This window comes from Trachurus japonicus, chromosome 21 (assembly GCF_045865225.1).
Source record: "Trachurus japonicus isolate A0001 chromosome 21, Traja_1.0".
In the NCBI taxonomy this organism is placed as follows: Eukaryota; Metazoa; Chordata; class Actinopteri; order Carangiformes; family Carangidae; genus Trachurus; species Trachurus japonicus.
In genome coordinates this window covers 24,244,619-24,388,797 of record NC_140927.1, presented here as the reverse complement: position 1 = coordinate 24,388,797, position 144,179 = coordinate 24,244,619, and the positions used below count along the sequence as shown (strand labels likewise).

At 41.7% G+C, this 144,179-nt stretch overlaps 1 protein-coding gene across 1 annotated transcript; it reads left to right on the top strand.

The window, feature by feature from the left end:
* The first annotated feature begins 63,389 nt into the window (after window positions 1-63,389).
* klf7b (Kruppel like factor 7b) lies at window positions 63,390-127,984 on the top strand. The gene is made up of 4 exons (XM_085765736.1): window positions 63,390-63,902; window positions 106,318-106,975; window positions 118,474-118,597; window positions 126,664-127,984. The coding sequence occupies exons 1-4, from the start codon at window positions 63,801-63,803 to the stop codon at window positions 126,713-126,715; spliced, it is 936 nt and encodes a 311-aa protein (XP_085621862.1). The 5' UTR covers window positions 63,390-63,800; the 3' UTR covers window positions 126,716-127,984.
* Window positions 127,985-144,179: the final 16,195 nt, after the last annotated feature.

Sequence of the window (144,179 nt, the reverse complement as noted above, 5' to 3'; positions counted from 1 at the left end):
TGTGAAACAAGGTGGACTGAGTATCTGAAATGTCCTCTTTGGCGTTCCTTCATCTGGTGCTTCCACTGAGCACTTGAACCTCAGTAACCAAACACTGTGGGTGGTTTTTATACCGTCCCTCAGATACAACCAGTTGGATTGGGCCTTTGTCTCCATGGTAACATTGATAAACTGCACAATAAAAGATTAGTATTTGGGTTAAAGTGAGTTAAGTTAGAGTTAGAGAAACTCCGTCGCCATGGTTACAGTGGTAAACGCGGTCGGTGTTAAGGTTGTGGAGCGGTCATGGATAAAAGCAAAAAAACCCAACAACAACAGTGTTTTCACACAGGAAACAAACAGCGGTCCCCTGTGTGAAGGGTTGTGTGTTTTCTCCACCCAATCCTTCACACATCCCATCCTCCTCCTCCTCCTCCTCTTCCTCCTTCTCCGGACACAGGCTTTTGTTGTTCTGGATACACCGCCGTCACCTGACTTCCTGCACGGCTTTCAAAGAAAACAGACAAAAAATGGAATAAAATAAAATAAAAAGTGAAGCAGTAGCTACTAGCTAGATCTTCTGTCTGTCACCCTCCTCCTCTGTCTTTCTGCTGTTGGCTCGTGAAGCAGACGACAACGTGCTACTTCCAACATGCACAGAGTCACCAGCTGCTTCTATTTGCCTGCCAGCGAGAAGCTTCACAGTGAGGATATCTGATAAGACCAGATCCAACCAACTACACAACTCATGAGTATGTGAATCTGAATTTTCCAGCCCTTGTGATGCTTGTTTAAACGCAGCAGTTTTGTCGACACAGGTAAACCACGCTGCACTGTGCAGCAAGAGGCTGATTCTGACTCTAATTTACAATGGAGATGAAATGCCCTCCACACACGTACACTCACACATACACTCACATACACACACACACACACACACACGTCGGTTGTATTGCTGAATGTCACTTTATAACCATGCTGACCTAGATAAAGCCTTGGAGAAAAAGTGCCCCGCACCTTCATGAAGCCATGTTTCAGTTTTAATTAGAGGGGAGAAGTTTATCTCCCTCGCTCCGTTCCCCCTCAGCTTCCAGGCCGAGGCAGCAGCAGCTGAATAAAAATTGGGTTCTGGGCTTTAATTGGCTACTGTGCATGTTGGGATAGTTCCCAGTGATTTTTGAAGTTCAGCACCCAAAGTGAGGGGTGAAAAGCACTTAGAGAGCTGTTGGGAGTGTAATGGGTGATAGTTTGCTACCCATAAAAGTACCAGTGGTGAAACATCTGGTACAAATCCTGCCAAATTTTTGTACCTGGAAGCGTCAAATGTGTTGTTATTCATTTTTAAGGAGTTTTACTTTTTCTTTTTGGTATTTTACTGAATGTTCACAGTGAACTGGACGGGTATTACGGCTGATTTGTCTTTCTTAGACCTATCAGGGGGGCTGGAAGAAAAGATGGAGGCCTGAATGTTGATCCTCCAATACTATAACAGTAACAGTACAATACGCGTTTGTCACAATAGTTTGAACCATATTTGAGGGGTTGTAGAATGTGTTGACGTATAAATAATGCATACATACCAATTAATGAGTTTGTAGTATTTCTTTTACTCTGAAATATTAGATTTGGTTCCAAAAATCCCCCGAAATCGGTCACATGATTGCACCGATTTACAAGTTATTATACAAACAGTTATTGAAACGTGCCACTAGAGCAGGTGTTGATTCTTTGCGGCTAATTTCACTAATGTTTCACCGGGGCAGGTTTTTGTTTCCTCTCACACGAGCTCGGCCTCAGAGCCGGTGTTAAGTCCCCACTTGACAATTTGAAAAAGAAATGTACAAAGGCAGTTTTGCAGTAATTATCACAGAACACCAATATGATAATGACGAGGAATGGGATGTTGTGCGCCTGTGTGTATGTGTGTTATTGTTGCTGCTGCTCTACCTTAGCTTATCAACACACACACACATTGTGAGATGCTTCAAAGCGTGGCATCGCTGTCGGCTGTATTGCTTTGTGTTTCATGTGTCCTCTATTTTTCCACCACCCCCCACCACCCTCCTCACTCTCCCCCCCACCCCTTTTTTTTTTCCTTCCCCATTCTTTATTAATGGCCCAGATGTGGCGGTGGCACACGGGGAGCTCATTACACCGAGGACAACACAAAGCAGTTGTTTCCATATTCAAACATTTTGGGAGGAGGTGCTTTCATGTAATATGTAGCTGAACCAGTGTACAGCTTCTAAAACTAACAATCCTGCTTGTTCGACAGTTTCCACTCAGTGTTTGATTAGGTGAGGAGGAGGAGGAGGAGGAGGAGGAGGAGGAGGAGAAAGAGAGAGGAAGGAAGAAGGAGGAGGGTAGACTGAGGTAAGTTCATGCATTATGTAACTTTTATGTAGCTGCGACTCGTACAAGAGTTTCAGCTTTGTGTTTCAGGAAAGAACACAGAGGGAGGGGGAGGTGGGAGGAGACGGAAAAGAGAGGGAAAGTGGAGAAGAAGTTGGAGGTAAATGTGGTGAGTAAAGGAGAGAGTGGTGGAAAAGGAAGGAAGGAGGGGGAGGAGAATAACAAGTTGGGTGAGAAACATGAGGTGATGAGGATGAAATAACTTGAGAAGAGGAGAGACATGGAGAAAATAATAGAGTGAAGAAAAAGAGGAGAGAGAAGGGGAGGGGAGGGGGTCGAGGACAGACAAAATGTGTGACAAAGTGAGGAAGAGGAGGAACGGAGTGGGGGGAGGAAGTGAGGAAGTGTGAGGGAGACATGAATAAGAAGGAAGAGAGAGGGAGGAGGAGGAGGAGTGGAGAGGGGTGAACAGAAAGATGAGAAAGTGAAAAAGAGAAGTCTGGCAGTGGAGGGAGAGGTAAAGCAGGGTGACATGGAAGAGGGGGAGGAGATGGGAGAGGAGAGGAGAGGAGGTGTGGGGGGGGCTGGAAGAAAAGATGGAGGCCTGAGGGGACAGAGTGTAGAGTGAGGTGGAGAAGAGGAGGAGGTAATGAGGCTGTTGAGGAGAAGGGAGGGATGAAGGATTAGAGGGAAAAGGAAAAGCGAGAAGGAAGAAACAAAGGGGTCAAGGGGAAGAAGAGGGGAAGAAGAAGGTGGAGGAGGAGGAGGAGGAGGAGGAGGAGGAGGAGGAGGAGGAGGAGGACAGAAATAAAACAAGGTGAGGAAGACTGGGAGTTGGAAGAGGGAGACGAGTGGAGAGGGAGAAGTGAGAAAGAGGGGGAGGAGTGGAGGAAGGTAAAAAAAAAGAAAGAAAGAAGAGAAAGGATACAGATAGGATGAGGATGGGAAAGAAGAAGGAGGAGGAGGAAATTAAGAGGAAGAGATGTAGGATGGAGGAGGGAGGAGGTGGGGGAGAGGTGAGAGAAGAAACGAGGTGAGGAAGATGAGGTGAACTCAGGTAACCTAAGGTATAAAGGTGAAGTGTCTGGGACTTTTTATCAGTGTCTCATTCAAAGCAGTGACACGATGAAGTGGAGAGGGGGAGGAGGAGGGAGAGGGGGAGGAGGGAGTGAGGAAAAGAAGGAGGTGAGGAAGAGGAGAAGGAGGAGGAGGAGGAGGAGGTGGGCGTCAGGAGTCAGAATCACTTTCGTCACAGAAATTTGTTGTGTTGATTGGAGGTGTGAACGCTGCGAATCTGACAAAAAACTCCCTCACAAAGCAAAGAAAAGTGTGTGTATCTGTGTGTGTGTGCGCGCACGGGTGTGTGTGTGTGTGTGTGTGTGTGTGTGTGTGTGTGTGTGTGTGTGTGTGTGTGTGTGTGTGTTACCCAAGGGTACAGTCAACCTTTCCAGTCTTTATCAGCCTCCTGTTTGGGTTCGTATCTCCGTCCGTCACATGATCTGTTGTTGTTCACCTCCTCAGTAATGTGGTGCTGGTGCAGACAGATCCTGATGGACACCAGTGACATGACGTTACCACACACACACACACACACACACACACACACACACACACACACAAACACACACAGAGTCACAGTCGCATTCCCCACGTTGTATGACCACTGGATAAAAGCCCATGATGCAATGTGGCACAGAACCTGATCACATGTTGCCCGCCGCCTGCAGCTCAACATCTCCGCTGCCCGGTGTGGCTGGCTCTGGAGCAGCCTCAACCTCCGAGGCTGACAAATGAAGCCAACACGCAGACGCAGCCAAAAACTACATTACTTCAGTGGCTACTAGAGGCTTTGGCTCCAACATCAAGTCCGTCCCCCCAAAGACGCCCATGTTTTAAACTTTACAGCAGAATTAAACACGTTTACAACCTGGTACATGAAACTGTTTTGCTCTCTACAGCTTAATGACAAATACACTGGAGGTGAACTATGAACAACTCATTATTAAAATTCACTTTAATTTCATGTTTTTGTCATTAATTCTGGACATTTCTGTTGTATAGGTCTTGGGATTGATACATATTTATTTAACATATGTAATAATGTATGTTTATGTATCAAAATACATAAACATACATGTGTCTATGTACATATGTAATCAATAGAAATTTAGTACACACACCTACATTACATTTACAGTAACTTATGACTGAAGCTGGATGTTACATGTTACATTTTGTCCATCCTATTTATCTGAACTATAGTACTGTAGGCCTAGTTTAAATAACAGAATCAACTTTTGCATGTCAGGTTTATTTTAAAAAAAACCCCTCAATAATAATTATATAACTCTATATGTTTTATTTTTTTATTTCAAAGTGTCTCATGATCACTGTCTGTAATGACTCCAACAACAACACTTACTAACATTAGTCATCAGTAGGTGAGGTAACTGCTCCGTCATCACAACCTCTCAGCCGTCAGCAGTGCATGAAATCAGTGTGAGACGACGACTACAGGGTGCTGCTGCTGCTGAGAGCTCTGTCTGTATTAACTTAGTGAGTAACCCAATGAAAGAGAGACCAAGGAAAGTCAAGTCCTTGTTCCTGTTTATCTTAATTGAATTACACTTCTGCGTTAAAATGCTGCAGTTTGTTGTAGCGTACCTTACGACTGCCGTTCCCAAATTGTGACAAACACTCTTAGAAAGTAAAAGTACATCAGAGTGTCTGGACTGTGGGTTTTTACAGTGATCTATCCTTGACCCTGTGGATGCAATCTTTCATTTGTGTAGGGGGGACAACCAGGACTTAATACTTTTAAGGGCTGAGCTGTGTAAAAACTCTGCTGTAGGAGCTTCACTGTTTGCTTGAGCTCTGCCTCGGCCTTGAAAGACGTTAAATCGACTCATTTTGGGATGAGCCTGAAGCGTAAACTGATTTAATTAATGTCCAACTGTACGCCCTGGTATTTATTAGTGTGATTTCACCATCCTTGAGACTGTGGTTAACGGTGGTTACCATGGTAACAGGGGGGAAAAAATTGCTGACTCTCATTAAGGCAGTATACTATTTTCCTGAGGCATACCAAATGGTTTTTTTTTCCCTTTTTCCTGCACCTGTTTGGTATTTTAGTGACGTGCTGCTGGTAAGAGGAGAGGCACAGTGGGGGGAACGTCTCCTGCAATCGGTGCCTTCTGCTGCCTGGTGTGTTGGATCAGATCAACAACAGATAGAGCACCGACACATGGAGCGCCGCATCTAATGTGGAAAAAAAAATCCCTCAAATCACTCTTTGACTATTTACCCTTTCCATTTCCTTTCCGTTCTTTTTATCAGCGCCCAGTTTTACCTTTTTTGTTAAACAGTAGATTTAGTTCATGAAATGCCCCCCGTTGTTTTTCATATAAAAGTCTACATCGTGTGAGATTGGCTTTTCTTCGGCACTGCTTGGGCTCATCCTGCTATTTCCCATTTCCTCCCCCCCTCCTAAAACTTCCATTGATTTTTGCCATGTTTCGGCTGTTTTCGCATTCAGTCTTTGTGGATCTGCCAGTGTGTGCATGCATCCAAAAATGTGTGTGTGTATTGTGTGTGTGTGTGTGTGTGTGGTGAGGTATTATGAGGGGCTCAGTGGTGGCTGCCGTATTATCAGCAGATATGAGCCGAGCAGACCTGCTTGTTTGTTCAGTCTGTGGCTCCACCGCTTCAAATCAAATCTCCTGTAATTAGCTTCGTCGTGTTGTTCAAGTTCAGGGTGTTCTCAGCAGGCTGCACGCATGTGTGTGTGTGTATACGTGTCTGTGTGTATGTGTGTGTAATTGGGAATAATCATATTCATGTGGGGCTTGTCTCAGTCCCACTGGAGGAATAATGCTGCTGCTGATTTGGGTGGCTGTGCACAGAGATGTTCACATTATTTCTGCGCTTGTATCACATCCAATGCTGCACCCGTCTCGAGGTGCAGTAGTTGTATTCTTATGGTTGGGGGTTAAAATACTGCACAATGTCTTTTAGACCCGTATTCAATTACCTTGAGAGGCTACTACTACTTTGGCTTAGGCATCAGTGTTTGTTTGCTTTTCCAAACACCTGGATATGATTTAGCTATTGTGGATTTCACAGTTGTAATTATGACTTGTACCGTGACAATATTGGTTTATGTGGACACGATGTGAGTTATCAGCACTAACACAATGCGTCCTGATTGCTGGGGTTTCCCCTTCCTTGTTCCCGCTATCAAAGGGAGTGCCCCAGGGCTCCATAATGGGCCCACTGATGTTCTCCATACATGTAAATTAACTCTTTGTTCCTCTTTATGCAGATGATGATGCACTTGTCTACTGCTGCTGCTCACCCTTTTCATTAGTGTAAATCCCTTGAATTCCCGCTGTCTGCTTTTAGTCCTATTTAATTCATCTTAAATGATGTGGTGTTCAGTGCAGGCAAATCCAAAATTCGTGCCATTTTCAGAAGTAACATTTTAACATCTTAACTGTCCGAGGGGTTGAAATTGAGATGGTTGCAACAAGTATGTGTTGGCACAGCACAGAAATACTACAGAGTCTTAGATGATGATGCTGATGGAAAGGAAAAGGAATCAGTCTGTTTTTTGTTTTTTTTGCAGTTATGATGGCAGGAAGAAATTACCATTGAAGACTATGGCACCTGTTCTGGACAGTAGATTACCTCAAGTTTCTCCAGTTGTCTCTGTTCAGGAGTCACACAACTTCAGGATAAACCATTTTTGTAACACCCCAGAAGGAAGCTGCACCTGTCCACATCCACTTGCACCTGTTAGGCTATTGTTTTAGCTAATATGTGCTTTCTGCTTGGTGAGAACACCTTGACAACACACAATGAGAAAACAACAGTATTGACTATTGTCTCTGCTGTCCGTCACAGTCCTTGGAGCTGTTGTTTATTAAGATTAAAGTTTTTTTTAATAATCATTGTAATATGTTCTTAAGATTCATAATGTGTGAAAAAGCCATTTAATTATTTCAGCTTGTGGTTTGGCTTTGCGCTCCAGACACTCTGGTGATTTTCACAGTTTTATGAAGATTTTTATGAATCTCATGAGAAAGGCATTGCCGTGTTTGCTATATCAAATCGTCAATTTGTTTGGTGTGTGACAGGCTATTTATTTATTTATTGATATAGAAAATGAGCCTTTAGAAAGAGTTGGAGACAACAGAGGTTTGACTTTTGTTTTCTCTGCTACACAGTGAATTTGTTTCATCGTCCTTGTTCGCGCTGCAGTGAGGCTGCTGTTTGTTTGTTTTTTTAGATGCTTCCACTCCAAAGAACATTTTTAGCTCCCATTAGTGTGGATGAAAAGGCCAGAATGGACAGTGAAAAAGATGTGATTTCAGCATCCCACATTATCATGGACGTAGCTTCAGAGACAGAATGACAAGAAGGAGGAAATCAGACTGTGAAGGACTGAAATTCCCCTGGAGACGGACACAGAGAAAGGGAGACATGCAGTTTCCACTTCTTACTCTTTGTCTGACCCTCACTTCACCCCCCCCCCCCCCCCCATCTCCCCATATCTGTGTGTGTCTCTGTCTCACTGTCCCCCAGTGCTACACACACATACACACACATTACACACATATTTAGTGTTCACAGCTCGGCTATGCCATGCAGTCATACACAGCACAGCCTACAGCATGCTGGGTCAATACGTAACAGACAGACAATAGAAACTGACCATGAAGATACACACATGCGCCAACACACACAGGGATTGTTTGTGCGTGTTTGGATGCTGTTGTTGCTGGTTGCCAGGTTTCTCGCAGCCAGCATGTTCACAGCTGCGATCCACACCAGAGCTGCCTCTGTGCCACACACACACACACACACACACATACACACTCACACACCAGCTCTGCAGGCCTGCATGGAGCTTAGTCACAAGGACTGGAAGTGCAAAATAAAGTGGCTTCCTCAAAAATGATACGGTTTCTGCCTATATCCATGCCAAGTCCACTTAAGAATCTCTTTTTTTATATCTTTGTTTGTCTCTTGTGTTTGCTCTGTGATGACTGAGGCTGAAATTATGGTCTGAAACTTTGGTTCACACACATACTTTCCAAATCTACGGCGGCCCCGAGAGATCAACACACTGCTATTTAAGAATATGCATGCCAAGACACAAACACGCTGCAAGGTTAGAAAACATCTTCATCAACTTGACGACATATGGCAGCAAGGACTTGTTGCCCAAGTTAATTTTTTTTGAGTTGAAAGTGTTGAACAACAAGTGTGTCCAATCACTTTTCCCATTTATCTTATTTATTGCCTCCATTCCAATAATGAAAGTAAAAGAGAGAGAGGATGATATGACTCACAGCGACATGAGTTGGGCCTGAACCTGTGCTGTAATGGTTTGGACTATACCGTCGTGGTAGTAATATGATAATAATAAACTTTATTTATATAGTACTTTTCTAAACACAGTTACAGTGCCCTTTAATTGATAATTGAAGCATATAATAATAATAAATCAACAAATACACTGCCAAGTAAAATCAGGAAGTGCCTTTTGATAAAAATACATTTCGAGGCGAGACTTAAAAATGGACGTTGACTCAGAAAACCTCATCCCGACCCCTCATCTATGTAGTACCCTGGAAATACTTTCTTTGTTTTGTTGAATTTGTACAGTAGCATGTTATTCTGCATCTCAAGGTCACCATACAAATCCTTAATGGCTTTTAACCTCTAAACTGAGTCATGTTAAAAAAAAGTAAAAGGGTGTTGCACTTGAATGTTACACAAAAAAAACAATAAGAACTGAAAAACAAAAGAAAAAACACTATCTCCAAATATGTCTCTTCATATCTGTCCTGATCCTCAGGGCTTCAATGAACATTAAATATTTAAATGGTTCTACTGTATCAAGATCTATCAGTGATGTGTAAATGTAAAAAAAAAAAAAAAAAGTAAAGTGAGCTCAGTGTTTTGTTTCACAGTGATACGCACAGTCACAACAGCCTTTCACTGTCAGTCCGTGTAGCTTGACACAGCTCTACATGAGCTGCCGACGAACTGGAGCAGCGAAGTTCAAGTGCAGCGTTCAACCTAACTCACTCATTCATTTTCTGCTCTCCTCCTCCCCAGTGTTCAGGAGATTCAGACCAGAGCAACTGTAATTTTGCATCTCTCTCTATTGTCTTTCCTCTGTTTCTCCCCCCACTCTCTCTTTCTCCCTCTCCTCCTCTCCTCTTCTCACCGCCCCTCTACTCTCCTTGGCCTTGATATCAAATAAAGATGAAGGTGTCGCTCTAATCGACATTGTTGCCAATGAATCATTTAGCAGTGCTAGTCTAACATCCCAGATTCCAGGTCAGTGCGTCTCACTACACATCCCGCTGCCAGCAGGGTTTAGCCTGGTTGGTCCTGCCTGCTGCAGACTGGCAGCGCTGTGTCTCTGCTGTTGCCAACCAGTAAACACCAAATGCTTTTTGTGCCCTGGCCATCCCTGGGGCACCGGGCCCCGACGTGTGCAGGCATCTCCCCGCTGGAGCAGGACAAGCTGAGGGAGGGGGGGATGTTTTACAGAGGGGCATACATTTAGCCCTCAGCTTTGTTTGGGTGGGAGCAATGTTTTTCTACCAATATAATAGGCTTCTACATCTACAGTATATAGATACGTAGAAGGTTTTAGACACTAGCATGAATAGAGAATATAGAAGAGAGTCTTTTGCTTTAGTAGATATGTTTTTATCAGTTGTCTCTGTATTTTTGGATTAGTGCGCACTGCACATTAGTTATAAAGTTATTTTAGCTTAGGTTTTTGCATCGTTGTCATAAGTAACTTCACAGAACATGTAACTTAGATTTGTCTTTAAAAAGTGTGATCCAGATCACTTTTAACAAACCAAGTGTTGTTTTTTTCATAATAGACACATATCAAAAATAAGCAATCATGCTGATAGTCGTGTTGTGTTGTGGTAACACCGCTAGAACTAAGTGTGAAACAGAAAACTCAATTGCGGTTGAGATATGAATCAAGTTTTTCTCAAAGAAAATTATGTAGAAATAATAGTGATGTGGTTTTTGTCTTATTTTCTGTACCAAACAAACATCTGCGTTACCTCTGGAGATCATGATTTGTTAGACAGGGTGACATCACAATTTCTCGTTTATATTCTGTGACACATTTCATCCCGATCAAAAACATTGCAGCTCCATGTGATCTTTGTTTGTGCGGCCGGACTAGAGTAGTTTATTACCTGTGAGGGTACTTTTTTTTGTACAAATTGTATCAATAACAACAGCTTCTTGTTCTGTAGCTGGTTAACACACTGTTCTGGTGGAGAACGTGGAACCGACATCTTCTCCTACACCAAACTCACTGAGGCTGCAGAGCACAACAACAAGGACAACTATCACTTGGTGCAGTTATTGAGCCAGTTACTGTTGAGCAGTGACAGTGGTCTGGTTAGCAGCGGTTACTGTGTGATAAACAGTATCTGTAGTTGTCGTTCATATTTTCACTGCACAGTCTCACAAAAGTTCTGCACAGTGCTACTTTCTCTCAGGCAGAACAGTGGGGGTCGAAGGCTGAATAAAAACAACATTACATTTCTAATTCCTGCATATTCATAAATGTGTTTTGCTCGCTTTGTAATTTCATATCTGCATAAGCTTGATTTACATGAAGCAGTGTTGTTAATAGAGCATGCAAAGCACATCCACAAGTTGGAATGAAAACAAACAAAGTGCTCATCCTGAAGCAACCGGGGCATTAAATTATGTTTTTACTGCAGCTCCATACCTGTGTCTTTATTGCATCAGTGTGGGTGTGAAAGTTTGTGTGCAACTGTGTGTGAGTGTGTGTGTGGAAAAAAAAATATTGGAAGAGCTGTTGTGTAGATAAGTCGTCAAGTTTCAGAGCAGAGTGTGTAATGTTTGTACTGTTATGGATACAATTATTTTGTATATTTGAGTTTGTGTGTTTCTGTAGTCTGTCTCTCGCTTTGTGTGTGTGTGTGTGTGTGTGTGTGTGTGTGTGTGTGTGTGTGTGTGTGTGTGTTTTCGAGTGCGCTGCAGTGTAGCAGCCAGTAAAAGTAGGTCAGGAGAGAAGGGCTCCCTAGAAGACGATGTGAACTTGTCACCTTGAATCGCGTTAGAGGCTGCTGAGGGAAGAGAGAGGGAGAGACAGATGTGAGGAAGAGGACGAAGAGGAGGAGGAGGAGGAGGAGAGGGGAAGTCCAGAGAGGAGAAGAAGAGAGAGAGAGATGCAGCGTGGGGAGGAGTGAAGGAGATAAACATGAAGTAAAGTGAACGGGAGGAGAAGAAGTCGTCCACCTGACTGTCACATGACCCCGTGCCCTCAGTGGCTTTATTTAGTTTGGACGTGTCGTCAAACGCAGTATCTCATACACCGTTACTAGAAATAAGCAAACAAACAAATAAATAGAACAAACAGCTTCAGAAAATGTCTTTATTGAAAACAAATTTAACAAAAGATGGTTTATTATTGGATTTTTTTAATGCACACAATACTTCTTCATTATGAGATCCATTATGAACCTCTACAACTTTGAGCCTCCTTTAGTTTATTGTTTTGCCTCTGCACGACATACAGTTGATTCCTAAGGCTTCAAATTACCATTCAAACATAAAATACAACTATTAATCATCAGCCTGTTTTGGGTTTTTTGGCACAAACATTTACATTTACATTCATCAAATGTCAACCAGTTCGTTGTCATTGTGACTGTAGCTTTATTTTTATTTTATTTTTTGAAAAGATGTGCTATTATTAGTGGTTTATTTGCAAAATTATTATGTATATCATTCTACTTTCTTACACCTTTTGTTAAACTCATAGATAGTTTCAGTTTCATAGCTCACCTCCTTCAGCTGCCTAAACAAGATAATGCTATTGATAATGCAGAGATACATGGGAGTGTGTTGACCCATTAGCATGAGGACATGTAAAGAAAATCAACTGTTTAAAGCCAAATGACGTCCGTCAGTGTTTGTTTATCATGGCTGGATGGATAAATACTGTACATGTGTTTAAAGTAGGATTATGTACATAAATGCATCTGTATAATGATATGAAAGAAGAGAGGATTAGATTTAGAGAACAGAAGAAACAAAGGCTACCTGATCACCACATTCACTCTGACTTTCTCGCACTCTACTTGAGTCCTTTTCATTTCGGAAAAATAACTTGCTCAAGTCCAAACACAATAAATGAAAGTAGATGGGAAAATAACATGTGATCTTTCAAATCCTTAGTAAACCATTGCCAGCAGTGAGGAGAGAGGTTTGATGAGGAAGGGGGAAACACAGATGGAGGGATGAAGGAAGGATGAACGAGACAGCGATGGGCAGATGCTCAACTGATCTCAAACATAAACACGACCGAGGAAGTGTTCAAACTTTTCTACTGAGTGTACGTGTCGTGTAAATACCGTGTAACAGGAGTCACTCCCGTCCCTGTGTGCAGCTGACTCGTTTTTTTTTCGTTTGGCTATGGACACGGTAAATCCATTAACATGAAGGTCAGCGGGTAATGGACGTGTACGGGGAGGGCTCGAACACCGCAGCTGTCCACCGAGGACAGATCAGGAAAAAATACAAAATAAGGTCCTCTTTGAACAGCAGAGCCGTGACATCACAACGGAAATTATGTCGAGAGTTTTACAGAAAATAGTCGTTCAAACTGTGTCAAGAGCACTGCATCAATGAGGCCTTGAATACAACTGTCCCACCCCCCTGCTGAGTGGCTATAACATAAAAGCAGGGTTGTTTTATGAAAAGTGACAGTTAATTGTATTAGTTCATCTCAACAACACTATAATGAATCAATATAAACATACAAGTAGTAAAGAGTAATCTACATAACAGTTAGCCGAACAATAAATTAGCAGGTACTTAGTATTGATAACATATAAGCCTTAGACGGCTGGGATAATGACTTAATGGTATAAAATAAAATGACCAGAAGAAAACTAATAAATACCTGAATGAAACATATTAAGCGTATAGCGTTAGTTCTGGCAGGCCATGACGTCAAGCTCTAATCAGCACAGCGTAACTGTCTTCACCTGTGCAGGTCAGCTGATGGCTCAGCTGACTCCCCTATTGGGGAACTGCATTCAGGGCGCGCTGTTTAAACTGCTGTAGCCCGACGTCACCTCCCTTGCTGCTGCTGCTTCCTCTGCCGGCTTTTTTGCAAGACGGGCTCCCGCATGAGGGAAGGATCGCTGGTTGTGTTCGTGCTCGCCCTGCTGCTCCCGATGTCGTCGCCCCCGTCCACGATGCGGACCCGCGGCGGCTGGCGCGGTGTCGTGTCATGGGGCTTCAGCGAAGCTCTGGAACGGAGGACGCCGTCTGCGACGACGGGGGAGGGGGGCTTCTTCTCTCCGTCGGGGCTCTCACCTGGCAGGTGGGGGCGGCGTCACACACAGCTGTTCCATTGACCGGCGACGGCTGATTCCGGGGCTGTGGAGTTTCTGTTTGCCAGCGATGCTGCCAAGCGGTCGGAGCGTCACACAAGGAACGGTTTGCTTTATTCTTAATTTGCGCTGGGTTTCAACCTCCATAGCGATAATACAGAATCATATTTGGCATTGAATTATTCACTGACGCAGCTCCTTTTGCGGGTTTTGGGGGGTTCGTCTATTTCCTTTTAAATGGGCTACATTTGTTTCCAACTTAAATAGCCTCCTGACATCTCTTGTTGCTAGAGGGTCAGGGATTTGCCGGCGTGGTCGTTTTGGGGGGTTTTCTTTGCTCCCTGTTTTCTTGTCTGTAACAACATCTATTGCACGTCTGTCCGTCCTGGGTGAGGGATCCCTCCTCTGTTGCTCACCCTGAGGTTTCTCCGATTTTTCCCTGTTAAAAGGGTTTTCCATGGAGTTTTTCCTCAGTCGATGTGAGGGTCTAAGGACAGAGGATGTTGTTACGATGCCATGTAAAGCCTTTGAGACAAACTGTTTGTAAAAACGGGCTATACAAATAAAATTGCCTTGCCTTGCTGCGCCTGGCAATAGAGCATTCTAGATGCACAAAAAGCTATGAGCCTTTCATTGTAAATAATTGATTTAATATTATTATTGTTATTATTATTAATAATGGTTATTATTATTGTAAAAATTATTATTGTTAAGAGGTAGCATGTGGCTTATTCCCTATTAAATTTTATAGGCAAAAATTAATTCCATTCTAGATAGCCTCCTGGCATCTCTTAGCAGAGGTTCCAGGATTTGCCGGTGTGGTTGTTTTGGGGGTTTTCTTTGCTGCTGCGCTCCCTGCTTATGCCGTTCATGATGGCTCGTGAAGGGCAGGAAGGTGCTCTTCCTGCCTCAGGCTTTCCACGCAAGCGCGTGGAAGAGCAGGGGGTCCCAGAACAGTACCATACCGCCAAATAAAACTGTGCAAGTAAATAAATATTATTTTGACATAGTGGTCCTGACAGAACTGTAATAAAAGGAGACTGAGCTCAGAGGTTATTATGACCAATAATCAGAAAGCAGAAGTCAGGTGACATCATATGAAGGACTACAAAGTCAATGGATGAAACAAAGGCAGCTGGCAGGCCTATGTTGACTATGGTAACCATGATGACAAATCTCTACTTCTTCTAACACAGTCTTTTCTTGACCATAACCAAACAGATTTTGTTTTTGCTCACCATAAACCATAATATGACCTCTTCACAACTTTAACAATATGTTTGTTACTGTCACCATGATGACAAAGGTCTTCTATTTGGTTGTATCCAAGGGTGCGGGAAGAGGACATCTCCTATGTTTTTATGTGTCCTATTAAGGGCTCCTAATCAATTAAAATATGGAATCGTATTCAAACTTGTGTCCATAGTTAATCACAATTAATTATCAAATGAATCACACATGTTTTATTTGTTCAAAATTAACATAGGGAGGTTTTTCTAGCGCATAATAAAGGCTAGATTTACTCCAGCGGTAACTCATGTCACATCAACAGTAACTACAAATAACCTTGGTTTTTAAGATTTTGTGGCTGAACTTGCCCTTCAGAAGATTTTTTATGATGCCATCCAAGTTTCTAACTTTTTCAGCAGACACACTTTATCTTGCGTCTGCAGCTGATTCATTTCCGGCAACTGATTGAAACTATAGTAGGTCGGCCAGAAGCCAGTATAACAGAACGTGCATTAATCGTGCGTCAAAAAAAGAAAAGAAAAAAAAAAGACCTATATGTATAGGCGTTAAAAGGAGTTATTACCTTGTTAACTTTGACTGCCCTAATCCGATTTAATTAGTGCAATATTCATTATTTAATTGAGCAAATCACGGTACTGATATACTGTATGATGGATCTCCAGTTGGTGGCACCATAACTTACCAGCTAATCACACGTTTCAACTCCTCTGTAGTTTTGTCCCTCATCATGAAAATGAGCCGTTGCCTGGTTTCTCCTTCACGCATGTCAAACTGTCCTTGAGCGGGACATTGGACCTCAGCTCCTCCCAGAGGCCAGACCAGCCTGGTAAACAACTGTGTAAACAACTTTGAGATCTATTTATGGCTCACAAATGCAACGCAATAAAAAAAGAAATTAAACAGTTAAATAATTGATCTAAATCTGCTTGGTTTGATTTAAGACCAATCAGAGGGAAACAGATGCAGATGCAGATGCAGCTCAGATTCACGTAGTGTTTGTCACCATTGTGTTGTCACTGTCTTAAACACACAGGGAGTCGCAGGAGGAGGAGGAGGAGGAGGAGGAGGAGGAGGAGGAGGAGGAGGAGGCAGGCTTCTCTCTGCCGGGTTTAGAAATGTGGAGTCTCGGTTGAGGCTTTGGACTAAATCCTGGATTAGCGAGGCCAGAGAAGAGACAGCTAAACCCATTCAACCTGCTCAGCTGCAAAACATGATCAAGTCAAATTTAGTGGGGTTAGAGAAAAGGGAAGCCAAGAATGAGGAGCGAAAGAAGGTGAAGGAGGGATGATTTAGTGGAGGAGAGGAGGAGGACGGCGAATTCCTCCTGTGTAGTGAGGAAGTTTAATTCAGTGTTTGTCTCAGCGCTGGCTGCCTGTCACAACACATCACAACTGCAAACCAAGAGGAGCTTCACACTCGACCTGCACGTCTTCGGGTGGTGGGAAATATCAGAACGGGGTCAAACATGAAGGGACCGCTTCACCTGCTGCACCTGTAGTCAATAGAGCTGGGACGATATGCTTTTCTCTCGACTCATTTTTCCCACATTTTGGACAATACATGTTGTAAATTAAGATGGACGTGGCCTTTGTGACGTCACACATACAGTAGGTTTCTGAAGAGTGAGATGTTGCAATATCACCAGTGAGCCGAGACTTTTAGGTGCACGCCAGCTTGTGGAAAACATATGTTCACGTACAGCCATGTCCTCAATTATGCAAAATGTTGAGCCTTAATAGAATTTAAACAAGTGAGTTATACAGAAATTCACCCCGTACAGCTGCCATGGAGGATGTACCACAAGAGTTTTTTTTATGTACCAGGCTGTAAACATAATTATTTCTGCTGTAACATGTCAGTGGGGATGGACTTGCCTTTGGAGCCAGACTGTGGCGGCCATGCAAGGAAGCGCAGTTGTTGGCACCTCCATGTTGGCTTCATTTGGTTGCCATTTGGTCCTAACATGGGCGGCGCGGTGGTTCAGTGCTGTCGCCTCACAGCAAGAAGGTTGGAGGTAATTTGAGACTCAGAGATAGGTGAATGATTGTTTGTCTTTCTGTATGTCAGTCCTGATTGGCGACCTGTCCAGGCTGTATCCCACTCTCGCCATATGTAGATGAGATTGGCTCCAGCTCTGTCCCTAGTGACCCTACACTGATAGGCAGTATAGATGGATGGATGGATGGATGGATGGATGGATGGATTTCTATATGTCCGCCTTGTGTTGGGCTACTTAAAGGGCATATGAATTAAACAAGCATTTTTCTAATTAATGAATTATCATTATGAGACAACCTTGGACTATCTGAGCTTGTGTGGTTGTTTTTTTACTTCCTTGCCTCATTGCATTTCCCACCTGTACATGTCCTAACATATTGCACCTGTTCCCTGTTACCCCCTCCTCTCCTTGTCAGTCTGCCAGCTTCTGTTTTCTGTTCGGTTCCCTCAGATACCATCGAGTTTATGTGATGTGGATCTGCCTGCTGTGATACCTGTAAAGCCTGTGGTTTTTTATTAAAGTGGCTGAGAGTTCACATGTGGGTCATGCTGACAGGAAACAAACCAAATTTTCTTTTCTGCCATTTCAAAACACTTAACAGTTTGATGAACTGTATTAAAATGTATTTATTCTTACTAAATAAACTGAATACAAAAGATGCTTCACCACAGGACAAAAAACAACAACATCCACTCATGAAAGTAGAATAAAGTAACATATTTAAATATTTAAAACCATTTCAAGCAGCTGCAACTGTGTGCAATATTTACCCTCCGCTATTGGTTACATAAAAGTAAAGGTCATTTCAGGCAGAAGATGCCACCACTCATTGATCTTCAGTTCTGAGCCGTGATGACATCTTGTGATAAAAACTGTCTGATCCTTGTTCTGCCTTCGAGATTAGATTTTCACTTCACACTGATGCTTCAAACTGCTTATAAAAGAGAATTATCATGGCTCATAATAAGACCTTAGAGCGTATTTTGGGGAAATGTCAAGGTAAAGATGGACAAATACGTGAGTTTATAAAGAATGTTAAGCTTAGAAATCCATTAGAAATGTCATATTTCACATGTTTTTGCTGTAATCTTTGACGCAACCAGAGATTGCCAAGAAGATGAAAAACAAAAGCATGCGAAAATGAGACTTGAATGGATCCATCAGTGGAAACACAGAGATCAGTTCTTCTGCTTTGTCTCGCGGCCCTTCATCCAATCACAGTGTTGTGGCGAACTGGAAGAGAAAATTACAGTAATTCAGGTAACAAGAATGAAATAGCGGGATAGGAGAAAGAGCCTTAGCCGATCCTAAAACTCAGGCTGCAAAAAACAAAACAAAACAACAACAAAAAAACTTCAAAATCTGAGTGAGTGAGAGATGGAAGGAAACATGGGAAAGGGAAGAAAGAAAAGACATGTCCAGTGTTGTTGAGAAGTTGTCAAACATGATCTGAAATGATTTCTGTTTTCCTGACTGGGACGTTTCAGGTCTGGCTGCTCTGAGCAGATATGAAAGATGGGGAAACTGCTGTCTGGACGCTTTCATCAAATCATATGACAAGAGCCTCTCACCCACAGACAGAGGAAAACAGATGAAGCAGCTGCAGGGGAGATCAAGCAGGCAAAGTTGTTCTGGATGCAAATTCTACCTGCGATCTATCTAGTGTGGATGCATCACGTCACCATGCCGTTAATATTCATGCGGCGGCACTATACGGCGCTACGGTATCAGACATCAGACTGAGCTCGGTGACTTTGACTGAGGCGTGAATAGTGGAGCCCAATAGGCTGGTCTGAGTGTTTCTGAAGCTGCTGATCTCCTGGGATTTTCATCCACAACAGTCTGTGAAGTTCAGTCAAACTCTTGGAAAAACAAAACATACAGTGAGTGAAGAGTAGTTCTGTAGGTGGAAACGCCTTGATGGCGAGAGGAGAAACGCCACTACAGTCACTCAGATAACTAGTCATTATAACTGAAATAGGCTGTAAGATATCAATAATAATATTTTTTCTCTCTTCCTGTGTTTTATTATTTTCCTGGAAAGATATATATTTGTGGTTTCAAGTACTTCAGACTATCTCAGTGTAGTTTTGCATCTCCTTGTTCTGGAGCTCTATTAACAACAAGCTGGTGAGCCAATCAGAAGACAGTATGTTCTGAGCTTCTGAGCCTTTGATTGACTGACTGTTTGTAGAGTAGTTGAATAAAAAAATATGGCAGATTTCAGCTTAACACAAAGATAAATCAAATCCTGTTGGTGCAGGGCAGCGGCTTGAAGCATGGCTAAAAACTGTGACTGCTCTGTTGTGACATCACAAAGTTACAGGAAGTCCTGACGGCTCATTTTAAAGTTCAGTTTCTGAATACAGCCTGTATGCATTTCTTTGTGGACTGAGCATTTAATGCTTTCACAACATTAATAGAGAACCTAGAGCTGCTTGATAGTCAAAAAAGACATGGGCATATATCTTTATACAATATGTGACCTTTAAGAGAAACCCCTAATACTACTGTTAGCACCAGCCACCTAGATTATTGCCATACAATTATTGACGTTGCGATCAGTCAGGGACATTCAGTGCTGCTTCCACCCTCTAGTCATTTCCTGGGACTTCAGAAAGCACTACCTTAAACTACTTAGACCACAAGAGAGAGGACTGCAGCTGTTCTCCTGTTATTAAAATCCTCTGTGTCTGAAACAGTTAGGTGCTAATAAAGCTGCTGAACGAGGCCTTGAACGAACGTGCTCACCTGCAGAAAACATCCACAGCTCCTCGTTCCACGTGTCTGAGCACAGAATTTCCTTTTGTGGACCGGGCTCAGACACTCGGCACCATTTGTTTAGTGTTTTTTTTTTTTTTTTTTTCCTCCAGACCAGGAAGCACTGAGAGTCATCTGAATCAATAGGACAGAACCTGTTACTCCCCATTAATGATGATGCGTATGTGTGAGCACTAATTAGCCTCCATTAGCTTGGACAAGAGCTGCAGAGAGAGGAGAGCATCAAAATTTAATGAGCCTCTTGTAGCCGCTCTGAATATTTGCTGTGTTTTAAGTGCTGCGTCTAACTCTCTCTCTCTCTCTCACACACACACACACACACACACATACACACACTGCTGGTGCATTCAAGTAAATAGGCAAGTTAGTCGATATAAGTGATATTAGGTCAAGGGAAAACATCATGTCCATTTAAAGGGGGGGTGGCGGTGGTGGTGGTGGTTGTTTCTGGCTCGGAGCCACTTGTCAGATACATTTACTTACAGGAACATTGAACATGTTCTCTGGGTGCAACACGCGCAGAAGTAAATTCACTAAATAAACAAGAGGCCCTAAGAAGTAATTTTCTTCGAGCCAGAACAAATGAGAACAAGTTGCAGGTTTCTTCTTGGTTGACGGAAAAACTCGAAAAGCCTAATGTTGACTACAAAGCAGAGCATCTTGTGAAGCTCCGTGTATAGCTGTGTGTGTGTGGTAGTGATGGCAATCTCAGCCCATATAAAGTATATAATCCAGGATCTTTCATCAGCTTTGGCAGGAGTAAAGGGGTTTCACTGACTGCTTCATCAGCTCGAACTTTTATGGGCTCGTCGAGTTGTAATTTCTGACTATTCAAGCTCATCTCGCAGTTCCCAGGACCCCCTGCTCTGTACGAAAAGCTCTTTCTTTCTCACAGTTATAGTAATCTGTCACGCTGTAGGAGAAGAGATTTTAGTGAAGAAAGAAGTCAGGGGAGAAAGAAAAAAAAAGATTTTCAGTCCCTGTAAGTGTCTTTCTTTATTTTTCATGCCTGTTGAGAAAATTCAGTTTCAATTCAAGCGCTACCTAAGACGGCCTGTAGTGTCACAATATAGCATGCGTATAATGTGATGATGGATGGCGGAGTTGTTCTGAGTGCGGTTAAAGGAAAAGTCACCGGAGGGAAATTCAGTTTCTTAAAGAGCGTTAGATGAGAGGATTCATTTCAGAGACTTCCTGTGGTCTCCTCTGGTTGTCCGGCAGCCGGTCCCGACACATAACCCTCGCATAAAAAGGTGATTTATTGTTTTAACACCTTTTAGTTTCGCACAGATTAAACAAATGAGATGAAAAGGGCAAATTAATGAGGTGTTATAGGTGCCCGTAGGTGGGTTTCAGAGTCACTGCTGCAGTTTTCCCCCGTTTCTTCAATCTCTGGCTGCAGGACGTCACTTTATATGTAGCGCACAGATAACAGAGGGATATCAGTCTTCTCATCTGACTTTAGGCAAGAAAGCCAAGAAGATATATTTTCCAAAATGCCATAAAGTTTGTAGGAGTGATAAAGCAAAGTGTAATTCAGTCAGAGATACTTGCGGGAATTGACCATATTTTACAGTATATACTGTCAGTTATTCACTATTCTCAAGGATAAAAATCAAAGAAGTAACAAGGATTTTACTGAAATAATTTAGTCTAAAACTCAAATATATCAAATTCACAAAAAAGAAAACATTAAGTCATCACATTGTTGAATCAGAAACCTAGGATTGTTTGCCTGAGTCTTTAATAGATGTTGAAAATTGATGTTGATTTTTCTGCTGATTGAGTCTTTTATTAATTAACTTCCAGTCTTTCAACATGTTGAATAGTAATTTTCCCTTATTTCTCAATCAAGAATCACAAAATACTGTATCAATTAAAAGAAATGATTGTTTATGGGGGGTAAATGTGTTGAAATCTACTAAATTGTAGTTTTGCTTTCACTGCACATTGGTTTCCTCCCAAATATCTGATTACCCAATCCTCAAATCATGAGATCTTAACAGGTCTCTCAGACTTTTAGGGTTCGAGTAGTAATTTATTCTAACGCAGTTATGATACTGATAAATATCGACCAGATCTCAGGTTACTTCCAAAAGTCCATCTTAATTGTGACATTTTGCATAAGAGGCCTGTGCTGTGGGGGATTGTGCAGTGTTTGGTGAGTATCTGATAAACCTCCATACAGACCCACACACACTTCAGACCGACAGAGAGTCTGCCTCTTGGGCCACTAATGGACACAGGCAGCAGCAGAGATCAATACAAGCAGACGCACAGCTGCCTGAGAGAGCGAAAGAGGAAGTGGTCTAACAGGAACACATTAATGGAGCTCGCTGGTGGCTTTAGTTTGTTTTGCATGTCCTGTCCTACAGTAAGTTAGAAGGGGCAATTAGACGTACTGTCGGCCTGCGTGTGTCTGTGCAGTGCATGCACATTAACGTTTAAGCTACAACAGCCTACATGTTTTCAGCGGCATTGATGGTTTATAAAGTGCTTCCTTTGCAAGAAATTGTGTAAAGTGTAAAGACAAATTTTTTTTTAAATGCATGTAAATTTCTGGTCATTTTAAAGTTAAGAAAGAAACAAAGAAAGATTATTAGACTGTCACTGCCTCACATTACTATAAAATATTAAAAAGTGAAAGAGGAAAAGCAGATAGCTCTTAGTGAGAACTTTATGTCTGTTTAAACTGATCTGTCACAGCATGAAATGATCGATTTCAGCTGCATATGAGCTGTGCCGGTGGTGAACTGAATGTGCAGTTGAGCGCATTGTCGTCTCCCATGTGCTTGCTGTTCACACCTGCAGACGGTGGTGCCGGCAGGGGGAGAGAGTAGAAACATCCCTCCACACTTTACATAATGTAATATAAGAAACTTTTGCAGAGAGTAAAATGTTCTGAATTCATAAATGAGGATATGTTTAGCTTCGTTTAGCAGAAAGTCATTCAACTGAGAGCCTATTTAAAGGAGACATATTATGGCCCCTTTCCACAAATCAAAATAGTTCCCAGGTGTCTTAAAGACGTGACATGTTTTGGTCAAAATACCCCAAGGATCAAACACCACAGCTCTCTTTTCATATTCTCAAAACAGCCCTGTTCAGAATGGCTGGTTTCAGTGCCTGTCCCTTTAAATACAAATGAGCCACTGCTCCCCCCGCCCCTTCTACCGGTCCCAGGTAGGGGTGGTATTATGCAAATTAGAATTCTAGTTACATCACTGGAAGACAACTGAGGGAACAGCTCGTAAAACCACATGGATTTCAACCTCGGGAGCCTGAAAATTACAGATTTTTTTTGTCAATTCTCACATTTTGGGGGCCGAAAGGCAAGACAAACACCCAAATATATGTTAAAGAGCCTTCAAAAAGTGATATTTCCATAATATGTCTCCTCCAAGGCTAAAGGGACTGAAAGTGTTGGCGCATTGGTCGTCGTTAGTTACGTTTCGGTGCCAGGCGACATCCAGTGGTCGTAGTAATTACAGTATGACAGAAGCAAAGGGCAGAGTGCAAAGTGTGTTTGAAATATCACTCAGGACAGTGAAGTTTGAGTCTTATTTGACACTCGACTGACTGATCGCAAAGTTATCCATGTTATTATTGTACCTAGGACAACAAAGATTGTCTAACGTTGGGGAAAAAATTGATGGAAATGATTGTTAAGGTTTAAGCACGTGTTGGAAAGTGCAAAGTTTACTTTTACAAAAAAGATTATAACTTTACTGTGGCATACTGTGTTGTTGTTGTTGTTGTTGTTGTTGTTGTTGTTGTTGTTGTTGTTGTTGTTGTTGTTGTTGTTGTTGCGGTTAAAAAAAGACATTGACATTGCTTAGTTATTTGGGGATTTTCATCCTTCGCTCCAGTTGCGGAGTTGCTTCGGGGCTGCAGCCAATCCCAGCCGACAGCGCTGAGGGCGGGATACACCCTCGACAGGTCAGCAGTCTATCACATGTCGGACATATAGAGACAAACAAGAGAGACTCACACAGTCACATTCACAGAATTCAATGAAAGAAATGAAACAATTTGATGAAGCTTAAGCAAATCTTGCAGTAATGAGAGTAACATAGAGTCCCTCTTTAGCACATGCACTTTCAGAGACATTGTGCGTCCAACTGTAATCCAACTTAATGCATATGACAAGAACTTTTATTCTTTGTGGTGAAACAGACTCACAGTCATGGTGTGTGCACAGAGCAGGGCTACTATACTGTAATTCAGTGAGTTTCTACTTTCTGCTGTCCTTTTGCTGTGCTCCCCTCAGTGGATGTGAGGGTCTAAGGACAGAGGATGTTGTTACGATGCCATGTAAAGCCCTTTGAGATAAACTGTTGGGCTATACAAATAAAATTGCCTTGCCTTGCCTTGCCTTTTGTTTTCTTGCAGTCTTGTAAACTTTACATTCCTGCTGAACTTTTAGATCTAAAACTTGTTTTGGACAAGTTATCCATCATGGGGGTAAAAAAAAAAAAACAGAAACCCCCAGCTGACCTCTTTAATAGCTCACTAGCTGCATAATTTGATTTCTTTGGTAAGGAGACAGAGGACTGTGGACGGACTGACGTTCTGTCACGTACAGTTCAGCAGAGTTTTTGACCACTGTGCTATTTTCTGGGGGAGTATTAATTATCTTCATACGCCAGCGTCCCCCTCCTGTTCGTCTTATCCATTACTATCAGGGAAATGGATGAAAGTCATTACACTGAATGATGAGTTTGTGTTGCCTGGTTTACACAGGAGTTCAATTACAGCGTATAGATCTACTTTCAGCTAATGTTTTCTGAAGACAAACAAACCTCCAACTTAATGAGCAGCTCGCTAGAACAAATTTGGACTAAATTGAATTAGACCTCGTGCTGATGCTGCCCATGCTGAGTATTCTGCAGACTGGGTCGTTTGTCTGTGCCACAGAAGTGACAACGTTAACATGACTTAAAAACAAGTCTCACTGTGAAGCGGGCTCAGGACCCGGTTATGAAAAGCACAATGTAATTACAAGTCATTTTAAGTCTCATAGCAATTATTGTTAGCTATTATCAGCCGCACAAAAGCAGCAGCCACTTTACTGATGGACCGGAGACTGCTTCCATTTGTCACTGTCACACATACACACACACACACACACACACACACTCACACACACACACACAAATAGCTACAAATACACACAAACACAGAGGAAAATACGCACTAATGGACATAGAATACACACACACACAACCTCATTCAGTGTGGTTTACTGCTTGTTGTGCTACTTGAAGCTACATCGCACAGGAAAAACAGCTCAAAGTTGACATTTTGGGTAAAGCAACATTGATAAAAATCCACTGATTTATAACCAAATACTGTACCTGCAAAACAAATCCAATCCACTTTATTTATATAGCACATTTCAAAAACATAAAAGTTTACCAAGGTGCTGCACAGTGATTTACATAAAAGACATAAAGCCCGACATGGTAAGAAAACGTAATGAGGATTAAAAATAAATAAATAACGATAAAATAATAATAATTTCAAAAGAATAAAAAGTTATGAATAAATTTTAAAATAACAATAAAAAAGTAATCAAATAAGAGCCATTAAGTGCAAACGGATTAAAAATACAATAAAATGATAATAAAAAGACAAACAAGAAAAGAGATCACACAACTCTCATGCTGAGTTAAAAGCCAAGGAATAAAAGTAAGTTTTAAGACATGATTTAAAAGTAGGAAGGGTGGCAAATGGCATTATAAACATCTAAACATAGGGATATTTAGCATTCAGAGAGGGGCTGTTATGATATTTTTCTATAACTCAATTCGCATTACTTAAAGGGATAGTTCAACATTTTGGCAAATTGGCCCATTGCCATAATCCCTATAGTTTTAGCAGTAGGTTCGTTACCTTTAATTGTCGGTGCAAGCTATTTTTAGAACAGCGGAGCAGAGCCGCGAGCTGCTCAGAGCTCATTTCTTGGTTTCCCTCCTCAAACTCATCAAATACACAATCCAACAACTCCAAAACGCTCTGGTGGACAAGTTGTGCTGTACATTCACCACGCTATGAGATAATAACAGAACGTTCCGAGATGGAGTTGTTTTAGAGGTAAATTCATGCAAAAGTGCTGATGCACGTTTCCGTTGGGGGCAGTTTTTCAGCAAGCAGTCTCTGCATTTACCTCGAAAACAACTCTTGTCTTGTAACGTTGTGTTATTATCTCATAGTGTGGTGAATGTGCTATAGGGATTATGGCAATGGGCCAATTTGCCAAAATGTTAAACTATCCCTTTAAACCAATGCAAAACTGCATGCATGTGCATCAGTCACTTCCTTTTTTACTTGTAAATCGTCTGATAAAATAAGACGTACAGTTTTGGAGGCCTGAGTCTGATGTGGTGGTCTGCATCAGACCTTTTCCCTGCCTGTCTCCTGGCTGCCTCTGGTCCTCTGTGTCCTCTCAGCCCTGATCTGCCTCTTCATTAACGAAGGGGAACATTTAGAGCAGAGCACGGGCAAAACACAATTCGCTTCCAGGTGATCTCAACATGGGCTTGTCTCTTTTTGACATCACAAAGCAGAGACGCACAAAGAGAAAAGCCCCACAGACATGATGTGTAACTGCATCCATGGATACTGTCGGCTAGGTAACAGGGAAAAAAATGCTTTGGTACATTTCTGTATTGTCCATTTGCAGACGAAGAAAACACATAAACAGAGAGTACCGGTAAATGAATCAGGGGCTGAGCTGAGCTGCAGGAACATCCACCTCAAGTTATCCAGGGTTATTTTTAGTAATCAGGATTTATTTTAGTTGAAACAACAAGAAACAGAAATGAGCTCCAGTGTCTCAGAACAAAAAAAACAAAACACATCATGCCGACCATGCTGTTTTTTTGTTTTTTTTAAGGGCTAAAAAAACATTTTCAGGGTGATCACTCCCTGACTCTGCGGGCCTTCTCATCCAGACGTCCAGTGTGTGTGTGTGTGTGTGTGTGTGTGTGTACTGTATGTTTGGGTGGGGTACACTACACTCACCTTCACCCATTTCCTTGACCCAATTTCAGTGTTGTGTCTCTGCTGCACCTTTTTTTTTTTAAAGCTGAAGGAGAAGAAATCCCATTTAAATCCACCCCACACATGTCTGACCTTCCCTGCTGCCCCTGCACACACACACACACACACACACACACACGCTGCATGTTGTCCTCTTTCTGCCTGGCTTCACCACAGAATTTGGGCAGAACAGTTGAATTATTCAGTATCATCCCCCTCCTTCCAACACCCCCCCCCCATCCTCAGGTCTTCCTGCAGTAGATTAAAGTAGAGGTGGGAATTACGAATCACTTCACAGAATTGTTTTTGTCCGTTCACATCTTCAGTTTATATCCATCTCTTTTCTGTCTGTTTTTTCTTTTTACACTTCATCATCATCATCATCTGGTCCAGTACCGCCCATACACACTATTACTACTACTACTGTAAAACCAGCCTTTTCAGTATTACACAAGACACAAGACACAAGTAATCAGTGTTATTCAGCTGCACGTCTCAACTTTGTTTTTCATCCTAACACTAAATCAGATGATGCTGTGTGTTGTTAAAGAGATTCTCAGTTATAATGAGGATCAGCAGCAGCAGCGGCTCTACAGTGAGTCTGCTTCAGCCTCAGTTCAGTATATAACCCTCGAGTTAAAGTGCAGCTTTTTAATATTTTACCAATGTATGTTTAAGACCATTCATACAAATTTAAAGTGTTATCAGACTCTCATTAAGTAGTCCCACATAGGCAGACCACAGCGCTGTGTCAGTGCCGGAGAGTGGACCCATTATCACTCTGCTATAGGCACAAAAAAAAAAAAAAACGCCTCTCTAGTTTATTTGCATTTCTTTAAACCAGTCGCAGTCGTCTTCAGTGATGCTTAGCCGGGATGTTGTGATGGTGTGTCTGTGAAATGGTGTCGAAGGGGAAAGAAGCAAGAGACATACGGGGACTGTGGGACGTGAACAACACAAAATCTTCATCAAAACTGGCCGGTTACAGCACGCAGGCAGCTGGATCAGAGGTTGTGGTTGTTGTTTCCTGCAGGAGAGGGTCATTTAAATCATGAAAACAGTAAAGCTGGATATAAACGCTACAGTTTTTAAACTCGTTTTTAGATTTGGACCGAGTTTGGCTTCATTGGGAATCGTTTTTGTCATGCAGTGTAGAAGAGGAATGAGGACCAATCTTGTACTTGGATGAATTTTGAGTCGGCTGGCATCAGGCTCTCGTAAACAGAACATGACAAAACGCTAAATGGAAAATACGGAGGCAATTTTGGTTGAGCTGTAGATTTTAGTGGTCAAATTAACAACAGTAAAAGTAGCTATCATAAATCCAGTTTTCTCTGCAAGATGAAAAGCCAAATAAACCTGCATTGAGCATTTAAATGAATCTTTATTGATGATTGTCTATAGCCAGGACAACAATAAAGACAAATTCGTATAGGGGAGGAGAATAGGTCCCTCATGGCAACCTTATACCTTCAGCCTGATGAATCAGACTACTGATTAATTAATGCAATAGTATAGATTGACTGCCGACAGTTTGTGTTTCTCATCATTTGTTGTTAACCACACCCCTGATGGGTCTAAGGGCAGAGGATGTTGTCATGATGCCATGTAAAGCCCTTTGAGACAAACTGTTGGTAAAAACGGGCTATACAAATAAAATTGCCTTGCCTTGCCTGAAAGAGAGACGCCCAAATCCAGAGGTGTTCATGCCAGTTCGCACAATGAGTGGGGTTCATGTAAACGTGAATGCTTGACCTTAAACCCTTTTCAGTGGCGCTCAGTGTTGGACTAAAATATGATGCAGCACTGAGCCTGTACAATTTTATTTTCCAAATTTTATTTCAAGTACGCTATTTTATTATTTTTTTCAGCATGACAAAAATAAAACGATCTGAGGCTGGGCCTAACTGTAGTTGTACTGTTGTGCTGTCTTGTCATCTTTGTCCCTCGACATGCTTTTTCTTCCTGACAGAAAAGCTCTCTCTGTCTCTGGGTTGTTATTTTGGTTTGGTTTCTCCCCTTAGGCCAAGCTTATCAGACAGACCCTGAAGTATTGACGCCAAAATCCCAGACTAGTTTCTATGCGCTGCTCAGCAGGTGGCTGCGCGCACACAAACACACACACACACACACACACACACACAATCGTGCACAGATTTCAATGGTGAGGTCCTGGGGGGAAAACTGTGGAGAAAAAATTTTAAAAAATAATACCACACTTGGCTCATATGGAATTAAAGAGCTTTCTGTCTTCTGTTTCAGATTCTTCTTTAACCTCCAGCCATCCTTCCAACAAGACAGATTTTGTAGCCTGTGGTTCATCACAGCAGACACACACACACACACACACACACACACACACACACACATAGATATCTAGTGGATGAATCCTTGGCTACCAGACACTGCAGATGTCACCGCTGGGCTGATGAATGCTGGATCTGCCAGCGTATAGCTCAGATATAATTACATTTACTGTAGTCATACCACCAGATGTGATGTTAATTGTTTACACATAGCAACTTCAAAGCAGCGAGGCAACAGTGGCCGTGTGTTCAGGCAGTGACTCCTTCAAAAGTCATCATAGACTCAGACAGTGAAGTCACAGACCAACACTGATGCTACATTAAGGCCTTTAAAGGAGCCGTTTGTACATTTTCTTTTTGCCACAAAATGCGGTTTGTTGCTGGAGAGTGTGGTGATGATCGTTGCTACACAAGAGCTTCAGCCAGATAGGGAACTTCAGTTAACGTGGTGTTGCTTTCCAGCGTCTGGTGGGTGACGGAATGAAGTTTGATACGTAAAGCAGCTGTAAATACTAACGCTAGCCATGTAGCAATAGCAATACTTAAAGAGACCCAGAGGAGTTTGCTTTTGGTTATAAAAGAGTCTCATAATGTGGATGAATCTACGTTACCCACACTTGTTAATGGGTCCATTTTCGATAAATATATCGTTTTGTCTTTATAGTTATTTCGATATTATTATTTAGTGGTCGACTCGCCCAGCATTTCCTAGATCGCTAGTTGGCATCGTTTATGGTCAGAGCGACGACGGTATCTGATCGTCTTCGAACCTCCGACTTTCGTTCTTGATTAATGAAAACATTCTTGGCAAATGTTTTGGCTTTCGTCCGTCTTGACTTGTACTAGTCCAAGAATTTCACTGTGCACGCAAAGGCTCATGGGAAATGTAGTGTGAAAACACTTCCGCTTTCCGAAACTCCTCATAGTCACTTTAATATAAATTATTTAATTGCCAGTGAAAAAGCACAAACTCATAGATGGGAATCAATGATGGCGCCACTTTCCACTTTGTTGTCATGCGACATCTAGTGGTCGTAGTGATTATGACTGGAGCAGAGACAGAAGAATAATGACGTAGAGTTGGCACAGTTGGATCAGTGGGTTGGGGGATTTACGAATATGAATACAAATTCGAATATGCATACAAATTACTTTTATTTTATTTTTTTATTTTTTTATTAATCCCCAAAGGAAAATTTATTTGTCTGTCAGCTCATCGACCATTTGCAGATTCCATTCTTTTTTTTTTTTTAACTTTTTGTTGTGTTTATGATGAGTTGAGGTAGGAAGTCAAAGGTGCTCTGTGTTGTGATTGCAAAACCTACAGTTTATAGCCTCACTAACTTTAGGTGATCATTGCCAGCTTGTAAAGTCTGGAAAAATCAAATTTACTTCTTTAGAGAAATGAGCCACATATTTAATTGAGAACTGGCAAAAACTGTAGCATGTTAATATACTGTATCTCAGTGTCTACTGTAGCGTCTACTGTCCACTTGTAGACAAAGAAAAGGCTGGTACTGTACGACTGAGCTGTGATATTTCCTGACACAACAGTTGTCAAAAACCACTGACATTCAATGGATTGTGAAATTCAGAGAGCTGTGAAGGATTCATCCATTTCAGAGCCTTTGAAACGAGTCGAACCTTGTTGACATGTTCTGACGTAAATGACCTTTAAGTGGAGACTTTGAAGGAGGCGACGCTTGAACTTGGTCACGGCTTATAATGCAGCACCCACAGTACAGGAGCAGGAAAACGCTTCCTGCTAAGAAAAAGTTTAGCTTGGCTTTTTCATCCCTCATCCGAGAGGGTTCATCTCTGCCGCTGTTGTTCGCAACAGTGAAATTAATTGAAAGAAAATAAACTGCGGCCGCCGCTGTACATGTGATGTTCTGTCTGATGTACACGTGCGTTTGTGTGGATCTGACGAAGAGCGGCAGATGGTCGTTTCATGTTTTGATAGTCTCGTCCTCAGAGCGTTCAGACATGAAGACAAAATCCAAAAGACCTGTGGCAGATATTCAGGCAGTGATAAAAAAAAAAAAAAAAAAAACTAAATACCTGTGGCATTTATTCAGATGAATGACAGATGGTGCAGAGCAGATAGAGGAGCAGCTGAGGGGGGAGATAAGGAAACTGCACATGGAGTCCGTTCGGCGTGTCCTGATCTGAACACCTCAGTGTGTTGGTGGACGTGATCCACTGTCTGTTCACTCACATTTCACTACACATAAATAATACATTAACATGACTTTTATTTTGAAGGCATTCATTTTTATTAGCCTTTAATTTGCAGGGAATAATGGAGCAGATAGAGTTTTTAAGCCGACTTCAATAGTAAAAAACGGCACTTTATTGATGTTCAATAACATTAAGATTGTATGCAAATCCAATGATAACCAACAAAGCTCATTACTTTTAATTAGCCCCAACTTCTTGGTCTGTTAGCGCCACCACTGCTCTGTGCCAACAATCAGTTAAGGTGCCAATAACTTTTTATTACCGCCGTCACACTCGAAGCTTCCCTATCATTTTTTATTCCTCAGTTTTACAGTTGAGGAGCTGTGTGATCAAAATGTGTGTCGTCTGGAAGCTGTCGGGTCTAAACAAGGATATTCTGGACCAGAATGAGGTTGTATGCAATGAAAATAAAAATGATATCAGTGGATATTTACAGCAAACCACAAGAGCTCATAAAGCAGGAGAACAAAAATCGCAGCTACACCCTCGAAATCCATTTTCTATCTTTTGTTTTTGTCATTTGAAAAAGACGATCGTGCACATCGAGAGGCCCCGAGGACACCAGATATCAGTGGTGGCGTCCTGGGGTCATTTGTCTCCTCAGGTCGACCCAGCTGACCCCGGTCAGGGTTCATTAAACTCTCTCTCTCTCTCTCCTCGCTCATTTATCTCTCTGACTAAATGCAAAGCTTTTCCACGAGTATTCATTTTGCCAAATAGAGACTCTCGTTGCCAGCACCTCGCTCGCAGACTACGGAGAAAGAGGGAGGACAGATGAGGGATGGGAGGATTGAAAGACGGAGAGACGGATGGGGAGATGGAGATGGAGTAGAGAGACAGGAGGTGAGGAGGCGGAAAGCAGTTTGGGAACTTTCAGGCTGCACAGCGGAGTGTTTCAGAGGGGCAACCGGGCATGTGTGTTCGTCTTGCGTTTCTCCATGTGGGAAGCTCATAACTGGTGCGAGTGTGTGTGTGTGTGTAGGTGTGTGTGTGTGTGTGTACTGTAAGTGTGTGTGCGTGTGTGTGGGTGGATGCAGTATGTGCGATAAGGTTTCTGGTTCACAGAAGTTTGGAGAAAATCACCAGAAGCACAAACTAGAAAACTGCAGCTTAGAGGATTTGAAACTAAAATTTTTACTGTTGTTCACCACACACACCAACACACACACACACACACACACGCTCGCTCTCTGCTCTCAGCCTGCTTTCTGCTTCACATGACCTCCATTGAGGAGAGATACAAAGGCTTCCAGTAGCATGATGTCATCTCTGAATAAAACATGTTAGAGTAGAGCAAGAGTTCTGTGTTGGAGGAATGATCTCATCGTCTTACAGGAAGAAAAAAAAAAAAAAAATCTTCTCTTGAGCACAAAAAGATTTAAACATCATGTCATCACACGATATCGCATCAGATCTAAAAATATGCTGTGGCTTCATTTAAATTGATGGGTATAGGCACGCACAGTTGCACACACACAGACACACACACACTTAGAGAATGAGTCATAAGCCGTCATCTCTTCTTAAAGATGTGCTCCCTGACCGTCAGACTGTTTTACAGCTTAATAGCTGCACAAAATCCTTAAATTTTCCTCCCACTGGTGAAGTTTCACAACTCAACCATGCAGAAAATTCTGCAAAGACCAAACCAAACCAAATTCTTGTCCTGCTCTGATTTCAGACTAAAGGAATCTAGTTTTTTTTTCCTTCCATTGTTTTTCTGTCATTCCTTATAAAAACTGAGCAAATTGTTCTCTTTTACAGTGATTTGAACTGAAGGTCGGTTGGAAATTAGGTTTATTAGGGAATAAAGGAGGCAACAAAGATATTTTGTCTTCACAATATACAGGTCCACAGCCTTTCAATCACTACACTGTAATGTGATTCAGTTTTTACCCTTCAGTCTAGACTACTGGAATAATCATTACAAAAAACCTCTCGTCTGTTTAACATGCTTCTCCAAACTGTGGTCAGGTGCGTCCTGTTTGCTTCATTATCCCTTGATGTGTCTATAATGTGATTGGAGTTCACCTGGCAAGCTATGAAGTGATTGACTATAGTTAATAAAGGCACACAGCTGTGTCTATACTGTCACATCCCACAGTTCACATCACATGTCAAGGGAAACGAACCGAGCCAGGAAGGAGCCCTCCACAATAAAACGCTGGCAGGGCGTAGATCAGGGCGAGGGTACGAAACCATTTCTAAAGCTGTGAGTGTTCCCAGGAGCTCTGTAATTACAAAATGGAAGAGTTGGAACTGACAGGACTCTTCCCATTATGGAGTAAATGGACAACAAGGGTCTTGGTCAGGGAGGGGACTGAGAACCAAACACTTTAACAGAGATGGAAGAACCTGCTGGGAGGAAACAAAGACCATCTCCACTCTATCAATCAGAGCCTTTACGGTGGAGTGGCTGGACCGAGGACACTTTAAATTAAAGGCACATGACAGCCCGGCTCGGAGTTTGCCAAACAGCATTTAAAGGTCTCAGAGAGCAGGAGGAGGAAAAAGATGTTTTGGTCTGATGAGACTAGACTTATTGAGCTTTGTAGGCAGAAGTCCAAACACCTGGTTCTGCTCATCACCTGGACGTAAAACCCCCCACGGAGACCTGAAGATCACTCATTAGACACTTCTCATCCAGTCTGATGGAGCTTCACAGAATTAAATCCAGATGTGCACAGATTTTAGAGACTTATCCAAGAAGACTTAAAACTTTGATCGTTTCCAAATGAGGTCTGCTGGTCACCTGAAGGTCCAGACTTGTGACTAAGGGTGACCTCTGGTATCTTCAACTCACTGTCCCAACCCAAATCAAACACTGTGACTCTTTGATCACTTTTAAAACTCGTCCTGAAGCATATTTCTTTCTCCTGCCTTATTTGTGCTTGATTTAGTGTTTTATGTCATTGTTTTACCTCTTTTATTCTTTCTACGTGTTGTATTTCAGTCAGAATACAGTATTTTACTTAATGGCAATTTTTTGATGCTAAGTTTGTTGATTTAAAAAAAAGTACCAGATAAATAAAGTTAATCATAGTTCCAAATGAGTTTTCAACTGCTGAATTACCTAATGGATAGTTTTTAGGGGGCTGTCATTGCTGTGTGAAGATTGATGGTACAGTACATACCGTATTCACATTTTATTAATTTAATTTAATTAAAAAACACAAAAAAATTGGATTAAACAAATAAGATATACCAGCTTGTAGCCTTTCGAGGTGCAGGGAGTCAGGTTTTAAGGACAGATTTAGACATGGAAAATAAGGGTGGCATCAATTTAACTCTTGGAGAAAAAAAAAGTGAATGACCGTTTTTTTTAATTCCTTGAAACTATTCCTTGAAAGCATGTTTCCAGATACTTTGACTTTGATGCCTTACTCCTAAAGCTGCATGAACTTTTTCCTTCATGGTTTGAAAATATCAACGATGAGCTCGGAGGAAGAGGCAGCGATGGCATGAAATCAGGTTTGGGCCAGGTAGACTCCAGTGAAATACAAAAACTGTACAAAGCATTTTCACAGCACTTCGACTGTAAGTAGTTTCTCTGTGTGTGTGTGTGTATGTGTTTGTTTTTTTTTGCCAAATCCAAACACACACACAGACACAGAAGGATGTTATGACCATGGGAGCACGATGCACAGCCAACTTGCTCATTTAGTTTTGGCACAATAGCAACATAAAATCATCAACGACGAGTGATGTGAAATCACAATGAGGGGCCAAACAGTGCAGGTGCACGAGGACCGAGACGCTGACACAACGAACATCTGAACATCATCAGGGAACATGATAGAAAAAATTTTTAAAAACCAATCAAACGATGAAACCTGGAATCCGACGCCCTGCCACTGAACCTGTTTTATCATGTCGATCACTTTAGTCAAACAATCAAACCAACGAGAGCAAAGAGGAGGAATTGAACATGCGGTAATTACTGGAGAACATCACGACCTCCTGCTAACGCACCCCGGGCACAGGAAGTGACACGTGAGAGCAGACAGTGGTTAATTACCATTGGCCCTCCACCGCCGTCCCACCGGGCGTCAGCCTCAGTCGCTCCTGATGCTAAAATAATTAATGCTGTTGCTGTCATCCCCCGGTCCCTGTAGCCATGGCGATGAGAAGATTTTTCCCCTGAGCCCCCCACACCCCCCTCCCATACACCCCCCCGATCCCTCCCCCCGGTTGTCAAGCAGCAGTTAGCCAATGAGGAGAATGAGTGAGTGTGGATGTGAATATGCAGTTTGATGACAATGATTGTTTTGGGTGATTTAAGTCGTGGCCTTAAACTGACTGGAGGTGTCAGGTTCATCTGGTTTCCTTCCAAACGGTTCATTTCCTGTGGGTCAGTGAGACAACAACAACAAGTTACTGTAAGAGCCAAGTTAGAAAACAAAATAAAAGTTGGATCATATCAAATGCAGTGAGTGGGCTTAGGTTTGGGTGTCTCCTAAAATGTCTAATATACTTCTACATGTCTTTGTCCTCACCATCTCCACTCTTGTTTAATAAGTATTTTACTTTGGCTCATTCAATGTCAAAATTGTCACAGAGTAAAAACAAAGGTCTCCACACACTCTTGGTTGAACAATCAATCAAACATTTCCCAATGTGAGTGTCACATGTGGATACACTGAAGAATACACTAAACAAAATGATTTGAAACATGCATTTATGATCATTATATTGATTAAAAACAAAATCTAGGAGTGAGTAGCCTGTGATTATTTCAAAAGTAATTTGCTGTTGTAATGTAAAATGTATTTACATTTTTCCTCTCTCTTCCATGACTCATTTTAGAATTAGCAACAATGGCTGCAGCTCTTGTAGCATTTATGCGACAAATATGCCTCAGAGCATGTGCTTTGTTTCATAAAGCTTGATAACGTTACGGGACAGAGTTGTTTTCGAGGCAAATGCAGAGACTGCTTGCAAAAAAACTGCCCCCTACGGGAACGTGCATCAGCACTTTTGCATGAATTTCCCTCTAAAACAACTCTGTCTGGTAACGTTGTGTTATTATCTCATAGCGTGGTGAATGTGCAGGCCACAACTTGTCCACCAGAGCGTTGTGGAGTTGTTGGATGAGTTTGATGAGGGAAACCAAGAAATCCCATGAGCCTCCGTAGCGTAGCTCTGAGCAGCTCACGGCTCTGCTCCGCCATTCTAAAAAATAGCTTGCACCAACAATTAAATGTAACAAACCTACTCCTACAACTATAGGGATTATGGCAATGGGCCAATTTGCCAAAATGTTGAACTATCCCTTTAAAAAGAAAGCCACCCACAATATTTAAAATCTTGCAGCTGCAAAACAACTGCTTTGTTTTGACTCCGATTTGAGACTGTTTTTTTCACTGGGGTCTGAGACGGAGTCCCAGAAGAAAGCGTGCGACAGATGGACTAATGACAGGGTGCAGGCCTTGCTCAGCATTTATGCAAGAGATGATATCCAACGGGAATTGGAATTGACGACCTGCAGCCAAAATCATTGGCCTGATTTGCATAATCTTCCTGTGACTTTAGGCCACAGACAACAATGGACCAGAAACCTTTTCGTTCCTGGTACTTTTTTGGTTAATAGGCACCTATTGAAGCAAAAACAATGGGTTGTTTTCCACCACAGCAGACAGCTCTTGGTAAATAAAGGAAAGAAGTTTGATTCCGAACTTGGATTTTATTGCTAACATTGGCTGTAGCTATTGCTCCACAGTGCTGCAGCAAGGACAAATCAAGAGTCTTTGAGAGCAGGGGTGCCATGGTGCTGAATGAAAGTATGTATTTCACATGATCCTTCCTTTGTTGTCAGTGAGAATAATGCAGATATGAAAGCCGTAGCGGTCTCAACACCGTTTTTGTTCAGTAATTGAATTTCTATAACATCCACAAATGTGTTTGTGCACTGTAAACAGCCTCAGCGCCGCGCAGCACAATACGGTTTGAAGCCGCTGTGTGTGTGTGTGTGTCTTTATCCTCTGGCTGCAGTTATTGTCAAGGTCCTGTAGCTGTTCCTGCGTCACTGCTGAAAAGCCAACAGATAAAACCGGAGAGATGATACAACAGAATCAGATACAACAGAATCATCCGCTTTGTTCCCAGCAGCTGATCAATAGCTGTTATACAATTACCTCAAATGAAAAGCAGAAGAAGTTTTCTATACAACACTTTCACCATCCACCATCTTTTGTAAAATTGGATTCCTGAGGTCAGATGGAAAGATTGGTTTAATATTTATTATAGAAATGATTTGCTTTAAAGCACAAAGAACATCGTGAGGAAAGCAAGGATAAATCCTTTAATGTTAAACCTCAGCTGGACAAACGACTAGAGTTACATGAGTAAATATGTTTTTATTTAGATTTTGTTGTTGTTGTTGTTATATATAGCGATTTGTCTGCATGTGTTTGTTGTTTTATCATTTTATTCTGTCGCGAATCACTTTGTCATCTCTGAATGTTGTATGGCAAGTTTATTTATACAGTATAGCCCATTTTTTACACACAGTTAGTCTCAAAGGGCTTCACACAGCATCATAACAACATCCTCTGCCCTTAGACCCTCACATTGACATTGACACAGTTTAAAACTCGTACAGTGTATAATAAATACACTTTATTATTCTATTATTATCCTCTGAAAGCCCACATGTTTAAAACCTAAGTTGCACATATTTGTGTACAGTAATATAACAAACCTTTAGCAGAAATAACAGAAGAACTGTAAGGCATTATGTACAGTTTAAAGGTAAAACTAGCAGCAAAAACATATACACTACTCACAAAAAGTTAGGGATATTTGACAAGAACATCCCTATAAAAAGTTCATGCTACAGTGAGATTCTATCATGAAAGTCTTTTAAGTAGAAGGATGCAATGGTAATTTCTTTATCTCAAACAAAAGCTAACAACAGTGGTGGCTATAGCACAACACAAATCTCAATGTCAAAGTGGTGTCCTGGTCTCATGATGTCAAAATTTGAACATGGTGGAGAGAGGGCGAGAGAAGTGGACTGTATACAAATTGTCATTCAACCAGAACATTTAGTGGTTCAATGACAATTGAATCACTAAATCAGACGGTGCTTGTGATGTTTGTGGTTAATCACCTTGTTAGAGAACAGCATGTTATTCAATAGGTACTGAAACACTGAACAATCGGACATGTGCATTCAGAAGTTTAGAGAAGGTTAAATTAAGTTCACCTGTAAAGGTTATAGGCTACTGCATTTTAGGTGCATTCTGAAATTTAATCCAAAAGCCAAACATCCCTAACTTTTTGTGAGTAGTGTATACTGTGTATATGTGCATATCATTCTGTTCATTTGAGCTCATGTCCTTAATTCTACAGTAAATAACCATAATTTTAATGGCTTCCCCCATTTGTAATTTTCTTTCATCTTATCTTATTTGAACATCTCAATCTTGTTTGTGTCTTGCGGTTATAAATTAAGTTAGTGAAAAAACCCAAATAAAACATTTCCCATGGGCAACACTGTGCTACTGTAGCTGGTTTTATCCACAGGGGCATTACCATGTTGACTCCACTACGAGCTGTCGGCGTTATTGTGTGTAGACTAGACTGCCATTGTTTGCTGTTTACAGTAAGATTTCCCTTCACTGGAAGTCTCATGAGCCACATTAGCATCACGGGTTCTGCCTGTGATAATCGTGCAGCTCTTCAGGTCACATTGATGTTTTCATTTTTGTTCACTACAGTAATCTCTTACACTCTCCCCATGTCTGTTGACCTCGTCCTCCCCTGCTCTTCGTATCTGTCAACCGCACGGCACTTTTATGGATTGAATCGCTATGAATATGGGGGACAAACAATTTGCAACAAAGCACTTGAAAAGGATTATGTGTGTGCGTGCTCGTGCGCATCAGAAGATGTCCTGGTGGTCCTCTGTTTTCTGTCGGACCCTCTAATCCTTTTAAATCAGCTTTGTTAATCCCACTTTCTTCTCACAGCTGCTGTGGCGTCATGCCGGCTCATACAAGTATTCTCAGCGCTGTGCATAGGCCTGCGTTTTTCAGACCACTTCAAAAGAGTGCTGACATTTTTTTGAAATGTGCTTGTTTGCTTTCTTACAAAGACAGAGTGAGATTAGAAGATCAATATCGGTTTCCTCTCTGTGCATGAAGATGTGGTAGGGAACACTGTAGGGAACGCTTCCCCCTTGAACGAAGCTCTTTCTCCTTCCCTAGCTCCTTCTTTCCTACTGTACCAATCATAGTAGGGATATTGAAGACAAGACACCTGTTATCTTTGTGGCTCCCACTTGTTCCTGCGCTGTCCCCTGACTGTACAGTAGGTCTCCTCATTCATACTCGCCTGATGTAAATACAGTACACACAACACCTGGATGAACTCGTTAGTTTTCAACCCTTTTCCTGCTGAGCACAGAGACACTGTAAAACACCTGTCACCTGTTCAACCAGAAACACTGAGGCTACACTGTCCTCAAGGATGAAAGAGTGAGCTGCAGCCTTGAAATAGATTTAAAAAATACATATCCACCCAGTGGCGGACTAGTATGTCAGGAATTAGGCTTAATTCCCAGCCACTCTTTTACATGTAGACCACTGGACCTCGGATTGTGTGTTATAGCCATGGTGTTAGCCCTATTTGTTGATGTAACAGTTACAAGACTGGTTACATATTTGGCCTCTATGTTAACTGGGCAGGAAAATTATCCAAATTTTAAAATACGTACATCAGAACATATTTAAAACATAACATGAACTATATTATGTGTAATTAGTGTCAATTGCGTTTGGCAAAAACAACAATAAAGTATGTGCTATTGATCTGATCTTCATCATTGACCTTAGTTTAGTAGCCCAATTACAAACTACAGCCCATGTGCCATATACAGTACTTGGGCTTTTTAACTGGCCCATCAAATATCAGTACAAAATTGTCCACATTATGACAAAGATTACAAACTTTGATGCACTGTTAAAAGAAAAAAAGTTGACCAACAACAGCATTGCCACTGAAACTGAATGTTATTTGAATGTCACTTTTCTTTTACTCTTAGGCAAAGCCTTATAGTACATATAGTTAACACAAACACTCTCCACCCATCTGATACTGGTCCGGCACGGCCTTCAAATGTAAAAACTCATTGTGGCCCTTGAGCCAAAAAGTTTACCTACCATTGCTGTAGTTTTGTGTCAAACACTTTCCCTTGGTTTGACCAAGTGCTGGTACAGTTTTACCTGCAAGCTGAAGCCTTCTTGACCGACCTGCAAACATATCGGCAAACATATCGCTTTTGTTTTTTCGAGTTCTGACCTACTTTTTTGTTGTGACTTTCATGCTAAACACACAGCTGCAGGTATAAGACACAATATCTTTGATGATCAATATAGTTGCTTGCTGTATTTTTGCTGGTGAAATTGATTATTCAAGAACTGTCCACCAGGAAACGTCCCAGTCCTCCCTCCTGATGTGTAGTCCACCAATCAAAGCGTCTTCATGTGGAGCCTCGGACACTTTCACAGGAGCACTCACCTGGGGCGGAGACATGACAGATCCTCTGTACTAGTTTGCATAGCGGCTGGCAGCTCACGCTCTCTCTCCACTGAGCCACTGATATTGGTGGGAAAAAAGAGTGTGAGTTTGTTTTAGGGAGAAGCTGCATCACGGTGGAGTTACTGGCTGCAGGCATTGTGTTTCTCCACCTGTTTATTCCAATGAGGCTTTCAGGTTGTAACTCTCTCTGTACTATTGGTGATACTGTAGGTCTTGATGTTAATGCAGCTTGACAGTCAATTCTTACATTGTTTAGATTCTCTGTCTTGCAGCCCTTTTAAACGACTATTTGGCATTTCAGCTGGTAGCAACAGCTCATTCTGTTCACTTTTTACTTCCTACTTCTTTGACTTATGTCATCGAGCTGAGTGTAAAGCCACTGGGATGCATATGAGTGTTTTGGTTGCTGTGACTGCACTAGTGAGTATTATGGCAGCAGCAGCTGTGGACACTCTTCAGTGCAGCCTGCCTTCCACCAGTCTCAGTCCACTTAGGTTTAGTTTTAGTTTGTGTCTCCTGAATGCTGGGAGCACATTATATAACTTCTACTAGTAAAACTTTAATGGTATAATAAAGTAGGTTTTGTAATAGAACACTTTAGTTTCATACACTCTCACATACACAAGCAGTTATTTCTCATTTTTCAGCAACATCTTCCAGTTTCTTTTTGTTTCATAAAAGCACTTTCATTTTCTAACTGTAGTTTCCCATGTGGCATAGAGGGTTCCCTCTAGAAAGAGAAAAGCATCACAGAGATGAAGTTAAGGATTTGACAAGAAATGTGGGTCTAATGTGATAGCTCTAATTTGTGATTGTTTGCCATTGTGCTTCCAGGGATATTTAAAAGAGGAACTATGCAAGATTTGCACCTTAATGGGCTTTATGCACAGCTCCAATACTTCCTGAAATAAGCCAGCTCCTTTATTTCCTGTCTAACATTATTGGACCAACTGATTAATCCAGGTGTGTCTGACGTCACAACAATGGTCAGACACATGCCATTGTGCTTCCGGGGATATTTTAAAGAGGAACTATGCAGGATTTGCACCTTAATTAAACAGCTTTAGAGTAATTGTGATGGTTAAATGACTTGTTACGGCCCGGGAGAACAGAGGCTGCTTTCCATCTAGACCTTGCAAGATCAGTGCCTTTGACCTGGAAACATTAAACTGCTTTACGGCACTACGACACAAACACACCCAGTAATCCGTAACCTTTTGTTAACATTACCCACCTTGGTAGACATCGCTCCATGGATTGCCTTCTTGCCGGCTTTGTTGAAAACAAATGCACATGGCCAGGAGGGGGAGGGAGGGAGGGTTAGTGTGGTGAGCGCCGTAGAGAAAATAGCTACCAAAACAGTGAAAAAGCGACCAGACTTGCATAGTTCCCCTTTTAGAGCTGGATACAAAGTCGGTCTTATACTGCCAGTTTTTCCCAGTGGTAAACTAAAAACCTCCTGTGGCCAAAGGTTGCAAAAAGGCCGAGGACTGCAGTGTATTTATTATAAACCTGTAAAGAGAGAGTTGACAGGGGGAAGTGGGAGAGACAGATTCAAACAGTTCATGATCAAAGTCTTGACCTATACAGTAAACCAGCGGGACACTTTGGAAAAGCTATCTCATGTTTTGTTGTTTTATATTCATGTGCTCCATGTTACATGAAAAAATCAGATCTCACATGTCCTTGTGCATTTGTGTTATTCATCTTCTATTCAGTGTTGGAAACTGCATCTTTTTAGCTACTGTGCAAAATTATACCCATATTCAAGGCCTTGAAAATTAAATCAGCTTAATATAAGAATATAAACATCATCATTTTTCTGATTTAACTTGGTTTGAAAGGTTTCTTCTGACATGAATTCACTCCGTTACTCAGAGGAGGGATGTAAGTGCGACACAAAAGCAACACAGCCACTCCCCTGCGCTACCACTGGGATTTTTTGTTCCACTACTTTGCCCTTTTTTTCTCCTTCACCTAATCTCTCCTAAAAATTTTCTCTCCCACCGACCTCCTTCCCAAAGATCTGTTTATGGAGGCAGCGGCTTTGAACCCCACCCTCCGTAGTTCAGAGGCTGCGAGGTGGCAGCTGCTAATGTCGCTCCTAATTAGACTTCCCCAACCTAGAAAAACGCCTCGGCACTGCCTGTTCATGACGTCCGTGGTGCCGACAGTCCTGAATTCTTATTTTTTTGGAGAAGTCAGGTGGGGGTGAAGGTTTTTTTTGGGGAGAGCGTTACAAAAGGAGAGTATTTTTTTCCTCCCCCCCAAAAAAATGAGGGACTCTATGAATGTATTCATGGATAACATAGATGAATGAGACAAACAGCCCGAAGTTGCCAAGCCTTCGAGTTGTTGCAGAAATAACTAGAGAGGGTGCATTCTTCAGCTAGCTTGTCAACACCGAATAAGCATTGCAGCTGGATGCCCCAGAGACAGAAACACTGGGAAGCCCCTCTTTTTTTTCATTGCTAAAGAGAACCTGAGGAGGGAAACAAAGCTGCAGGGAAGAAAAGATCATAATGAGGACTGTTGGTGTACGGAGAGTCTGCAGCTGTGTCCCATTTCATTGCTGCTCGTTGTGCGAAGGATGCAGCCTCTCCTTAAGAGGGCTGAAGGTCAGTGGGCTGATCCTGCTTGTCCCCCCAAATTAAATATCCTATCAAGGATTCAGCATCAGACAATAGGCGGTATGAGCCGAGCGCAGTGGGTGGGGAGCCGAGCTGAGGTGCAGCACAGGTTTTTACTGCTGCTGGTCTAATGTGCACTGAGTAACAGGGAAACTATTGATTACTGGTTTTTATTAATTACAAAGCTGCCAAGTCCTGTCTGATTGCTGACATTCAGCCACAGTGTGTAGACTTCCCTGAAAAATCACAGTATCATTTGTTTTGATTGTAGTTGTTGGGAACTCAAACACAGAATTATACTTTTTCTCTCTTTTTGTGGGACATGTTCAGGTTGTTGTGCATCAAAATGTGACCTACAAGCAAGGTCAGAGGTGGTTGGATCTTGTGAGCAGTGATGAGCGATGCCCAAGGCAGTGCTGCCGAAACGTTAAGAGTCTGGTGACAACCTGGCATCAGCAACTGTGGACTATAGGCATATAGTGCATTAGTGCATGTAGATTAACGCACAAACTCAACAGGAAACTGAACTGCAGGTGTCATCATTTAGTCAGTATGTTTTCATGATGTTGTGTTCGTCCAACTAAAGCTGAGATCGCACTAAATCCAGTTTCTCAAAGTTGAACTAACACACCCAGATAATGTAGTTGGGAGTCGAATTACTTCTTCATATACATCTTAGTTGAACACAAAACAGGCGCTCCACACATGCTCAGTGACTTTGTAGATGAACAAAATGTGTAACAGAGGAGGAACATACAGCCGTGTAACAAGCTGAGAGGGGTGTATCATTATCACCCCCAATCTGAGAAGAGTGGAATATACATTGCCGTTGGTCAAGAAATTGACACGTGCATGTCCAATTAAATGATGTTACTGAGTCATTGGCTCATCTGTGCATGTAAATGTACTGATGAACCTGAGCCTGAGCCTGGTGAGTGAGATGCTTTGTTGGAAACTGTTAACAAAAAAGTGATTAGATGAAACACGTGTCCATCCTGTGATGTAGTAAGAAAAAGCCAAAGAGTAAATGAAACACAACAACAAGCCAGAGAAACTTTAAAAGCTAGTTGGCACGTTGTAGAAGACTCTTGTCTTTTCATGTGGTATCTTACAGCAGTTCTTCACTGATTGGATGTCGATTGGTTGATGCATTGATTCAGGAAACAGGCAGAAATCCAGCTTTACAAGGTCATTGTCAGTCAGTGTTAAAGAGTTCTTCACTATCAGAAGCACCAACTCTCCTCTCCTCCTCTTCTTCATCTCTCACACTGCCTCATATTGAATAAAACCCTCCTTGACCTTTGACAAACAATACAAAAGAAAAACTTTTATGTCTTCTTAATTATTTATTCCTCATCCTGTCTGTTTTCTTCACTGGCTGCTGCTCTCTGCAGGATCTGCTTTATGTCTTAACTTTACAGCTGACTCACAGTCCCTTCATCATATGTTTAGTCTCTAATATCCATGGAGTTTCCCATTAAAACCTTTTTTACTTCAGTTTTACATGATGCTGAATCAGTGGTATCCAGTTATCCCAGGTTTCTGAATTCAACTCCACCACCACCCTCGGTGCATTTTTGACTCTTATTATGCTGTGATTTAACCTAGTTTCCTTTTCCCCTGCTAGCCCTCCTGTTCCTCACAATTAGCGTCCAACACTAACTGGCTCTTAGTTAACAATTAGTGTCCTCTCCCACAATAAAACACTTGAGTAATAACTGCTGGTCTCTTCCCTCTCCCACATCTGAAAAAATATATAAACACATCAAAGCAATTCAATTAGAAGCCCACAAAGCAGAGATTATAATATTAAGCAAATGAGGATGCAAGGATGCAGAAACTGAGCTAAAGACGAGTTAATGAGAAACAATCTGGATTTGCATAAAGATCTGCCAGGAGGTGGCGCCGACTACGATGTTTTTTTGTTTAGTACGGTTCAACTGTAAAGAGTTACTGTAAATAGTTAATAGTTGAGGGTTAAACATGCACCCATCCAATGATAGATGATAGATAAAACTAGAGTCATGCACAATGATCTATAAAACTGATAGAAAGGGAATTGACATGGAAATATACAATTGACATAATGGTGATAATCAGTGTTTTAACAACTGGATAAATGAGATGAAAAAATGTCAACAGCCATTCACAGCCTACTATGGTCAAGAAATCCTCCAAATCAGGGGCCACCATCTTTTTATCTTTACAGTGCAAAACTCCAACACTGCAGCAGTTTGGCAGTTGCATAGCAATTAGAGGCAGGATAAATCGATACCTCCCAGGATATGACTCAGTGGAAAGGCTTTCTCTCACATCGGCGATCAAGTATTAAGGTCGGTTAAAATATATATTTATAGAGTTGGGAGAGAGGGGAAAGAGATGGGAGCTTTGGCTGTGTTCTGCTCTTCTATAGGCAGCGTGTGGAGCGAGTGGGAAAATAAACATCTGCAGGGAAGACAGAGAGGTTCATGTCCTTTGTCCATAGACACTAATTATCGTGGCTTTTTAGGAAATATTCAACCATGCTAACGACCTTTAGTGAGTTAATTACTCAGGATGTACAGTAAAGCAGATGAAAAAGCACACACGCTTAGCTGGAAACATTTGCAAAGCACATGTGTAAGCAAAACCTGAATAAATAGAATTAGAGTAAAAAAATAAAGCTTTTTGTTGCAGACTGACCTTTTAATTAACTCGGATGAAAGAATGCATGTTATTAATCTGTTTGCCCTCACCACAGTTTCATAATTCACACAAACACTGATTTATCATAATTCTCATAATTAGTTGTTTTTGCACTGATGTTCAGTTTAATTAGTCTGATATTGTGGATAAAAGACGCTTTAGTTCAGGTGAAGGTTTAGAGTCTTTGTATCAACTAATGAACTCACTACACAATAAAACTCAGCATCTGTTCTTTACTATTATTTAACTTTAACATCTTTACTGCTCCACATGAACAGTGTTACATGTCTAACTTATAACTTCAGTTCAGTCTGAGTCAACTCTAAATCTTTCAATATTCAGTCTTTGGACAGCCGCTTTGTGTAAGGCAACGTCATCGTTCGTGCTCAGACACGTCGCTCAGTCGTTCGCGTGTTTGTAATAGTTTTTTATCCAAAGCTTCATCAGACTTCAGCTGCAGAGATCAAGATGTTTGTGAGTCTGCTGTTGAAATCCCTGTGCTTTTTGACCTGGACCAGCTGTAACATCAGAGCAGTGGGTGGAGGCCGTGAATATGAAACAGTTGAATGGACGTTCTTTTCTCTTTTCTTTTCTTTTTTTTTTTTTTGACTTGTGATGTTGCTCCTTTAAGTCGTTTGTTCAGTTTTCATAAACAGGTGAGGTGTGCAGCAAAGGTCTCAAAATAATGATCACCCTCTTAATATAGGCCACATTAGCATCACATTAACCTTTTGGAAAGTGTGTGTGTGTGTGTGTGTGTGTGTGTGTGTGTGTGTGTGTGTGTGTGTGTGTGTGTGTGTGTGTGTGTGTGTGTGTGTGTGTGTGTGTGTGTGTGTGTGTGTGTGAGTGAGTGTGTGTGCACACAGAGGACAAAAGGGTCAAATTATCTTCCTCATAATGTATTCTCTCCTCTTAATCCTCCTCTTTTTTCTTCTATTTTTGCATCTTGTTTTTAAAAGCTGCCTTTGTATTAAGATTTTCCCCAAATGTAATTCTGTTATAATCTGATAATACCTGTGCTGAAGTAGCTATGCCAATTATTGTATTCATTAAGAGTAGATCAAAACCTTGATGACATCATCTGATAAAATGGGGAGTGAAATAAAAAAAAGACAAAGACAGAGCCATGATTCGGCTGTAAGGAAGTTAAAAGAGACAGACTTTCTGTCTTTGAAGTATCTTTCTCCGACTTTTTACTATCACTAAAAGACTAAAACAGTGCATGTGCTCCGGGCTGTGGTGTGTTCAGTGTGTTACAAAAACTGTAGTGCTGGAGGAAAGTGCTGTTTTGATGGGAGGGTAAAGCAACTGAACATGTTACGAAGCGATCAATGAAACAGGTTTTGGATTGTGTCTTGTTTTAAAGAGTAGTTGAATCTAAAACACATTTTCTCTGTTGACCCAGTGCACAGTAACATACAGTAGCACACAGCTCCAGTCTGCTGCTGCTGCTGCTGCTGCTGCTGCTGATGGTCGAGTCTCCTGAACTGGGACCTGAAACAACCCCACAGTAAAAAAAAAAAAACGGAACTGTCCCTTTAAGTAAAAACTAAGAAGCGAGAGTGTAAACGTCTTCGTCGCTGCTCCTTCTCCGTGCGTCTCACTTCTCTCCCCTTGAAACGACTAGAGAGTGATCGCCCCTCCTCTCTCTCCATCAAACTCCGACTAAAGTCATACTCCAACACACACACACACACACACACACACAAAAACACACACACACACACTCAGCAGGGGATGTCAGTGTGTTTCTAATGGTGAGAGGAACTGTCCTTGTGTGTGTGTGACTGACAGCTTCCTCACTGTCAGTAACTATAGGATTTATGGTCGACACTAACTGGCCCGAGGCTCTGCAGTGTACAGTGTGTATATCCAGAACTATACTGTATATACTGTATATATATACAGCACACACACACACACACACACAAATACACACTAGACACAAGATAGAAATATACAATTACAATGAAATCACACAAACACAAAGAAAAAGGGACCTGCACAGTTCATCTGCAGCGAGGTCCATTCGCCTTAATATTAATTTTAGCTCCACTGAAGTAGAATTTAAAAAATGTATGCGTGTTCACGTGTGTGTGTGTGTGCATGCATGCGTGTGTGTGTCTGCGGGTGTATGTGTGTGTGTGTGTGTGTGTGTGTGTGTGTGTGTCCATCTTCCCCTCCTCCCTACTCCCTCCCAATTTTAAGCCCAGTGCTGAGCTACTAATGGAGGACAAGCCTGTTAGAGCAACACGCCACGCTTTACCAGCAGCACACCAGGGACACACACACACACATATACGCATACACACTGAAAAACTCACACAAACACACACACCTACACACACACACAAACACACACACAGATAGATAAATACTCGCACAAATGATTCCTACAAAAACACACAGAAATGCAGCAAAATACAGAACACATACACATGCGCACAGTTGAATACTCTGGAAAACAACAACAAGCATTCAATGCCATAATAGGCAATTCACAAACACACAGCAAACACTAAACACACCCTCAGACACATCCCAGTAGACTACACCACCATAGCAACAGCCTGCAAACAGCTAATCTATTCAGTGATGCAGCAGTCGTCTCTCGGTGTGAGCAGAGCCTCCAATTATACTTTCATTTGTTTGTCAGTTGTTTTGAAGTCGACATGAAAAACCAGCACAACGACGGCGGCGGCTCCACACTTTACGGTTTCAGAACCTCAGCACCACTTCTCCGACATCAGACAACACAGTCTTATTCTGTGCAACAACGCGCTCCGGGCCACACAATGGTATTAAGTCTCAAAGGTTGTACCAGCAAAGCCAAATACACACACACATGCAGTCACACAAACACACACACACACACACACGTTGCAATCATCTTACAGGGTTTATTGAATGTGAGGTTTAATGTGTGAGATGGGTCTCGGAGCGTATACCGCGGTGAAAATAGACAAACGTTTTCCAGTGCAGCAGACGCAGCACCTGCAGGAAATCGACAGGAAACAAGCGTTTTTTAAATTAACTTTATTCAAAACCGCTGCTTTCAACAACATCAGTGCCTTTTCCATCATTTCAGGTCTATAGCTACTATTTGAGGGTGACTAAAGTGATGGTTGTTTGTGGATCGTTTGGTCTGTGATGTAATAGGTCAAGCAGAAAAAGGGTCTGATACTAACGAGGGTCTATCACCAACTGGGCTTAGTGGGACAAGGACACTAGTCCAATTAAACTGGCTAATCGAGCTATAACTGTGGCTCGATTTAACTGTGCATGTAAACGCACCGACTGTGATGTTTAAGGAACCAGTTTGAGGTGATTTGAGTTTTGTGAAATGGTGTGTTATCCTGTCAGAAGAAGCCATTAAAGGGGAACTATGTACTTTTTCTTCAGACGCAAGAAGGCAACCGATGGAATGGTGGATAATGTTATATATCATATACATTTTGTAATCTATATATTTGTGTAGTCTTACCTGTTATAAACAAGAGATTACAGACAATGGGGCGTGTATATGTTGTGGTGCCGCCAAGACAAGAGCTGGGACATCGGGTCGGAGGCGCTGAGCTTGCAGGGTTGGTTTTTGGCCAAGAGACGCTAGGTGTAAGGTGGAGAGCCACTATTCTCCCTGTAACAAGTCATTTAACCATCACAATTACTCCAAAGCTGTTTAATTAATCTAAAGAATCTTGCATAGTTCCTCTTTAAAAAATGTTTAGGAGCCCAAACGTGTGCCAAGAAAACACCCCCACACCACCAGAAAAGGACTGTTGACATAAGGAAGTATTGATCCATGTCCATCCAAAGTTCTGACCCATATTATCTAAATGTCACAGCAGGACTCATCAGACCAGGCAACATTTTCTAGTCTTTTCTGTCCTGTCTGAATTTTAGCCTTAGTTTCCTGTTCTTAACCAACAGGAGTGTCTCCCAGTTTGTTTTTTCTGCTGCTGTATCTGCTTCAAGGTTCAACCTGAGATGTTTGTTTACAGACCTTCGCTATTTGAGTTGAGTCGCCTTTCTATCAGCTCGAACCGGTCCGGTCATTCACCACCGAACTCTGGCATCAATAAGACAGTTTGGGCCCAAAAAAACTCACTGAATATTTTCTCCTTTTCAGATTATTGTCTGTTAAAACCTAGAGATGGTAGATCAGCAGTTTTTGAAACAACATGCCACGTTCAAGGTCACCTAAATCACCTCTCTTTCCCCTTTTTTAGTATTCAGTTTGAACTTCAGCAGATCATCATGTTTAAATGCATTGTATTGCTGCCATGTGATTGGCTCCTTGCAGGAAACAGAAAGTTGTAATTTAATCTATGTGCAGTGTTTGGTTCAACCAGCACCAGATGAAGGCGATTTGTCTAAAAGCTCTATGTTGTGTCTATGTCAGCTGCTTTCAGGAGGAAACAAAAGGGCAGCTCTTTGGGTTGTTTTTTTTGTTTGTTTGTATAAAAAAAAATCTTTTTGTTTTTCAGGAAGTCGGGTCAAAATTTAAACTCGTCTTGACCACAGGGTTTTGGCGCACTTGACAAAGGGAGCAGAGAGAGCAAGCGTAGAAGGAGAAAGGAAACAGAGGATGTGGAAAAAGGAAAAGAGGGTTTCAGAGACACAGCAGTGTGTCAACCGGAGCCAAGCATGGCAAATTGGACTGAATTTTCCGCCTGTGCGATTTCAATACACAAACGCAGGCGTACATAACCAGGCTTAATAAGTGCCAGGCTAATGCATTGTATAATCTCCTCTAAATTAATATGTTAGACACAATTGACTGGTAATTAATTCCTGTCACAGCATATCCAAATGAGAAGATTTATTCAAATCTGTCAATCATAAAGCCCTAGAGCCTGAGGCAGATTATTGCCCAGTGTGATGCTGCAGTGTAAGGATGATGATGATGTGGTTATATGTGGTGGTATATGTCTGCTATGTATAAACATCCATTACCCGGGCCTTTAAACAGCCAGTGACGAGGGGCTGGCCATCAAACGAAGGTCATTGTGATGACAGGATGAAGGGAAAGGCAGCAGCCTTTTGCTTTATGGCTTCATAAAGAACATAATGTCTCCACAGGCCACTCAGCCATCCAGCTTCCACCCACCATTCAGTTTCATGGCTTCTCCTTTCCCACACTCGCCTGTCTCACTTATTGGTTCGTAGGATTTGCTTCTGGTGGAACTGCAGATGCACACAAACAATAAATTGAAGAGCCACACATTTCTTTTTACTTCTGGAGCCGAGTCTTAAATGAGTTTGGGCCCTTAAACAGCAGCAGCGAGTGTAAAACAGTGGGAATGACTGTGGATAAAAGGAAACATGTAATGTTGACATATGTGAAGCTTACTTATTGTGATATGTTAAGTTTTTGAAAATAATATAGAAAATTATAACATGCCTATTTGCTATGTAGTCTTATTTACAGCATTTAGTGACACAGTTATTATTGCTTTAAGCTTCTGGTGACTCTGAAGTACTGGTTTTTGACTACATTTACTGATGTTTGCATCAAGTGACTAAATTTGACGATGGGGCCAGCTCGCTATAAACATTAATGTCTCTGACTGACTGAGTGATTAAGTTACATGATTCGTTAGCTGAATGCTCTAAAGGGATAGTTCAACATTTTGGCAAATTGGCCCATTGACATAATCCCTATAGTCATAGCAGTAGGTTCGTTACCTTTAATTGTCGGTGCAAGCTATTTTTAGAACGGCGGAGCAGAGCCGCGAGCTGCTCAGAGCTACGCTACGGAGGCTAATGGGATTTCTTCGTTTCCCTCATCAAACTCATCAAATACACAATCCAACAACTCCAAAAAGCTCTCGTGGACAAGTTGTGAGCTGCACATTCACCACGCTATGAGATAATAACACAACGTTATGAGACAGAGTTGTTTTCGAGGGAAATTCAGAGACTGCTCGCCGAAAAACTGCCCCCAACGGTAATGCGCATCAGCGACTTTGCATGAATTTACTTCTCCGTCTTATGGTCAAGACTAACAGCTGCAAACATGTGTTAAACGACTTGACTTCCCCTAAGGGAAACAAGACGATACTTTAAAGTAGTTTTCAACCTGTGAATTTGACCGAGGCACGATGGGAGTGAAGATGAAGGGGTGGCGACAGATGATCAATGGGATCAGAGGGACACTGAAAATTGGTTTTCATTTCATTTTTTAAAGTATTTCAAAATAAAATGTTTTAAATTTTACCCCAAGAACAATCCACCACCACAATTTGAATCTCAAAACTGAGATTTTAATGTTTAAACAAAAGCTACTCAGCACTTAAACATACACATTAAATGCTGCTACAGTTGCTACATGAAGCAGCTGCTGTGATTTATGAGCTCGTCTACCACATACAGTTATGTAACTAACATCATCAACCAGGTCGCTGATTGGTCGATCATATACAGTACAGCAGAGAGGGAATTAAACATCCAGAATTCATTTTAATTAATCCACCGTTGTAATTTTAATATCAGAAGTAATTCTTAATGGTGGTGCTAAAACAATTAATGTATTAATCACTAAAATCGATCAAGGGAAAATAAATTATTCACCAGATCCAGTTCAGCTTCTTTCTTTCTTTTTAACTCAGTTGTATCATTTTGAATTTTGAATTAATTTGGATCTGTGAGTGTTAGACAAACACAAAAGACACAAAAATAAACACATGCAGTTGTGTTGCAGTTTGTGACTGTTTTGTAGTAAATAAAGCCAGAATGAGGAAACGGAGAAATCGTCCCCCTGCGGCTTGAAAACGATAGTCACTGTTCATACTGTCACTACTACTACACACACACAGACACACACACAGAGAGGCAACACATGCACGTATGTTTAAAGACACACAGAATAAGACACACGTTTCTGCACACACAGAGCCAAAAGGTATTTCACTTTTCAACTATTTGCTCATTCCTGCTGCCGGCACGAAAACAAACACACATGCACACACACACACACACACACATACTCACACACATACTCACACACAGACCTGCAGGCATGTGGTTTTTCTTTATTAAAAACCAGAAAGCGCAATTAGCTGCAGAATATGGTTAACCCTGTATCGCTCCCTCAGCTCGAGGATATATTGCTTCTTCCTCCCCATTATTAAAAATATCACAGACGTGAGAGGAGGAGGAGGAGGGAGCAGACAGGAAATATCACAGCTACATGTTTAGCAAGTGGAAGCTGGGAAATGTGTTTTATTTAATGCAAGGAAGGCAGGTGTTACAGTGTGTGTGTATTTGTGTGTGTGTGTGTGTGTGTGTGTGTGTGTGTGTGAGCCTTAATGCATCTCTATCTGTGCTGTGTGTGTGTATGGTTGCATGTCTTGGATGTCGGTGCCATTGAATGTAAAGTATGACGATAATGGAGGATAGAGGCGGAGTGAACTGTGACAGTGTGTCTCCCTCGCTATCTGAATGACAGACATGTATTGTACAAATGTGTGTGTGTGTGTGTGTGTGTGTGTGTGTGAGAGAGGGATGGAGAGAGTGTATGTGTGTGTGTAGTGTGCAGTATGTGACAATAATGTGACAGTTTTCCAGCCTAATGAGGCATCTGTAAAGTTTCCAGCTATAACATATTGCAGTTTCTACTCTGCCTTACTAAAAAAAAAAAAAGAAAAGTAGACATTTGGAAGTTTCATTGAGGCTACGTCACCAACGCTGTCATCATGAACAGCTGTTTATTTCACCGTCCAGAGCAGCGGTCGGTCACCCACGTGTTTCAGCCTCAGATCCCTCAGCTCAGGATGACTAAAGCCAAGATCTACTTAAAATACAACCCAGACTGTCTTTCCAGCTTGAGGCCTCCTTATTTTTGTAGTGTAGTGAAGTGCTAAAGTCCAGATTTAACTAAAAACACACTGTAAGTAGGATTTCAATTCAATTCAATTAAACTTTATTTATCCCTAAGGCAATTAAAAAACACACAGAGACAGTTATTCACCTGCACATCAGAGTGTAAGAAATAGATATAAATAAATAAAAACAGGGCAAAAGACAGGCAAGGTAAAGATGCATAAACAAAAAGATGACAGTCTGTGTGAGGTAGCAGATTCCAAATCAGTGTACAAGTGTGTTGTTTGTCTTATTTTGTGTATTTCACATTACATCAAACTTTCAACTCACACCATATGTTTAATTTTATTCCATTAGAAAATAAAGGCATGTTATAGCAGGCGTACTGTACCTTTATCTCTGTTGTTTTCTGTGCTGTATATTGTATGCCCAGTTGTCCCTCTGTTTTTTTTTGTTTGTTTTTTTTGAGGCGTTGTGTTGGTCATATTGCTCATGGTTCACAGTTTGTGGTTTCACCTCTGCTTCTCTGTAGCGGACAGAAACGTTCTGCTGCATCCTGATGTTCGCTTCACTGATCCAGCTGTGACTCTCAAAGCAGAACACAGCGTTAGTGTCGCCTCCCTCTGTCAGGGGCCACAGAGGAAGAGAGAGTTATGTTGTGTGTTGTTCGGCGTGTGTTGTCCACCTTGATTCAGGATTAGGTGTATTTCACACTGCAGGACGGAGGGAGGACTGTGTGTTTGTGGTGCAGATCTCTGGAGAGCCGGTGGGAGCTCGGGCCTGGAGCCTGCCTCAGGGTCTCACTCAGCTCGGTTGCACCAGTTTTTATGTCTTGGAAAGATTATCTTTTTTTTTTTTTTCGGGCTCGCTCTGACTCCACCTATGATCAGCATTTTCCTTGTTACCAACTACATTTGTATGCATATGATATCCTCAGCCTGCAGGAACAGTGCTGGGCTGGTCATGATGAGGGTTTTGGGCGAAGTGGCCACAGTCTGAACTGCAGCGATTTATCAGTCAGTCACTGGCAGCGAGTTGTAAAAAGTGGCAGATTTATCTCTTTAGAAATAATCATAGTCATTTTTGAAATTGGTATTAGAGGCAGGAGCAACACATCAGGACTGTTGGGTCGATGTTTAAAGATGATTTGAGCCTGACACTTTACCTGCCTGTGACTGTGGCAGCAGAAACATTACACAGCATGTGATGGTGAAGGATCATTATCATCCAGCTCTAATCTAATCACTGCCAGTCATCGTCATTAGGATTGAGATTTTTGAACAACTAGTAAGCACAATATCAAATATAAAACACAAAATATTTGTGATAAGATAAGATGATTGATATATGATAATATTTTCCTTAATTATGGGGAAATTTCCATCATTGCAGCAGAAAATATCAATGAAAAAAGAAGAATAAAGAAGAAAAACATAGCATTAAAGGACAATATTTGTTATATATATATATATATAATGACGTGTGAATTAAATAATGTACGGAAATATATGAGAAGTGGTGGCATTATGTACAGATGTAATGTTGGTGCAGTATATGCAGTATTGAACACTGAAGTACAGATTGTCCAGGATGTGACGTCTATTGAATACCCAATAATACGATAAATAAATACATGTTATAATAAAATAACACAATATAAGGTCAAAATATCCTATAATATTTACTCATAACTGAGTGTCCATTCACTCTGCTCACCTCTGGTTCTCCCTTCATAATGTTCATTTTGTCTTTCCTGTGTAAACTGCATCACAAATTAACGAGGCTACCGCTGCACGATGCACGTCTCGTCTCTCTGTTTTTTGGTACACCAATTCATGTTCTCATGGGATTTCAGGGGTTGCCTAGCAACTTGTCACTACCTATTGTCCGCTGTTGTCCTCAGTTGTTTAATATCTGCTCCTTTTTTGACTGACTAGAAAATCAATGGATATTAATGGGAGCAGTGTGAGTGTGTGAAGTGTGGAGGTCTGCTCTCTCTCAGAAGTTAAGAGCAGAGTGTGTAGCTGCCTCGTCGTGCATTAGTATCCAGCTCCCGCCTCAATCAGCCTTGACTGACTGATTACCAAACACACTGAATCCCTCAGATCTCCTCACTCAGCCTCTCGTGCTCTGTATCTAAAAAGATCCTTTCATACCTCTGTTAGTTTTCTCCAGAAAGAAATAATTAAAATACAGCGTGAAGTTTGTAAATGAAACACTTGCAAAGCCCCGAGGCTCTGCACAAACCAGTCGATGAGCTTTGAAATGTCTTCGAGATTAAAAAAAAAAAAAAAAACTGCAGCAGCAGAAGACGCCGATCACAAACCTGGATGAGACGTTTACATGCTGCTGCAGGATAAGAGCAGAGATGGGATGATCACATGTGTGCAGAGAAGCTGTTTACTAACTGAGGTTGATTTTAGTAGCAGAAGCAGTTTTCTCCTCCTCTGCTTATTTTACATTTCTGTTTTTGTACAGTTTCACTTTGCTGCCACCAAGAAACTTTTGCCTGTTTGTTCCAAAAAACTGATTCAGTTTCATCTTGACTAGTAATTACTAGAAACTTCTATTTTACCACCCTGATTAGATTATGGAAATGCAGTGATAAAATCCTCCTCCAACCATTTCTCCCTCCTCCTCCTCCTCCTCCTCCTCCTCCTCCTCCTCCTCCTCTCACTCCACTTTCTCTCTGTGCCAAAACAACACAATAATAAGATTACAACACTGAGTGTGTGTGTAGAGCTGGACAGCAGTGCCCAGATTTTTAAAAGGTTGTGAGGAAGAGAGACATGCAGCCCACACACACACACACACACACACACACACACACACACACATGCAGCTTTTGTATTTTCTCCTCTTATGGTGTTCACTGGTTTTAGCCAGAAACTAAAACATGAAATTACACTGGAGATCCATTTTACCATGAAATTCTTTCTCCTTCTGTCTCTGCCTTTTATGTCTCTGCTTCTTCTTTTTTTTCTTTTTCTTTTTTTCGCTCCTTAATCCTCTTTGTCTTTTTAATGATTTTTCTCATTTTCTCTTCATTTGCACCAACAGAGGAGACAAAGTCTGCCTCGGCTGAAGGAGCGTTAATGACGGTGGCAGCAGTCGTTGTACTGCAGGAGAGGAGAAACAGTGGCAGAAGGTGGAGGAGTAGTGATGGTGTTAGTAGTCGTCATTATCCAGGACAAGTCCTCCAACCTCAACAACCATGTAGGTCGTTTTTTTTTTTTTTTTAACCCTCTGATAGGACCAATAGGAGGTGCTCCTTATATAGCTCCTCCATGGCAGCAGCTACACTGGGTGTCAGTTTTAATGGCTACCATAATAAACATGGAGACTGCACTGACAGCAGCATACTGAACCTTTGGCAAAAATGTCATAGATAAAAGACACGTGGGAATCAAACATCACCGTGGTAGCAACTGTAGAAGTAGTGGTACAGTAGTAATGATACCATTAGTACAGGAAGGAGGACAACTAGTCATAGCATTAGCAAGAGCAGAAAACAGGAGCAATGTCAAAGTAGCGGAGGTGGAGGAGTAGTAATAGTGATAATAGTGGAAAGAAGAGTCACAGTTGCATTCATAGTTTTAGTAATAAGCTATGAATGTGTTGTATTAATAGTAGCTGTGCGTCTGGGGTGAGGTATGCGGCTGCAGAACGTGTTGGTTTTTCTATTTCAGTGCACATGTTGATGGTGATGTTGGTTTAGAGCAGAGCCAGACACACTACCTCATGCATGATCTACAGATGTGTGTGTATCTCCTCATAAATGGACCTAATAATAGTAGATGGAGTGGTGGTAACGGTAAGAGAAGGAGAACAACTGGAGGAAGTGGAAAAAATAAGTAGTATATGGTTGCACTGGTTACAAAACAGAAAACAACAAAACCAAAGAAATAGAAAAATCAAAAAACAAGAAAGCCCAACAGAGAACAACATAAAATATAAAAAATAGGAGCTAATATGGGTTATACTGGTTTAAAAAAGTGAGTTTTTAATAGAGATTTAAAGTTTTTTAGTGAGGTAGCTAATTCTCATCAATCCTAAAATCAATTCTAAATCTTCTAGTTTAGTTTATTTATTTAGCACACAAATTTCAATGGTGCAAGGAGGGAACGACATGTTGTCCCAATGGGCGGCATTTCAGTCACTGATTCAAATGTCCGACCACAGAGAAACGTGTGAATGAAAACAGCTTTTATTGGGAATTCATCTGTATTAAACTACAGTATATGTGAGCACAGTGAGTGAAAGAGTTGAGGGCTGAGAGCGTCTGACACCAGCGCACGATGCAAATACTGCACGGTCCAGCAATATGCCAGGGTTTGACCTAGTCTTGTTTAATATTGGATCTCACCAAGATGCTGCATGTGAATCTGTTAAGGGTCTTAAAGGCAGCCAGTAGTGGTATTGATCTATACTCCTCCTCCACCTCCTCCTTCCTCCTCCCTTCCTCCCTCCCTCGCTCCCTCCCTTCCTCCCTCTGTTCCGGTGGCAGACTGAGCTGTAAAAATCAATGGGTAAAATGTCCTGAAACAGCCCATCCAGAAGCCATCTGGCTCTGGCTGTCCTCAGAGACCTGCAGGACGTCCCCGAGGGATGAGACACACGCCGAAGAAGTCCAGAGAGAGACACACACACACACACACACACACACACACACAGAGAGACACACAGAGAGAGATAGAGGCGTCCAGGCACACAACAACAACACAAAGAAAGTGTTAACTCAATAACATGCAAATCCTCAGTGCGGGTTACACATCACATCATGTGGCTGTTATGTAAGAGACAGAAAGGTGGGAGCTGCTTTGGATGGACAGACTGGTTATCACGTCCAAATCTTGTTTTTCAGCTTATTTGAAGAACATTGATCAGATCCTTAAATAATCGAGGCGTATAGAGTGCAGGGAGTTCATTCACCATATAAGAGCATGTTTTTTTTTTGTAGCCGGCTTTGCCTCCTACAGCTTTGATTCATCCTCAGTTGGATCCAAAGACGAAAGTGAGTGAAGGGCAAAAGGAGAAATACTGAGAAGTCAAAAATAATTTAAGCTGCAAACAGCTCTCTTACTGCTGTGCAGCTCATTTGCAAAAGCCAACATGCATTGTGTTCCTGTGTATCAAGTGTAAACCAAACCATGAAAGTGTGACATAAATCAAATGATGATTTTCGGTCAAGGGTTAGGCTACTTCCTGGTTTCAATAGGTGGCGAGAGGTGACGGCAGCCTCATATCACCATGCAGATGCCTTCAGTGTTGAGCTGTCAGACACATGAACAACACATGAAGTCTGGGCCAGATTGGACAATGTAGTATATTATAGTTATAACAGCAAGTCTTCACATTCACATTCAATTCAAAAAGTTGAATTGAATTCACACATTTTATAACCAAGGTTGAGGTGTGTGTAGGTAACTCTGTAGGAGGAGGACATCTAATAATAACTCATGATATTTCCCGTTGCAATAAGTCGGCACTATGACTGTGACTCTGTAGAAGAAGTTTATTTTTTCCTCTAAATGCAAAAACAGAATTAAATTGAACAGTAAATTCAAAATGTTTAATTTCCTATTGGGTTTAGGCTACATACAGTTACATACAGTTATAGTTATAGGTTCTGGCATGTTACATGTGTCCACTGATTGAGGCAAATGTAGTGCTTTGAAGACATTTCCTAGGGGGCGCTGTTGAGCCATTTTTTACCACACCCATGGGCAAGGCTCACAAAATATGTAAATGTTCACATGTGCAAAGTTTTTAATGAGTTTTTGAGCATATGCAGCCCCTCAGAACAAGGCAATTTATTTTAGAGACGAAGGAAAAATTTGACAAATGAACCGGGGACCTCGCAGTGGTCAGAGCTCAGGCCCTAATTAATTATCCCCCCCAAAAAAACAACAAATTGACATGTTCTTCCCACATTATTGAACCTGCGCTGGAGGTAGAGGGATGAGAATTTGTTCAATCATATAACAAAAGTGCCAGGATGCATCACTCCACAGGTTTTTGTTCAGATAAGACCTGTGTTTGTCTGGGACGTCAAATGTGAGTTTCAAATTTTGACCTTTTAATTATTGCACCCTCATTAAACCAATTAATGTAATTTGCAGGAGCAACATGAATGTGCGCTGCTGTTTGTGTCAGTCACAGTAATGGTGTCAGAGGAAAGAGGTGACGCAGAGTGTCAGAGGGAAGGAAGGAAGAAGGAGGAAGGATGTTAAAGGGAGGCGAGAAGCAAAGAAGGTAAAAGAAGGAAAGGGGAAGGTTGAAGGGAGGAGAGAAAGGTGAGAGTTTGGCAAGAGGTGAATGAAAGGGGAAAGGTTGGGAAATGATAAAGAAAGAAGTGAACAGAGCAAGAAAAAGAAGGAAAAATAAGATGAAGAAGGGAAGAAGAAGTGTGTGTATGTGTGTGAGCAACAGAGAAGACTCATCTATTAAAGCCACTGAGGAGCCCATCAAAGGTTTTGAGAGGCTGTTGGAGCTGATTTGAACCGTCTGATCCTTTAAACAGGTTTTATGTTCTCTATAACCAACCAGCGGAGCCGTCGTCTCCGTCCACACGTCCTCTGCTCTCAGCTCCAGCTCATGTCAGTCATGATAGTCTTTAATAAAAACTATATGAGTGAATGCACATGGGCATAGACCTGTCTGTCATCGATTAACAATCAATACAGAAACATCTAAAACTCATAAACTGCAGCTATATTAAAACCTCCAAACAGTAAAATCACACATCACAGACGACAAGTTAGTTAAATATTATGCATGGAAATTTTTTTTGTTTGTTTGATTCTTCTTAACAACTATCCAAGTCTTTCTTTTTTTTTTAAATATTTTTTTGGCTTTTTCATGCCTTTATTCGATAGGACAGTTGAGAGTGTGACAGGAAATGGGAGGCAGAGATGGGGGGAATGACATGCAGGATAGGGCCGTCTGACGCGGGACTCGAACCAGGGCCGCCTGCAGCGAGGACTATAGCCTCAACACATGGGGCGGGTGCTCTACCAACTGAGCTAAACACCGCCCCGTCTTTCTTTTTTTTATAATGAGAAAATAATAATGAGGATGTAACTCTAAAGCTTCATTTCACCTGCGGGGACTTCCCCCAGGAGCCATGAACATGCGTTGGTCGTCAAATTCATCTGTTGAACAAAGAAGTTTATTGCTATTTTAGGCCAGACTGTGGTGCAATGAATTCTGGGTAAATCAAGACTTTTTTCAATATTAAGAAAAAATGGCACTTTTGAAACATATCGATGTGTTACAAAGAAGTTTTACTTTGAAATTCAACAAAGAGTGAAACAATACAACATCAAATATCTGATTTTGAAAGAAATAATTAAAAAAAAAAACCCAACACCACACAAACTCTGAGCCATGTTCCCTGGGTTTTTGTTATTGTTGAGTCACACATGAGGCAGTCTGATCATCATTGGACTAAACTACAGTATGAGCAACATTTAGACTGGACCAGCAGACCGCAGACCACCACCACCGTCTGGTTGGCATCTGCTTGTGTTGACATTCAAGTTTTTGGTTGTTATTGTTGTCGCCTGCCAGCGAAGAGATGCTAGTTTGGTTTAGTCTTTGGATCCGGTGTCGTCATCATCATCATCATGAATACAGATGAAATCAAAGCTGGAGGAGCCTCAGAGATGAAACGGTGTGTGATGATGTGTTAAGGATCAAACTCCAAAGTGTTTAAACACTGGGTGTAAATCTGAAATAAAGAAACAGACACTTGTGACGGCGGCGTCCTCCAAACGTGTCTGCTCCAGAGCCGGCAGCAGCAGCAGTCAGGTTGTACCTGTCATGAATAAACGAGCTGCAGTCACCCAGAAATTATCCAGTGCGTCGGCAGTCAATCTCACCACTGATGGATGAACCTCCAGGGCCACAGAGCTGCTTAACTGAGTAAAAGCTGAAGATAGAGTGAGGCTGTATACGGACTATAGACCTCAACTGTGGAGCTGAGAGAGAAAACTTGGACTATATAGGATCATTTTGAAGCATTACTGACAGTTTGTATTTGATTTTATTTTTATTTACCACATGACTGAGTTGAGCCAAGAATTTCGGCCAATGAGACACAATGTAATGTTCACAATTCACATTATTCACAGTCAGCGCCAAGAAATACTATTGTGCAAAAAACCACACCAAATGTGGATTTTGTGTTCTGTTACTCCCCTGCAGTTGACAAATGACCAAGTTTTGATTATCTAGCATGTTCCAGTTCATAACAGGCTGGCAAACACAAGCATGAAGCACCAGCCGAAATCTCTGATGAAACATTTGTGCTACTTGCAACTTTCCAGATTTTAAACTGGCAGCAGTGCTGACGAGTCTGCACTTTAACATCTTGTATCCTTGAAGTTTGAACGTATCTCAATGAACAAAAAATGACGAAAGAATATTTTCTAAACTGAAGCAGAAGTTTGGGGTATTTTTTTTACTTCACTTTGTTTTTTCCAGTGAAGTTTGATACTTCTATTAAAATACCTCGGCTCCTCCTCCTCCACTGCTCATGAGCACTTCGGTTTAGTTAAGTTTAGTTCATGTGAGTTCAAATCCAAGATACTGTATAGCCTATATATTCCTAGTGTCAACACAAACATAAACTGCTGATGCCTGTGGATTTCATCTGTACTAGAGAAATATTAGAAAATAAAAAGCAGGTGGGTAAACGCTCTCTCCTGAACTGAACAGGTGGGCGGATCGAGCTGAGCTCTGAGCTCTGAGCTCTTCCCTCCACTGCGTCCCTGCTCTCCGTGCAGACAGCGCCACATGAAAAGCACATGGAGGAGTCTCTGTGGCGAAGCTGTCACACATCAGAGAGAAAAACAACAACACACAGCCTCTTATCTCCATGCAGCAAACCGGGCGCTGCAGCACACACACACACACACAGGCTCGGCTGCTTCTTTTCTGCACATTCATATGACGACTGTCTGTGTTTCAGCTGTTTTTTTTATCGCCGTTTCCTCGGCAGAAGTAGCGGCAGCCGCACTTGTGGTTTCTCTCCTCTCTGCCCGTGCAGCCTGTAATGATTGAAAGAGGAATGCTGCTGCTTTTATATAGGCCTCTAAAAATAACTCACCCCTCTCTGCCGTCAGCGAGGCGGACTGACAGCCTCCTGCAGCCAATGGCGTCGCTGCATCGCTCCAAGCTCCGCCCACTCCCTCCCTCGCAGCGCCTCCTTAATTGGACGCCAGTGACATCATCAACCCTATTTACCTTATTAGGTCACGCATGAAAGTGACTGACAGGTGGCTCCTCCCCCTGCCTGCCTCCCCTTCTCGCGCCGGTCGCCTGGATTGCAGCGGGGTCCAGTCTGCGGCTGGAGGAGCAAACCTGGCAACCTGGCAGCTCGTACGGAGACCGATTGGCAATCTGGCAATGCGGAAATAGATCTGGCACCCCCGAGCCCGGACTGAGGAGAGAGGCGTGACAGCGCGAGCAGAGAGGAGAGGGAATAGCACTGACAAAGATAAAATAATCAACTCTTTCTTTCCTCTTCAGCTTGTTTTCCTTTTTTTTTTTTTTTTCTTAAATCAAAGTGCTCAGGTGCGCTCGTCTGCACCGGCTGGGCTTTTTCCAGCGTTAGTTTTTATTTTTTATTTTTTACATTTGACAAGTGAGAGAAGAAGAAAAAGAAAGAAGAAGTGCGTTTTTTTTTATCGCTTGGATTCCGGACTTCTTTACTGACTTTTTCCTTTTTGCATCAAGCATGGATGTGTTGGCGAATTACAGTATTTTCCAGGAACTCCAACTCGTTCATGACACTGGTTATTTCTCCGCTATGCCTTCCCTGGAGGAGAACTGGCAGCAGGTCAGCGCTGATGCGTTTTCTCTTCTTTTCCGGGAAACTGAAAGGGGGGTTAGAGAGAGAAACTGGGATGAATTGTCATGTGTGTGCTGCTTTTTTCTTTCTTTCTTTTTTTTTCTTGGTGTTTTGCTCTGTGTGTGTTTTTAGTGTTTTGCATCAGTGGAGCGCTCCGGAGCGGCGGCAGCAGCCCCGTGTAGTTGCGTCTTTTCTTTTTTTTTTCCCTTCCTCTCGCTCACATGGAGCACGGCGAGGTCCGCTGACAGGAGAAAACACACACACACACGCAGAGAGAGGGAGGGAGAGCGAGGAGTTGGTGGGTGAGGAGGGGGAGGATACAGACAGGGAGCTTTACGCACTAATGGCACTAATGGACAAAAAGCATTTTTGAAGAAAAAAAACATGCGTAAAAACACATTTACGCACACGCCCCTCACTACAAACGAAAGCTGATGTAGCCAAATCCTTAAACATAGTTAAGGTGCAATTAAAACATTTTATTATTACCATAAAAAACAGAAGCATGGCACCCCGTGAACCCTTCAAACCTTCAAAACCAAAGCCCTAAAAAGCACCGACCGTCCGGACCAATAAAACTCCACACGCAGGTGATCAGGCTGAGATCTTTGCAGCTTCTCGTTAAGATGTTCTTCTCCTTCGAGGTTGACGTTTTTTTGGGGATGAGAGGATTTCCCCCCTTGCTTCTCCACTGATGAGACAACATTTCTGGTTTCACTTTGTTGATGATCAGATTCAGGTGCTCATGCCTTCCTCTCACTCACTCACTCACTCACTTATCCCATGCGCATACAGTGATGTGCAGTGCTGATGGATGAAGCTCTGAAACGCAGGTGGTCCCTCTGGAAAATGCAGGAGATGATAGAGAAACACTCAGGGCTCAGTGTGGGTGAAATTCAGCTGTTATTTGAGTTTAATGTTATAAAAGAGGAGGTTGTTGGGAGGTGGGGGGTGTTCAGGGTGGCTGTAACTTTCCATGAAGCTCTGAACGGTCTCGGTCCTGTCACATGTGCATCATGAAGTGGAGTCAGACTGTGACAGAGCCGAGGACTGAAGGTGAGAGTGATGATGTGGAGAATATGATGAGTATTTGAATCCCGGGGCGTGAGGCTGTTTTTAGTGAGACTGATGTGATCGATAGACCAGTCTGCCAGCCTGATGTGTGCGGATCATCACACACACACACACACACACACACACACACACACTGAGAGAGGGAGAGAGGGAGGTAGAGAGAGAGAGAGAGGCCTTGGAAGACAGACACATGCCTAATAGCTAGTGACTTGTTCTTAAATAATATATCCGCATCTGCCACTGTTTGTTTGCAGATAATCCTGCTGAATTATGCATCATCACCCACTATAGGACATACAGTAGACTCTGCAGGAGAGCACACACTCTGTTTTATAACCTTTATCTCACATGTAAAACCTCCATTTAATTGTTTTTTATCAGAATTGAAAGAGAAATCACTGTGTGCAGATAAATAGATGGTGGTTGTGGTTTGTGGAGGAGGAGTGGGGAGGTTGGGGGGGGGGGGGGGGCAGTGGAAATTGGAGATTGGAAATATTTTGTATTTGTGGATTTCAGAATCTGAGTGGAGATTGAAAATGCATTTTAAGAGGAGGATTCAATCAGAGAATCAGGCGATTGCAAATATTTTTCCATTAGTTTGCCCCCTTGAACTCGACAAATGGAAGCTGTTCATTAGAAACCATCTCCAGCCCCCGGTGTGTGTGTGTGTGTGTTGTTGTATGTTATTATCACCTTTATTTTGCTATCAGGAGTGTGTGTCTCCCTGCACTGGGATCTGCTCTGATGGAGTCGGGTCGGTCCATTGTGTGTGTGTGTTTGTGTGTGCAGAGGGGGTTCGTTGGACCATGTGCGTGTTTGATCCTCCTGTCGTCCTGAATGGAGCCCACGCTGCATCCCTCCTCTCTCTGACTGTCTTACTGACACAAATCCACGCTGCCTCGTCCTATTTTTAGTCCAAACAGCACATACTTTCATCCCCTGTAACCTATTTTTTTCGTGTGTGTGTCTGTAATCATATTGTTAATTGATTGAGAGGTTTCGTAGAGTTTCAGGTTTTGATGTCACGTCTCATTTTCCACAGAAAAGCTGGAAAAAGCCGTTTAAATCGGTGCCTAGAGACAGGAATGCAGAGACGAGGGAAAAAGTGATCCCATTCATAGAAAACTGTTTTTCAACTCTTCCTCAGCCTGTTACAAATACTGATTAACTCCAATGAGGAAACACTGTCAGTTTCAAATTTGGCAGCAACACCGTGGTGGAGACACAAGACGTAATTGAATGATGGCACCTGTTTTTGTGTGAGAGGCTATAATGACTTATGATCAGTGTCAAATGCAGATTTTGTTTATTCAGGTCCTCATTAGCTAGTTGTTACCCTGGCAACTACTAGTGGCAATCAATAGTAATTGGAGGCAATTGAAGACTTTAGTGAAGGGGCACTCTGGCATTTTTTTATTTTAAGTGTGCATAATTGTTTTCATACCAGGAGTTAGATTAGAAGATGGATAGCAGTTTTACAGTTTCATCTCTGCCCCTTCAGCAATTAGACTGGTCCAAGATGCTAATGACGCTAAATGTTAATTGAGCTCCATAAAGTTGCCTTTAAAATCACTTTACTCATTGTGCCCTCTCATTTTAAAGTCCTTTCAACATTTTTTTATATATTAATTATGAATCAAGTGACTACGTGTGTTGCTCATGTGACCAATGTCTGGCCTGCCCTGAGTGGGTTTCGAACCCGGGTTTCCCACACAGTGGGCGACGATGCTAGCCGTTTCGCCAAGAGGTCAATGACCACTTGGCAAGTGGGTTAGCACGTCTTTTATGGGCGAGTGAGTTTAACTTCAGTACCGCTAACTGCCACACGTCGTCACTTCTCCTCACTACCTCGTGACTGTGACTATATCCACGGACCTCTATTACTGATAAACTCACTATTATTTTTATTCTTCTGCAATTGGCGATGAGCTGACAGACACTATCACCAAAGTCCCACTGAGCTTTTTAGCCTATTTTAACCTGCATCTTGTTAGCTATCAACCAATCACCACCAATAATATGCTTATCACTGCCCGATTTGGATCGTGCCAGTCCGCCATCTTGGACAGCCAGCTATGGCAACCACCAAATGGACAGACCATAATGTCAAGTATCCTAGGTTGAGTGACAAACTCAACTCCAATGTTGTGTTGGTAAAGTTAACTCTAATCTGGTTGCCAGCTATGCAACAGGTAGCCTAGGCTACATAAGATAGGCTAAATGCTTTTGAAGCTAACATTTCCCATTTGCTTCAATTGGTTGTGCTAAGCTAAGCTAACAACATCCTCCACCTTACTGTGTCAGCCCTGATTTTATTTTCTCATTTAGGCTACTATAGGCTATCTAGCATGAAAACTGGTCTTTATATGTTGCAGTTTTCTGGTCGTTCAGAGTGTCGCTTTAATTTTATTCATAAAAATCTGCTTTTAGATACAAGCTCGATTTTGTCAGGGAGGAAAAACGCTGGTTTATTGTGGTTGGACGGCCAGAAGAGAGGGGACAAAGTGTCAGCAGAGACAAGCACACACTGAGACCAGGCACACCCACATTTTTTCCACTCTTGTTCCTTCTGTCTCCCTCTATCCCCTCATTCACTCCATCACACACACACACACACACACACACACACACACACACACACAGTTGGCTGGCATGCACTAATGGAAAGCTATGGTCTGGCAGGACTCATCACGCCACTTTCGACAGTAATTGGCCGTTTGTTGTCAGACGGACAGAGAAACACACTCACGCATGCGCACACTTGCACACACACACACACACACACACACACACACACACATGCAAAACAAACACACCACGCACACAAACAACCAAATTTGTGTGTGTCATTTATCTTTCCCGTCTGTCCCTGCATCATGCTCCTGGTCTTTGTTTCCTTGTACAGGCCGCTTTTATCATCTGCTTTGCATCATGGCTAAACATGTGGACCCTCCCTCTCTCTCTCTCACACAGACACACACACACACACACACAGACACACACAGACACACACTGACACACGCACACACCTGTCTATCAGTCTTGTTGCCTCTGACAGTATGAGCCCATGTTGTGCGTATAATTGCTGCATCTTTGCAGGATTGGAATGATGTGATAGGCTTTAGGGATTTGTGTGTGTGTGCTTGCGTGTGTATGTGTGTGTGTGTGTGAGAGAGAGAGAGAGAGAGAGAGAGTGGTGTCGTAGGATAAAATGGCAAACCCAGACTTCCAAATGAGATGTAATCCATTTATTTCAAAGCAGAGCTGCAGCCAAAGTCTGGAGAGCGAGAGGGAAAAACAGAGATTGTGAAAACAGGAGGATGATTGAGGTGAAAACTGAAGCTGAGGTTAAACTGGTCGACTCTCACTCAGTCTCTCTCTCTTTCTCTCTTTCTCTCTCTCAGTGTCTTTCTCCTTTCGCCTCTTAATTTACATGCTCCCTGTGTCTATAGTTCTCTTCCAGGCTGATTGATTTATTTGCTGTGGTGTTGTTACAGCACTATGCGAGACCAACCGGCTCTGTGTTGCTGATATACAGTTTCTCCCTGACGAGCCATGCAGCCTGCAGCCCTTCGTTTGTCTCAACAATGTGTCCTGACAGTTTTCAGTATCTACGACACAGTATTAGGGCCAGTGCAGGAAAAAACACATACACACATACACACACACACACACACAGGCTGGAAGAGAGAGGGAGTACATTTCTGAGGTCAAACTCTGAATTATCAAGTTTAAGGTCGTAAATTGGATGTTCTCTGACATTATGAAGTCAAATTTGTGTCAGAAAAATCCAAAATTTCTAGATTTTTTTTTTCTTTTTAATCAAGGATGATCCTTAATTTACCAAATGTATTCCTTTGATTATCTGATGCAGCTACAATATGTTAATGTTGCACCTCCTCATTAGATTAGATGGTGCAGCTGTAGCTTAAACCTCGTGGTGCCTGTGCCCCTCCAACATTGGAAAGTGTAGACACCTATTTCCTTCCTTGATTACAAAAAGGACTTTTTCTGACAAATTTGTGACTTTATTTCCAAGTTTTTCTCTTTGTGACTTTAAACTTGAAATAGGCCATTGACTGTATCCGCTGCAGGTTATACAGACTCAACCACTGCATATTTCTGTCCGGTCCTCAGTGTTTCTGCAAAGGAAATTACCTCAACTTTCAAATCTGAGTATAATAGCTGCACCACAACCAGAAACAAACATGATTCTTTATTTCTCCACACAGCAACAACAACCTCCTCATCTCAAAGTCTCTGTTTTCTACTGTAACTGTCAATATCACAATAACTCAGTCCAGTCATTTGGCTGCTGGAGCTTATTGGATGTTCTTCACACTCAGGGAGGAAGTCATTTTTTAACATCTTATTTGAACTACCTGTGTATTATGATTGTTATTGTTGTAATAATAACAACTGAGTTATTTAATCACACACATAATCTTCCCCTCACTGGCTCACAATCGCAGGATGTGTGTCAGCAGTTAATTACATTATGTCAGTTCCTGTTTGGACTGAAACTCTTGAGACACTTTTTATATATATACACAAAGCTAAAGAGCCTATAGATTATATGTATTTCTTTTATTCTTGATGGCAAAAAACCCCCAAAAAATAAATTTTCCTTTTGCCCTGTTTTACACATTCCCATAAACTGCGACCCGCTTCCACTTGCAACACATGAAGCAAAGCCACCGACTGTAACGGTCACTCAGCTGGCTCTCTCTCTTTGGTAACCTGTTAACCCACTGCACCGACCGCTGGATGAACTAGTTTCCTCTCTAGCTCTCTCCTCTTTTCCTCTCTTCTTCTCTCTCTCTCTTTCCCCATGGCATGATGCTGGCCCAGGGAAGTTTGACAAGATAATGAATTGCTATGCATGCTGCAGTTTTTCACATTTCACAGCCCAGTAACTCTGTATGTAGGATGGAGGCGGAGGAGGAGGAGGAGGAGGGGGGTGTTGGGGGGTGGAGGTGAGGAGGACGAGTGGAGGAGGAAAGGATGAGAGCGAAAAGAAAAACACCAGTGGACACAATGAATGAGCCGCGATGAACAAATGCACGTGAAAGTTAAGTCAGGAAAAAGGAAGCCAACCTGTTTTTTTTATTTTTTTACACAACCTTCCTTTTGTCTCTTCCGCCACACACACACACACACACACACACACACACACACACACACACACACACACACACACACACAGAGTTATGTAATTGTCTGTGGAGCACAGCTGCTTCCTCATAGCCACAGCAGACGAAAAAAAAAGAGGAAGACAAGGGAGTAAAACAAAGGAATGAAGAGAAAAAGGAGGAAATGCATCACAGAAAAGTGAGAGAGTGACAAAGACAGAAACAGAGAGATAGAAAGAGAGAAGAAGCTGCTGGTTGAATTTTTCAATTCAAATTCAATTTATTATGTAATAAGTTATCAAAAATAATGTAATAAGTTATCAAAAATATACTTTGGTGTATAAGACAACTGCTCCAGGTCACAGTCTGAGCTGCTGTGGAGTTTGATGCACTTTTCCTACTTTGAATCCAAAAAGGTCAAAGGTCACGTCGTATATTAACCAGAAAATCCAGAAACCATTTAATCTGATTGACGAGGATGTATTGATTATCCCAATATGACTCCACAGTGTAAATGAAGACTATAAACCAGAAGAGTGTCAGTGAAATCTGATCTGAAATCAGATGTTTTGCTCCTGAGCTGAATCACATTAGTGTTAATATCAGATTTTATTTAGACGTATAACATCCAGCTGTGACGGGCTCTGCAGCCTCGTTCTGTTGACGTTCTGTGGATGTTTTGGGAAAGTGGGAGATATTAGAGCTGTCAGAAATTCCTCATATCAGATTGAATCACATCTCAGGCAGCTGAGTGCGTTTTTTTTTTTTTTTTTAACCGCTCAGCCACTCGTAATTTCTCTCTGAGCTGAAGCTCTTTAAACTCGGGTCGATGAGCAGAACTCTAATCTGTCTTCATACGTCAGCCCGGTGATTGACTGACGACCCATCCAGGGTGACCCGCCGCTTGCCCACTGCATGCAGAGACTGACTACCACCCACTGTGACCCTGAGCAGGACGAGCTTGATAGACAATAGATGGATGGATGTGAAAGATGATTCCTATAGGCGCCTACTAGCCATGAGGTGCTGCTTTAGTATTTTGATGCAGTGAGAAATTTGACATAATCACTTACATGTAGGCTACTCTCTGATTCTCTTTTAAATAAAGGGATAGAGCTAAGAGGGTAAAGGGGTAAGACACATTTCCCAGAATGCACCAGAGATAGCTGATATCTACACAAGCAGCTGGTGGGACATGCAGGTGTTCGTATTTTCACCATTAATAAGGATTTAAAATCACAACAACTAACTTATGTTACATTCAATCTTGTGTCTGCTGTTCTTCGTACAGTAGGAAGGTTTCCAGAAACATCTCTGTTATGCTGTTTGTTACGTTCACTTGTGCATTCTTGTTTGAGAGTCCAACATAGGAAGTGATATACAGTCAAATTTAAGTCCAACAGCAGCAAATAAGTTTAAAGAGATAGTTCAACATTTTGGCATTTCGAGGTAAATTCATGCAAAACAGCTGATGCGCGTTCCCGTCGGGGGCAGTTTTTCATCAAGCAGTCTCTGCATTTACCTCTAAAACAACTCTGTCTCGTAACATTCTCTTATTATCTCATAGCGTGGTGAATGTGCAGGTCACAACTTGTCCACCAGAGCGTTTTGGAGTTGTTGGATTGTGTATTTGATGAGTTTGATGAGGGAAATAAAGAAATCCCATGAGCCTCCGTAGCGTAGCTCTGAGCAGCTCGCGACTCTGCTCCGCCGTTCTAAATATAGCTTGCACCGACAAATAAAGGTAACGGACCTACTGCTATGACTATAGGGATTATGGCAATGGGCCAATTTACCAAAATGTTGAACTATCCCTTTTACTTTTCACTACACACAACTTAGTTGTGGTGTCTCATTTCATAGGGGAATATTTCTACCTTTTTATCTTTATCTCTTGCAGCCGAGTGGTAGATGATGAAGGTGTGTCAATCAGAAATTGGACTGTCATTTTACAGTAGTTATATTTAGGAGCTGCCTGCATTCAAAGCTCATACATGTAGATCTAAGGACAACATAGATCAGAGAAAGAAAAACCATGTGAAGCTATAAAAGAAGTCAGATGTGTGAAAACTAAAACCTGTAGTCCCAAACACACTCCCCTCACTTCTTACAGTGTGGAAGCGGGTGCCAATACTTTCCTCAATATGAGCCCCTCTAATCACTGCATTCATTCATTTTCTCTTTTTTTATCGTGCTCCCAAACACACACAGTTATTGTCTTTTCCTCATAATTTGAAATCGCTCGAGTCGAACACACACACACACACACACACACATATGCACACACTGAGCCGACAAGCCATAATTCAGTAAGTGAATAAGGCATTCAGTCTATGGTGGCAGAGATTAGATAAGAAAGTGAGCAGTCAGACCGCCACGGCAGGAAAGCAGAACAAATGAACTGCACTCGTGATGATGAGAGCTTATACTGTGAAAGCCATAGCCCTGATCTTTCAAGATGAGTGGTTTTCTATGGAGGGCAACTCTCTCCAGCACCATTCACCACCGAGTCCGATTACTACAATTTACAAGGAGATTTACCCATTCATGCCTTCATGCTCCGAGTGCGCCGCGAGCATCAACTGTTGTGTATACGAATCATCGCACTGCACATCATGTACATTAACATACAGAGGAGTAAACACTGGGAGCATGGTTTAAACTACATGTGTTTGGTAGAAGGTCCAAATATCAGCATGAGCTAAACTTTGAAGGAATGAGGAGCTGGAAAAGTCCAAAATGGAAAAGTAAAGACTGCTCCTAAAAGAAAAAAAAAACATGGGCTTTAGTCATGATTTTCCAAGCACTTTTTCTCAAATTCAGCGATAAAAATCTGCGTCTGGTTTATAATTAACAGCACCACCAAACTTCCAGTCACTCAATAACTGTCAAAGTTTCCATTATCATTGTTATTTGAAATGTTTTATTATAAGAAATGTGCGTGAGCCTCCTCCAGAGGTCGTGTATCTGCACTGAATGATGAACAGCACCAAAACCCATGATTGTACTTTTTGAGGATTACAGCAAGATGAAGTTGGTTTTTTTTCTGACTCGGTGCAGTCGGTTGTTGAGGCTCTGTGATGTTGCTACACTACAGTATCTCCACATTATCGATTGATGGATTTTATTTAACTCCTCCATTTTCTGCAGGAGACTGAATTTTTCTGGCCAAACGCTCACTCACATTTGGGAAGTTGCTTCAAAATAGAATCGATTTTATTCGTTTATATTAAAAAGAACTCCTCTCGGTGATCACAGCCTGAGATGTGTTGACACACACACACACAAACACACACACAGGTGTGTTGTGCTGTGTGTGTTTGTGTCTCTACATCCTGCTGAGCCAGTGTTTGCAGACCGATTGGCTCAGGGATAATAAAGCCCTGTGACCTGGCGTCCATCCAACTCTACTCACCCGGCTCTGTCTGTCTCTGTCTCTTTTTTCTTTCCTCTTCCCTCCCTCCTCCTCCTCCTCTTCCTCTTCCTCTTCGCCCCCATTCCCTCCCTGACATCCTTTTGTTTATGCACGTTTAGAATTTGCACTTTTGACAAAAAGAAATCAGAATGGAAATGATAGGAATTTCAAAATAAAAGGCTAAATATAGCAGAGAGATCCTCCTCTGGTCCGAGGTGGAGAAGTTGTCGTGTCAGCAAAGAGAGGCTGCAGTAAAAGCTGATGGAACATATTTTCCAGCTAAACAATGACATTGTCTGCCCCATGTTTCGTCTTCTTTTTCTTTCTTTCTTTCTCCTTCTCTTTCTTCTTTCTTCTCCTCCTTCTTCTTCTTCTTGGTCGTTACTGCCAGAGTGGAAAACTGTCAGAAATCCAGGAAAAAGGGGACAAGGAGAGTATAAGGAAGGAAATCTGACAAAATCACTGCATTTGTTCATAAAAAATAAAAACATAAAAATCCAGCGGCAGTGAAGTGAAGTTACTGCAGCTCTCCTTATGATTTCATATTTTTACTTTGGAAACTTTTCCTTTCACACATCTGGAGGGAAACGCAGCCTCTTCCTGCCTCTGGAGGTGATAGCTCCTGTACTCTACTCACTCACATGCACTGTTTATGAGTGTGTGTGTGTGTGTGTGTGTGTGTGTGTGTGTGTGTGTGTGTGGGGAATGACATCATTCAAAGTGTGCAGGATGTTGACAGTGGCAGAGGCATGTGTGTGTTTCTTTGTGTAAGTATGTGTGTGTGTGTGTGTGTGTGTGTGTGTGTGTGCCAAGGCCTACAGTTGGCAGTACACTCAGGATACACACTTGCAGCTGGTTAACAAAGATCTAGTAGACGAGTGTGTGTGCGGGAAGTTCCCTAGTTTGTTGTATCAGGTTGGGACACTTTGGAAATTTGGTGTCGGCCTCGAGTGGCCGTTTGAGGAACTGCAGTTTTTGTCTCTTTTGTCACTTTTCAGCCCTCGAGTCGCCGTTACATAACAAAAACCTTAAAATTGAATCCAATAACTGTGGTCCACTGTTAGTTTTACAACTTGAATAGAGTCTTGAATTAATTTAGACGAGAACATTTCGAAAACTAGATATCATCATGTGATCACAATCAGAGAGCCCCCCCTCAACAAAAACACTGATCTAAGATAATGTTGAATTATTGCTGAAGAGTGCGTCTGTGTGCGACCAGCTCCTGCTGAAGAGTTTCATTAGGGATGTCACATTGTTTCAGGGCATTTGAGCATAATATACTGTGTGTTAGTGTGTGTGTGTGTGTGTGTGTATGTGTGTGTGTGTGTGTGTGTGTGTGTGTGTGTGTGTGTGTGTGTGTGTGTGTGTGTGTGTGTGTGTGTGTGTGCTGAGACAGAACAAGAGACAGAGTTGCAGTGATGACGGAGTGTGCCAGTGTTCCAGTACGCCTTTATGCATGCATGATTGGTGTGTGTGTGTGTGTGTGTGTGTGTGTGTGTGTGCAGAGTGGGACACGGTAAATGGGTCAGATGCAGCGGAGGAGGATGACCTTGGGAATTTGTCCTGTTTTTCTTCACGAGTCTGCCGACGCATTTCTTTGTCTCTCAGAGAGAGAGAGAGAAAGAGAGAGAGTGGTAGAGAGACAATGACGGAGAACTGAGAGTCAACAGATGGAGACAAAAGCTCCATTTGTTGACAGAAAATGAGAATCTTCCTCCAAACTGTCGCCACAAAGTTTGGGCGCTCGTTGATGTTGTTGATGAAACACAAGCAGCTATAAGCTGCAGCGTCTGCATTTTTTTCCTTAATTGGATGTAATCTATAAAGGCTACGTTAACACACAGGTCCTAGCAATCGGAGCAGACTTTTTGCGTTTTCACCCTTTACACAGGGACGCAATGGCGGAGCATTTTTAACCCTCCTGTTGTCTATCTGTTCCCTTCCTCCATCCTTCCTTCTTTCCTTCCTTTCTCCCTTCCTTCTTTCCACAATCCCTTTTCCCTTCCTTCTTTCGTCCCTTCTTTCCCTTCTTCTTTCCTTCTTCTTCCTTCCTTGAACAAATATGTTCCCTCCCTCCCTCCCTTCCTAACTTCCTTCCTTCCTTCCTTCCCTTCGTCCTTCCTTTTTCCTTCCTTTTTGACCCAATTGACCCAATCTGTTCTCTCCCTCCATCTATATTTCATTCCTTTTTCCCTTCCTTCTTTCCTCCCATCTTTCCCTTCATCCTTCCTTCCTTCCTTCCTTCCTTGACCCATGAAGGACAACAGGAGGGTTTAAGATTTCCACTCTGGAGGGTGAAGGTTTCACTTCTTTGCGTTTTCAAGCCCCGAAAATGCCGCCGCCATCTAAACGAAAGGCATATCCAATGAAATATGTTGCCGTTTTCATCTGCGAGCGTTGTGGTGTAAACAGGGCCTAAGGAGAGCGTGAAAACCAAACCCAGACCTGAAGCGTGCGTTCACACTCATTGTCATGGTTCTGTCCTCCTGGCTCCGCTCACACTTTGTTTAAAAGCAAACTTTGCGTACACAGGTTTCTTTGTGTTACGTGTCATTCCTCTCCTCCTTGACGGCTCCTGATTGGTCGGACCCACCTGACATGACCACGAGATATCAAACAAGAAAGCAGCTGCAGGGTCAGCAGAGTTAAACGTCTGAGTCACTAACTGAATCCACATTATGCCATTACCTCTAATGTCTTTCCTCCTGCAGCTCTGCAGAGATCCGACTCTGTGTTTTGGATCAGGCTGATTGGATCATTCGTTTAACTTGTAACGTTGTTAAAAGGAGACGCTCTCTTCTCGCTGCTGTCACTTCTGCTCGGACTTTTTATGCTCCAACGTCCAAACACAGACTTTTTATTTAGCGCCACCAAGTGTGAACGTATTCATCATCATGGATGTTTGACTTGTGGTTTAACAGGTCTCTCTCCGTTTTGCAACATTTGTCGTCGATGTGTTTTTTCTGTAAGTTTCTCTAAACCAGGCCAGCTGTGTGCTGCTGCTGCTGCTGCTGCTGCTGCTGCTGTGTGTGGACAAATGGTTGTGGTGTCTGGCCCAGCAGTGCCATGCCTGCTATACTGGGATATGTGGGTCGTCAGCTATTTTAATCCACAATGTTGCCAGGAATACCTGAGGGAATAGACAAGTGCTGCAGTGTGTGCATGTGTGTGTGTGTTGGGGGGGGGGGGGGGTAAATGTGGTCCATACATGTGCACAGAGGACAGAGAATGAGACCGAGGCGTGTCCACGATAATGCAGATTAATTTGAAAATGCTGTTTACACGTCAAACAGCGTTGTAAAGACTCAGAGGAGCTGATGGACGGAGAGTTAACGCTCTTTTTTTAGTCACATTACGGCTCCATCTGTTGCATAAATGGGAAATAATCAGAAGATTAATTGATAATTTCAATAACAATAGCAGCTTCAGCCGCCACCGCGCTGTAAGTCACAGTGGTTTTTTTTGTTTTGTTTTGTTTTGTAATGTATGTGGTCGTTCCCACTCGACCGTGCCGCATGAGACCAGCGTGTCCACTCTGCAGCGTGGCTCTGAGCCCGGAGCAAAGACAAAAGAGATGCATTCTCAGATTTATGCACATTAGTATGGACATGGCCTCAGTTTCCAGCTGGATGAAAAGCAAACTCCACTTTGATGCCAATTGCAGACACGATGTGTGTGTGTGTGTGTGTGTGTGTGGATGGTAGAGGGGAGACATCTGAATTATTTAAGGATGAACTGCAGGACACAGCAAAAGTGGAGAAATAGAGGGTGTTTCTCTTTTACCCCCAAGACAACTTTCTAATGCAGAGAGGGCTTCGTAGGGCAACTCTGCAAACACACACACACACACACACACACACACAATCGCACACACACATACACACGCAACACAGAGGGAGGCATGTATGAGTCATGTGTCCGCCTGCTTTGCCTTCCAGAAAGACCAATGAGATCAGTGGCTTCCTGAAAACACAAAGAGCTGTGTGGAGGTAAAGGAGGGAGAGAGGGAGAGAGGCTGGTGTAAAAAAAAAAAAAGTGTGATGACAGTAGAAGCTTCCCTGGAGATGCACGCACACACACACACACACACACACACACACACAATCTTCTACATCTATCCTTTTGAAGGCTCTTCTCTGACGACAGTGAATCACTATCACATAAACTCTGAACCTGCAGTCGTTCCAACTTTTTACATCATTCAAACACATTTTTATTTTTATTTTTCATTTTGCTTGTTTGTAGGTTTTTATCAAGATCAGATCAACCTTAAAAGAAGTATTTACAACTATTATATACATTATATTGTAAATTCAACAACATACAGATAAGTAGAGTAAACCTGAGCAGACATGTGAAGAAATCTAATAAACACAGGTGCCTCTACACATGGTATACTGTATATCAGCTTGTACTTGATGGTTTTAATAAGTGTGAAGATGGTGTGAACCTTCCTCCTCCACCACCAACAAAATTATAAATAAGTTCATATTATTTAGAAGAGAGGTGTTTAAACCTGAACCTGGAGAATAAGGAGCAGAGATTTAGATTTTTAATTATTTTTATTTATCACCTGTGTGCATATAAACTGTGATTTTTACGTCATGTTTTCGTGAGTGACAACATCCAAAACAAGCAATAATGATGGAAAAGGCTGAAAAAAGAGCAGAAGTTAGTCATTATGGTAATTCAGCATTTTACACTTTCAAATTAAAAGTCCTCAGCTTCTTTATTTTAGTTTCCTTGAGCAGTAAATGGAGCAAAATGGACATTGTTTGTCAAATAAATGTCAATTTTTGCTCCAAAAATGTCATTCAATTAGTATTTTTTGTCTGTACAGTACTGTACAGCATGTTATTTTACAACAAGAAATCAGATGAAGTGATTGCAGCTCGGGACGTCTGACCTTCGTGCAGTCGAAACACGTGACACATTTAAATTATTCAGTGTGATGAAGTTGTTTTTGGAGCTCGGTGATGCATTCAGGGTCTGAGTTTCCCCCCGTATGAGTGAGTGATGTATTGTAAAAGGACAAACAGTTAAAGCTGATAATGTGGATCCTCAACAATACAATGAAACACACACGCACGCACACATATGTACGTTTTACATTGTACTGATGATCACATGTTACTGTGTAGGACATAATAACTCAATTAATCAGCCTGATATGATTTGGCTCTCTTTGATAAATTCTCATTACAGATAATGAAGTGAGTGAATTTAAACGAGTGGAACATAAAGGACGGGATCAGCTGCTGTTGTGTCTTAATGGATTGACCCTTTCTATATAGGAGGGTGTGTGTGTGTGTGTGTGTGTGTGTGTGTGTGTGTGTGTGTGGTGGGGAGGAGGAGGGATGATGTGAGGGATGAGGTCATTGTGTTGTGTGAGCATGCGTGACTGTGTGTGTGTATGAAACAAAGGCGGATGGGACTGAGTGTGTGTGTATGAATGATGACTTCACTTTTGCATTTATTTATGATCAGTGTTGCACCTCCAGCAGTGTGTGAGCATGTGTGTGTAGTGTGTGTGTGTGTGTGTGTTTTCCACTTTAAAGGGAGTAGAGTGAAAGGATTCAGTATCTAAAATCTATATCTAACACATCACAGAGTCTTTACCATCACAGCATCAACACTGACTCATACAAACCAACAGAAACACAAACTGTATCAACTACAATGTCGTTTTATTAACACAGAGCAGGGGAAATTTGACTTCTTATCATTTATCCACTGTTTGGTAACAATTTATAATGACTACACATTATTAAGTATTAGTTGAGCACTAGTCAATACTTAATTCATCATTTATAAAGAATTGTTCCTACATTGATTCTAATTAGTCTGTAATTTCCAAACACACGTACAAATGTTTAACTCTAGATGATAAATGTTCATCTAAATAGTTTGTTAATCATTTATTTAAACTTAAAGTATAAATGCTGAATCCAGCAGTTATTAAATATGAAAATTCAACACATTATAGATAAGCTATAATAGATGAGCTTATTGATTACAACTTAACCATCTCTAACTGTTTATAGATTGCATACCAATAATAATCAGTGTAGGAATGAAATAAGTCTGTAGGTTTGTATAAGGTGTGTAGTTATTATAAAGTGTTACCAGATGTTTTTGTTCATTCATATAAAAACAAACATGTTACAGCCTCAGTAAAAACACGTTTGTATCCGTTTTAAGCAGCTCTGTTGAACCTGTTGGTCTAAAACCTGAGTGTTGTGAACTAAAAAGACAGAACTGACATTATATAGATATTAAATGTTTCTTATGCAGTTTAATCTAAATGTACAACTAGATGGAAACTCAGTGGTAAGTCTGTTTTCCTCTGTTGTTGAGCATCAAGCAGCAACATGTGTCGACCAGGTGATGTTGTGTAATGACGTCCTGGTCTCAGTCAGGAGCCAGATGTGTGCACAGATGTGCGTTGCTGAGAGAAGTTGAGTGATATTTCTGTGTAAAATGGAAACATTTGCACAAAGAGAAGTGGGTAGAAGTAGAAGTAGAAGTGAGTGGGTTTTGGCTTCCAGGTTTTTTAAAATTCATTCTCTCATATTTCCAGCTGAGCCTTAAACCAACACTTTTCTACTTAACTTGGCTCGAGTGTTGATTTAAAAGCTTCTGTCTCCGCTGCAGATCATCAGACGGCATCGCAGGCCGGTCCACGCTGCTGTTGACTCTCGGCCTCTGATGCGCATCAGCAGCTCCTCTGCACGCTCTCCCTGTTACAGCTCTGCTGCTTTTTTTAAATAAACACTATGATCCTGCTCTGAACTGTCATTAATGACTCAAAGACGCAACAGTGGGACAGAGGATCTGTTTGGGATCAACTCAGCTTAGCAGCAACAGATTTACATCTTATTAAAATCACCTGCACTTATGGTGCGTTCACTTTCCCTGGGAAATCAGAGCTGGGAATGAGGTCACGTCCTAGTCGACCACGTTCCAGTCCCCTTTAAAGGATCAATACCAACAAAAGCTATTGTGTTGGTTGGTAGCACTGTTAGCACTAAGTGACTTGAACACAACACAACAACATGTCTACTGGTGGGAGCTGCACAATACTGTCAGTACAACTCATTTAATGAGAAAAACTAGGACTTAGTGGTTGATAAAACAGCGTAATGTCCAGATTTATTATTTTTACTGTTGATGCACAACTGGAAACTCTATGAAAATACATTTTCTAAGTTGCAATGAAACGCACCGTTAATCAGTCAAAGGCCCGACAAGTCTGAGGGCTGTGACCACGTTTCTGTTGATTATTCGCACAATGTTGTCTTTGTTTGTTTTATTTTTTTGAAACTTGATTTCCTATTATGTATTTCTTCATATCGTTCTCCTGAGTACAGTAGGTCACTGTGTGGTTGTGTGTTCACACAGTAAACTGCTGTGTCCCACAAAGAAGACAGAGCAGCAGTTTGCACAGATCGATGAATGTAGACAGTAGCAGGAACCGGTGCAGAGAGAGACAGGTGCAATAGACTTGATAAAATCTGAACTCGAGTGTTTGTGGCTTCATATCTGCCTCCCATCGATGTGAACCTCTCTGAACTTTCATCTGCATTCAGATACGATTTTATTTTTGAAACATTTTTCCAGCTCCGTCAGAAACAAGAAGGCCTGAGGTGAATGGTCTGTAGAGTCTCTATCAGGCTCCATGGTGTCAGTGAGCAACTGTTCTTTACATAATGATCTCTATAGTGTGATGATGTTATATGTTCTGACATTTACAGAGCACGTTACACTCAGAGCAATGACACACACACACACACACACACACTGTAACACAGTTGTTGATGTGACCTCTTATAAGGCAAAGGTGAAGATCTACTTCAACACTGTTATTGCCGCCTGAGTGCATCCAACTCTATCATTTTCTGTGTGCGTGTGTGTGTGTGTGTGTGTGTGTGTGTGTGTGTATGTGTGTGTGTGTCTTTTGTTCTGCCATCTCTTCTCCTCCTCCCGTCTCTCTTCACGTCTTTGTCTCGGTGTTGTTCACCACGCCGCCTGCTTTTCTTTGGCCCTCTCATCGCTCTGAGCAACGAAGATTAGCTTGGTGCGTGTGGGCCGCATGCACACACACACACACACACACACACACACACACACACATACACAATCCAGCTTCTTATAACAAGCTGTTAACCCCCGTTTATAAGTGTGGCCTTTGAATCAGCTCGGTGAAAGGGAGTGTAATCCCTGCCGGACCATTTAATGGTAATCTCCATATCCTGATTAGATTACACACAAACACACACACATACAACGCACAGACGTTGACTCCAAGAGAAGTGAAGTGAAAACAAATTTCACATAAACCAACTGGAGATATCTTTGTCTCTCTTCTCTCTTTGTGTATTTTACTTTTCATTCATCTCTGGACGTGTCTTTTTCTTCTACGTGATCACACACAGTCGAGATTAACACCACGGTGTCTTTTTATAGCAGTTTTGCCTTTATGTTTTCTAACTGACAGCACAGAGTGACAGGAAACATGTTGAGTGCATCCATGCCTTTATATAATATATATCTGTATTCAACTGTATTTTTAGGTATATTGCAGTTTATTAACAACCAAATGTTTTTTAAAGAGTCTCTCTGAACTTGGACTGAAGCCTAAAACTCATGCTTTCCCATATCTCCACTCACACACGCCACGACGGTCTGCAGCGAGCGTCTGTGTGGTGTGTGCAGCCTGAAATTTATGACCATGGGACTTCATATGCACACAATGTGAAGCGCCAGCAAATGTGTGAACTCCTCAGTGTGTGCAGACGGACCGACAGTCGGCTGCGTCCAGACTGACAACCGCCCTGTGTCCAAAAAAAAAAAAAAAACGCAAGATAACAATTTTCTATGCAGCCTGTGGCCCGAACGCAGAGGGCTCACTAGTGTAACTCTATAGTTGTGTGTTTCATTGGTGTCTTGATGCTGAAACCTGCACATGCTGATTTTATTCAGTGGCAAAAGAAACAGGCAGCATTGTCACTTGTTATTCAAACACGCTGAACTCACTTTGAGTTCACTGCAGCAGTTTGACTATTTCAGACGCTGTAAGTCAGTCTTACATGAAAGTTTGTGCTCGGACTTGTTTTCATTGACAACATTGTTGGATTTAGACTTGACAACCACACTGATGTATCGTAATCTGTGCTTTTCCAGCTTTGATTTTGCAGCTCTTAAAGCATCTGAATTGGATCTATTCTACATCCAAGCTCACTTTAGTTTCCTGGAAAGTTTCCCTAAAAAATGAACGTCACATGACATCCCCCAAAAGGTTAATTCATGTTACTGATGAGATCCACTTAATGATGCAGTTGTTTTCCGCAGCCACAGCTTATTATCGTGGGGGGAAAAAACACTCGGACCACAACCCTGTTAGTTAAATTCATTTTCGTTAAGTGTTCAATTACTCTTAATGTCACAAAGGAAACAATGCCAACTCCAGTGGAACCAGCTGGCCTCGGCTCTGACCTGCTGTTTGGACTGGTGCTTTGTTTTCCATACATATTAAATTTAAATTTTACAGTTTACAAAAACACAAACACACTTGTGCACACGCACTCATGTCACAACCTTCCAAAAGCATTAATTGTTCAGTTTGTCCCTGCAGCATCATCCACAATACTAATCGTCGACTGGCCAGAGATAAACAGATGTGTTATTGTTATTTAAATGTATTTATCTGCTATGTTTATTAAATCTAATCTGCTCCATCTGTTCTCCACGACACGCCTGGTCACTAAAAGTCGGTGGAGTTAAGCTCTGATCTACTGACTCCGTGAGCAGTGAGTTGATCCCCATCTTCCCTCTTCTAACCAGTGAGAAGATAAATTCACTCTCCCGCTCTTACTCACTTTTTCCACCAGCTACAGGCGAGACACTTTATTGCCCCGCTCTGACGTCTCACCCCGGGAGCACAGCGTTTATGAAAGTGCGTCTCCAGCTCCCACATCCAAACATTTAATATCACAGTTTAAGGAGAATATCTCCTCTGAATATCTCAAGGAAATGGTCCTCTCGAGCTTTAGGGGGGGAAAAGAGGGGCTGAGTCGAATTAAGGATTGTTCTGATAGCGGGAGATTTCAGCTGGTACGATATAAAAATATGCTCAGTGTGCACGACTCAAAGGTCAAACTGAGTGAGATCTATGAGTCCGTTTCCCTTAAATGTGACGTGTGAGTCTGAGGATGAGGCTTTAACTCACCTCCTGTGGTCAAACCCGGAGGTGGTGAAGTTCATGGAGGAGATATTTCACAGACACAGTGTCCTCGCTGACTGTAACTCTGCTTTAATGGGCTGAACACAGAGTCAACTGGCTCTTAGGTTCAACGTGACTGAGGCCAAAAGACTCATTCAGCTCAATTTAATTCAATTTTATTCGTATAGAACAAAAGCAAAATCCACTTTGTCTCAAGATAAGGTTGAGACTTTATGACCGAGAGAAACCGAACAGTTACCTCATAGAGCAGCACTTCAGATGATCAGATGATTTTAATTATAATATTGTACAAAATAATAACAGTTTATTGTTATAACTTTAATACTGGTTGATAAATAAATTGATAAGAATAAGACTGAAGACTCTGTGGACTCCATTCTGCATTTCAAGTATTTGGCCAAATATACTGGAGTGTCATTATAGAGAAGTGCTGGATGTATAGATGAGACATACTGTAACAGTGCTGCTGCATACGTGCAGACTGTTTACCATTTGCATGTATAATTAACTAACACTAATGCAGTGTACTTATATATATTTAATAATCATAATGTATTCTGGCCTCTTTTCAGTAGGTGGGTGGGTGGAGGGTTTTGTTTTTTTGCAGTTTTCTCTCCTTTTTTGTCTTCTACATATTTTCTGCGTAGTGGAAAATTTCAGAATAGAATAAGAAAAGGAGAAAAAATTATACAACTGCCGGCACGCACACACACACACACACACACATGCTCACACACACATGCTCACACACACATACACACACACGCCCTGCAATCATTAAATGAATGTGTTCTTCAGAGTGCAAGCTGTCAGCAATATACCAAGAATACATCAGGGGGTAAAAGTCAGCATGTGTGCTGTATTACACAGTCTGTTCACACACATACACACACATTACATACAGACACACACACACACACACACACACACACACAGCACCACGGTACTGACATCATATCTATACACCATCATCATGCAGAACATCATTTAACAGCTTGCGGTGTCTGTTTGTGTTCAGACAAATGAGTGGGTGATAAAATCAGGCTTGTTGTTCAGGGTAGCAGCCATTTAAACTAAATGATCGTCACCAACAATAACCTCATTTAACTGGATGAGGAATGGGCGACGAGCGACAGTTCACCAAATAACTGCTGGGTGAGCTAATGAGCTCTCCGCCGGCGTGGAGATGAAAATAGGAATTTGTGGCTGCAGCTGTAAAAAAAAAAAAAAAAAACTGAAAAAAGGAAGGATTAATAACATGTTTCTGCTTTATTTACTTATGGAGTGATTTATTGAAAACCTTTAATGTCTCATTTTAATTTGCTGTTGCTGCCAAATACGGGAACAATTAATTCAAGTAATTCCACCTTCGCTAATGTTTCCAGCATGACTTTGATTAGTATCCTCTGTGCCTCCTTTGTGTGTTGTGGATATAATTCAGTACTCAGTTAAGAGTTTATGAATTTAGACCATTGATCTTGTGTCATTTGGTTTATCCTGTCTTAGACATACCTGAAGTAAAGGTTTAACATACTGTAAAGATGATAAACACTTTATGTATCTCAATTCCTGGCCTTCAGAGAGCAGCAGGACGGTCCAGACGTAGAAATTATGAGGATTACCGTGTTGGGTAGTGTTACATGTTAAAATCAGTGCTGCCCCTTCGACAACCTCCGTGGGCCTCAGGCGACCGAGCCTGATGCTTTCACTTCTTTTCCGTGACACCGACACGACGTGAAAAAATGTCTGTGAACTCGGTCACGCAATGCATGCCATGCCCCTCCAGGACCCTCCACGGGGAGACGGGATGGTAAAGGCCACAGTGAACACAGCTTGACTGACCTTAAACTGGCTTCTACTTCATCACACACACACACAGAGTTATAGATGGGTTGTCATATTGTCACACGCTGTAGCAAATGCAGCAGTAATATCAGCGTTTTCCAAAGCAGGATTCAAAGCAGTGCTACCTGCTGACAGCAGCTGATACTGAAGTAAAGCTCACCTCACTCAACAAAGGACAAGAATAAAAGTAATCAAACGTACATTTGCATACTTATCATGATTGGACCAGCTGCCGTGCACACGCCGCGGTGTGTCTTTCATACACCTAAATAAAGCCAGAAATGCCCTGTGGATTTGGATGGGAGATATAATGTGTGAGTGTGAGTGTGTGTGCAAGTGTGAAGAGTGCGCGTGTGTGCGTGCACGTACATTCACATGCATGCTACCTCCTCTCTGGCTAGTTGGCAGGAATGCAGTCTCATATCTCAGCATTAACATAATGTTCTCCTTCAGTGGGTTCATTGGGTTCAGTGCAGTGTTGTTCTGCAAGGCTGGTGGAAATTATATCTGTAGGACACCATCTTTCCTCTGCGCTCATGATTTGAGATGTGTTTATTTAATATACGTTCAGTATCTACTGTAATGAACATGTTTATGGGCGTCATTGAAGGGAATTCATGTTGCATCTTTGCTCTGAGAATTGACTCTTTATATTTAAAGAGATTTCATGAAGCACTTTTATGAGTCATTTAGTAAAGCAGCTTCTATTAACTTAATATTTTAACCTCAATATTTGTATTTGTTTTCCTATTTATTAACCACTCAAACCTGGTTCCTGCAGTAGCCTAGTCGTGTCAAGTTAGTTGATGTAGCCTACTGCACATGCAATTTACACAGTTTTCCCTATTTATTTATTTATTTTATTTTATTTAAAAAAGGACAATGTACATTAATAACATCAGCTTTTTTTTCCCTTTTTTTATAAAAAGGAAAAAAAAAAAGCTTAACGTAAATGTACCGGAGTTTTAGCAAATAGCTAATTTTCATCCGCTGTCCTCTGGCGGTTTACATGAAAAAGATTTTGTGTAATTCAGCCTCAAGTAATTCAACATTCAATAATTTTTCAGTAAATTTCCTCTGTAGCCAAACATGGTTTCTTGTCAGGAACTGGTCGTTGTGATTGTGTCTTGACAAGAGCTTCAGCCGACAGATTGGAGGCTGCCGTCGCCATCGGAAAGTGACAACACGTTTGGGGCTTGCTAGTTAGCATGCTAACTCAGGTAGAAGAAAAAAGGAGATAGAAGAGAAGTTAATATTGGTGTTGTTTCCCACCTGTTGAGAAAACTCTTGGTTTTGATGCTGAACTCATAATATTCTTATAGACTGGTAAGAAAACAGCTGCTAATGCTAATATTATGAAGCAATAGCAAAACTGGCAAATAGCTTCTTTAAAAACTAAAAAACCAGATGGAAACTGAACTAGCCTGTAGCCTGGCCACTACAAATAAAAGACGACTGGTTTCCGTTTCGTCGGCCTCGGATCCCCGTTCGAGACTGTTACCCAAAGGATTAATGTCAAACCCGTTTGTGAAAAGGTGAAACAGCAACAACAATTGAAGCGGACCAGAGCGGAGCCAGAAAGGCCGAGTTCAGACCTGGTCCCAGAGTGTCTCGGCCCCTGACAGACAGAGGAAAGGGACAAATGAGACAGTGTCAATATTGAAACAGGTTAATGGGCTAATGAATGTGGAGAGTTCTGCCTAATGTTCCCAACAGAGCTCCTAGCAAAACCATTAAAGCACTTTTATATGACTAGACAGGCACAATGCAGTAACTCGATTTATGGGGTGCTTTCATGGTCAATTAGGAAGGGAGAGAAAGGACTGATAGGGGAGGTTATTGTGTGTGTGTGTGTGTGTGTGTGTGTGTGTGGGTGTGTGGGTGTCAGTCAGTGTGTTTGTGTGTCAGAGAGAGATATAGTCTTATTTGCTGTGCATTACGCCTGTTTTGTTGGTATTGTCCAGAGCTACACAAGTTTGTTTCATTGTGATATAGTCTAGACCGGACGACACAATAACAATAACTATCAATCAATCAAACATCATCATGTATGTCATGAGAGAGGTGCCCATAAGTGACTGGGCGGACACCGACTAATATCAGTTCAACGGTCACCATGGGAATCCTCCAGATCTCAGTATATGTCAGACTGAATAATAAAGTTTGACATTACTTTTATGAAAGCAGAAGCTCCCGGTGGAGCCATCGCACCACGTTCTTTATTACCTTTTACACAGCTGACTGCAGGTGTGCTAAAATGTCCTTTCAACCTCAGAAATTTCCAGACGACCCTGCCCTCGAGGGTCTCGTAGGAAACGACAAAGATCACACCTGCAGAGATGGAAGTCGACCGCTCGAATACCAACACAAGTCAAACCAAGGACTTAATTACTGACCCCAAAGTGTTCCTGATGATATGAATTGAACTTTACGCCGTGTTTGAGAGGACTCCTGACTCTAGTCCAGATTGTCCCGGTTTCAAACAGGACCCTTTATAGCCTTCGTTCTTTAGTCCAAATGAGTATGATTCATTTGGGCAGATCAGAACAGTATAATTGTGCTCAGGTGCAGCTCATAGAAACCGCACCAAGACCCTTTAGAGGAAGTGGTCTCACTCTGGTTATTAACAAATTCTGAGGTAATTTGTTTGTGGTGGGAACATGATTAGACCTTCATATGACCCAACTGCAGTGCATACTCCTTTTATCCATGCTGTATTTGCTATATAGACTGTCTTCAGGACCTGCTTCCTGTGCTTACTTTCTCACTCCCACCTCAGAGTTATATGATTTATGACCTGTAGCAGGAAGTGGCACGACAAAATTAATTTGTACTTTCTGCTGCTGGAAGCTTGTTGTTGATGTAGTGACTAAATTTGCCCTCGCTAACCAGACAGGAACTTAATGTAGTTCACTCAATGGAACGAATTTTGTTTTGATGAGCTGGGCATAGCAGGATTAGATGAAACAGGATGTTGAGAACATCTTTCATCATTAGCTACCGACTCCCCTCCAATATCAGTGAAGTTGAACTCTATGCAAAAGCACAGCTTGAATTGGCTTACAGTTGAAATTTATGTATTTTGGTCAGATATTTTTTGCTTTTGTGCACAGTTTTTCAGACAGAACGCTTCTTAAATTGGCACATACTCCTGATTTAATAGAAACTGGAATAACAAAACGAAGGGTTCAGACATCAGCATGTGAATAAATCATGTTTATTGACTGTGTTTTGACATTTGGATCTGAGGTATTTGTCGAGATGTGGCTGTCACTGGTGTATTTCTTTGCTCTTCTTTGGTTGTGTAACTAAAGGATAAAGGAAATGTTTTGTTTTTTTCCCCACCACATTTAGCCACGACATTGTACATACACTGATGTATAATTAGCAGTTATTAATCATAACACCTTGTATTGTCAGTTCAGCTCTCACAAACCATCAACATGACCCTGGAATTCATTAAATCTTCATCGGAGGTGTAGCTACTCGACGGAGAACACAACAAATCTGTGCACACACACCTTTCTCACACAAACACACTCTCTGAGGTATACATGTGCTGCCCTCGGTTTCACACGCACACCAACACCAGGACTCTCCACTCTCTCTTTTGCATTACTGTAGATTCCCTCAGAGATTTGTTGCAGCAGGCAAAGTCAGTGGAGGATATTTTTAGTTTGCAAAAACAAATGGGATAGTGCGGTACTGTTCCTCTGCTCCCTTCCTCGTGATACATTCAGAGATAGAAAGAGTTGAATTTAATGGTTCAGTGATTGGAGCAGCAGTTCAGTGTGTAACCCTAATGACTCAATGAACCTTGCAGTGTAAAACATACTGAAGAAGCCTGTGTGTGGGTTACACAGATGTTTGTCCATGTTCAAAGCTAAATGGCTATGCTGTTTCTAGTAAACTACTAACACTCTGAGTTGAATTTAAACATAAAACAATAAACCGCAGCATGCTAACGTCAATATTTTTTGGGCTAAAATAATGAGGTATCTAAATTGTGTCCTCTATAGTGAATCATTTACTTTTGCCAAAGAAGGGAAACGTTTGGCTTACAGTATAGGGGTTAGGGTTAGGGTTAGCTAACAGCTAATTTGGCTTACTGTCATCATGTGACAAAACAAGCTACATGTAGCATGGGTCAACATTATAATTAATTTGGAGTCATGTCTGTGTTTTTCTAATGAGTTTAAGTCCAATATTTACTCTCTGTTGTGTTGTTATTGATTATTGGGGAAAATATCAGTTGACTTAGCTTGCTTACTGTGAGACCGCCAATTGCTCACTGTTTGATACTAGACTAGGCCGTCTTATTCTGTTAGCTTGAAACTGGATTCTCCACAGTAGCAGTGTTAGATTTATATCCTAGAGTCACTTGATTTAGTATTAAGAAAAATATTCTTGCACCTTTAACTTAAAGATAAATCTGCAGTAGGATATTTGTTAAACTTTATAGAGCGGTAGGAAACAAGTCTTTTCTCCAAGCACAGCTTTCCATGTTTACTGTGTTACTGTTACATAAATTATGAAAACATTAAGTATTTACAATTGCAAAATGCAAGTGGTTATGGCTTGAAAATATGGAGAAACCTCCCAAGACACAAATAATAACAAGAGAATTATAATAACTATCTTATTTTTGTTGTGATTGTTTGTGTTCCATCAAAGGCAATTTTCATTTATTTATAAGATAACGCTACCTCTTTTTTTTATATAAAAAAGGCTGGGATTTGGTTGTTTTGTGTTTACAGCTTCAGTATCTCAGGAGATGTGATTAACAGTTGTCAAAAACCGTTGTCTGCTATTCACAACAAACTGGGACATTTTTAAATGAAGTCTTTAGTATTTATAGAGCGTTATGAGAAAGGCCATCAAAATTGATTTCCTGTGTATTATAATGGAGGTTATGATGAGAAAACCAGGACCTCTGCCATTCTTTTTATTTATGATTTATGTGGGAAAATATTAAATGTTTTGTTACAAGGCTGAATATTCATCTTTTTTTAGTGCTTTTTCTTTTTTTTCCTACATTTTTGTTATGGGACAACAAGACATGAAAAGAAGACCATTGTTGTATTCTTGGTTCAGTCCTTTTAGGTGAGTGATGTCAAATGAAATTATGATTTAGCAATGTCTTTATTGCCTGATTCCATAATACAAAACAAAAACAAAAACAGCAGTGGCCTATCAGTAGAAATGCAAACCAAACAGCATGAAACCCCCTTTTAATGTTTTTTGTACATTAATGAATTGGTTTTCAAATTACAGTAAAAAGCTGTATCACTCATTGCCTGAAGGTGGTAACATCTACACCTGAAGTTGTTTTTGCAGTGAATTACTAATACTTTTACTGGTAGGTGTTGGAGAACTAATCTAACAGAGGACGTGGAGATGAATGTGAATGTGAATGTGAGTTTATGAATTAGAGGCACGTCTCACCTAAGTTGCACATCACCACGTTGCTTCTGCTCTGTCCAAGTCATTCTTTGTCCTACAGCTTTTATGAAACTACTTGGCGAAAGTGTCTCTTTACCTCTAACATTTACTCTTTACGTCTAAGTTTCATAGTCAATGGCTTTGGTAAAGTCAAGTGTTTAACACGCCGCTGTGGTGTGAATGGACGTGAACAAAAGCACTTCAAGTCAAAACCACTCAGCACTTCAAGTATCTCAGATTCACTTTGGCTGATAAAAAAAAAAGTATTGATATAAGAGGAAAAACACAGATTTATTCAACGCTTTACTCTCAAATTAGATAAGACGGAGCTTTAATGATCCCCGTGGGGAAGACTGAAGTGAGATGCAGCCGGGAGGACAATAAAATAAGAATATAGCCAGTGTGGGGTTGTGTCACATTAAAATATATCAACATAGCAGAACATTTTCAAGTGCCAAACACAGCTGTTTGGTGATATATCCTCCTCTCCTTGAGGTTAGATCGAGAGGAGATATGGAGATCTAACAGACACCAATACCAGTGTTAGGTACCATGTGTTTTTAGGAATTGCAAAATGGCAAAAAAAAAAAAAAAATGCTGTTGTATTTTAAAATATAGAAATAGTCGTTTTTCATGTTTTTGTAAAAGGGCAGGAAATGGTAAAAATTCAAAGGACAAAATGCAAGAGACAGGAAAGGGTTCATAGAAAGAGCCATTCACGTACAATCTGACTTAAAGGTTAGACACTGTCTGTCTGTGTGCGTGCGTGTGTGTGTGTGCGTGCGTGTGTGTATGTGCGTGCGTGTGTGTGTGTGATGTGTATGTACTGTCTGGATGTGATGTGTGGACAGCAAGCCCATCATTTTTCCAGCCCAGACAAATGCCTCATGGTGGAGGACAGGCCGTCCGACATGACAAATGACCTGCAGACAGAGAGAGAGAGATACAGACGGAGACAGAGAACGAGAGACGGAGAGAGAGAGAGAGAGAGAGAGAGAGATACAGACGGAGACAGAGAACGAGAGACGGAGAGAGAGAGAGAGAGAGATACAGACGTAGACGGAAAGTGAGAGAGAGATACAGACGGGGGAGAGAGAGTAGCTTCATTAACAGAAAGCACAACAGACAGAGGAACAGATGATTCTGCCACAGATTTCAATCCCTCCATCTCAGCCAATTAATGAAATAGCTTGGACACACACGTGCGCGCACACGCACACACACACACACACACACACACACACACACACACACAGGCACAAAGAGAGAGAGAATGGCCATAAGCCTGGTTAAGCAGTATTAAATTATTCCTCAAATTAAAAGGCCGTACCTGCCATGTCCTTTTAGAGCTCTGTCGTGTGTGTGTGTGTGTGTGTGTGTGTGTGTGTGCGCGCGCATGTGAGTGATTAAGCTGTTAATTAATTTTATGTCCTTGTATTTAATAACCATGGACAGTGAAAATGGAGTGTGTGTGTGTGTGTCAGAGAGAGAGGGGGTAGGATGAGTGAGTGTGTTCTGGTTAATGTCTCTGTTGTGACAGTTTTGTCTGTTTGAATATGATTTTTCACTAATTTCCTACATTATGATTAATGTGAGTATTGGAAATCATTTTTATTTTATTTTTTATTTTATTTAACCAGGCAGAATCATTAAGAACGAGTTCTTATTTACAATGATGGCCTGACAAGAGGCACAAGCTTCTTGAGGGGGAGGGGAGAGAGGGCTTAATATCACAAACCAGCCTCCAATTTATCAATTAAAGTAATAATATTTAGATTTGAAAACCAAAATAAAAACACTAATGGAGTTCAATCCAATTAGGTTTCATAACTTTCATTTATTTTTTTACTGATTTCATTTTGATTGATGATGTCAGGACGTCCTGAGTGTGGATGTGAAACCTGTGACTGGAGTGGAGTTGCTATACGTGTTGTTGCTGAAGTAACGGGACACTTCAGATGTTTCGGTAAGAGAAAGAGGAGGATGAGATCAGAGCAGGAAACACAGGAGGAGGAGGAGGAAGAGAGAACGAAAATAAAACATAGTGAAAGAAACAAGAAAGGATGAAAAAAGAGAAAGAGGAGTGGGTGACCTTTGCTTTGTGGACGAGGAAGGAGGAAGTGAAATGTGGGCTATGAAGAGAAAAGAGAGGGAGGAAGGGAGGGAGGGGTGATCATAGAGGTGAGGTAGGAGGAGGAGGAGGAGGAGGATGGGGGGGGGGGCTGCTCAAAGGCATGAAAATATAGAGAGAATACAGAGAAGATGGAGAGAGAGAGAGAGAGGCAGTTACACAGCAGGAGAGTCTGAGTGCTGTCCTCCATCAGAGACTGTTGATTAAAATTTCATTGGCTGAGGCTGGAGGTCGGAGGTGACGATCTGTGTGTGTGTGTGTGTGTGTGTGTGTGTGTGTGTGTGTGTGTGAGCGAGATTCAACATGAGCAATAAAAGCTCTCCTCCTCCTCCTCCTCCTCCTCCTCTTAGTGCACTCACTCACTCCTGTACTCTCTCCCTCATTGGTTAATCGTCTCTCTTTGTCTCTCGGCTGATAAACTGCTCTCTTAGTGCTCGTCTTATTTTGGAAGTGATAAAGCGATGATTTATCGGCCTTTGTTTACTATTTACTCATCATCACTAGTTTCATTGATTATAATAATGATAATGGCAGCTGCCCCATTAGTCCTGACGTCGTCCACGTGCGTCCTCAGGTCTGGGACATTTGTGAGCATCACTATGAGTCAGTGAGTTGGGACAGTTTAGAAATGCACTTTTAAAATCTTTAAGTGCCTGAATTCAATTGTTTTTCTTAGGAAATTATTTTCATTATTCTGATTATTTATTTATTTTCTTTCTGCTTTTGTTATCTCTGCATCATAGAATATGAACATCGCCTTTTAAGGCATCTCTGAGAGAACACATAAAGATTGATGATTGATGATTTAGATTCAAATATTCTGAATATTTTGATTATTTCTCACCCTTAAATGTTGAGTCATTAAGACTTTCCAGATGATAAACATCCACTCATAGGCTATCTGCTTATTCTGACTTAATTGATTAATATTTAACTTGTAAACATAAAGGTGCCAATACCACTTGAAGCATCTTTTCTTTTTACTATGAGAAATATCAACATGTTGTTCATTTTTATATAAAAGAAACAAAAATATCTGATCAAAGAATCGGATGTCTTCCTATTCAACCACCAAGTTTGGTGAGAGGATGAATTATTATTGAATAAACCTCCCCGGCTGCCGACGCCGACCTTCTCTCTGATCAAAGTCTGAGGGATCCCGGCGACGTCGCCTCCGTCCTCCTCCCGGGTCTCGTCTCCATTAACCTCTTTTATTGAAGCCCCCCCCCCCCCCCCACACGCACACACCCCCACACCCTGCTTTTCAAATCAGACCTCGCAGGACTCTGCTTTCATTTGTCCTGCTGCTTTTTCAATTAAAGGCAGGGTGAGAGGATACCTGAGCGCACACAGGTGTTCACACAAACACAGTGTCGCTGCTGCAGCATTGTGTTGTGTCAGCTGCTTTATCGAGCTTCATACAAAAGTGACAGTGTGTTGCTCCCAGCATGTGTGTGTGTCTTTGTGTGTATTTTGGGCTGGATTATTACTCAGTGGAGTGTGTGTGTGTGTGTGTTTGGTCAAAGCTGTGTGGTGTGGGTATTCATTTGAGGAAATAGCCTCTTTTACAAGCTTTGTGTCGAGGAAACTCTATACTTGTTTCATTCATATTATTTGGGAGGAAACATAAAAATTAAGATTTGACATAAAAATATACATTGTTCAATAACTGTATCGATAACAAAAATTATGAGAAAAGTCAACACAATGACAATAATGTGAACCACTGGGGTTAGGCAGCAAAAAAACAAGATTTTCAAAATACTAGAAAACACTTAATTGCTGATCATATTACAGGTTTGGGGCTTTTTAAGGTAAAAGTAATAATATTTCCTCACTCCACTGATTTGAAAAACCAAACAAGGTTTCCGCTGTGTGTCTCCCCACTTCCTGTGTCTAAAGTTCAACCCCATGAGTTCAATTTGAAGTCAGCGAGTGACAAGATGTTCAGATTATCCGGGTTTTTATCATTTACATGTTCCTCTCTAAAGCCAGTGTGGCTCAGGGGATTTTCTTTGCACATGAATGGTCGTGCAGTACAATCCCATCACAGATAAAAACACTGGTGCATCAAAGCCGAACGGTTCAGACACTGAGCTGTTTGGTTATGATGAGCTCCGTCCACCACTTCCATTGACTCCGTGCAGGTTCTGGTTCTCTGGGACGAACCCATCATCAGCTGGTTTTAGTGGAGAGAGTGGAGAGGACGGACGTCGTCTCTGTATCTTTGGTTCCAGTTTTTACCACAGCAGACGATCCATCACTAACTCAGCTCCAGTCCTTGTAATTTTGCTTTTAGGATACTTAAATTATCAACTCTTTATATTATTTATTCAGTAGCTTCTGTGATCTATTTAGCTGTTCGTACTGTTCAGGGAGGTTTCACTGGTGTTTGAAGCAGAGACCCTGAAGACCAGTGCAGGAAACTGGTGTCTCCAAACTGGCAGCTGCCCATGAGCTGAGGCTGCATGGAGGAGAGTTCATGTCCTATATCTGGAATATAGGTCCTGTATTGTATTGTGTAGAGAAATCCTAAAGTCACAGCTTATTTTGATATTCTAGGCAATAATGTGGCTCTTCTAACTTTTTCTCGCAACAGATTGTGTTGTAATTTGACTTAAAGCATTTTTGAATTCTTCATCAGAAGTTCATCATGAAATGATGCAACAACGATACAACAAAGAGGCAGAAACACGTCTCATGACTTTTTACATTTAAACATGAGCACATGGTGAGAGCTGCACTAAATCCCCCAGAATCCTGAGCCGTACTCACTCAGATATTTCAAACTACAGCACCATACATGATGATGAAATCTGGACTGGACATGCTCCAATCGCAATAGCACTGTAAGATGTCATATAAAAGAAGAAAATCTCCAGATGTGCTCCAGAGTCCTCCAAGAACCAAGAACCTTGGATTCTTGGGCTTTTTGCACAGTAGAGGTTGATGCCACGTACAGTAGATGAGCAGGAAATTATTTGCCCAATTTTGGGGCTTCATTTGCATTGGACATGTTTGATATTTATGATTAAAGATTGATCTGCCTCTGATTGAAATATCCACAGTAGCCAATGAGAGCGAGGAGGCCAGGAAGTGTCACCACTAACCAGATGTTGTGACCTTTTAAAGCCCATAAACATGGCAGCTAACTGAGCCAAATGGAAAATAAAGGAAGAAAACCAGTCAAAGGAAAAATGGCAACAACATCAGTGACTCTATAATGTCTCATGCAGTTTTGTTGTTTCTGTTTGGGACCTAATTCCCTTGTTCTATCTATTTCGTCTTGTTCTTTTTCTTCAATGTTGTAGTCTATGTGCCCTAGACGTCTTTCTCCCATGTTTTTAGTCCATGTGTTGTGTGTTTGTCTTCCTTGTTTTTAAATCCATGTTGTCTACCATCAAATATGACCACAATGGAAATAAGCCTTTGGGCTTTATTGTGTTTTAATCCTTTTGAACACTTGTCTAATGTTGTTCAATAAAGTTTTCAATTCAATTCAATTCAATGTGGGATCGACCGTAGACCATAATGAATAGGGCCAACGAGGGAAACACGTGGGTGTTGGATGTAACTTTTGATCATGTTAGTTCCTGTGAGAATCTCCACTGTGAAACCGTCACTACTGTACCAACAGCATGTGTGTGGTCCTGTGGTCTGGTCATATCATCTAGTGTGTGTGTGTGTGTGTGTATTTGTGTCCAGATGAATATAGTATTAAGAACTGGTTGAAACCGCCCTCATGTCTGTGATCTCCATGTTTTTAAAATGAGCTCAGATTTCAAGTGTTGCAGCCGTAGTTGTGATTTGGATCCGATTGCAGGATGTGCAGTTGTAAGTGTGTGTGTGTGTGTGTGTGTGTGTGTCTTCATATTGTAGCTGGTGCAGTAACTCAAACAGCTCCAGCATTTTCACAGATATCTTCACACAAACCTCTCTTCAGTCTCTAACAAAGCACACACACACACACACACACACACACACACACACACACACACACACAGAGGCTCTGCAGCACTGATGCTCGCTCAGACATAAAGGAAGCAGCTCGCCGCCAGTGGCACCCGTTTGATATTGTACACACTCTCGAGCATGAGCCATTATATATTCACACACATCAGTTAAAAGTCATTATGCTCTTCTCACTCTTACAAACACACACACACACACACACACACACACATGCGTGGAGTGTGTACACAGCCGCATCAGCAAATTAGCTGAATAAAGAGCCTCTTTTTGCCTTTTCTTTTGAGTGGCTAATTAGCCATCAGAGCTCGCTGTGTGGAGAGAGCGAAATCCATCAAGAGGTAGAGCTTCAAAGAGCAGTTTATGGAAGCCAAAGCACTTTAATTAGGACCTATTTGTATGGAGGGGGGAAAAAAGTGAAGAGAAAAACATAATTTGAAGCCAAAAGCTGTATAATGTGGAGTGAAAATAAACACACTCTGATGCACACACGCACACACATAGAGATACTGAGAGGCTGGATGAACTAACTAAAAGGAGAGATGAGATCATCGCAGGGGGAAGTGTCTCCCCATACAGGAGCATCAGTTGTCGTCAGGGAGGACGGTTTGCATGGAAACAGCTGGAGAACAGCTGGATTTAAGATGAAAGTCATGTGAGGAGAAGCCGGTGGTTTTTGGTCTTCGTGATCGTTTTTACCTTCTCTGTGCAAGAATCAGTTGCAGTTTGTGTGTCAAAGATGTTCTTAGCTATGAAGTAGCTTAACTTGCAGCTGAGAGCCCCAAAAGCACTTGCACTGACAACCAGCATGAAAAATATCAAAATAAACTCAGATCAAGCAAAGATTGACAAGTTTGAACACAAATCAGGAGGTGATATTATAAAATCAATGATTCTTCTTCTTTTTTCTTCTGCTAAAATTGTCTGTGTCTGCTGTTTCCTCACATGTGGACTGAATAAAACAGGTACAGAGAGAATCAGGTGTTTTGTAACTATTTCTAGATTTAAGAAACCAAGATCTCTCCTGATTGGATCTCTCCTGCAGCGCTTTAAACTTTGTTATAGGTGTTAAGCAATAGAGAACAAATCAAGAACAAATTAAGCAAACATCACCTTCTAACCCACACTGTGTTTGTGCATGAATGCCGATTTGGACTATAGTAGGTGGCTTTGTTGGCTTTGACTGCATTGAGAACTATGGCAGCCTGACGAGTCGTCTCAGTTCATGATCTGTGGAAGTTCAGGTCGGCTTTTAAAAAAAACAAAGATCAAGACTGACCCAGATGTTTCCCCTCGTTATTTCTTGAACACAGTCCCGTCTTCCTCTCGTACCTGACGTTCACATTTACATCACTGGATCCACGCAGTGACTGAGCTGTGCAGCTGCTTCATCTGTCTGACTGATGTTGTACAGATGTCTCCATCCTCAGAGCGGCACGAGGAGCTCATATGGAGGCTAAAAACAGCACGATCAAAGACTTATTTTTAAAAGTGTTTGACACCACAGTGGGGTAAGCTAATATTGTCAGAAAAGATCTCTCTATTTATAAAAACCTTTGTGCCGCAGTGTGAGGAGCTTTAATGAGACTTCAGTGCTTTTGGATGTCATGAATGTGAGTAGATGAGCGTTTCATGGTGAAATATTGAGTTTATCTCTTTCTATGAGGAGCAATTTCACTGCTGTTAGTACGTGTTAGTGTGGTGAAGCTGTTCACTGTGGTAAGTGGGATTTTGCATATGATTTTTTATTGGAAAACATTGCGATAATTGTGGAAATATAAGAGTTTCATATTAAAATGAGATAAAAACAGAACCATTCTGCGTCATGAAGTCACATAAGCAAACCTCAGACTGTTTAAACCTGGTTTTAATTGTTAATAAAGCTCATAAAAGCGAGGCGGGGTTTGTTATTATCGAGGAGTCTGATTGGTCCGTTCATGTTTGACTCGACTGCTTCAGTTCTTGACAGCAGAAGCTGTTGATGTGTCAAATAATCAGCGGGTTGTTGATGTGGCAATAAGCACGTGTGAAGCAGATCATTACAGGAAGTGTCACTTAACAAAACCATGTAAATGGCTTAATCTCACCGTTGTCCTAATGGAAATGTTAGTAACAGTCACCTAGCCCTGTGCGTGTAAACACAACAGGAGCTTCTCGCTGCTGCAGCCACTTGAATCTGTTTGCATAGCTTTGTCCTCAATGATCCTTTGTCTGTCAAAAGCTCTTAGCGCTTCCATCCAGAGCCCTCTGCTCTCCGCATTCATTATTAATGGACCTCAGCGGGCTGAGAACACACACACACGCACACTCGCTGGTCCTGCACGTCACAGGCAGCTATTTTAGACGAGATATTAAATCAAACACTCAAAACGTAGAGGGGAGAAAACACACACGTTCACTGAGTTATCTCTGTGTGTAAACATGAAATACAAACTGGATAAAAACTAGAGTCACCTCATGGTTGTTATTACTTCACCAATACACTTTTTTGTTTTGCATTTTGTGGGGGTCACCTTGACATTGATTTTCTGACCTTTCACCACTGAAGTCTAATCAGATGGTCCTTTTTTCCCAAATATGAATAAATGCCCTGAAGGCGTGACTGAAATTTGGTGCTGACAGGAGCAAAAGCACATTTTGTGAGGTCACTGTCGTCCCTGACCTTTGACCACCACAATGTAAACAGTTCATCCTGAAGTCCAAGTGAACGCTCCTGTCAAAGAAAGTCATAATATGTTGAGATACGTTGCATTCAAAATGCCAAACTTGTATTTGTAAGATCATTGTGACCTTGACCTATGACATTTAACCACAAATATCTAAATGGTTCATCCTTGAGATAAATGATAAATGTTTATGCCAAATTTGATTAAGGTCCATGAGTCATCATGTCCAACACAGAGGATTAAAAATATACAGTTATAGTAGATATTTAGAGCTTCAATCAAGTGTAACAAGGTCGACCACAGGTAATCTGACATCATTTCTTATTGACCTTGTTTGACCTTGACCTCTAATACTTTTGATAAACATTAATATGTGAAATAAATTTACTCAGGGTCAATTTTCCTTCGTATTGTACAGTTCACATGTCGTCAATCATCATGTTCTTGCACAGATTAAAGAGTAGAAACCACACATTCCCCTGATCTGCTGTAAGTGACAGGGCTGGCTCTCTGTGTTTTTTCTCTGTCACTCAATGTTAAAATTTGAAGCTCAGTTTCCCAGAACCAACCCCCCCCACCTCACACACACATACACCCACCGATCAATTTTCAGCATCAGATTTCAAGATCTCCATTGAAATGTGTTTGTTTTGTTAAGTAGCCTCTGTTATGGAGAGAAGATCAGCCAGCGAAACCAGAGCTCCGACAAACTGGAACAAAACAGTTCACTTTATTCATGTCATGTTTTTTTATATCTTATCTGAAATTACCTGAACCACCAAAGTGTGAAACTGGAGTTCAGACTAATGTGACATGTGGCTTTCAGAGGATTGGTTAGAAAACTATAGCGCGTTAACTGTGAAACTGATTAATATATACGTATCAGCCCTGATCACCACTAATTACATCTAATATGACAGAACACAGAGTTGATATACATACATATCTATTCACTGTTAGTATGTTTTTGAATTAGAAAGTGGTGTATATGGAAATATTTGGCTTCACTGTGGTAAACCAGCAGGGATAAGACATGAACACTCACAAGTCAGTTCTTCACAAACACAACAAGATGCAGCGTCTGCCATTTATTTCACCTGGAATCTAAAAGTAAATGAATGAAAACAGAAGCTCAGCCTGAATCTAAAGCTTTTTCTCACAGCAGCAGCCAACTCTGTTTGACCTCTGTCCTAGAAATATAAGATTGTTTTTTTTTGTTTTTTTTTGTTTTTTTGTACCTTTGACTTTTTGTCAGTGAGGCAGATTTTTCTTCAGCCAGAAGGATTCATGTCCAACCGAGTGTTGAAATGCTCCAGTCAGTCGGTCACAGGACATTTTCTCTGGGAAAAATGAACAGGAGGGTTACTGGTCTCTCCACAGTGTGTGTGTGTGTGTGTGTGTGTGTGTGTGTGTGTTATCCGATGTGACCTTTCTCCATATGGTGTGGGACTGAGCAGGGGGACAGGAGGTGAGCTTTACACATGCTATCAGTCTGAGATGTTAGCCAGCAGCCACTGACACGCACACACACACACACACACACACACTCGTACAGTACACATGCCAAACACACACAGACACACACACACACACACACATGCTGCAGGCCCTACATGTCATTGTTACCTGATATTCATTGTGTGTAGGAGAAGCAGACGAGGAGAAGGTCGTGTGATGTCAGAGATGGTGCGTTCACTTGCCGGCCGTGGGTTTGATTGCCGCTCGCTCCTCTTCAACAGCCTTGGGCTCTCTCTAACCCTCTGTCCTCCTCCCCGCCCACCTCCCACAATCCTCAGCACCAGTCCGGGCCCCGCCAGGAGACACACAGACCTTTTCTATTTTTGATTTCCAGTCCGAGGGAAAAAAAAAAAAGAGCAGGATACAGTGCGCCTTAAGACATCGCTAATGGAGACTGTATTTACTGTATCAAAGAGATGTGATATTCATGCTGCTGTTTCTGAGGAGGATGAATATGAATATAACACACTCTGCAGTAGTAAGATATTATTCTACAAAGCAGTGGAAAGGATGAAGGAGAAATTATCTCATTTTCATGGAAATCTTTTCCTCGTATCTTAATAATTTTTTTTTGCTTTTTTTTTTTGCTTGTGTCTTGCAGGCAGCAACTGCCCCAGTCCTTCAGAATAAAAGCATAATCTCCAGTAACATGAACAAAGCCAAGCCAAGAAAAGACAAAAACAAATCCATCCTTATAATTTTTGTATTTAAAAAAATAATATAGACAAAAATTCCCTAGAACAATATTGTTTATTCTACTATTGTAAAATTTACCCAATATTAAATTCACTTTATTTATTTTGTGAGAAAACTTATTTTCAACTGTATCCAAGTCGTGATAAAAAAAAAAGTATTCAGAATCTATACGACTCCATGCACAACCAGTGATGCTATTATTGAATTTACATTGAATTTTATATCTTGCAACAGTCGACATTTGCTAACCAATCAGAAACTAGTATTTCCATAACCACAACATCATCTAAACCGTTTAATGGGATCAATTGTAAAAACCTTTAAGCAAACGTAATGACCATTAGATGATGGGGATTTATTTCCTGGTTCAACCTGTAACGTCATCCTTTCACAGTAAGATTGGATAATTTGATACTTAAACTGTATTAACTCTTATTTCTATCAAATTACATTGGGCTTGTGATCCCTCTTGGACATGGAAAAACATTTGCAAGTTTCAGATTACTGAAACTGAAACTGAACTGAAATTATTTCATACCATAATGTACTAATACCACATAGAGAGAAACATACTTTAGTGTTTATGCTACCATTCAAAGAGAAAATCCAAACTTTCCACCTACTTTCTCTTTTCTATTGAAATATTTTTTCAAAAAGATGAAGCTGCCCTTGAATAATCACTGAATAATGTTCTCCTCACTCTGCTATTCAAACCACGCAGCTCTGTTGTCTTGAAATAAAGCTTTTGGCTTCCTGAAGTTCCTTCCCAGATAACCCGAAGGCTGCTGTATAATCTGCAGCACTGGTTTCCAGATGCATTAGCAGTGACTGATCTAATTTAAAAAGAGATGTAATAGCCCCCTTTAGCATACCTAACTAGATATTGTATTACACGCAGCAATTACCGAGAGGGATACAAATGCTAACAACAAATCACTGCACCAATCTGGACAACGGGGGCGAACCAGAAGGTTTCCCTCGCAGCGCTGGGATCAGCTTTACAAAAGACGCTGTTAACTGGGCGTCGTCTTTGTCGCTTTACACACTTGCTTATCGTTTCCCCAGTTTCCTTACGAAGCGTCGTAACCCCCCAGAGAAATATCTTTGATTTATATTCACATGCAAATGTGCATCCTTAGGAAAAATAAGGAGCATTCTTTTAAAGGGGAGCAAGAGGGAAAAAAGAGGGAGAGAGGGAAGTTCAGCTTATCACCCCTCCACAGATATATTCAGACTAAAATGTGTCGGTCTGGTCCGTCTCGTCGCTGAGACTGAGCCGAGTTAAAGCCGCGGCGCTGGCGTTGTCTGAATGGACGGACTCAACCAGCTGCAGCTAAGGAAGAAAAAAGAAAAAAAAAACTTGAGTGTAGTGTAGTGGCTGTAATTTGCTCCGATGACAGAGGTGGAAAGAGCCAAAGGATCAGGATGAGAAGCTCCAGCTGCCAAACAAGGGAGGAAGTTCATTTTTCCAAGTAGATACAGTGGAGGCCCTGTATGCTGGAGGACAGAGCAGGAGCCAGGTAGCTGAGAGGACGGAGACGGAGCTGTGGACGACAACACGTACACAAACACAGGCGTCATGACTTGTTTGTTTGTTTGAGTTGATGCTTTGAGGGTTTTTTGCCTGATTTTAAGATCATTTCTTCCAGAGAGTTCCTGTTTGAACAGATCTCGCTCTGGTTTGAGAAGCTGCAACAGGAGCTGCTCTGTGCTGTGATTCAGGGATGTCGAACCCTCTTGTTGATATTTTCCCATGCAACTGGACTGAAAGCTCTTATTTTAGTGTGAAGAATACATTGAGGCAGCTCATAACTGATTGCAGTTTGATTACTGTGGGCAAAAACCATTGCAAAGTTGGATTTGAAGCACTCGAAGCATTCATACATGTTTTAAAATAAAGAACAATCACACATTGAACATCCTGAACAACCTGATGGCAATATTTCCATGGAAACAGGAGCAGAATTTAGAAAAGATATTCATGAGTCTAATCATCAAACTTCAAACTCCATAAAAGAAAACATGTAATCATTAGTGATGAATGTAAAACAGCACTGGATCAATGGACTGTTTATGTTTTAACAGTGACAGTCTGTACATGATGGCTGACTGAGATATGATGTTCAAACATCTGGTTTGCATCTGTTTGCTGTGTAAAACCATGTGCACAACAAGAGACCAAAACTTTAAGAGCATTTAGGCAGGCTTGTTTGTAGTTTATATTTTTATATCGAGCAGCTGTGGGAACCTTTTCCTTTTATCTTTTGTAGATTATGATGGTCTACAAGCGGCTACATGTGTCTTATTTTCTCCGTGGGACGGGGGAAGGCAGACAGAATTTCGATAAAAACCAGTGTTGCAGGTGGGAGAGATCAAAGCGGGAGCAGGATCAGTGAAACAATCCCATGTAGACCTTTAGAAAGTGCTGTAGGTAGCTTTAAGTGAGTGAGACGGCAGAGGCAGAAATTACCAGAGACCCCCTAAAAAGAAAAGTTTGAGAGAGGAAGCTCTGCGGCTGGAGAAGTAGGTTAGTTAGTGACCCGAGCGGTTTCTGGCTCAACTCCCTGGAGGTAAAATGTGGCAGGTGCCTTTGACCTGGGAACTGACAGCACGGTCGACCAACAACTGTGATGATGCTGTACCGCTGCCAAAATCTGGAACATGTTGTTGTCAGGGGTAAAAAAAAAAAAAGAAAAAAGAAAAAACGCCCAGATGTCTCTGTTATCTCTGGATAAAGGTTGAATCAACACTTCAAAGAAGAAATACTTGCTTATTTTTCTCTGTGTCTCTTCCGTCTCCTTGATTTCTTCGTCTGACTTCGTTCTCTCTGTCATCTCTGCTCTCCTTCCCCTTTTCCCTCTGTCTTGCGATATAAACTGCCATGGCTGGTTGATTTGGGTGAGCAGTGGGGAACAGGCAAGGCTTCCACAGTTCAGGGCTCCGGAGAGCTCGGCCAGGCAGCAGCAATCAATCACAGACTAAATCCCTCCTCTCTCAGGACTGCCGTGTGCCAGGTGACATGGTCAACAGCTGCAGAGAAATATAAAGCCTGCTGCGGATGTTTGAATTTAAATAGACCAAGTAAACAGGGTCTCTCTCTCTCAAAAGTCCTCAGTCTGAGGAAAAACCGCTGAATGTAACCGATGTCACAAGGAGTCGTTAAGAGCCAAGTCTCTCCTCACTTAAAGAATTAACCTCATGGGTCTTTTCCCCTTAACAACCTCCTTCTTTCACTCGGGCAAATAATGACTGTCCTCCTCGCTCAGTCCCAAAGGTGAAAGTCGCAGGACTGCCACAAAGCCTCTGAAGGCTGCATGGTTGTGTGAACAAGGTGCTTGACTTCGACATGGGAGATTGTTGTTTAAAGAAACCAATGTTGACTGTTCCTAGTCCCAAAGAATAGTCAACACTGGCTTCTTTAAACCACGACCAAGGTCTTTACCAAACATTTACCAAGCTGCAGTCCATGAGTCATGTTTTGGAGCGGTCAAGTAGGTTGTATTGGACCGAACAAACAAACAAGACTTGTTCTCGAGAAAGGACTTAAAGGGACAACGAGGAGTTTTGGAAAGGGAAGTGTTTTCACACTACGTTTCCCATGAGCCTCCGGCGCAAGACGGACAAAAGCGAAAGTATTTGCCAAGAATGTTTTCATTCATCAAGAATGAAAGTCAGAGGTTCGAAGACGATCAGATACCGTTGTAGTTCCGACCATAAACGGCGATTCAGCAGCGTTATTCCCATGACCCGCCGGGCAGCGTCCGCGAAACCGAAAGTAGGAAATGCTGGGCGAGCTGACCATTAAATAATAATATCAAAATAACTATAAAGACAAAACAATATATTTATGGAAAATGGACCCATTAACAAGTGTGGGTAACGTAGATTCATCCATTAATACGAGACTCTTTTATAACCAAAAAAGAAAACTCCTAGTTGTCTCTTTAAACTAACACCTTTGTTTGGTTTTTTAGACACGTCAAGGAAGTCACCATTTATTTCTAAATATAGACTGTAGTCAAATCTGCTGAGGAAGGAATTGATGAATCTGAACAGCAAAAATTTAGTCATTAAACATAGTAAACACATAGACATCAGCGTGTGAAGAGCTGTGTATGAGTGTGACTGGGTGTTATTCGTCTGGTCTGGTTTCTGGTGCTGGTGCATGAATGAAATGACAAGTGTGACTTCTTTAGACTGAATAAACTTTGCACAATGTTAAGTATGTTTGTTTAATACTCGGGGTCCGTGTGTGTCCTTGTCTTGCAGACATGTCTAGAGTTGGAGCGGTATCTACAGACGGAGCCCAAGCGGCTCTCGGAGCTCTTCGACGAGGAGCTGGATTGCCTCCTGACACCGGCGTTCATGCAGGGTGGCGACAGCGACGAGGACCTGATGGACCCTCTTCTTCCCAGCCTGCCGGACCAGCCCAGCCCGCCGCCGCTACTCGTAACCCTCCCCAAGGTTCAGGCCAAGATCCTCCAGGTGCCCAACCACAGCAAGACCCAAGCGGCGGAAGCAGGGACCGAGACCCTCACGACCAAGGAGCAAGGAGTCCTCGGAGGAGTGAGCGCCGCACAGCTCAGCGCCGCCGTTACGTCCCTAACACCGCCGTCATCACCGGAGCTCGGCCGCCACCTCATCAAACCCACACAAACACTCACTGCGACGGCAGACGGCACCTTAACGCTCAAATTTGTGGCAAAGAAGGTCGGGTTGGGGGCCGCTAAGCTGGTGGCGGCGCGGGCGTTACCGTCGCCGCCCAGCCGAGGAGGGGGCCTCAGCGACGGCGAGCAGGGAGGAGGAGGAAGCCTGGGAGGAGACGTACCGGAGAACAAGAAGAGAGTCCACCGGTGCCAGTTTAACGGCTGCAGGAAGGTTTACACCAAGAGCTCCCATCTGAAGGCACATCAGAGGACCCACACTGGTAAGACCGCAACGCACCCGATACAACACCAACATCTTACCTACAACTGCTCTCCAGCACCTTGGACTGGGAATCAAACAGTGATCATGAGGTCACAATGGCAACCTTACATTGAGAGAACACTGCAGGACTTATACTCCTTAGTACCTGAGGCTCTTTAGCCCTGTAAAGAACTGAACCATGAAATAATTGTCAGAAAATTCAAACATTTTGAAATTGGACCCTTTATTGGACCTTCTGACAAAAAATATAATGACAAAAATATAACCCCCCCCCCCCCCAAAAAAAAAAAAAAAAATTGCATATCGGATTTGCATAGAAAATTACCTTGTACCTGCTGTATCTATTTTGATACACACATTTTCAACACGGTTCTGCTATAAAATAAGTTATGAAATATTAAGTAGTTTTACTTGGCATCAATGCAGTAACAGCTATTCCTATTGAAGTTTCAGTAACAATTTTTAAGTTTGTCTTACCTTAATTTTTTCAAAATTGGCAAAAGAAAACACATTTGCGTCACTGATTGACATATTGGATGTCCCAAGTGAAGGCCTGCTGGTGCATAAATAACTGCACCCTGGTGGATTATCTGATCATTGCTTGTATCTGACTGTATACATTAGATTTTTCATGGGGAAAAAAAATCACAGTGAAGATGTAGAGGTCTCAAAACCTCATGTATTTTCATGTGTCAAATTTGATACAAATGGCGACATAGGGTTAAGTCAAATATGCCACATGAGATCAAGTCCTTACGCCCGTTTTACTGATCATCATACCTCGTTTATGGCCCATGTATGGATGTGCAGGAAAAACCTGTAGATCTTTCAAATCAGTCTGTGATTGATGAGCTGCAATCAAGTGTGAAACACGACAGCGCAGCCATCTGTCATCTGGGTTTAACCGGCAATGAAACGGACCCAACGTCCCACGGTTTTAGAAGACGACAGCAGGACCACAGATACAGATATGGCAACCGAGTTGTTTTATGGCCAAAATTCTGTAATGCCGTTGGTCGGCCAAGTTGGTCACGTGACCTCTTGTTTTAACTGCTGATGCCAGAAGAGAAAAGACAGACCTGACAAGAGCATCAGCAGGGAAGAGACCGAGTGTCTGATGTCTGACTAGATATTGAAAATTATGACTCTATTCACATTTATTCAACTCTTCAACCTTCCCACTCGACACAGTATATACTCTACAATACTTATGCTGTATAGCTAGAGTTAATGATAATATATTATCCTTTACGTAGATTGCTCAAACCCGACGTTCGGGGGTTTAGAGCAAACATTGACTCAATATCTTAGTACAATTACCAGCAGGATGTCGTCATTTCTATAATGTGTTTAAATTTAAAGCTTTGATTAAGACTCAGCTCATGTATAACACTCACCTTGTATTGATTGAGCCGAGCCTCAGTGGAAATCTGTAAAGAAAACATTTAATATGTCTATTATCTGTTTTTTTTTAAGATTAGGACCTCCCTCCTTCTTCTTCTGCTTCACAGATGATCCTCTAGATTTATTAATTTCCTCATTAGCCTTGATACCAGCTGAGTGCCAAAAGGCCCTGCCTCAATAATTGCCTGTTGATTGATAGGAATAGTAGCAAATGACTTTGCGAATTCATCCGTGTCCGACCGGCTCTGACATGTGGCTTTAGCTGCTAACTACAGCTGCCCTGCCACTGACCCTCAGACAGAGCACACACACCAGGGGTAATGTGTCCGGTGGCCAGGAGCCGGGTGTGTTTTCTGCAGTGTTAGCATGTGTGCGATGGACTTTGTGTGGTTGAAGGAGACAGTTGTGTGAAGATGTGGATGATAAATGCATGATCTGTCTGAACTGAAACAGCTTTAAGTAAACTGAACGACATCTGTCGATAAGAAACAGTCAACCAAGCCGAAGCAGATCTTTGATGTGCGTCAAGTCTCAGGTCAAACCAGTTTGTAATTTTCTTGTTTCAGACACAGTTAAAGAATAAAATGTGCTCTGACTTTTCAGCAGATTTCACCAGTAAACCAAAGCAGAGCTGAGACCTTTGTTATTTTAACCAAAGACATTCAGCTTTAAAGGGATAGTTCAATATTTTGGCAGTAGGTTCGTTACCTTTAATTGTCGGTGCAAGCTATTTTTAGAACAGCGGGAAAAAAATTGTAACCTTCTGTTCTTATCTCATAGCGTGGTGAATGTGCAGGTCACAACTTGTCCATGAGAGCGTTTTGGAGTTGTTGGATTGTGTATTTGATGAGTTTGATGAGGGAAACCAAGAAATCCCATTAGCCTCCGTAGCGTAGCTCTGAGCAGCTCACGGCTCTGCTTTGCCATTCTAAAAATAGCTTTCACCGACAATTAAAGGTAACAAACCTACTCCTAAAACTATAGGGATTATGGCAATGGGCCAATTTGCCAAAATGTTGAACAATCCCTTTAAGCAAAAATCACCAAAAACTGTCAAATAGAGACTTCATGAATTGTCTGAGAAAAGCTAACAATTATTCATCCTGGAGCCTCTCTGAGCTACAACACTTGCCTTTAAACTGACAGGGACCAGTGTGGCACAGATTTGTACTCTCCTCAAAATCCTCTCAACTGTTTCCAAGTCCAAATATTTTCTGGATTGAGCATCTCTGAGCCACGAGTGACTGCAGCCGAATCCATCACTTATCTGCAGCATGGGGCCTGTGCCGACTTGTACCACCTGAAGCTAGCATTATTCAACCCCAGCCTTAACCACAGCATCATTTACGCTATCTTGGAGTGCTTCATGGCCTCTGGTTGTCGTCCTCACACTGTTAGCAGTTTTTCCTTGGTGGTTCACCAGGATTACTGTACATAGCCTGGAGACCTCTCGCTGTATTAGTACTGGCAACCTTGGCATCATTAATCCAGCGTGTTACAGGCTTATATGATCCCAGTGACCATTGCATGGCTTTAGGTGTGGCGTTCACTTCCAGGGCAGCAGCACCTACCGCAGCCCGAGGACCTCATGGCTTTAGCTTTATTATAGCTAATCCGAATGGGGGGGGGGCGCTGCTAGCTTTCTGGTAGCATGACGGCTAGCTACAGTATCTTTTTAATCTTCTACAGTCGAGTCATCTGAACCAGCATTGAGGTTTTTAAAAGCAGAATCATTCACAGAGAAAAAAGAAGACGCCCCGAAGACACTGCAGCTTCTACACTCTGCATATAGTATGTGTGTGTGAGGGGGAGAGAGAGAGTGTGTGGTACAAGTGTGGGGGCGGCGTATTCCCTCCCGATGTGTTCATTACAAGCAGAGTACTGTGGTTTAATTAGCTTAATCCTCTTTTTGGGTTATTATGACCATAAATCATTGAACATACATGTAGGGAGGGATTAACGTAGCCAAGACACAGGGAGGAGCAGCGGCAGAAAGCCTGCACAGCATCAATACACTTTACTGTCACATATAGTGCACACCCGAGGCCATTAGAGAGGAGGTCTGTCAGGAGCGCGCCGCACATGTGCCGCGACTCCACATTATGTCGGTAATCGTGTTCCTCCGTTCACATCCAAGACAATTTTCTCTTGTGTGTGTGTGTGTGTGTCTGTGCTGCAGCTCTGACTGTGTGAAGTCAGGTTTATTCTCTCATATGAAAATGTTCAATTAGGGATGAGTTGTAATAATAGATGTATAAATTAATTCAGTAAATCTCTAAAGTCCCCAGGCAGAGCTGCTCTGAATCAGAGCCAGGGGTTTTTCTGCTTCTCTGGGTGTTAGTTGTTGTTTTTTTTCCTCACTCTTCTGGATCTGGACGGATCTGTCTGAAAACAGTTCACTGCTAATAACTGTATTCTCATTGTGAGTCCCGAAGAATACACTAAACTACATAGTTGGCTGCAGATAGCGGAGTAGATAAGTGTTGTCTTTCAAAACTATTAGCTGCATTTAATGACGTTATCTGAGGATTCATCATCTCAGTTCACACGCAACTTTTTCTTTAATTGTCAATATATCACAATGTACTGTATAAGATCATATTCTACTACTATATTAGTACATATTCAACTATTACAGAACTCAATCAGACACATTTAAACTCTTTAGACCTCGTTAGATGTCCTAATCTGACTGGTTTACACCTGTTGTCTTGAAATCATTGTATAACACATACAGAACAGTGACCTTGAGTGTCCTGAAAGGCGCCTATAACAAATATGTATTATTATTATTATTATTAAAACTTGCATTTTGTACTGTAAGATATATTTTTCTAATAGTTTTCAGGACAAAATCACACAACAAACAAATAGTTGTACCTTTGTGAAGTCATGACTGATTCATAAAGGGATCAGCTTTATTTCATCCATTATTTATTCTACCATTACATTCTGTATAACCCACGTTTTTTGATAATTAACAGTTTCTTAGCAAAGTCATGTATGGTTAATGTGTCTACACAGATTGTAGATTTTAATATGTATGTTTTTTTTTTCTTCTATTGCTCCAGGCAGCCATTGGTTTCTATTCATTTCTGTGTGGACTTGAAAATCAATTAGCAGGCTGCTAATGAGTCTGCATTAATTTTTGTCAGCGTTACTTGTCAGCGAGTGGAAATGTAGATTAGGTTGAACATGTGAGTGAAAACGCTGCACTGCAGAACCTCACAGTCATAATGTCATGTTGGAATAATGAAGACAGATTCACACTGAGTTCACTGTGGTGGTGGTGGTTTATGTAGCTGCTGAAGCTGAAGTTTACACACAGTGCACAGTGTTGCATGAAGTAGAATCACATGATGGGATACGAAGTAGTAAAAAAAAAAAACTGAGGTCACTTCAGCTCGAGTCCGACTTTCTGAGACCTCGGCCCCCCGACCCCCAGGAACCACGGCTCCATGTGGATTCAGGAGAAAAACCTGCTGTAACCCCAGACACACACACACACACACACACACACACACACACACACACACACACTCATACCTCTGTACTCTACACCCACCGAATCCAACCTGCACTCTCTCTCTCTCTCCCTCTCGCTCATTCAGTTGCCAAGCAACTGCATCACACTCTTCCATAATTGGTTGGTGGCTGGTGGATTGTCCATGCCTGTTAATCTCTCTCTCTCTCTCTCTCTCTCTCTCTGTCTCTCTCTCTCTCTCTCTCGTCTCTCTCTCTTTCTCTCCTTTTCTCCCTCACCCGCCACCCCTCACTCACCACTCCACTCCCCCCCCCCCCCGTCTCTCTCTTTCTCTCAGTTGCTAGGTGACTTTATCACGCATCCTTGCCTTGCCGTGCTATAATTGGCTGGCGTCATGGTTGCTGTGGCGTCAGGCCCGAGCTGGCCTTGCTTCATTCCACTAACACTGTGCCTGCATGTGTGTGTTTGTGTGTCTGTGTGTGTGTCTGTAGAGGGGTGGGGGGTGAGGAGGCATGGGTGGTGGGGGGGCTCCTATTGAAGGAAGATGGGGTGCTCTGGCCAATTACAGAAGACGGGTGTGAAACGGCCGCCTGTCTGGCACCTGCGGCCCCCACTCATACCCCATATCACACACACACTCACACACACACACACACACAGGTTGAGAGTGTAGCATTTCTCCAACAGGCCTAGAGGATAAGCTGCCAAGTGGTTTGCTATTGTATGTTGAAAATATTGGTCCTGTATTCAGTCCTGAGTGAGGAGGAGGATACGACCCTTGAAGATTCAACACGGCTTCCTCGCCGACCTAGAAGTAATCTGTCACACAATCACACACTCTCACACCTTCCACGGGTGCACCAGAGGATTGTGGGTCTTCACAGAAAGAGAGAACTTCCTCTTACACATTTGAAATATAGAAACTAGGGAGCGACTTGGGCTCCAAGCTTGGATTATCTACTTTAAATACAGTAGCTGAGGTTAATTAGAAACATCTGAAACACATAGTAACAACTAAATATTTAACTTGACCATTAGTTGACCAGTATTAATGGTCTATATTAATGTAACACTGTCATTCATGAGCATGCTCAGACATCTTTATCCCAAAATATGTGTTTATTATAAGGAAAAGGATGGAAAACTAAGATATAAACTTGGGCAATAAATCAGTTTTGATGATTAAAATTTGAATTTATGTTTTTGGACAGTGTTTAAAAATGAAAATCAGTTTTCACTTGCGTTGCTATCTGACAGAGCCACTACCACCACTACATCCCTGAGCTTCTGCATTTGTAGTTTCTCTTCAGAAACAGGTGCAACATTGAGATCGTAGCAGTAATGATCATTTAATAACAGTGAGGAGACCATTCCCCAAAACAAGGACACCATCTCCTCAGTTGCCTGGAAGCAGTCTGTATTATATTGTAGCGTCTAATTTGGAGTAAACCACTGTCCACTGTGAAGTCTGCAGCGACTGGACGCAGCAGTACGACTCATTTATTCAGCATCTCAAACAGAGGCAGAAGACGATGGCAGCTGTAAACTGCTGCTAATAAGCAGTGAACATCTTTCCTGTAGTGTCTCGATGGAAGGACATTACAGATGCAGTGTAGTGTTTTCACACCTGTTTGTTTATACAATTTGAAAAATCTGAGTTCATCAACATGTTGAAGACAATTGACCGCAGATACGAGCGACTGAGCTTAGCTTCAACTTAGCTGAATAAGGGTGAAATATATAGATTAAATCTGTAGATTGGATGTGGTGTGACAGAATGGGAGGTTTTATTTTTAGGCTGTAGCTATCACCCAGCTCTTTAAGAGGAAAAGGAGGAGGTGTCATTGATTTAATGCTCACCGTGACAATATGGCGGTTTGTTACCGTGGTGGAGCTGCTCGAACACTTCATCACCAGCAAGTTCCTCCAGCTCTTCCTGGGGGATCTGACACATGCTGGTAGATTATGTCTCTCCAGTTTGTTCTAAAGTCAACCACCCCCACCCCCACCCCCACCTCAGGATTTTCCACTGAGCCTCTCGTCGTCCTCCACCTCCAAAGAGAGAGAGACACAAGACTGAACCACAGTCACTAAAGCAGGAACTTCATAACAAGCTCCTCTGTTATGAAGAAAACGTCTCTGTATAGTGCTTCGAGATTACTTCTGTTGTGAAGCGATGATATATATATATAAATTGACTGACTTTGACTTAAACACTGAAAAGTCATCATGCTTTTACACTGCATCCATATGGATCTTTATATACAAAACCCTCACAACGCGTCTCCAACAAGCAATTTATCTTTAATGGCCTGTAATGTCTTGCACTGATGTTTGTTTTTGCATGTTTACATGTTGTGTTTTGTCTAAATCTGGCACCATACATATATTACCCATAATGCAACTCAAGCACCAACAGCTCTCTCAGGGCTTTATGTGTGTTATTCCAGTAATGTAATCTTGCCTGGAGCACAGACGCGGAGCAGACTACAGGTGTAGTCAGCTCACAGGTTGCAAAATATTCATCAAAATTCATAAAACCTGCAAAAAAATGTAACTATTTTAATTTTCAAATGTGTAGAGCTCAGTCTCAACCAACTTTAGGGCTGCCAAAAAAAGGGGCTTAATACAAATTACAAATTTCCTCACTTATGCAATAGTGCTCCCCGAGACCTGTAAACAGACTTTGATGTGTAAAATCCAAAAATGAAGTAGGTGAGAACAACCCTATTGGCAAAAGTGCGACGAAATACAGAAGCTGCAGTAGAAGAGAGAGGTGAGACTCTCTGTCCTCTGTCCTCTGTCCCGATGGTCCAGCAGATCAGGAAGTGAAGCACGGCTGGTCTAAGACGATGTGGCCTCTTTCCAAAACTGCACAACAACAACGGCGAGATGGAAACAAAACCCAAATCCCTGTTGTGGAAATCAGAAACCAACTGCACGAGATTTGCCTTTGGAGAATTTGAATATGCAAATCGAGGCTCGTGATCTTGAATTCATTTAGTCCGAGAACAACTGCGTCACCCGGCAGACATACTCTGTGTGTGAGTTGTGGATGAAAGATGACGCCGTTCAAAGAGACGTGGAAACTTGTTACGTGGGGGGGGGGGGGTTAAGGGGGGGGGGGGGTTTAACAGGGGAATAGGACATCATTCACAGTTGGATGTTCCTGTAGCACATCATCTTTTACTTGTCATTGCATCACCTTGCTGCTCTGCACCTGTGAAGGTGTAGCTACTCTCCGCTGGTTGGCTCATTCTGTCACAGTGATTAAATTAAAGTTCAGAAACCCAATCTCATGTTTAGCAGGTATGTGATGAAGAAATGTTTCCCCGCGGTATACGGCTTGGGTGAAGAAAGGGAGAAAGATAATGAAATTAAAATAGGACGCTGAATCTGTAGACATGTCGGCACTGACATTTTGGGCATTGATCTTAAAAGTTTGAAAAATAATTTTGTCGTTCTGGTGCAGTAGAATGTTAAAAAAAAAAAAAAAAGAAGACACTGGAATTAAAAAATAGATTGTGGGTAATCGTTTCTCTTCAAAAGAAATGATGTAACTGTCTCATCAACATCATTTCAGTCATTTCAGTTGCAGTGGCAGACGTTAAAAAACAATTAGCCTCTTCCTCAGCTGCAGAAATCTGTCAGTTTCCAGAGGTGACGCACAGCTGTAACACTTTTACATTTTTGCCATTTTTGTGGCTCGGGTAAAAATAAAACATGACGTCCATGTCTAATGATGTTTTGATCTGTTAGACGTCGACAGCTGTCAGTGAACGCAACACCAGAGCATTTAAATCACTGACAAGTTAAATGTGAATATAATGATATAATTATCTTTTTTTTCCCCTTTATCACCATTTCACCATAGCAACAAAACTCAGAGGAGATGACCTTGAGTTACTGAATGTGCAAATTCACAAAGCCCATAATAAGTGACGTACTTGTGAACACATGCATTTCTATTGCATCCTAATGTGTTTACACCACATTGTGAAATACTTCAGTTTTTACATTCCTCCCTCTTTGGACCAGTGTGTGTGTGTGTGTGTGTGTGTGTGTGTGTGTGTGTGTGTGTGTTTGTGTTGATCTCCTTACAAAGATTGGTGTGTGCTGTGATGGGAGTGGAGGGGCTGCTGGGACATCTGGCTAACTGACTGTAAGCTGCTGTATTACTCCCCATTAAGAGTCATTAAGACCCCAATTATAGTTGCCACCCCTCAGTTCTCACACACACACACACACACACACACACACACACACACATACATACAGTATAACACTGAGTGGTGCACACTAGGGGTCTGCAATTAGATCTGGACAGTTTTTTTATGACACAGTGTGTGCAGTGTTTTAAAGTGCTTCCTCTCCATCAGTGTTGTGAAATTCATATGGAAATTAAGGAGCTTTAAATGAACAACTTTTGCCACAACACAAGACCACGTCGTCCAGTTATATGACTATGAAGGAGGAAGAAGAAGAGGGACTTCCTACTGCAAGGTTATGGAGCAGGGGCAGCATCCACACTAGTATGTTTTGATTTTAATTTAGTAAATGAGCTCATACTACAACAGTGTATTTGAGTTAATGAGAAAAAGACTTGGACTAAGCTGTAAATTAGTGGAAAAAACTCACCAATTTGCAAGAAAAAGCTAAAATATTCAGTTGAACCTTACTTGATGCAGCCACATTCTTGTTGCACGTCCTCGCTAACTTAACTTAGGTGCTGTATCATTACCTGATGGTGGCTGTGCTCCTCCAACCTCGTGAAGTTCCACAGACATGTTTATTTCCTTGAAAATAGAAAAAAAACAGACACCAAATTTTGAGTTTTTCTTGCAAAGTTGTTGCTTTATAATGTCTGAGAACATCCAAGTTTTTTTTTCTTCCTTTATACACTGTCATATAATTCAGAAAAGTGTTTAAGCTTGTCTGGACAGTATTGATTAGAAGTGATCACACATACAACAACATACATACATATATACAAGAGCAATCATATTCATTGGGCATGTGTTAAAATGCACAATTTAACTAAACAAAAGTTGTTATAAAAGATGACAGACAAGGTCAGTAGCACCTGCAATTCATTATCCATGTTGCTTTCACCACTTTAAGTGAAGGCAGCGACCGTTCATGTCATCGTTTCCAAAGGTCTCACTGCGTTTTCTTTTCAGTGCTCAAAAATTCAAGAAAACGTAGCAAAAAGATGTTTTTTAAAACAAAGATGTCGTCATGGTAGAGACATCCTGAGAGGGAGCAGGTATTTGAATTGTAGCATAATCAACAACATTACTGTTTCTGTTTGTGTCCTTCACAAGGGTCAGGTTGTTTTTGTGCTGGAACTTTGACGTCTTCAGATGAGTTTGTTGCAGAAATAAAGGATAGGATGTTCAGAGCTATAACAACTTCTACAGAGTTGTAACATTTTGTCTCTTATGAGTTTCTAAACTGCATTTTTTGGACCTTGATTCATCTTCTTACTGGTTCATGCAGTAACACAACCACACGCCAGTTTAACACCTCCAGTTTCTGAACCACAACAGAGACACAAAAGTATGGATGTGTGTGCAAAACAAAGTCTAATTGCAGTGGGATACAGTCCAGAAGTGGCTCATTAGTGTTTTATTTCTCTGTTTTAGATCAGATAACTTAATTAGCCTTAATTCAAGCAGCCATACTTCAGCCTATTAAGAAGCTTTGTGAAGCCAAGAATGAGTTTCTGTGGCACCATGAGGATGTTTTCTAGTCGATAACAGATGAATTAATGTTTTTGTTTACATTCTTTTGGCCACAATTCAGTTTCAAAGAAGCTTAATAAAAGAGAAATGTCTCAGTGCTAATTGATGGGGTGGTGTGTGAGGCCAGATTGAGACCAGCTTTATCTGCTGACCCTCACGCAGCACACAAACACACTCATACACAGTCAGACATCATGTGAAGACAGTCTGCCCCTGAACATTACAAACACACACACACACACACACACACACACACACCTAAACCAAAAGACAAGCACCCACACACACACATGCACACAGCTGGAAGGCTTTCTATCACAGAGAGATAACTACAGGCTGAGAACAATAGACCATCTCTTCTCCCATCTGGTGAACTGGGGGATGAAACTTCATTTACATTTCAGATCCCACCACCTCAGGGTGTGTATGTATGTGTGTGTGTGTGTGTGTGTGTGTGTGTGTGTGTGTGTGTGTGTGTGTGTGTGTGTGTGTGTGTGTGTGTGTGTGTGTGTGTGTGTGTGTGGGCAGTAATGGGTGGGGGGGAACGAGAGGGAGCAAAACGAGATTCATTTCAGGGTGAATTTAGGATTATGAATTAACACGCTGCCGTGCTGAAAGACTTCATTTACAGCTAATTGAGTGTATTGGCTCATTGAAATGGCTGTTGTGTTAAAACTGGTCTGCCTGTCTGGCCCCTGGGCTCCGTGTGTGTGTGTGCGTGTGTGTTTGGGGTTTGGAGAAAGCCAGGGGCGGTTACCTACATTAGCATTAACAGCTGTAGTTTAGACGTGTGAAATTAGATGTAGAAATTGTAATAAAATCTGACACCGTCTCTTTCTCTCTCTCCTTCTATTTCTCTCTCAGGTGAGAAGCCGTACAAGTGCTCATGGGAGGGCTGCGAGTGGCGTTTTGCCCGCAGTGACGAGTTGACACGACACTACCGCAAACACACCGGAGCGAAGCCATTCAAGTGCAACCACTGCGACAGGTAAACACACAATGACAAACATACAGTATACTTTTATATTTGCACAACACTGATGATGACCTCTTGTTTGCGCTCGGCCAGTTCACCACATGTGTGTGGGCAGGTTTTGTGGACAGTAGCACAGGTGTAAATGGTTAAATTAATGACAGCTGAATCCATTTATTGGCACCTGGTGTTGTGCACGCAGACCGGCTGACTAACGAAGCCATCGTTAATGGTATTAGTAACACCTGTGCTTTTTTCTACTATGACAAGTCACAGTGTTTTGTGTTTAAATGAAGCTTTTATTTTTATGAATAGTAGCCCAAAAGACTGTGGTCACAGAAGTCCAAAACATAGAGATATTCATTAATAGATTTATAAAATAGAGACAGATAAGTATTCATTTTACTTCATATATTTTTGTAATCTGTGAAATGTACCTCTTTCCATGTGATGTGAAAGAGAAGGGGAGATTTCAGCAGTTAAAGGGATAGTTCAACATTTTGGCAAATTGACCCATTGCCATAATCCCTATAGTCTTAGCAGTAGGTTCGTTACCTTTAATTGTCGGTGCAAGCTATTTTTTGAACGGCAGAGCAGAGCCGTGAGCTGCTTAGAGCTACGCAACGGAGGCTCATGGGATTTCTTGTTTTCCCTCATCAAATACACAATCCAACAACTCCAAAACGCTCTGGTTGACAAGTTGTGACCTGCACATTCACCACGCTATGAGATAATGACACAACGTTACCAGACAGAGTTGTTTTAGAGGGAAATACAGAGACGCGCATCAGCAGTTTTGCATGAATTTACTTTGAAAACAACTCCATCTCGTAGAGTTCTGTTATTATCTCATAGCGTGGTGAATGTGCAGGTCACAACTTGTCCACCAGAGCGCTTTGGAGTTGTTGGATTGTGTATTTGATGAGTTTGATGAGGGAAACCAAGAAATCCCATTAGCCTCCGTAGCGTAGCTCTGAGCAGCTCGTGGCTCTGCTCTGCCGTTCTAAAAATAACTTGCACTGACGATTAAAGGTAACAAACCTACACCTAAGAGGGATTATGGCAATGGGCCAATTTGCCAAAATGTTAAACTATCCCTTTAAAGAAAAGAAAATAAGTTTAGGTTGTGTTTAGCGTAGCTTAGCAAAGACTAGGAGCAGGGGTGTAGTCTGTTTGCCTCAACTGAAAAAGTCAAAAGGCGCCCCACAGTTGTCCTGTTTATGTGTTGTTGCTAGCTCTGTAATTGCCTGTCGGAGTTGAAAGCATTCACAATGTAGAATAAAAACAACAAACTTTGACAGAGCTACAGGCTAACAGTTCCCTCCCGCTAACAGGCCGGGCTAAATACATCACAGAGCTCCCCCGCTGTGAACGCACAGAAAGTCAAAAATGATAAAGCTGATATGTGGTAAGAAACAGACAAGCTTATAAATGGGTTTTCTTTGCATAATCTCTGTACGTTGCTTGGTAAAAGCATCCGAAACAGCAGGGAGTCGCTGACAAATGATAAATAAAAGCAACATTTTTCATTCAGCCCCGCTCTACATGCGTCTCGCGTGGCATTCACAGACAGCATAATCATCGACAGCACATTTCACAACCCTTTTTATTATGCAGAATCAAATCAAATCCCCTTTAAAATAAACACTTTAAAGACGTAATTCTGCAAATAGGTCGTTGTGTGAAGTTCAGGGGGGACGTGAGCATTTTCCGTAAAAACACTCTCCTCCCTCAGCCGCACGTTCACAAGAGGTGAGTTCTTATCTGTCGGCATGATAGAGGTTCAAGACTGTGGCTTTAAGCGTAGGTAGTCAGTTTAATGATAAGGAAAGTTGTTATCTTTAAATTAAGTCAGTTCCTAATGGATTCACATTGTGTGGCAGCCACAGGGACGCAGAAGCGGCCTGGATGATTATTTGTTTTTAAATCGCATTATCTGGTCAGTGGTGGCAGATTTTACTCATCGATCCTGCGTCAAAGCTTTTTTTAGTTGCTGTTTTTGCTGTTGTGTTGTTTGGTTTTGTTTTCGTCGACTCACATCTGACGCAGTTGAGGGGGAGGGGGAAGTTTTTTTTCAAACAGCAATCAGACTAAATCTACCCGTGGACAAAGGCCAGTAACGTCTTTGTGAGGCTGTCCAGAGTCACATCGTCTGTACTTGGTGTTTGGTCCTCAAGGTGGAGACTGTGTGTGTGTGTGTGTGTGTGTGTGTGTGTGTGTGTGTGTGTGTGTGTGTGTGTGTGTGTGTGTGTGTGTGTGTGTGTGTGTGTGTGTGTGTGTGTGTGCGTGCGTGCTTACTCATGCCCCTGTGCTGCCAGTTAAATGGATTCTGGCTATTGGCAGACTGGTCGCAGCTAATTGAGTGGCACCAGATGCCAGCTCCACTTTAACATACACTGAGTGTGTGTGTGTGTGGTTTGGAAAGGTAGTGCAGACACACATACAGACACACACACACACACACACACACACTTTTGCCCTGGAGACAGTGTAATTGGCTGTTGTGGGTTCCCTCTAGTTTGGGTTTTAGACATTAAACCCTCCAGAAACCTGCTGGAAGCTTCTAATCCTGGCTGAGAGCTGGGACTGTATTAGCTCCTTTCTGGCACACACACACAGACACACACACACACACACACACACACACACACACACACACACACACACACACACACATACACACAAATACAGCATGTAAAGACACAACACACACATGCACACCGAGCAGGAAAAAAAACATTTAGATGCAAAGTCATATTGACTCACATGAACATTTAGACGTCCAGACGTGAGGACTGTACACTTGGATACACAACACAGACTCAAGCTGTGTCACATTTGAGGCTCTGTCTACTTCAAAGTCTGCATAGAAAGTGGGAGAAGTTATTTTTGGATGTCCAGGGCTTCTGAGGTAACAAGTCCTGTTCATTTTCTGTGTAGACGTGTCTGTGCGCTGACAGTTGGAGCTCTTCATGGCATGAAAATGTCCTGATTGAATCATCACTGCAAAGGATGAGAGAGTCGTCTTTGACTACAAAATCAAAGGAACCGTACATGGAAACGTAAACTACATCTCCCATGAGCAGCGTGGTACAAGTTCATACTTCACAGGCTCAGTTCAACGCCCCAGAAATGAACTTTGGTTATAAAAAAAGTCTCACGTTAATGTGGATGAATCTACGCTACCCACACTTGTTAATGGCTCAATTTTCGATGAATATATCGTTTTGTCTCTATCGTTATTTTGTTATTTTAATTAATGGTGGAAGCGCTGGGTGAGCCGACCAGCGTTTCCTTACTTTCGGTTTCGCGGACGCTGCCCGGCGGGTCATGATAACAACGCCGCCGAATCGCCGTTTATGGTCGGAACTACGATGGTATCTGATCATCTTTGAACCTCTGACTTTCATTCTTGATGAATGAAAACATGTTTTCATGGCAGACGTCCGTCTTGCGCCGGTCCAAGAATTTCACCGTGCGCGCGGAGGCTCATGGTAAATGTAGTATGAAAACACTTCGCTTTCCAAAACTCTTCGTTGTCCCTTTAAACAATGTGTCATAAAGCTGCACACATCGACATCATGAGCTCCTGAGATCCTGATTGCAACAATGAAATGACCACAGCTCTGGTTTGGTCTCATCCGCTGAGGCTGATGGGTAATGTAGTTTGTGTAGCCAGTTGTCTTACCCACCTTGTTGAGGTCAGTGCACTGTTCAACAACCTGTGTTTGGATCAGGCTACATGAGTTGTTGTTCATCTGCTGTGGATCAACCTTGTAGCTCATAGTTTTAAAAGACGTTACACAATCTGACACCGAAGAAGAAGAAGAAAAGTCTTTTGTTTCTGTTGTAAATCTGTTTTCTAACATCTTTCCTTTATCATTCGGCCAAGTTTTCAACCTGAGCCAAGAAGAACACATTTGTCTTGATGCTTAAAATCACAAGGTTCAGGGAGGGAAATGTGCTTTTAACATAGCCAGGTTTTTACAGTAGTACACACACACATACACATACACACACTTACACAGCTGTGGTGGGTGGAGCTCAACAAATATTAACATGAGAAAGGCAAAAAGTGGCAACCATGGAGAGGTTAACATTAGATAGACTGTTCAATCTGACACTATTTCTCCAGGGGGAAACACACACACACATGCACACAGACACACACACAGACACACACACACACACGTCAGTCTGTCATTAATCCTGCCTAATCAAGCGGGGACCCCCTGATGTTTCCATGGAGCTGGAGGGAGGAGAGTGATGAGGAGGAGGAGGAGGAGGAGGAGGAGGACAAAAAAAGAAGTGAGGAGGAGAAGGGAGAGTAAAGAGGAGGAGAGGAGGAGGAGGAGTGTATGTGAGGGGGGGTCGGAGGGACGGAGGAAAGGAGGGAGGGGTGATACCAGCTGGTCTGGCTGCTCCGCCCCCCAACAGTGACACAGTAACTGGCATGGCCATCTGTCCAGCGACACACACACACAGACAACAGAGAGCAAAGTTCAACTGTACGCTCACACCCTGTCGACATGTGAGGACCTGAGTGAATGAACACATCAGTGGGAGGGAGGAGGAAGAGGAGGAGGAGGAGGAGGAGGGGAGAGAGGGATCCTGTCCACACATTTAAGTTTCCAACTCATCTCCAAAGCCTTAGAAACAGGAGACAGAAATTTTAATGAGGAAGTTGCATGTTAACAGCAGCAGCAGCAGCGTTGTGCCATCGGTTACACCCACTTTCAAAATGACACAGGGCCTCGTTTTTTTATTTTCAAGTGCCCGAGCTGCTGATGTTTGTGAAGACCGATCATTATCCATGAGTGCATTTGAAAAGACCTGTTTTCAGGGACGATGGTGCACAGTCAGGGCCCGAAACAGAGAATAACAGATTCACATTAACATCTCAACAAACAGATAGATCTGAGGCGGGAGGAGAGGTGATTAAGTGAAGAGAGACTTCAGAAATAATCAGAGGGATTTAATAGCACCCAGCGGGAAGCAGAAGGTTTACACTTGAACTCAACACAGTCGCCATATTTCCTCAGTCCAGACATGAAACAGTATTGAAGTGTAGTGTAACAATTGAACCGTGAATAACAGTGTTGAAATTATGCCTGCACAATATGCAAATCACATCAAATTGTGATTATATGGAAAGATATTGTGATTTGTACATGATCAATTTTGCTCCATTTTCATCTTAAAAAATATAAAATTGACATTGTCAATTGTACCAAACAAACATGTCCCTTTATGTCTTGAAAATATGTTTTGACACATTTTCCCTTTATCAGGAGAAAAAACAAAAAAAGCATCTCCACAGATTTGGATATTGCGCTTGTCCATATTGTGATTTTGATTACATTGCGATTAGGTTAAAATGCAGTGAACATATTCAGAAAGTAATAAAACACAACTGGAAATCATATCACCAAGTGAATATTTGCATTGAATTGTCCAATGTCCAACACATCTATGACAAAAGGAAATACTGAGTTTGTCCACTGTAAATGATAAGACAACAAAGAGGTGAAGGTAAACAACAACCAATTGATCATCAGTATCAATTATCAATATCAAATTTGTGAACATTTCCATCTGAATTCTTTACTAGATTCCCCATAGATCAACATTAATGATAACAATCTTGATTTATGTGGCACGTTTCTTAACAAGGTTACAAAGAGCTTCACAAAGAGATAAAAACAAACAACAAAACAGCAATAAAACTGTGAAACAAAACAGGTGTAACGACGGTATAATTAGAATTTAAGTCCAAGCAGAAATAAAAGATGTGATGTGATCTCAGCAGGTGAACTGTGCTGCTCAGACTGTGAACACCTGATGTGCCCTGAAGAGAGTGAATCACAGTCGAAGCCGATTCTACTGCAGCAGGAAAAACTTTCCATTATACTTCAGCTCTGTCTGCTTGTATCTGGATAGCACTGCAGCCAGTCTTAATACACACACACACACACACGCTTTCACACTAACACACAAAGAATAGCCTTGGCTAATTAATAATGAATAAAGCCTCTGGCAAATTGAATTTTTAATTTCTCATATTATTCTCTCCCACATTTTGTTTTGCCTCGCCTTCAGTCGTGTCACCCGTGATTCATTTTATTGTGCGTGTTGAGCTTTAATACCTTCACAATGGCGTCATAAAATTAAAACACTCCATTGTGAAGACATGACATAACATTGTGAGTCTTAGACTTTACATCACCTGGTTTTATGTCTCTCCTCAGAGCAGGTGCAGTCTCTGCTGAGTGTAATGGCCCAGCGTCAGAAGGCGCTGCCAGACCGACTGCATCACTGTTCCTGTTCACAATACATATCTAATTAGTTTCTCCAGCAGTGTGAGCGGGAGGAGGCTGTGGAGGTCTGTCTGTGATTTATGTGCTGTTGTAGATACATGTAGGAAATCTCTGAGGCTCCACTGACCCATGTTTGGCCTTTATGTTAGTTTACGCAACAGAACCATGACTGAAGTTTACTGTAGCTTTAAAAGCCCTGTCTTATTCAGCCGCTCTCTGTCTGGCTTCATGTTTAAATAATACACTTACCATTAGCTTCTTCTGCTACTGTAGGCCACACTTCACAGGAGCTTCTCTATTCATTTCATGTTCCACGGCCACCTGGGTGTCACTTCCACTTAGTAAAAAGGACTTTGTTGGATGAGTTGGTCAGACCTGGTAACTAGCAATTAGCACAAGCCGTTATACAATCACACGTGAGCTGGCATGGAGGCTACATAAGGTGAAGAAGGTAATCAATTCTGGATTTAATCGATTTGATCAATTTACGCCTCATCTTAGCAACAGTATCCAGCTACAGCCACAGAGCATGAAGCCTCTGGCGCTACAGAAATAGGGGGAGCATACGTCAGTCCGACTGCCCACAAGTCCGACGGCTCATTTCTCCGACTACCCATTCTACAGTGTTGAGGTTAGGTTTAGGGTAAGGTTAAGGGTTAGGGCTACTTAAGTCGGAGAAGTGGGAGGTCGGACTGATGGACGCAAAAATAAAGAAATGTATGGTCGGAGTCGGAGAAATGGGTGGTCGGAGAAATGGGTAGTCGGACAGACGTCATGCGCCCCAGAAATAGACTATAGGCCTATAGATTTTTTTTTTCTGCGTAACACAAGTTTTTAAAATGTAAGTAAACTTAAACCATAATGATAAAATGAAAACAATGATAGATTTTTGTTTCTTTTTTATCTTTAATAAGATGTAAAAAGATGCTGTATGCCTTAAATTCATTAGGGTTGATCCCTCGTGTAGCATTTGGATCCTTTTTTCATATCAATATGATGCTACCTCTCATTATGGTGATTGATAGTATCTTAAAAGTGGACGTGTATCAGTAGAATATTCTCCAACACACACCATAACATCAAATGGCTCTATATTTCCCTTGTTATAGGCTACAGAGAGTCATGAGAGAGAGATCTAATACACATTTTACCTTTTAGTGCATAGATACAACCAACAAAAGTTTACAACAAAAAGTTTCTTCTTCTTCCGGTTTGACTGTTGTTTGACCTTGGAGGACCTCAGAAGTCTTAGTGGAGCGTCTTGACTAAGATTGAGTTAGCGTTGTTAGCATTAGCTGGAGTTAGCATGCCTGATATTCAAACTGTATCCATTGTGTCTCATGGCTGTGGAGGCAATGAAGGGCTATGGGGAGGGGGTCGTGGGGGTCTGACAAGTATCCCAAGCAAATACATGCAGACATTGTTTACTGTAGAGGGCTGCAAGTGTGGAGCATTTCCAGCCAATACACATTGCCAATGGGGAGTTCAAGGGGCCTGGGATTATGGACAGTTCCCAAGAAATACATAGAGCCGGTGGGGATTTGAGGGGGCCTGGGAGTGTGGCACTGATCAGCAACACTTGCCAGCCTGAATTATTATGGTTTTTCTGTCCACACATCTCCAAGGAAATGGGATTAATTGGGCCTTTGTACACATCTTTACATTGTCAAGTTGTTTTTTTTGTTTTTTGTTGTTCTCTCTTGTGCAGTTTCCACGAATAACTACAGTTTCTGAACATGAATATTTCTGCGTTTCTCTCCGCAGGTGTTTCTCTCGGTCGGACCACCTGGCCCTGCACATGAAGAGGCACATCTGAGGGGGGGGGGGGGCGAAAAGAAAAGGAGTGGGAGAGGGGGAAGAAGCAAGAGGAGGAGGAAGAAGAGGAGGAGGAGGAGAAGGAGGAGGAGGAGAGATAGGAGGAAAGAGGGATGGGCAGCCGAGCTACCAACTGCCCACCTCGTTCACCCGCCCACCCCGTTCAAAAAGCAGTCGGCGGCCATGACGCCTGCAAGGAGAGACAGTGGCCATGAAGATCACATGGGGCCGACGGCTCTCCCAACTGACGACGGAGGACTGGAGGAAAACGAGGAGTAGCTAGAATGTTGTTTTTCTTTATAATTACACACTCACATACTCGCAATAGTAAACAGTCCAAACACTTTTGTCTTTGAATGCATCATCCCGGTGACCCCGGCGGCCCTCACGTGGCTCCCGGGGCTTGGACACTGCCAAACCAACGTTATTCTTAACTCGCTTAATGAAACATTTCGCCACCTGTTTTTCTTTCTCTGTATTCAGTGTGTTTAGACCATAAAAATCACTTTGGGTGAGGAGATAGTTCAGTGGGAACAAACTTTAAATATCCGTATAGACAGTTGTTTGTGCTTTACCGGCTTCTGAAATCAAATACTCAACTTTTTTCTTTGTTTTTTTTTCTTCTTTTTTGGAGTTTTTTCAATGTTTTTCATACACGGAATATAAGACACCATCATCTGCCGCAGTCAGCTTCAGTAATCTATGTGAAGAAAACAACAATGCCAAATCTGCAGGAGAGAGACTGTACAGATTGACTTCTAGCATGGCTGACAATCGAACCCAGGGCTCGGACGCTGGGTGTTTCGGTGCACCCATGGGACCTCGGTCAGCGGGTGCTGCTGCAACTCTCAGGCTCTCCTTCAGTGGGTGTTTGTATCTCTCACCTTCATCGAGACGCCTGCCGCCTCCGCAGGCCATCTGACAGAAATGCGCAGCGACACTTTCTTCCCTTTTTTTCTACTTAGAGGACAATAATTCTTCTTCTTGTTATTACAAAGAATGATACTTTGTTCTTTTCTCTCTTGGAGAAAATGTCTTAAAACTCACTGAATTGTGTTAGAGAAAAAAAACAAACTGAAAATCTAAGATGACTTCAACAGAATGTGTGGGATGAGAAGGAGAGCGTTGTTGGTCTTTTAATCCCCATGTGCACTGACTCTGCTCCTGCTCGGTCTGCAAGCAACCAGAGGATGAACAAAAAAAAATAACGAAAAAAAAAAACAGAATCATACCAACTCTCAGAAAACGGATTTGTATTTTTCTTTTTCTTTTTTGGACTAAAATAAAAGAAGAGGAGCAGAGACGTCTTCAGTTTCTTGTGCTGCTCTTTCTGCCCTGCGATTCACTCCAGCTGAAAAACAAAAACCCTGGCATGACCCTCTGTGGACTCGCACTCTACCGGAGTCAGGCGGAGGATTCGCTAAAAAAACAAACAAACTGTAAAACCTGTTTGTTATTTTTTTTTTATCTTTATTTATTTCCTTTGCCTTCTGTTGATTCTGAAAGTCATCCTGGAGCGCTTTCACAGACTCTGAGATCTCGTCTCCCCGGCAGCACTGCGGGGCGAGAGGAGGAGGCCGAGGAGCTGCTTCTTGGTTTTTTTCACGTGGGACTGAAGACTCCAACCACAACCGAACAGACACGGTCGCACCGGCCCCGGTCAAAAATCTTTGCCTGTTTCGTATCCATTGACTGCACTGACTTTTTTTCAATGTTATCTGTGCTTTTTTTTTTCTACAGCGAAAAATATGGGAAAAAAAAGAAACACAAAGAGAAAAAAAATCATAAAAAAAGACTTGGGGAAAAAAAATACAATACAAAAACAATGCTGTCTCGCTCTACACATTGCATACACAACACACACACATACACACACACTTACACTGCAGTTTCTTTGCTCACGGCTCTTCTCGAGATAAGACTAATAAGATTTAGGAAAATAATTATTAAACTAATGAACAGAGATGGAAAAACAAAACACTGCATGGCAGGCTTTATTGCAAATGCACACACACACACACCAGCTCATGAACACACACACACACACACACACACACACACATGCACACTCTTCCTGGAATTATATGTTCTGCTCCAAAATCTTTTTTCACAGTAGGAATTTAGCAACTGTTGTTTAGTAGAAGAGTATCTTAGCTCTCAGCTGGAGGTAACAAACGATTTCAAATCCTTTGAAGTGAGAAATCAGCTTGTTCTCAGTTCCAACAATCACCCACACATCCCTCGCTACAGTTTCTGCCTCTCATTTAATCAGCGTTGTACTTCAGAGACTCTGGTTTCATTGTTGGTTACAATTGTGTGTATGAGCCACTGTTCTCAGCTAAGATAAATAGCAGTGAAACAATTGCAGCAGGTCTTTTAGCAAAATTTACCGCATGTTAAAAACCTTGGTAATCCCTAAAGCCCCACCTCCCCCATCCCTCCCGTCTATCCCGCCGCCTTGTGTCGCTACAGTCAATTTGAACATCCTCGAGATGAATCCCACGTCTCTCTTGACCCAAACAAAGATTTAAAAGAAAAACAGGATTATCAATGCACATTTCATGCTGCTCTGCTGAATCAACAGTTGGCAGCTGTAGCACAAAAGAGAAAAAAAAAAAGCAAAGGAATGTGCTAAATCAGGTGAAAACAACAAAGAAGACGAGCAAATGTGTGATTAAACAATGTGGGATTACAATGTGTTTCTGTCCAGGCTTAACATAAACAGATGTTTTTGTTTCACCTGACAAATCTTAACTGACAGAAGTCAGACTTTAGTTTTATTCCAAAAAATACTGACTTAGAAATACTCTGCAAATGATTTCCATGAACATGAGTTGGATTCCAGGAAAAAGGATTTAATTCACTTTACATTGAACACAACAAATGTGTTTGTAGTGGAGACAGAGACACTTATTATCCATAATACAAATCTGTCAGTAGAAAAAAATATCACAATGAGAATTTACACGTAAAAACAGTCAATTTACTTAGGCTTTGTTCAGAATTAGCATGTTCATTTGTAAACAAAGAAAACGTGCAAAGGTCTGTAGGTGATTTGCCACCAATCGTCCTGGCTAATAAGCTAGCTGCTAACTGCTGTGTTATTTTCAGCGATGGGAATAACAGTGTTATAAAATAACGGCGCTACTAACGGCGCTACTGTTTCAGTAACAATTAATCAAAAATGTTACTGTTTCCCCTGTTACAACGCCATTACCTTTTCTGACAATGAAATGTTGCTAATGCTGTTAGGCCTACTCGCTATTACTTGACTCAAGAAGTCCCGTCACAAAATGATACACCGGTCAAAGTGTATGTTATATACACTTTTTTTTTTCGGAAAAAAGCCGTTTATCTGATAAACAGGAAGTTAGGGGGGCAAGTCCAAGTAATCTAACATATTGGAGCATTTGAGCAATAGTTCATTTTCCTGGTAATTCGTTACTTTTATAATGTAATAATTCAGTTACTAACTCAGTTACTTTTTTGGAGAAAGTAACTAGTAACTATAACTAATTACTTTTTTAAAGTAACGTGCCCAACACTGGTTCTTTTCATAGTTATCAGCAGTGTTTGATGAAAACAGTGGCTCTCTGTAATCACCACCGAATGTCAAAAATAACACATGAGAGGCAGAAACTGGTGCAGGCACATATCCAACACCACCTGCTTCCTTTGCTCAATGGTTGCAGAAAGGAGTTTAAAAAAAAAGAAAAAGAAAAAAGAAACCCGTCTTTCAATCACTGATGCCGCCAACATCAACACTAACACTGACACCGCTGGTCCATCCGCCCACCACCGCCTATATGCCCCGTAGCACATGCAAACAGTCTTATTATCGCTGCTGCTGACTGGTGCAGCTGGGTGAGGGTGCAGGGTTCCTGGAGCTGGCAGGAGATTTCACATCCCTATCGTGCCCAGTCATCATGTCAGTCGGCCTTGCCAGCCTTCATTAGGTGAAACAGTGAAAACATTCCCCTTTAGGGGGGGTTTATGGTGCAGCTTCGAACAATCGATACCAAAAACCTCCAGCGTGGAACTGCCCTTTAGCCACGGGCAGAGTCTCCCCGGTCAGGAGAGATCAGCAGGAGACCGCCTCCATATGAGGCCTCTGTATCCAGCGGCAGCTTTCTCTCTTACTAACTCTCTTCTCTTTCTGCTAAATATGACGTAAAGCAAACCCACGTTTGAGATGAATCCAGTGTTTCACTTCTGATTTCATTTCATTGTTATTGGTTTTTCTGTTACAAAAGCTGTATTGATGGTTGTTTCCTTCAGCTTGGATGATGCAAAGTCACGCCAAAATGTTGAGACATGCAAAGGGATGTAGAAGGAGCCCTCCTATACAGGAACGTACAATCATAGAGGGATGGGGATCGTAGCACTTTTGTGAAGCTTTTGATGGCATGAATGTGTATCTGTGTGTGTGTGCGTGCGTGTGTGTGTGTGGATATGTGTCCCATTAATTAGGCATACTGTGAGCGAGGCAGTGATTCAGCAAAGTGGTTGATAACAGATTTTTAACTGCTGAACATGTGTGGGAGAAATGTTGGTTGGTTGCATTTGCTTTTAATCAAAGTAATTGCCTACAGTGTGTTTGTTAGCTGTTTGTTCTGACCTTTCATTCGTTCATACATTCATACAAGTCGTGGAGCTCGATTGACTCAAGTCAAAGAGACGCAAAACTTGCACTTAATATTGACGCACGTTAAAAAAATCAGACTCCTCCCTGCCAGATTAATAGAAAACCTGTTTTCTTAAAGAGCCTAAACGCTCATTATTTTCTGTGTCTTTGTTTCCTTCCCCTTCAAATCTCAGGATTTGTCAGTATTTGTTCCGATTATTTAAAATAAAATGTGAAATAATATAATAATAATAATACAAATATAAATATCCAGATGTAAATCAGATCTTCAAAACACTGTAATTTAATCATTTCCTTCATAAAAGACACAAAATCAGCAGCTCATTTGCATTTTCCACTCATTCGTCCTGTCACTTTACCAGACGCATCCTCAAAGCTGCTAATGACCCGAGAGGACCTAATTTATGGAGACGAGGGGATCAGTGTCTTCTCGCAGCTGGAAACAAACCTCTGCATGCACGGTGACTTAAAATTCAAGTTGGAAAAAAATTATTCCAATTGATCTGCTCCTCGAGGGGAAAATCGATAAACAGTGAATATCATAGGCCTTGAGGAATGCGACATCTTTCCCAAACATTTCCATGCTGTTTTTTTAGCGCACTGACCAGTTTCGCCCCAAAAAAGTCTGTAAACACATCAGGTCCTGGAAGATTTCATTCACCGTTCGCATGGATTTGAAAACGCTCAAAGCTTTTCTCCTCTTATGTGACAGATCTCAAACTCACCTCCAGTAGTTCACCACTCATTCACTTCATGTTGACCCTGTTGTCTCCTGTCGTCTCTCAGGCTCCTCCAGGCCGACGATAGCCGCCGTCCCATGGCTCTGATTAACATCAGCCCTCCTAGGTCCTGCTCTGTAGCTGCAGTTCAGCTAATGAGATAGCTCTGGGTCGCAGGGAAACCGAGTGGTCTGGGGACAAAAAAATAAAAAGTAAACAACAGGGACTTTGAGCCGGTCGGTACCTGGTGGACAGATGTGATGCAGGAGAAGCAGGAGATCCCGTCAGCACAGAGAAATGCCAGGAGACAGTGAGATATTTGTCAAAGAGATTAAACTTTGATGAAAAAAAGGATTTAAAAAATCATTTACCCACACGAGAATCCAAATCCTTAAATCAGCCCGTGCATTTTATCTCATGTATTACAGATAAAATAAATTACCATTTATCTGCAGAGCCCCATCAGATACTTAATCCACTCTGTGTTCCCCTCAAACCCTCCCTCTTTCCTTCCCAGTTTAAGTGCCATTCTTGTTTCCCTCCATCCCTCCATCCTCACCCCATCTCTCCCTCTCTGTCCACAGCAGTTGTCCATGCACTATCAGCTGCGGGAATGCTGAATGCACACTTTACACAATTTGCCCAAAGATTTACATTTTTGCAAGTTAACTGCTGTGAATGTAGTAGATGTTAGAGGAACGAGCCGAGAGGCAGAGACGCAGAAAATTAGTGATGGATGGAAGGTGGAAGGAGAGGGATTGTTATTCTTAGACTCTCGTCCCCATTAAATCTTAATTACGCCCAGAGTCTTCATGCTTCGTATCATCCTCAGTCTCTTGTCGGTCGTCAGCTGGAGCCGAACGCATTGTTCACAATGTAAAATAATGTTCTCATGGTTTTATAGGGTGCCCGGTATAGTGGCGCTAGCAGCTTAAGCAGGAGTGAAGTAGCTTTAGTTTAAGTTAGCTTCTTAGCAAACTGCAAATAACACTATCAAGTCTCATATTTCAGAGTGAAAAAGTGGAGGCTGGAGTCTTGGGGTTACATCACCGCCCTTCGAAGTAGTTTACCATTCCCATACATCAAGATGGTCAGAGTGTTTAGAGCAAGAGGAAAGTCTGACCGCTGCTTTCACACCGGCAGGTTTCTCCAAATGTGGGAGCAGTTTTTCAAACCTCAGGTGCAAAAAGAAAAAAAGAAAGAAGAAACTGTGTGTAAAACTTGAGTTACTTGAGTTAATCTGGTGCCGTTTCTGTGTTGGTACAACTCTTCCTGGTTGCACTTTGGTGAGGAAAGAGTTGCGCAAACACGCCACAGACAGAGAAGCACACCACCACCAAATTCGCAACACAAGATAGATAAGACCATAAGAGCATGAACGGTTGCAACTGAATGTTGCAACGAGTGTGAAAACAGACCAGCAAACCGGTGTGAAACCAGCCTTCAGACGTCCTCTTTGCCGTCTTTTTTTCTGACATTTCGAGGGACTGGGGGCTCCAGCTCCTCCACACTTTCCCACCATATCACCCTGGAGAAGGATTGTTACTTCTGGCAGCTTTTGTAAATAGCGTGAGATCTTACATACAGACCGCTCTGTGTGAAAAATTAACCGTACGTGGCGACAGCACTGTCTCAGACATTTCTATAGATCTGCTTTAGTTCTCGCAAACATTGCACTACATGATCATTACTTAGCTATTGCACTCTCCATGTGCGCGCACTGCTAGCATAGTCTGTTGGAGCACTCTGTCAAATATCCACTTAACATTTGTTAACACGTCCAGGATGCACTTTTGCCACCAAGAACCATTTACTGTAGGTCCATCCGCCGTAGATCAAACTGACATATCTACTCAACCCTTCCAGTGAAATGCCTTTTTTTCATCAATCTGATTCTGGGGGAAATATGTTGTTCTTCACACTCAGTCATGCTGTGACTTAGTTGAACTTTCTTGGTATCAGTCGCATCCCGGAGTGTCTGTCTGTAACTACTGTGTTTGTCCATGCTTGATGTGTCAGTATATAAGAGATTCACAGACCTTTACCCCACCCCCCTCTCTCTCCTTGTGTCTGTATGTTCCACCTCACCCACGTAACCGTCCCCTCTCCACCAAAAAAAACCACGACCGTCAGAGCCCTCTGGGGCCCAACATGCCGATAGTCTTCAGATATCCAGCTGTACTGGGAAAGTATTCTCAAGAGCTATGCAGCTTGGGAGCTCCAAGCAGTTCTTTGCTGAGACTGCAATAACTTTTCCACCTTTCCAGCTTAATGTCCTCGGTCAGTACAGTTTGTTTAACTTCAGTCGACTCATCCTTGTTGGTGCTTTTTTCCCCCTCCATCTCTGCCAGTTTATACGCTCAGTTCATCTCCAATGACAAGATTCACTCTTGTTAAGTTCTTTTGATTGAAGAGCTTGGCTCATTGATTTCATGGGGAAAAAAGAGGATTGGTACCAAAAAAAAGGTCTAATTGTCTATGGTACAAAGAAAATTTGGCATTGTTTTATAATGTGATTAAATTTTCTCATATCCTCCACTAAATCTGAAATTACAGCCTTGAACAGTTGGTGAAAAACAAACAATTTCCACAAGTCTGAAAAATATTTCAAAGTGAAATTACTGAAAGCTACGATTTATGTCCACCTGCACCTTTCGGTTTTTCAATTTTTTAATTGTATTATGACTCACCCAAGAAATAAATTACTGCTCCCCCATTGGGAAGCACGTTTTTTTTATATATACCATAAAGTCTTACTGATTATATTTTTTCACAATCTGGGTTTTATTTTAATGCTTTTCTTAATGATTAAGAAAGCATGTTGCCACTCACAAGGTGTTTTTCGGAGATCTAGGAACCAATGGCAAAGACATCAATAAATGTCAATATTTTTTCTTTGGTTCAAGTGCCAAACAAAAGTTTTAGTTAATTTGGTTTAATTTAAATATTAAATTTAGTGTTAAAATGTAAAATTTGAGGTTTAGACATGACGTTTATCTTGCTTACCCTAATGGTTGATGGTAAAGAGAGCGCCATTTCCCACATCTCTCGAATGCACCTGGTGAGTGATGTGTTATCATCACTAACAGGAATGAAAACCAAAATAAGACCCAGGTTGAATAGAAAAACACGTTTACATTATACAAACCTCAATGCTAACTCGAACAGAAATGGATTTCGGTGCCAATCCTCATGCTGCATATTAAGTAACGTGACCAATCCAGTGCCATCATTTTGCTCTAGCTGGTCTCTCAGCACCGTTATATCTACTAGTGTGTGTCCATAGTCAACTCCAACTACACCAGTTAAAGGAGTCACAACTGTATGTTCTCTGGGATGAATGGACATGTAGAAAAGTGAAGACGATGGTAGATGTGTTTTTCACCATCACAACATCCCCCCCGCCCAACCCGTCCCACAGGTGCTCTGTATCCCCGACCACCTTTCACATCAACCTTCAGTCCATAAACCGTCACTCTCACCCGCCTTCCTCTCCTCCGTCACCGTCACATCTGTTGAGTATTTCTTTTATTTTTTATTTTCTTTTATTTTTTAGTTCTCTTACAATTTTTTGCTGTACAAAGTGTTTAAAATATTATTTGTATTATATGATGTTAGTATGGTAATGTTCTTTATTAAGGAAGAAGAAAATTTATTTTTGTTACTGGTCTGTTTCATAATTCTTTTCTAAATTGGTATTGTAAGATATCTATGCAAGAACTGTTAAGTGGAGCATTTTTATTTAAGAATGTAATATGTGTAATAAATGGTAGAATCTGCTTATGGCTCTCTTGTATTTTGTTTGGTCAAAGGTCATTTGGAAAAACCTTATTTAACATTTCCTTGATCCTGAAAGTGGCTATTTGTAAGTTTTGCTACACATAACCTTAGCATCAGCAGTTTTTTGCTTTTATTGTTTTCTGTGTTGAAGAACTGGTTCCCAATTCAAGGCCATGAGAACCTGAGGATTTTTTTTATGATGCTATTAAGCTGTTTTAACGCAAAAACAATATTTGGATCTGTAAATCACAGAAAGTTAATTTCAAGTTGATGCATTTTTTTCACATTCACTCTGTGGACATCTTGACTCCTCCACCATCTAACATCCTCTGCTACAGGTTTCACATGATGAGGAATCAAGATAGGGAGAGGAGTGGCCGAGGTAAATGGCAAAGCAATAACGAACAATTGTAACCCTGGTACAAGACAAAAGACAAAAAAGACCATCTCTTATCTTCATTATTGATTGATCTGCCAGTAATTTTGTCAATTAATTGACGATTTGGTCAATTAAAATGGTCACAGAAAATTGTAAAACACAAAATGTCCATCAGATTTTGTTAATGGGGGCGTTTTCAGTGTCACCTTCTTCATCCCATTTCATTTTCACCTTTACTTTGGACAAGGCGGGCAGATGACTCGGAGTGTAACCTTCTGGATAATGACTGAAATCACCCCTGCATGGACACCCAGATGACTTTAATTATGAGAAACATGGTGGCACATTATTCCATCGTAATGGCCATTCAAGACAGATGGACGCACCCTGTCCAGCCGCTGGCAAGAGTGCAGTCGTCCAGAGAGCCGCCATCACATAACTACAACACAATGGCTCCTATTCCCAACACTGGAGCTAATTCAAGTCTTTATTACAAATTAAAACAATCTCATGAATATCTATGGCTTTTCCCGCTGCCTGTAAATGGCTTCTCCATGGCTGCCGAGGAGACCGTCCTGGTCTTTAATTAGAGCTGACTTGTCACTGACTGAGCTGACATACAAACCAAGACGCGCAGGCTAAATGAGGTAATCAATAATGGCTAATTGGGGATCAATTTAGTGGAAGAAAGGGAGCTCATACACAGCATATCTGCTCTGTAAGTTTGTCCTCTTACATAGAAATAGCTAATTAACTGATTAAAAGGGACCACATTGTGATTATAATTCTGCAGAAGGACAGATTTGATATTCATTCCTCTGATTTAAATCATCTTAACTGGTCTTTTGGCTCGTCTGTAAATCCAGACTTTGCATTTCCACATATGCTTATGTTTTCTTTGCTGACAGAGCGAGCCCTTATGATGCCGGATGAAGACATTTCAGCAAAGCCAACACAGAGGATTATTATCCTTTTCTCAGCAGTGGGCTGTGCTGGCTAGAAAATAGGAAGTCACAATGCTGATTAGTGTGGGCATTTTGAAGTTTTGCAAGCTTATTCACTTCTTGTCAGAGGTGGAGAAGGAAGGCGGGTGAGCTGTTTCTAATCTTATTCAGCAGCATTAGGGTGTGTAGTGCTGCTAAGTGTTTAGAGAAACAGCAACCATCAGCTTTCCTCAACGGCAGAAAATAAACAGAAAGGTGGTGAATTGGCCCATAGCATATTCTATAGTTATCTCCCGGAAGACTCATGTCAGCTCATTTGAGTGACTCCCTGGCCACCGCTGGCCACCACTACCTGTCAAACACATAACTCTGCTTTGTACTAACAGAGAGAAAATATCACAACTGTGCATAAAACAAGAGCAGCTCTCAAATGGCTCATGTTCACTGAAGAAATGTGAATCCAGCAAAAGTTAATGCAAAAATAACTACTGAACTATGCTTTTACACCTTTCTGAAAATATAGGCCTACTGTACTTTGTTGGCTAGATTTTATTTATCTATTTTTTATGATGAGGCAGTTTTACAAGTCCTTGCTTTCCACATCTACTCACAGCTTCAACCAGATACTGAACAAAGTTTGAAAAGAACATCACGCCACATGAACTTCATAACCACATCTCAGTAGTCTTTACCCATCCAGCTGTTCTACGTACGTAGAGCATATTTGAGTCATGCTCTGGGCCAAAGTATGAATATTTCACTTTATTTTAGCTCTGTAATTGGTCTCCATCAGCTTCTCCTTAAAATATCAGGCTGCTTAAAAACTACACTGTCCTAAATTTAGCTTTAAAAAAAAAAAAAAAAAAAAGTATGGCCAACTAAGTATAGCTAGGGTTTAGTTATGGTTTATGTTGACAGATCCCATCTCTAACATAAAGTGTAATCTGGATTTTAACATGGTTCGTCAGATTGTAAAGTTAAATTCGGCTGCACTGTTATTGGCTGTGACCCAATCATAGGTCCCAATCTTCTTTTTACAGTCTATGGTCCCAATCTGGTCCCAATTCAGGTGTCACATCCTTTGAATGCTGGGTTTGAGGACCGTTGGACTGCTGCAACTCTATGTAATATAATAAGAAATAAGAAATATATTCAATTAATAACATTGTTGAACCTCACAGTACAAACAGACATCAACAACAATAAAATGGCAAAATTTGCAATTTAGGAATCTATTATTTATTCAAAAGGAGATGAATTTAACTTTTTAGGGTCTCACTTTTCAGGGGTTCCTGCAAACGCACCATTCCTCTCCATGGCAACAGGTCAGGTGGTCAGATCTTCCCATATCCCAAGAACAATCGATGCAAACAACACAGACAGAATGCAACGTTTAAATTTAGGTAATTTTATTACGTTTACGTTTTGTTCAACTGATAACGATTACTTAAAATCCCAAGTTTAGTGGAACAAAAAAAGTTGTCGCGTTGTCTCATGGTTGTTGCTAGGCGACATTAGCCCCGCGACGCAGCGGTAACAATGGCGGACATTGGAAATCTTCCATGGACCAAACCGTCTCTTTTCAGCTCAGCCTTCGTGGTCTACAGCGGCTACCATGGGGAGCCACACCTACGTACACCGGGCCCCGTGGAGGATGGATGCGGTACCCGAACTGGGACTGAGTCTACTATGATTGAGACATACAGTACACAGCTATAAACTCAACAAGGTCAGGTGTGTAACCTCAAAATAATTCCCCTTTTGAAAAGAACTCTGCTAAATGTGCACAGCTTTTTTGAGGGTTAATTTCTCTGAATCTGTTCATCAACTGGAGTCATGTTAATGCACTAAAAGACAAATTAACGAGCTGATACAGTTTTCCTCGGTGTGGCTTTCTTCTCCTACAGAAACAACCAACTGCTGAAAGCTGCTGAATAAAGGCCTTCCTCTGCAAAGGTAAGAGAAACCCCCTCTCTCTCTGATATGTGCGAAAAATTAGGTCTAGACCAAGGGGGCAGTTGTGGGTCTGAGAAGTGAAGCTCACTTCCGCGTTCAAAAAACTGCAATCCCCCCGGCTTCCTCTGGGGGCTGGTGTCAGAAGGGAGCATTCCCCATAGACCCCCATGTTAAAATCGCCGATTTTACATCCTCAGTAAACATGTTAAAAGCCTGGTGTCAGAACGTTTTTTTTTCTCAATCGATAGTTTCTACCCCCGCACACACTCTGAGGGGGGTGAATTTTTTTTAAACTCTACCGTTTTACTGTTATTAGGTTAAAACTCTGACCAATTAGGGCGCGGAAACGTTGAGTGACAGGTCCGGAGCGGTCCGGAGACAGGCTGCTTCGAGGCCAGTGGGCGGGTTCTCGGCCGGCCAATCCAACATGGCGCTGTTCAGGCCGCCATATTTGAGTCACAAAAACGACTCCCCAAAACCAATGGGTGACGTCACGGACGCTACGTCCATTCTTTTTACAGTCTATGGTCTAGACTAGAGATTTCCAAGCACTTTTAGAGTGATTTTAAATTCAGAAACATTTATTTGGTTCATTATAAACCATGATATTGAAAATGTTAAGCGAGGACTGCTTTTGTTTTGAGTGATTTAGCAGCGTATCTCATCAATCTGAGCTGTGTGAGCACACTACACTTGGCCTCCAGAGTTTCTGCCAAACACACACTGATCTAAAAATACAAAACTACATGCACAAACATCTTCCCCTCTCCTACTCCCTGTCTCTCTCTCTCTCTCTCTCTCTCTCACTCACACACACACACACACACACACACACACACACACACACACACACACACATACATCATCCTGTTCCAGGAGAAAGCATGCCCCATGAGACAGGAGTCATATTTTCTAACCCACTACCTGCTTGCCTTGCTGAATATTATTTTAGCACTAAAGCTTAACGGCTTCCTTGTTTCAAAATTAGAGTCACAAAAAAGAAGAAATCTGCCTTTTGTAACAATTTACCACCACAGTAGTAGGTTTGTGGTGTGTGTGAGTGTCTGCCTGTGTGTGTGTGTGTGTGTGTGTGTGTGTGTGTGTGTGTGTTTGTTTCCATTCATTCATTCAGAAAGTAGCTCCACTAGTGCAGTGTTTATTGGTTCTTGATGCAAAAACTTTTAAACTTGAATAAAGATTTTGAATGCAGGACTTAGCTGTAACAGATTATGTAATATATATTTATTTTTATATTTTTTTGGACAAATGGCTGCCCTGAAGATGGAGAGGCTTGTTAGCTGCTTAAGAGCTCCAGCTTTACTCAGATGTGTGTGAATGTCGTAATACCTTGAGGGCTACATAATGTTAGGTGTCTGTTTTTTTATTAGTTACCAGGCGAACTGTAACTAAATCACTGTTTTCTGATATTTCACATTTTCTCTGCCAAATGTTGCTATTGTTAGCTGCCTAGCTACACCGTGTATCCATATAAGAAAATGCATAAATAAATGCATAAATGGTTACAGGAAATAATGCAGAGTCGGAAATGTAGTTATTGTCAATATAAACACTGGTATAATAGATTATCAAAGAAAAGAAACATCTGCCTTGCCTTTATATTTTGACCAGATGCTCCACAGGCAGGAGGTCAGAGGTCAGTTTGTTATGGATATTTTTGTTCCTCGGAGAGTGATTCCATTGATTATAGTTTTGCCCAGCATTAATAAACATTACAGCTTATTATTCCTTCCTTGTGAAGCAGCCCACGGAGGAGTTTGTTTTGCTGCAGTTGTGATGTGTTTGCGATGAATAAAGGAACCATGAGCTCCCACTGTGTTGCTCTTGGACAGGTGTGTTTCTCTGCTGTTGGTTTCCTGGTGCGCTGGGCTGTGTCACGCTGCCAAACTCAATACAGCTCCTGCCAGATTCTGGAGGTGGGAACCCTGATTAGTTGTGACTCTGTCTTCCCGAGTTTCAAACACAAGCTTTAAGACTGTTGATAGTGTTTCCCTGCTTGTCTCCTGAGCCAAGTTTTGTCCCAGTCTTGGTTGAGCCGCTCTGTTTTACCATAATAATTGACACAACAATACTTTTTTTTTGTTTATGCACGGCAGATTGCATGTATCTCTGAGACCCCAGAGGCTTAGTCTGCAGGGGTCAGAGGTCAAGAGTCTGGACTCCCAGGGGTCACTGGAGCAGAGAGAAGTGGTTTGTGTAACTTCTGTCTTTACATGTTCAGATAGATGAACTAATTACAGCGAGTGTCTGCCGAGGTCCACAGACAATCAAGTCTTTAGCTTATCTGCTGCGTACAGCCACTCAGGAGGTCAAACACACATTAGCCTGCTATCACTGCTAATCTCTGTCTCCCTGTCAGTCTCCACTTCCTCCTCACTTCCACTTCAAGAGCTTCCTCTCCATCTCTCACATACGGTGCATGGCATGCATACCTACACCTTTTGCAGTGAATTCATTTCATAAACATCATGTTAAAGAAGAACTGGTTTCTTTATATAATGTTAATGAGCAAAAGGAATGTGTTTTTTATGTGCATGACAAAATCTTATTTTAGGAAAAAGTCCCTCTGTGTTGGCATTTTGAGAATAAAACTGAAAGTAAAGCTAAATATTCTACTAGATTAACAAAATTCTTGTGTAACGTCAACATAGGGTCGCTCCTGCAAATAGTCCTACATTACAGTATGGGAGAATTTCCTTACAGTGTTAAGAAAATCTGTCTGACTGAAGGAGAATCATCCATAACCATCACAATTATGTTTTTCCTGCCTGCTCCATTAAGCCACATTAAGCTCATTTAATCATGTTTGCCTTCACATTTTTGATGCTTTTGTGACTTGACTGTGAAACCGTGTGACCTTTTTACATCCCCTGCCTGCCTTAATTAAACACATTTCTTTTCATTTCCAAGTAAACAACACTAATTACCCTCATTTTTAAAAAAGGCATTCTATAGTTATACAGTTTTTACCAAATCTGAGGAAATTCCCTCCAAGTGTTTCTGAGATATTTGACCTTTGACCACCAAAATCTAATCAGTTCATCCTAGCGTCCTGAATGTTTGTGCCAAATCTGAAGAGGCTCTGTCGAGGCGTTACTCAGACTCATGTGAGTTGTACATCCATACACATAACCTGAAAACAATATGACTCATAGAAAATATTTTTAGATTCCATGACAAGATAATGTTATATTCAATGTTTTCAAGCTTCTCCCACTAAACTATTATTATTTGCCCTATGGGCTTTGAACTGTATTAAGATACGGACCATAACAGGCATTAGAGGTGTGTGTGTCGTGTTTGCTGTTTATTTTTATACTTGTAGCAGCACAAAAACAAACAAGCGTCAGAGTCCTCACAAAGACAACGTAGTATTGAGATGTAATCAGGTAACATTAGAGCATTATCTAGACCAGTAATCTGGGAAATGGTCGTCTTTGAGCAGACGAGGAGAGCGGCATGTCCTGCTTATCACAGAGAGTCAAATATCCAGCAGTGATGTTTCCACCATCGTCTCCCTGTGTCTCAGTCAGAGCTTCTGTCGTTTGGTTGACTTTATCACTGGCTCTACTGTAAAGCTTTAAATTATTCAGTGCATGCACAGATTGAAAGAGAGAGAGAGGGGGAGAAAGACAGAGAGACATTATCTCCGGCAACAGCCTCCATTTTTCTCCTTTCGTCTCACTGCACAGAGGTTCAGACAGTGTTTACCAGAATCAGCCCGTCCTCTCCGTCCTCTGTCCACTGTCTGCTGTGGATGTTTTATTTATTTACTTATTTATTTTATATTATTCCACAAGGTGAATTACTGGACAGAAATGTTAAGTTTACTCAGCAGCTGTGGATTATAAGGTCCTGTACAGTGTACACTATATCCTGATTCACATTTGCTGCAATGGACCATTCATACTCATAATGTTGTGACACTGATACAACCCATGACTCTACAAACCCTGATTTACTCACCTAAAATAGGGAAAACTGCAGTCGGGCACATTTTTTGAGATTTAAAACTGAACGCTGACCCAACAGAATTTGGAAAACATCACCTCGCCTTGGATTTAGTATCTTTATCGTGTCCTATAGTGTCAAATACAATTTTATACTGATATAAGATTAGTGTATACAGCCCTGCACCATCTACAGTGTCTTTTATAGGGCTCTATGGTGTCACTATATAATGTCCCATGGTGTTATAGTGTCTGAGTCATTGGCAGTGTCTGATACTAAAATGTAATGAAGTGTTGAATAAAAGCAACAGACTGAAGTGCCAAAGCCTGCAGCTCCTTGAGTGGCCACTTGAGGCCGGCTCCAATGGTAAATCGGTCCCCATGGAGTCCTCATTTCACACTTGCCCCGCCTTTTTGCCCATATTTGAATTAGCAGGAAGTAAAGCAGAGTCATGAACTGCCAAGATGATGTCAGGAGAGCAGCCCACTCTGAGCTTCACTATAAAAGAAAACTTTGTTCACAGTCTATAATATTTTCTCTATAGCTACAGTCCTAGTGGTTATGGGGTCCGCTCATAATTCCGACATCCCATTATTCTGAAAATTACCCATTTACTGCGTTTACATGCACTTCAGTACCCCGGTTTTAGTCAGGTTTTTTAAGTACCCAGTTTTTTGATCAAATTCGAGGTATGGTGTTTACATGAACTTAGAGAAACCCGGTTATTCAGTATCCCTGTATACATGATACCGTATCCCGGTTTCTAATTACTGCGTCTTATGTGCGTATGCGTATTTCATGTTTATAGTTTACAACAGGAAGCGCAACTATTAGGAAATATGTAGGTCAGAAAATTTACAAATTAAAAATGCTGCCATGTTATATAACTTAATAAAAGAAAAGAAAATGTAATGCAGACTGATCGGTTCATTGTAAAACATGCATTTATTGATGTAAAAGTGGTGATATCTGTACGTTAGGCGACAGAGCCTCCAGGCAGCACTATTAAACTTCACTTTTAATTCAAACAAACTAAGGCAACTGCCACAATTGTTAGATTTCAACAATGAGAC

Coding starts and splice junctions, on each gene's coding strand:
- klf7b (XM_085765736.1), top strand. CDS start 63,801: ATGGATGTGTTGGCGAATTACAGTATTTTCCAGGAACTCCAACTCGTT. Junction 63,903..106,317: donor TGGAGGAGAACTGGCAGCAG/GTCAGCGCTGAT, acceptor CTTGTCTTGCAG/ACATGTCTAGAGTTGGAGCG. Junction 106,976..118,473: donor ACATCAGAGGACCCACACTG/GTAAGACCGCAA, acceptor TTTCTCTCTCAG/GTGAGAAGCCGTACAAGTGC.